The 144,179-nt window shown below is 43.8% G+C and overlaps 2 protein-coding genes across 3 annotated transcripts in view; both read left to right on the plus strand.

The window, feature by feature from the left end:
• Window positions 1-2,942: 2,942 nt before the first annotated feature.
• On the plus strand, window positions 2,943-90,512 carry fut8b (fucosyltransferase 8b (alpha (1,6) fucosyltransferase)). The gene is made up of 10 exons (XM_030047414.1): window positions 2,943-3,144; window positions 52,486-53,183; window positions 60,314-60,432; window positions 61,495-61,657; window positions 65,925-66,039; window positions 69,623-69,860; window positions 77,196-77,442; window positions 85,519-85,695; window positions 85,790-85,940; window positions 88,592-90,512. The coding sequence occupies exons 2-10, from the start codon at window positions 52,981-52,983 to the stop codon at window positions 88,928-88,930; spliced, it is 1,752 nt and encodes a 583-aa protein (XP_029903274.1). The 5' UTR covers window positions 2,943-3,144; window positions 52,486-52,980; the 3' UTR covers window positions 88,931-90,512.
• A 44,032-nt stretch (window positions 90,513-134,544) lies between these two features.
• Window positions 134,545-144,179, plus strand: part of gphnb (gephyrin b) — a 100,099-nt gene continuing 90,464 nt past the window's right edge. For both annotated transcript variants that reach the window (XM_030047652.1, XM_030047653.1), the window contains exon 1: window positions 134,545-134,637. In XM_030047652.1, the coding sequence (XP_029903512.1) occupies window positions 134,574-134,637 (64 nt within the window). In that variant the 5' untranslated portion in view covers window positions 134,545-134,573. The remainder of the gene's footprint in view (window positions 134,638-144,179) is intronic.

Raw genomic sequence — 144,179 nt, forward strand, 5'->3', positions numbered from 1 at the left:
TAGTAGGAGCAGTAGTGGTAATAGTACAAGTAATAGTAGAAGTAGCAGCAGTGACCTCATGGCAGTAGTAGTAATAGTAGCGGTAACCTTGTAGTAGTAGCAGTAGGTAGTAATAGTTTGTTGTTGTTAATAGTTTGTTTGTTGTTGTTGTTGGTCGATATTGATAATGATGTTGACGGTCACCTGACTGTTCTGTTTTATCTGTTTTTTACTGTAAAGCACTCTGTGTATTCGTACTGTGAAGGGCGCTATATAAATAAAATTTTACTTACTTGCTTACTTATTAGTAGTACTACTATAGGAGTAGTAATAGCCTAGAAGTTATTGTGATAATGATAGTAGTGTCTTGGTGGTAGTAGTGGCCTAGTAGTAGTAATAGTAGTGATAATGCTAGTGGTAGTGCCTATACAAGTAGTAGTAGTAGTAGAAGCCTTGTAGTAGTCATAGTAATAATAGTAGTAGTAGCAACCTTGTAGTAGTAGTGTGAATAGTAATAGTTTTAATAGCCTGTGGTAGTGGTTATATTAATGGTCGCCTTTTAGAAATATAATTGTAATCGTAATAAAAGTCGTAGCACTGATTCGGGGTGGTTTTTACCCTGTGAACTATTTGAAATAGTGATTAAATGCATGGTACTAGTTAAAGTAATCAGAAATTGCTGCAAAGCCTTACTTAGTAGAAATCCTACCATCACTCACTGTCACTGGTGATTACAGTATACGGTGGTCCAGGTGGCTCTGTAGACCTAAAGATTTCTAGGGTGCTTACACACATAACTGTATTTGCAACTCCAGGGCTGTAATCTGTCTTTCAAGTTTGACCAGTTAACTCCTTCCTTGTTGCCAGGTTCCAGAATTGTTCTCTTCAGCACGGTAAGTTTGTTCACTTGGTACCGTTGCATGGTGATACAAAAACAAAGTAGATCAACTAGTTAGCGAGCAAGTGGGTGGAAAAGTCAGCTTTGATTTTTATCAAGCAAATGGATGACAAAGAATGATATTTCAACACTATTTGGTTTCATTGTTAGTCAGGACTATTCAGACATGCCCACTCCCATCAACTGCCTTAACCTTAACCTTAATGGGGTGGGCGTTTCATGATCTGATGTGGACATTTCATGTACTGATGTTTGTTTTGTCCTAGCTGCAGTCTGCAGATAGACACACTTGAAACAGTCCGCAAACTTTCTACACTGTTGTGGTTTGTTGTGGCTGTTGTGTCTTGTCCAGTCCTGTGCGTTATTTATATCACTCAAACATCTCAGCCAATCAAAACCATTGTACAGCAGGAAGAGCCTGTATTCAGTCAGAGAGAGGGAAGCAAAAGTAGGAGAAAAAGAAAAAGAAAAAATGCCAAAGATGTGTTAAAAACAAATTCATATTTGTTTTGTTATGCCTAATATTAGACCTACCTCCGTTTTCCAACAGACACTTTATGTTACTGGTAGATTACTCAGACTTAATGGATAAAGACTGTTCAGATGAAGACTGGAGTGAGCAGTATTTTATTTTCATTTCTATTTTTAAGGGAAACTCATTTTAATACTTTTAATACTGTGAGTTGATAGGTCAGGTTATTTTATTTATTTATTTATTTATTTTTATTACTTTTACTGTACCACTAATGTGAGAATGGCTGGGAAAGGTGCTTATTTGTGAATTGTACTGTGAAGACCCTCAAAACCACATCAGCATAGGCCTACAAATCACAAGAAAGATATGATGGCTTGGCTCCACCCTGCTGGTGAGAAGCTATGGGTAACAGGACTTACCCCTGCCTTCGATGGGACACTACAGGAGAGGCACACGAATTGCTGTTTGAGGAATAATAGGTAGTATAACAGCATTGTTCTTTCTGAGTGATGAGTGAGTAGTGATATGTGGATAAAAATGTGGCATCCGTAGAGTTTCTCCCCTGCGCCGGCGCTGTGGCGGTCCCAAGGCCAAGCAGAGAGTCACCCAGCGGGGGGAGTAAACCTTTCAGTCCCGTCTGTCAGTCTATCAGCCCGACTGCAGTACATCAACCAGACACTGGTGCGCGCACTGCAGCTTCTACTCCGTCCAACTCCCACCATCCCTCTCCATCTCCCAGAGTCAAGCTCACCAAAAAGAGGCACAAGAAAACCGGAACACAGCCCACCTTGCCCTCAAAATAAAAGCATGAGATTTGTCACTTAAAAACCAAACCAAAAAAGAAAAAAAAAAAAAAATTCACAACATATTGGGGAAATTGATTCATTTTAAGTATTTTTGATTGATGACTGTTGCTGTAAGGCAAAACATGGACTTCTATCAGCTACCAAATATTCTTGCAGTGTATTTCTGGCATTCCCATCTGATACAAAGCAGGAAAAAAATGTTTACTGAAATTGAATCAATTTGACATTAAAAATGGAGTTTAACTCTATCAGTAAAATATGTAACACATTATTATACATCATTCACTCACTTTTTTTTTTTTCGAGAGAGAGAGAGGTTGCACAATATTAGCGCACAGCATTTTTTGATTTGAATGTAATATAACCTGGGAAATGCAAGACAGAAAAATGAATGTAGGATTGCTTAAATCCAATACTTAAACATATTCTTCATTTTCCCTTTGGTCTACTGTGGTACTTGACAGTGCACTCCAGATTTGACTATATTTCTGTTGCTTACCAGTTTGCACATAGGACTGATTTATTGACCTCAATTAATTATTTTGCATGATTGTATTTGTAATTTTGCCTATTTCAAATATCTTGCTTTCTTTTATATCATTTTATTTATCCATACAACCAGTCATTTGTGTGTTCATTTCATTTTATATTAGCCGTAATATCTCACAATAATGCTTCCTGTGGGGCACTTCATAAACTCTGTTTTCTATTAAGGGCACTGTTTGTCAACAAGGACTTTATTTTGAAAGTGGTAACCAGAAGTTGTGCTTTTTTCCTGTTGTAGCTCGCTTGACTCTGGCCATCCAGCAGAGCTCCTCAGAGCAGCAGCCACTACCATATTCACAGACTCCGGCTCTCTCAGTTCCTGTTTCCGCCGCAGCCTTTCCACCCGATTTTTGGAGCGACAAACCCCGGCTGCTACTGCACCAGATCCAGCCTCTGCACCCCCGGCCGGATGCCATTGGAAGTCGGTGTGACATGTGAAGGTAGGGAATATAATTTCACCCTGCTGCATGGCGGTATTGTATGAGACAGCAAGCCGCGGCTCAGCCCTCAGTATATCCCCGTTACATCCCGGCCTGTTGACTGCGTCGCTGCTGATATCATGGTGACTAAATAGCGGTCACGGTAGGTAGGAATGTCTGGTCCCGTTACAGCGTCCGCTCTACCCGGATATGTGCTCTGCTTCAGAGGGGTAGTCCGTACAAGTGTCTCGGTGCTCTGCAACAAACAGACCCGCGTCCTCTTTTGTGGCATATTTGCGCTGAAAGCACCGGGCATGTTCAAAACAATTTGCGTTACAGTGTTGCCGCGTAACGAGTGGGCTAGTTAGCCCGAGACCTGGACCACTGTGTCACCGGGACCGAGCAGGTTGAATGAAAGCGAGCTGAACCCGTTTCCGGAGGATATTTTTTTTACAGCCTTCCAGCTAAAGCTATCAACAATGCTAAAAGCTTGTAGCCTATAAGCTAGCTTTATGTGTATGTGTGCTCCGTTTTGTCGTGAGCTATCTGTTAACCACAGGAACACACACACAGTTCTGGCTGCTAAATGACAGTGAAATTCATTCGACTTCCACCACTGTAAACACAGACTGCAATATGTAGGCACATGACATGGTGTTTGACAAGTGTGGTTATTCCTCCGGGGTCTGTGCTCCTTTGGCTTTTATGTATGGCGAACAGACAAAGCAACTGACTGTGCTTCAGCCTCATTGCACGGCCAGTGCCAGAAATTGCCTTTTTATAATCACCATGGCCCGGCGTTTGTTTGTTTTCACTATCTAGTGGTATGGTTAATGTGTAATAAATAAGTCTTTTGATATATGGTTATGTAATAAAACTGCTCAGCCCGGGCCGTGCTTCATCTTTTGTTTCCAAACCTGACACTGGGACAGATACTCTGAAAGATAGAGGGAGCCTGCAGGGTGATATCTATTCTCCATAATATATTCCCTATTCATTCTCTCTCTCTCTCTCTCTCTCTCTCTCTCTCTCTCTCTCTCTCTCTCTCTCTCTCTCTATCACCCACTCTCTCAGGGATTGGGAGGTGATTCAACTATTTACCAAACACACTTTACAAAGCAGATGATGACATAGATGGCAGCACCTACGCAGGCACACACTAATATACAGTGTGGCTTTGTGTTTAGTGAAACTCAATTAAACAGAGCCTGGCACCAACACTGGCAGGGCTTGGTGTCCGATTATCACCAGAGGCACCCTTGAAAGGATATATGCCCTCACAGTATTCTCCAAATAGCATCTGATACGTGTTCTCATCACAATGCAAACTCTAAGTCCATGGCTGGCCATGATATTGTCATGATCCCAGAGTTTAGTGTGAGCCTCTTTTAATCTTCTTTAATATGACAGCTTCAGTGGGAAAGGAGTGTAATATCTTATTGCTTTCTCATGAAATTGATTTGCGATATGAGCCTGTGAGTTTTTATTTTTTTAACTCGGCTGTAGTATTTCATATCACTTAATGATGCCAACTAATATCACAAAGCGTTTTTCAGCCCAGTGATGTGCATAGTGATTTTTCTCTTTTCACATGACAGTATGCTGTTTGACGGTAAATGATTAGCTCATAGTGTCATAATAAATTGTGTCACAATTATCCTGAAGTTTCGATCCATTTGCAGCCAACATCCGATGTGCATACATTTGAATTCTGGCTGCTGACAATGGAGAAACTCAACACCTATGGACAACTAATGCATCATTAATGTTATCTAATAAAGTCAGCCTTGGTAACTGGAAGCAGATTGATTGAGTTAGTTGCCCTGATCCATTCATGAATAAGTAAACAGCCATATATATTATGGTGACAGTTAGACAGCAATTTATGCCATGGCAAGCCAACTCCTTCCTGGATCCCAGTGGCTGCAACTGAGCTGCTTCAACGAGGCGCCTTTCCGAAAAAGAATCATTATGAACTGTCAGGGGCCAATTATTTTACGTAAAGCAAAGTGACTCATGCTTTGGCTACATCTTGTTCTGGTCCTTGCTTTCCCATTTTTGGAAGGCATAGGCATAGCTATGGGAACAGCTAAATATATCAGCCAAGGCCAGATAATATGTATGCAGTAGATCAGTTCACTTAATGCTGTGCTGTCACAATTGTCACTTAATATGTTAGAAGATTTTTTTTACCAATGGCTACCCTTATTCTTTTGTTTGTACTTGTTGAATGGGTTGCAGCGGAGAAATGTTGCATTCGCTACCATGTACTGTAGCTAATGTAACACATGAGTCACGACACTGATTCTATTAAATAGGAGAATGTGATTTCCAGGGAAGTAGTCTACTCTTTTATTGGAGCTGATCTGTCTCTTCCCACTCCCTACTCTCTCTCTCTCTTTCCCTCTCTTTCCCTCTCTTTCCCTCTCTCTCCCTCTCTCTGCCCTTTGTGCTTCCACCCTCTGTGCTACATGTCTGTCTTCATTTTTGACTAATGAGTTCATTAAACATATTAGTGTTGCTCTGCCAATGAGGTTAGATGCGGTGCAGTGAGCAAAAATGGGCGGTGACTCATGTCACAGTTTTATCTGTATTTAACGCCAAGCACAAATGTCACATGGCAAGCGCCATTTCTGCCTTTGATTTAGTTTAGCCAGCCACTGCCAAGTGTTTTTTTTTTTTTACTTCATATAGCAGTTGGATTTGTTTTTCATTTCAACTCTGTCTGCAATACCAGGCTGTCACCTGCGCAGCGAGCACCTCTGTTTGCATGAAAAAGCATTCTAATTTCAAGCATCACAGTGCTTTGGCTCAATGTACAGTCAGTGTGTGTATAATGCTTGATATTGGCTTTAGTGTGTGCTGTGTATACATCCCCTTTTTGCACCCCTGTTGTCCCAGATATATCCTTTTTCTCTGAGAACAACAGACAGATGAGAAGAAAAGACTGAATAGAACCATGGAGGAAACAAACTGTGTTTTGAAGACATGTTCCCAGTTTTTGGGCCTCATGCTTCATACACAAAGAACTGTGAAGTGGAGAGGGCTATGCAAGACAGAGCAATGCTTGTAGCAAGCTACAGTAACAATGCTGCCAAAAGGGGAAGGCTCATCTGGTAGCATTGTTTTGTTGGTATTGTTAATCTCTGTGCAGGGTATTGCTGTTCCCCAATTCCAGATGACAATGTACTGTAAATAGAGCAGAAGCTGTTGAGACGAAGCTTTGGTTTTCCTGTTCCTGCTTTATGGACATGAAGGACAGAAAATATGCGGCTATACAGACACACATAGATTTGTGTATATTTTGTTTTGTCTGTCAAGGAAAGAACAAGATAAAAATCTGGTTCGTATCTAGGCAGTGTATTGATATTATATTGATATCGTGATATGAGACTAGGCCTAGGCCTACATATCGTCTGGAATTATAAATACAGTAAAGGGATGCGGTTTTCTGGACTGTTGTAGCTGTTGTGCTAAATCATCATAATCACATTACTGATGATGGCTTATCAAAAATCGCTTGTGTAAATTTCTACAGCCATTATAATATTGCCACAATATTGATACTGAAATATCACTGTTCAGTCACTGAAAGTCAACAAGTTGAATCATTAGTCAGACTTCTGTAGTCAACTCAAAAAAGGGAGTCAACAAGTCATGTGGCCCGAAAGCAGACACAATCTCTTAAAAATACACTGAGAATATACTGCAGTAGGGAATGGGGAAAAAATTATGTTTTTATATCCTAACTGTTACATGCACAGTTAATTGGATTAATTAACCGGAAAATTGTGGCGGCCAGTACTGAAGCCACTCTGCCCATAATCAACATGAAAACACGTCACACCCAAGAGTGCGACATCAAGACACACATACAGTACCACATGAAAGTTGATGCTGTCCATTGAGCTGGTGGCGGAAAAATGAGGACCACTATCCAACGCTGGCCAAAGCAGCCAAACTGATACAGTGCATCATTGGAGTGGGGTGGGGGGAGAGTCGATTTGTCATATTGAAAGGCCAACTCTGAGTCGACTCTGGAAATTGTAATTTGAGTACATCCCTAATATTTCATTTTGTCCATAGTGCCCAATCCTAGTTTATATAGGTGGTTCAACAAACATTCTCTGTATGTCCAGTTTTGGCATTTGGCTGGCATTTTTGATGTGAGGCTGGCATTTGTTGTTCGTTCTCTGTCCCCTCTCTACCCCGTGGGCTTTTGAAGACACCAGCAAAGAGATGGGAAATGATTATGAGCCTGTTATGATGCTCAGCACATAGTGGAGAATCCTTTAGATGTCTGGTGCCTTAGTTAGGGGCTGCAGAGTTGAGAGACTGATTGCCACACCGTGTGCAGCAACATACCTGTAGCCTCTATTTTCTCCTGTACTTGCAGAATGCACCCATTCGAAAGGGCAGTTTCTGTACGAAAAAGCCCTCTCTGCCATCACTCTTTCCCTGCTCTCATCCTGCCGGAGGGCCATTATTATCTGTATTGTAAGACAGAGTGTCTGTCTAGTGATCGTACGAGCCAATCACAGGGCGAGTGTGGGGCAGGTTTCCATGGAGAAAAGCGGGCCGGGCCGCGAGGCTGGAGGAGCTCAGCTTGAGCAGGCTAGCCTGATCCAGTCTGATAGCATTCTCCGGCAGCTGGGAGAGAAAAGGCCCCAGCAGGCCTGCCCTGCCGTCTGCCTGTCTAAATGTCTCGCTGCTTGTCTACCTGTCTTACTCAGCCAAATGTCTAAAGACTATGAAAAGGAATCCAGTCAGACAAGCACAAAAGGAGCTGGGCCCAACAGCCATGCAGCATCCAATTGTATTTGTGTAGGGACTCTATCTAGATCACATAAGGCCTTAGCCGCAGCTGTTTTGGCTGTGTTGGGGGTTGTGAGGGAATATGTGTGTGTGTGTATGTGTGTGTGTCTGCTTGTCTGTGATTGTGCTCTATCCCTGTTGCTGTTGTGGTGGTGACCAGTCACAGATCCTGACCTGGCCTTCCCTTCAGAGTGTGCTGTCCTAGCTCTGTTTGGCCCTGCAGGGAGACTGCCCAGCCTGCAGTACACTAAGATCTGAGAACGTGTGTGTGTGTGTGTGTGTGTGTTCACTTTTGCACTTGCTTTTGCAGTATCTCAGGGTTTGCCACTGTTGCAGTCTGAGCCAGGAAGTGGGTCTTACGACATTTCTGCTCGGCGCAACAGAGCCATCCAGAAATAGGCATGTACCCTTTTACATGCAGTGCTGAAAATCTCTCCTTCCTCTTTCTTTTTCTCATTTTCAGTAGAAAGCACTTAACTGTCCCTTGCTGCATAGCCTCTTGTGTACTTTTGCATTTATTTGTGTGTGTGTGTCCCTGTGTTTTTTTTTTTTTTTTTTTTTTTTAGTGTGTCTGTGTGTGCTTTGTGTTAGCGGGAGCAGGATGCAGCGAAACCCAGTGGTGCCTCTTATGCATGAGGAACTGAATGCACATGGGCATGACACACTGAGAATTTTTAGCTCATCAGAACTTGCTGAGGGACTCACTGTAGGCTGGCCGACAGGGACGGGACAAAAACAGCTCCAGCCCGTCCCTGACACCCCCCCCCCCCCCCACTCCCCCACCTCCCCCCCGCAAAGTCTCCTGGTGCTCAGTGCCTGTGGCCCATGAAACAGCCTTGCTAGTCCCTCTGAGTCCACAGCCAAAGCCAGGATCAGAGCAGGGATGGAGGACTGGAGGGATTCAGGGACGTCGCTCAGAATTCTTGGCTGTCTGACAAAGGGTGTCCCCCCATGGTGTGTAAACGTAATACAGTATCTAAACCACACGGTTCTCTGATGGGGGGCCTTTACAAGCAAGTGGGCGTCCGAAAACACTAACCCTCGACACCACAACCTCCACCTCCACTTCACATATGCGCACTCTCGGGGCCCCTGGATGGATTGGGACAGAGATGTGGAGTGAAGAGGAGGCAGATGGGTACAGAGTGGGAATGAGGAGAGAGTGAGAGAGGTAGTAATTGGGACAGCTGTGCAGCCCGAGGCACAAGCAGATCAACCCCCTCCACCCCTCACCGTCCCAAAAAAAAAAAAATTGAGACCCAGATGCTGGTCATTAGGATCATGGTGACAATAGCCCAAATCCACTCTGTGGCCCGAACGCAGAAACCCAGACACACAGGCGCACATAGAAACAGAAAGACACAAGACTATGAACTCTGCTGACAGAATGGGTGCATTTCCCACACTTTGGTAAAGAGGTTGTGTGACAGGCTTGCCTCTGTGTGTGGGTTTGTGGATATTATTCTGTTTTCAGCAGGAAGCCCAAACTCCCAGCAGTCACTGCACCTCTATCTAGATACATGAAGAGTAGTGAATGGCCTCTATTTAGCCAGTGGTACCTGATCCAGTGCTGGGCAAGGTTGGATGTATCTGTGCGTAACTAGCACAGTGGACCAGCGAGGGTTCAACCCCCAGGCCCCCAGAGAGAGGGAGCTGGACCTTGATGAAAGACCTGCATTATCCTTCTCCCGGGCGGGGTGCTGTTTAGGTCACTGTGGTGCCAGTCCTGCTTCCTGGGGGGGTGAGAGTTTGTTTGCCACTGCAGGGGAGAGTGTTTGAGGGGCTTTTCGGTGATACAGTATTGATCCCTGAGGGGTAAATTCATCTTGTTGACCTCCACTGTGAGGTCACTGTGGGGTCAGCTACACAGCAGAGCCCCTGGAGCTGGAAGGAATCCAGTGTCTCTCTTCCCGCTAAGCCATCCTGCTGCCTCTGCCAAGTTCACAGGAGGTGAGGTGGTTTATGTGCATGTGTCCATCGACATATCTATGTAAGAGTTCAGCGTTAGTGTGTGTGTAGGGTGTGTTGCTGATAGTTGGCATTGTGGGGCGGCAGCTGAGAGGATTCTGAGCGATCGGAGAGGATTGGCCTGATTGGATTTCCATCGCGGGAGTTCTGTCACCTGGCGCAGCATGGTGCTCTGGAATGCAGCAGGATAGCAATCAGACAGCAGTCAGACGGCACACTGTGAAGACCTGCACCACACTGTCGGCACATACACTTACTATACAGAAACATACAGAAAATAAGGAACACCTTCCACCTTCCCCCTTTTTACATGAACCAGCTTGGTCTGTTGAGATTATCAAGCGGGTCTCAGAGGATTGCTGAAATTCATTCTTGGAAATGTAGGAAATCACTAAGTAAAGTGGAATTAGACAAGGAACGTTTGAACTGAAAGATAAAATACAACATGTAATTGCAGAGGAACTGCTAGAATCCACTGAACATCACAATTTCATAATATTTAACAGTATCCAAGGTTGGAGGTTTCCTTTTAAGGTCTCCTTTTCTTCAGACATGTCTCCCCATCGTAGCTGAAGAGGATTTATTTGAGTACATCAAGATGGGATCAGGGTTTTCATCTGTATTCATCTGGTCAGTCATTTAATGGCCAGATCAATGGGTCTATAGAAAGAGCTAGTATTCCTTGTATTTTTGTCTCACACATGCAGCAGACAAGCAGTTTGGGACTCTGAGTGCCACACAGCTAGGTAGGCAAAATATCATATCAGCATTATTTTGACAAATATTGCAGCTGTGATATAAAGAATACTTTAAGGTTGAATTAACTTTATAGATGCGACTTGAAACACTTCCCGGAGTTACACTTTGGAAGAGTCTGCTAATTTCTCCCATCGGGCCTTCTGCTGATGTCCGATCTCTTGTTGCTTAATGGTATTTCTGGGCATTAGGGAGTTGCGTGTGCCAGAAACTTCTCATTCTCAATACTTCAGTTATTGATTGTGTTGTAAAAACAAATTCATAACACACAGTATGCTGCCTTTGCATTATAGATATTGTATTTTTCATATTGCAGTATCAGTTTGAATTTTCACTCCTACTGTAGTGCAGGTTGCAGGTGTTTCTAGGTGGCAGGGGCAGTCTGTACAAGTCAAATGCATGTCTTAATAATTTGCAGTACTTTGAAAAATAGCTCCGTCCTGATTGGGATTTTTAATCAAAAGAAAGTGACTTGATCAGTCATCTCCGCATAATTGAAATAACATGGTAAAGTACAGTTTCTGCTGTGGTCAACAATAACAGCAATGTTGAGCCATGCCAGTCAGCATGAAACCTGCAAGAGTAGTTATTTCCATCAGCTGAGGATTTTTCTTCTGGTGGCTTTATGGTCTGAGACCCACGCCATGTACATTTGATGTTCAGTTTATAATTTTTCTTTTGTTTTCTTGATGTGGAACAAAATGTGTTTTAATCTGACTCATGATCTCACAATCTTTGCCACCACGTGCCATCCACCAGATGCTCCCATTTTCCCTGTGAATTGACACTATATGTTATCTAATGTGGAAGTGCTTAAAAATAATTTTTAAAAATGCTGACATCTTTCTATGATTTATCTGCTGTAGGGTATAGTTTGGAAGTGTGGACTACCTGAGTATAGTGTCCTCTGTGTTGCAGTGGCACCACTTAAACCATCTTTCTTCAAGACATAATCTGCTCTCAGCACAGAGCCGGTGCCTGATACAGTGGAGGCTAAAGTGTTCTCCGGTGTCTCTGAGGCATCAGTCAGACATATCTCCCGCTTACCCGCTTGCATCTGGGGAGGAGCAGTGATTTGGCCAAAGTAGGCCCAAAATTCTCAGCCTCTTTAGCCAAGATATACTAACTGAGAGAGAGAGAGTGATAAGAATGAAAGAGGGATAAAAAGAAAGCAACATTGAGTGTGAGAGGCAGGAAGATAGAGTGATTTTTTTTTCATCATTCTGGGATTTGGGAAGTGCAGTTCTCTTTGATGCTTTTTCTTGAGGGTGCATAGTTCCAGGAAAGGCAATACTACGAAATTCACTTTTCCTCTTGTGCTGTCTCACCCCACTCCCTCCATGTTTCTCTGCCTCCCTAGCTCGCACTTGTGCCTTTGTCAGTGTGTTTCTTAATTCCTGTTTTTCTGTCATCTTGTGTAACCAACAAAAGCCACAGTGGTGAAAACCTTGTTTTTCCCTGAGCTTGCTCTTGGGGGCTGGCTGGGCAAGGCTGTGTACCCTGCAGGGCCTAATATCTCCAAACTCACCCCCCACTGCCCCTCCTGCTCCTAGCACCTATCACCTAATTACAGTAACATGTCCTGGTGCCTCCACAAGCTTGTTGACGCCCCTTGATCCTCACCCAGAATTTGTCGGAGTGGCAGCGCTGGCGTTCATCCATGGCAGAGCCCTTGGCGATCCCAGCATGAGACCATTTCCATCTGATGTACCCACCACGTAGTCCCCGGGGGCGTCACATTACACAGTGTCACCTTCTCCCCTTCCTCTCTTTTCATGTTGGCATGATACCATACTCCACTGCTCCCACCCTACCCATTGCCAGTGCCATCAAGGCAGAAGGGACTTTCGAGACCTGGTTGGAGGGCCCATTCCTCAGTTTTAGCTCTGGTTTGGGAGAGCGATAACGACATGCCAGTCAGATGTAAGAGGCCCTAATAGGACTCAACAAGATGACAGAGCAGTCTGAGGCCCATTATACTCTTGGAGCTCTGGGAGAGAGAGAGGAAGAGAGCAACTGATTGACCATGTAGTCTACTAAAAGGAGGTGAAAAGTTCCCCATGGAAACAGCAGTGAAGGGAGGTGAAAGGACTGTATGGCAGAATGGAGATGGTGGAATATTCTTTCTCTCTCACCTAGACCTGTTGTCGATGAGACTGGCTGAGATACACGTCCACTGGGTGGGGATGTCCTTGTGTGACGCCAACCACATTAACAGGTTTGCAAATATGCAGCTGTAAAATAAAAAAAAAAATAAGAAGAAATTAGAAAATATGTGTGACAGCCAGCTACAAAAACAGAAAACAGCCTTCTCCAGCTTGGTTTGTACTTTTCTTTGATCTGGCGACAACAGCAAAGAATTGCAGTTGGCACATCAACTCAGTGATGAGCGTTAAACACACAGCAAGGGCTTTACTTCCTCTCTTTGATTTGTGGAGTAAATGAAGGATTATTATAGATTAATCCACTGTCATGGTTGTCCTCCAGCTCTTGATATTTACACACAAAAAAACCCTAAAAAATAACCACACACCCACCTGAACTGCGGCGTCATTAGCGTCTGATGGATGTAAGGCTCAACCTTGGACGGCACACTCATCATCATTCCACATGGCGCTGTGTAGAGAAGACCTCATTTGAGTGTCATAGTGGCATGCCATAGTTTTTGCTGCGTAGTATACCCTGTAGGCATTTGAGAGCTAATTGCATGTGTGTTATTGAAATGCTCGTCCTGATGAATGAGGAGGTCTTAACAGCGTGGAGAGGGTCAGGCCTGGCCATGGTCAAGCGGTCCCCTTCAACTGTAAGCTTACCCTTCCATTTAAAAGCTGACCCATCTGCTTGGTTTGAATAACAAAACGCCTTCCCTACTCTGCCTCTTTTTGTCCGTAGTGGTATCATCCGCCTCGCTCACTCTTTGCTCTCCTCTGGCAATTGGCGCCCTAATTGAGGCACTCTTGAGCCATGTTTATCACCGTGGCAACGTTGCCCTGCAGATAATCATTGTCTTGCGGATTAACATAACAACAGAGGAGAGGCTTTGCTTTAATTCCACTAACACTGGACCAAGCTCCTTTGTGTTGGCTCGCCTGCCGGGCTTGTCTTAACTAGGATTAGGAGCATGGGCTGCCAGTGCCCACCAGGCCTACAGAGTGCATTCACAATCCCCCTCCCCACTCCCCCTCTGCATCTTTCCTCAGGTGAAGCCCCTGCATCGCCCCTGCATATGTGCTGTCTTTTCCTTCCAAGAAAAGACAGCACATATGCCATAAAACAAAAGTCTGATGTTCAAAATCCCAGACGATATCCACACTCAAGTCACAATATCAATAATTTTTTCTGATATAAACCTTACCTGAATGTTAATCCTAACTTCAAATGAATAGTTTATCTCAAAATAAACATTCACTAATAAACCACTTGCCACCATGTTAGTCCAGAGCAAGTTAACTCACATGGTCCCATCTTAGCCGTCTAACAGGCTATTCAAATAACTCCTTGTAGCTTGCGAAACATAATCCAAGTGTTTTATAATGAAACAATGGTGTAGTTGGTCCAAAGGTCCAAATGTTACGTCATGATCTATTTTTTCCTCATAATGTTTCTTTGTTGTATGCCTGGTCAAGCACACACACACCCTACAGCACTCAGAGGGAAGGTAGAGGATTGTATACAGGTTGCCAGTCTGTAGCAGATGTTTTGGGGGTTGTGCATGGACATGGAATCAATGCACTTTTGACTGAGATGACTTTGCATAGGTAACCTCACTGGAAATCTTGGACTCTTAATACACCCAAACCTGACTGTAAACAGACCTTAGTACCCCACATACTTCACCAGATCATCACATAAAATCTTAAACTTGTAGTATTTATTTTTTTTATTATTATTAATTTAGATTTTTTTTTTTTTTTTCACAAATTGACACTGTAACTGCTGCAGGCACTGGGAGGCAGGTTGGGGGGTATAGTTGTCTATTGAAATTATGCAAAATAATACATTAGCCTATTTCTAGTATTGCTTATTTCACCATTTTAGTTATAGTTAATTCTACACATTATTTTAGTGTTTTTACTCAAACTATTGTAACCTGCTCACCTTACTTTTCCCCTCTGCCTCTTCCTGTCTCTCTCTCCCCCTTGGTGTGTCTGCCCTGTTGACTTATTTCGTCCTCAGTGTGTTTTATAAACTCGCCTTAGAAACACAGCTTGCATCTTGAGTTTTGTCTCCTGCGATTCCATTTTCACAATAGCAAGTGAGCCACCTGTGGAGGTACTTTGTCATTAATGACATATCAAATCAACTGAAACCAATGCGGACTGGAATGACACTGAATTTTGATACCCTGCCCTCCTAATAACATGTTAAGACTGTGTGTGTGCCTGTGTCTCGGCAAACAAAAGTGGTGCTCACGCGGTGACATTGACCACAAAAGGGGAGAGGTGGGGTGATATGAAACTGTATGAGGCGCTAATAGGAAACACTGAATGGGCTGAATTATACTTAGGCAGCTGTTAATATACATGAGAGGGCCCTTGAAGTATAACGTGTGGGAAACACTGACTGGTGCCCATTGCCACACCAGGCCTGAACAGTGGCTTAGTGGCAGAGCAAGCTGGCTGTTTTTGTGGCTTGTAAGTCACAGTTGTTAGCAGGTGGGTTTGGACCTCAGTGGGGAGGAGGGGGGCTTGTGGAAGGAACGCACCACACTGTCCTCTCCTGGTTTGTCTGGGCGAAATAGCAAGTGCAGTGTAGCAGGGTCTCCCATGGGGCACTGGGTGTAATGACTTGCCTGCTTTTGCTGGCAGAGGAGGGAGGGAGCCAGGGAGGAGGAGAGATGTAGGGGAAGCGGGGGCAGTGGCTGACCCTGTAAGCACACGAGATTAAGAGGAATAATAAAAAGGGGTCTTGGCAGTGCTTCACTAATATGCGTGGTAATTTAAAGACGCTCCGAAAAGAAATGTCAGTGATGTGTGTGTGGGTGGGCACATTGTGTGTCTGTGTGTGTGTGTGTGTGTGTGTGTGTGTGTGTGCGTGTGTGTGTTGCCAACATCAACAATCTCCATGGAGGATTCCTGTGGTAAAACATTCTCGGCTGCTCAAGCAAACAAGTGGTGAGGCGTGCAAAAGGAATTTCAGGCCCTCTCAAAAAGATGACCGCACCATTGCAAGAGAGCGCCTTTGAAAGATTAGCCTAGTCTATAAAGCTTTGACCACACACACACTTACACACACACACACACAGACACCCTCCACCTTGACAGTCGCCCATAGTTGATTTATTTCGTAGGACACTCAGAATGTATTTCTATAGATTTTCGCATAGACTAATTTAACAAAAATGATCCTGTTTTAGATTACCAGTCCACTAAACTGCATCATTTAATTCATCTTAACTTACCGTGTCAGTACTTAGAAAGGCTTTGGCAGCATAACACATAGCCATTAGCTCTAACTGGTATTTCTCTTGTTAATTTGGGGAACTCTCGTGGGCTTTGTTTTTTTCTTATCACCTACCTTTGAATTCCACTTTGACTTAGAGCACTGTAGGCTTTTTTGTATTCCAGTGTGGGACTGTTTACAAGAGCGGGGGTGGATGAGCGGTTTGAGCTCGACAGCTGGAGCTGATGACATCTGTGACCCGGTCCACAGCAGTGGTGGACACCAGACACATGCTCCTTTCTGAAAGGCTACTGGCATTCCTTCTGCCTCAGGACTTGCACGCACACACACACACACACACACACACACACACACACACACACACACACACACACACACGCACGTGCGCGTTGAATCTGGTGTTCATGATGAGACCTTAAATATCCTACTATAGAGGTTCAACACAGGTTATAGACATTTAAGGTCACAAAATGCTTTATTTCCCTGAGAGGCTCTGTTTCCCTATTACCGTGATGAGAGAGAATTTTTAAGTGTGTTTTCTTGTTTGTTTGATTTATTTGGCAAACCTAGAGACTGCAACCCTGTAACAGCAACTTTGAGAACATGCATGAAAAATATCAAGAGCACCAGCTTACAAAAATAGACTTTCTGATATGTACAGCAAAAGGCTAACACTAAGTTTGTTTGCGAAGGCATGCTTCAGATAAAAGTCAAATGGTTAACCTATGTGAAGAATAGCCACTTCTCTCTGCTCTTCATTGACTGAAACCTCACACACACACACACACACACACACACACCCACACAAGCATGCACACGAACATGCGTGGACTGGAGCTCTCTAGCCTCACAAAATGACAATCAGATGATTGATCTTGCCGGCTGAGTTATTAACCCATTATATTTACCAAGCCATTAGCTGCTTGATAATTGAACTGTTAATTAAAACAAAGGCCTTAGTTTCCCCCCATTGAATCCCAAACTCCTCTCATTCAGTCACTCCCCTCACTGAGCTGAAAAGCTTTATATAAAGAGGAGCATATTAACAATCTGTCCACTCTCCCCTCATCTCTCTTTGTTAGAATTACCCATTATAGATATACTGTACTGAAAGGGGGTCTACATAGATTTTCTTTTCACAGGTATCATTACAACCTTAAATATATTCTGATCCAAATAGAATAATTAATTAATTTTAAATCCAGATCTGTTTCACAGTTTCCTGTCAGCTCTCCCTAGCCCTGCTCCTCCCCCTCCCCTTTACCTCCTCCTCCTCCCCTCTCCCTCAAGGGAGTACATTTCTCCTTCTGGTCTCTTGTTGCGTTCCGATAAAGCAGACTCTCTGTCTGATGTCTCTTATCTCCGCTCATCTTCTGCAGTAAAGATTGCCTCTGTTTGTTTTATGCTTCCTGCCAGTTTTTCCTTTTGCCGTTCTTCTTTTATTTCTGGCCCCCTCGCTCTCAGGTGACGCCCAGCTCCTTGTCCCAGCCGCATGTGCAATGGATCAAAATTGTCAGAATACCTTAATGGAGTGTTGACCTGCCTCATGACCCCTTGTGTTTATCAAATTCCATCATATACTGTAGCTGGAACACTCCACACACACACACACACACACGTACGTCTTCCCATTCTGTGAGTGGTATAGATTTGTTGCTCCATATCTCTGGCAGTGCAGTACACTGCCTGCTTACTGCTGTTGACTGAGTGTGTGTCCACTGCAAAGCCACGCTTGGCTGCATCAGGGTAATGCAGCTAGCCAGCACAGATCCACCACACAAACACCATATATTATATTGGGGGCAAGGAAAGTGGATATGCAGCCCAAGGGTCTCTCTGTGTGTGTATGTGTGTTTGTGTGCATGCTTGTGTTTTTTTGTACATAATTGTGTTACTGTTTGCACTGACCTGATATGTAGGCCACAGTGCAAGAGGCAATAGACTGAGACTGTGTCAGACCCTCTCTAACCAGGCGTAAGGCAGCAGTATGCAGCGGGGTATGAGCAACCAAGTCAAACTTGCCCAAAGAAAAAAACGGGCGAACACAGTTCCGCATGTAAATTTGTGTACAATGACTGCAGCTTTGTATGGTTTGTTTATTTACACCATATGTCAGTAGGGTTACATGAAGAACAAAGAGGGAACTGTAACCTATGCAGTTGGGGGGTGGTGTGTGTGTGTGTGTGTGCGTGCGTGCGTGCGTGCGTGCGTGCGTGCGTGGCATACTGGCAATAGCGGTGACAAAAGCTTATAGACCAACAACAACATTGGCAGAGGTGAATATGAGGATGTCCTAGTTATTTGATGGGTCATAAATGTGTGTAACATAAAAAAGGGACAGAGGGGGCAGCTCCCACTATTAAAGTGGTGCTGGGCGCTTGCATCATGTTATGCAGTGATTTGAAGTTTGACCTTTGTGCATATCACATCAAGTATAGCATTTTAAAAGATGTCAGGCTCTGATTCTAAATGCCAAAAATGCTTCAGGCTGTCCATGTTGTAAGATCCTCATGGCTAATCCTCTAAGATCAGTCATATTGTATTGCTGTGTTGATACCTTGCGTAATGAGGGCATTACAACTTTAATCTTCAATGTGTCCGATTAGATGTAGTTCTACCGTATGTATTTCCTGTTCTTTGCTGCCGCAATGACCCAATTTCCCCTCAAGGATCGGTAAATATAATCTCATTTTATTTCACCCTGTTGCCATCGCAATATCCTATTATAATTATGACATATCTGCATTCCGGTGTCCTGGATGAAAATGAAAATGGAAAAAATAGGAAATTTATTCTATATTGCTAGCCCTACTGTAATATTTTGGTGTTTCCTTGAAATTTCTCAGGTGTGCCTGTGTTTTCTGTGACTGTGACTCAGCTGATCCATGTATCCAGGAACCAGTAGAAATGTATATGGACATCCAGATATGCAAACACCCCAGTCTACATGATCTAACTGTTGATATCTCACTCCTCTCTATTTGTTACTGCCCGCCTCTGTCTTCTCTAACACCTCTCTTTCTTTCTTTTTCTTTCTTTCACTTTTCATTTTCTTTCTTTCTTTCACTTTTCATTTTCTTTGTTAATTTATTTCACTTTCTCTTTCTTTCTTTCTTTCTTTCTTTCTTTCTTTCTTTCTTTCTTTCTTTCTGTATCACGCCTCACCCGCTCCCCCCATCGGCCCTAGTTCCTTTTATTGTCTGTGAACATAGGTGGTACAGATCAGCTGACAGCTACACAGACTTGCATTAAATGACCATGCTAACACGCACCCTGGTGATATCTCTCTCTCTCTCTCTGTCTCTCTCTCTGTGTGTATGTCTCTGTCTCCCTCTGTCTCCCTCTCTCTCTCTCTCTCTCTCTCTCTCTCTCTCTCTCTCTCTCTCTGTCTCTCTGTCTTTGTCTCTCACTCTCACTCTCTGTCTCTCTCTCTCCACACACATGCACACACTGACAGGGGCTTGAGCTCAAGTGTGTGTGTGAGGTGGCAGTCTGCTCTCTCTGTTAGTCCCTCAGCTCCCACCAGCCCTCCAGATGGCCACTCTGTCAGCAACGTACCTTTTGCCCACACCACACTCCCTCCATCCTTCCACCCCGCTCCAACCCCAACCCCACTATTACGTTATGCTGATCCAGGCCCATCCCATGTTGGCGGAAAATCTCACCCAGCCATGTACCCATGAATGTCTTGTGTGACTCACTCCGTGTGTATGCATGCTATTGGGTTGAACAAAGTGGTTAAAAAAAAATCATATTGTCAGGTATTGTGATTGTGATATGATTCACAATGTTAACAAAAATGCAAATTTTGCATCATATTTTCTGATTTTCGCTGAAAAAAATATTAAAATGGTGATGGTGTGATTTTTTTTTTTGCGGGGGTCTGTACCAGTGTTAATTTTGTCAGTGAATGTTTGGATGAAAAATAATTGTTGCTGACCCCTTTTTTTCATGACAGTGATGAAAAGATGACATTAATGAGTTGCTGTGTGGAAGCAAGCTAAACTCGAATTGAATATTTTTTCATTTCCCTCCAATGGAAAAACAACGACAATGTCAGACGTAGACCAATAGACAGGCACAAATAAACATTAATTTGCCCCTCATTTGCCAACAAGACAGACAGTTAAACAGGCAACTAAGCTACTTTTACTGGAAGGCCGACAGTGGAATATTCCTCTTGTAAATTTGTTACCACAGCGAAACCATGGCGTTCACAGTGTAACCACAGGAGAAATTAATGCTTTCAGATGAAGAAACTGTTAGGGGTGAATTCACAATGAATGGATTATGGCTGGCATCAGCACCATGAAGTGTGCATCACTTGTGATCATTATCTTCCCTGACTCAAGGTCTGATTCACAAAAGATATTGTGCTAATTATATTACTGCGCAAACACTTCCATTAAGTTTCGCAGCTGAGTCTTGTCTTTTTTTTTTTTGCGTCCAATCGCAGTTATCCATGTGGCAAAGTATAAATGTTGCTTTTGCGCCAAGAACACAAAAGTAAGATCAATGTTGTTGTTTTTTCATGATTTGAAAAAAGTTGTCAGTGGTTTACAGCTCCGTAAATCAATTGTTCTGTTGTAGTAAAGTGTTTTTTTATTGAAAACTCTCACCAGTAGAATTTGAAACTTGATGACTTTGGTGCCCGCCTGTGTCCCATATTGGTAGTGTTGTACATTATTGTTGTAAAGATGATGACTCATCCGCACCCCACCCCCCCATCTCTACCACCACACCACCTTGCAGACTGCAGGGAGAAGACGTGACGTGGGATTGCCATAATGCAAACTGAGTAATGGAGCTTGAATAAACTTGTGTAAGGAAGTGAGTTGTTTTCCCACTGCACAAGATGTGTTCATCAGGAGCAAAAATCAGGTCAGTCAGTCTATCAGTCAGTCAGCCTACACTCTCTCACCTCATATTGAGTGATTCTCGCTTCCTTTGTGTTCGACACTAAGCTTTGCAACTGCAGTTGCTAATCTGTTTGGCCAAATTTTTTTTTTCTTATGGTACTCAGTGTAGTATGACCACTAGTGTTGCTACAGTGCACACTAGGAAAATCAGGTGCCCATATTACTTTCATACCATATTTTCCCAGCATGACATGAACATTGGATTTTGTATTACACACACCACTGTACACACCGCAGCTTTGAAAATATTCAAGGCTTAGTAAATGCATTTGTAGGTTGGAAATGCATTTGACATGTTAATTTGACATCAAGGACACACACAGTGTGTTACAGTTATAAATTTTGAATGTAAGCAAAACCTACCCTACCTTTTAAGTTAATAAACTAGCATTTGTAATACTTTATCTTTGTGACTGTGATAGCTAATTACTGAAAATTGCTGAATATTGCAGTTACATCTAGACTGAGCTAACAGAGCATAACAGGTGTGTTTTATTGTAGATTTGTGTTTTTGTTGATGGAGCTTGACTTGCTGTAGGTGGTGTTTTTTTTCTTTGTCTGTGTAGCCACGGTGGCTATTGCTGCATGCTAACAACTCAGTACCTCTGTTTGTTAGAAAACCACTTTTGCTGGAATTCTCAAACATATCACTTCTTGAACCCCAGAGGATTCGTCGCAAGAAAGACCTACGAGACACCAGGTGTTAAGTGCAGCAATTTTAAAAGCTGTCTTGAGCTGAGTATAAGTTGAATCACTGTTTTGTTGTATTAATCAGCAGGAAAAAGGGAAAAACGTACATTTTGTTGTGGTATGGATTATTCTTTCGAACTATTCATGAAAAGTTATAACCTAGGATATACACTCTTGATCAGTTACTCAGAATCACACCTTTTGAGATCTACAGGAAAACCACAAAGTTGTTTTCTTTCTTGCTGCTGCTGCCACTGCCACTGTGCACCTGCGCTGGAGCAGTTTAGAGGTTAAGTGCCTTGCTAAATGGTAAGCTGGCAATAGTTATTAAGGGAGTAGAAAGCACTATTGATTTACTTTCCCAGCCCAGGTCACCGCTGGTCACAGGCCCCCCTTTTCTAAGTGCCGTCTCTTCTTGACTCTCTCTCTGATTTCCATTCTTCAGCTTTCATTCAGTCTGCTTGTTCATCTTTTAATTCTGCACCCATCATCATGCTATTCAATCATTATTGCCGCAAGGTTCAGCTATTCAAAAGCTGTATTCCCATTCGCTCTCTGTGCACCCCTTTTCATTAATGTGCCTCATTCACTCAGCTCTGTGCTCTGTCTCTATTAATACACTCCTCTGGTGAATTTCTTCGTACTGTATATATAAACTCCCCGTTTGTTGTCCCTCTCATGATCATCTCTCCTGCTGCCCTCTCATCTCTCCTCTCTTCGATTCCCTTGCCTTTCACTCTTTTTTCCTGCTCCATGTGCTCAGTATAGCCTTCCCCCCTTCTTTTCTCTTCTCACTCTTTGCATTTCTCTCTTCCTGCCTGCCTCCATCCTTTCCGCAAGGTTGAGTCATCCCCATTGCTGCCTGCCTTGTCACATTCAGCCCCCATGCGTGTCTGTCCAGGCCTCATCACCCGGTGATGGCGCTAGCCGTGCTGACATCTCGCCACAGCGCTAAGGGCCTCTGATGTCCGTGACGCTAGCACTGACCTGTCCCTCCAACTCCTCAAAGCCCTGACATCATCAAAGCAGGACACATTTCTGCCCTAAGGGCTATTAATTGATGAGCGTGGCATGAGCCACATTCTGATCCATGCCATTTCCAGATGTAAGGGAAAGGAGCCTTATATCTTTGTCTTTTTCTTTTTTGTGTGTGCTGTCAAAGACATATAGTAGGTGCCTGCAGATTGTTAGGCACTTTTATGTAGTTTGTATCCTGTCGTTTCCCCACTTGGAATTCTCTGGTTTCTGTTAGAGAAAGGCACCACATCAGCACTATTGTCTTCAGAGCATTCCCTCACAGGGGAGCCACTCTTCCCCATGCATTCCACATCAAATGACACACCTCAGATCATGCACACACACAGGCACACATATGCTCACATGGGCATGCTCCCTTCAAACCTCAGAACGTCTATCTTTGATGCAAAAGTGCCCACAAATGAAAGCCCCAGCATCCTCCTTGGTGAAAAATTGAGTCATGGTCATCGTGCTCACATAAACTGACAGACAAGCCATGCGAAAACATGGAATCAAAATGTCCTTGTATTGGGGACTGTGTGGGCATGAGCAGTGGCACTGTGTGCTTCTATAACAAGCACATGCAAATCAAGGCAAATCAACCCCGGGCTCATTAAATAAAACATGGAAGTAAGGACAAAAGCCTGCTTCTACAGTAACCCTGCATATTCATAATGAGTGCTCTCGCTTAATGTGGCAGTTGACGGAGGCTACTTGGGTTGACAATGTGTGTCTGGCTGCTTCCTGAGTGTGTGCTGTTGTTCTGCACGATCTGAGCGGTGTAGTGCAAGTCCAGCTCTTTGCCCAGATTTTACTTCTAGCATAGTCAGGAATTAGGATTTGTGATTGACCCTGTGTGCTCTTGCACTCAGCCACTGCTCGGTGCTGATATATGAAACGACAGTGCAAATTAAATGTTGTCGCTCCTGGATGATTTCCTCTTAACGGCTAGTTCAAAACAAGAATGTAATTTCCCTCACATTTCTTTAAGAAATGCTGGCGTCTAAGATACCATTTGTTACCGACCAACAGAGAGGGGAATCCATGAGGTGTGCTGTTGTCCAAAATAGGATCGTCCGAGTGTTGGAATTTGGTTGCTAAATATTCAGTATTCCCTGCCACTTTGTGTGATCTTGAAAAAGTCTTTATTCAGTCTGGTCTTGGCTTTAAAATGAACTCCACCAAGTTGGTGTTAACAAACAGCTCAGAGAAGCCAGTGAGTGGCCAGGATTAGACGCCTCCACTGATCATAGTTGTCCCCAGCCAGTAGAACAGGCAATGGGCAGAGAGAGAGCCCACTTAGATCCAGCCAGGCTCATCCGTCGCCAAGAGTGATGGGGGAGAGCTCTGCAGAGAGGACTGGGACTGTGACGGGCAGTGTTCATTAATGCTCTAGTCCCCGGTGTAGAGTCCAATCAAGGGGTTCCGCACACAAGCACACTCAAACAAAAAAGCTCTCTCTCTCACTCACACTCACTCTCTCACTCTCTCTCTCTCTCTCTCTCTCTCTCTCTCTCTCTCTCTCTCACACACACACATATGTATCCAAGCACTGAGGCAGGCGGGCAGAGCGTGGGCACTGATGGCTTCACTGCCTCGATTGATGGGTGCTTAGAGGGGAGTGAAACAGGAGAGACAGAGATACGAGGCGAGGGAGAACAAGCGCGGGAGAGATGGAGCGGCAGGTTTGTGGTGTCGATGACTTGCTGATAGCCTGAACTTAGCAGCGCTTCTGCTCAACATGCAAAGCCATTACATTAACCCACATGCTGCCCAGCTGTTTCCATTAAACGCCTCAGTCCTGTAAATCTCTTTTAACTTGCACAAGATACACTAGAACCCTAATAAAGCTTCCGCACTTGCAGCCACTGAGTTACATCAGAAAAAAGCTCAATTTTTCACTTAGATTTTAAGCATTTAGTTGATTCTCATATCCCATGTGAGTAGAATTAGTTTAAATTCTACACTGGTTGTTAGAATCAGTAAAACAAATACAAAACATGCACATCCAAAAACATTAATTTACATACTGAAAATGATCCTAGACATATGAAAAAAAATAGTCTGCAAACTATTAGTCTGAGTAAGGTCTCATAGTATTTTACTGTTGCTACCACATAATCAGGGCTCTCAAGTTTTGAGGTGAGTTCAGAGTGAGATTTTGGCGGCGTCTGCATCAATGCATCTTCTGTAGCTACTTCAGCGAGCGCGTGAATCAATGTATCGTTGGATTATTCTTTTTATTTGATTCGCTGGTGCGTGGCAGGGCCTTCTGAACTCTACCCGGAACTCACTTGATTCCACTACCTGTTCCACTGTTATAAAAAAATAGTGGCGCAACTTGGTGGGCGTTATCCTGGTAATTTCTCTGCATGAGAAGTACAAGGTGTGGCATGTGAGCGTGTGAATGGGTTGAAATGCGTGTGTCTCACACCCAGTGTGTGAGACTTGAGAGCCCTGCATAATGTTTTGGACGCTGGCCCTTCTTCAGGCATGCAGAAAACAAATACCCATCCAGGGTAGTCACCTGACAGATCATGCGATTACACAAATGAGCAAAGATAAATTAAAAAGCGATATGGACAAAACTTGTCAAATGCAAAGACATTAGTCACAACCAAAGTAGCCATACACAAATAAAGCTATACAACCGAATACGTATTGAGAGTCTGAACATCCTATAACTGAAACATCAAGTAAGGAAACCACCATAATGTTATGGCATATTAAGACAATAAATGGTGTATGTGCATGTGCATGTGGAAATTTTCGCAACAGATTTCAGCCAAACCAACAGGAATACATGGCAAAAATTTTCACAATAATTTGTCAGCTTTGTACAAATCTCTTGAATTTGCCTTTGTTTTATTTATGTAATCACATCTGTAAGGTGACCACTCTGGATGGGTATTTGTAAGATGTGTTCCTGCGTTTCCTTATGTCTGAAGTGGATCTTGCGCCCAAAACTTCACATTTAGTAGTAACAGTAAAATACTGTGGGAGCCAAATTTAGTATGCAGATTATTTTTTCACATCCAACACTGGAAACAACCAATACAAAGCAAATACCTATCTCTGAAGGGCATTGGCATAGCTGTGTTGTGGCAGAATGTGATCATGAATCTACAGTTGCTGCTGTGTCACAGACTTGGCAAGGCACAGTGCAGTCTCTGTTGTGGTACTGTGGCTGTTTATGCTGTCATTCAAATGTTTACCTCCCAAATACCCGTGTGAAATGTAATCAGCAATGTGTGCTTTGATTGTAAGCCTGTTTGATGGTCTGATTGACTTAAGCATTGGATAAACAGGCCAAGGGCCTGCCACCATTTTCCTTAGATAAAGAGGACAAATACTGACAATAGGTGTGTCCCTTGTGCCATTTGCCCCCCTGTACCTTAGTCCTTGACCTGATTGGATTGAAAGCCTGAGAGAAAGGGAGGCCATGTGTAAAGTACAGACTGACTGCTCAGGGCTTATGTATGATGTGTTATGTGAGCAGCCTGTTTGATTCAGGTGATGCAAGTCTAACATCCACATCTTTGAATACAAGTCCCTGGAGGATGCTTAGCTGTTTTAACAATAAGCCCCAACCAGTGAAATTGCAGCCTGGCCTATATTTTTTCTAAATAAACAAGTGATTTTCTCTCATTTTCAGCTAATTGGTGACAGTGATGTTAACAGACTCCGTCAAGTCCTGTTTATTTGTCATGTTCTGTGACTGTTGTGCACACACATCTTTGAAGTGGCTAAGTGGAGTGCAACAGTAAAGCTGCCTTGTTCTGCCCTCCTCTGATTTCTATGGCTCATGCCTTTCTCTGAAGATGCTGTGTGATCACATGAGACGACGGGAAGCAGGGAGCAGACCAATCAGTCTCGTTAAACAAGCTTATGGATGTGTGTGTGTGTGTGTGTGTGTCTATGTGTGTGTCTGTGTCTGTCTGTGTGTGTATCTGTGTGTAAGTGGCTTTGAGTGGCTACTGAACATGTCCTAACCAACATGGCTGTTTGATTCAAAGCTCCTCTCAGAGTGTGTCCCAGGGAGCGGCCGTAAATGAAAACAGATCAGGTTTTGCTCCACCAGGAGTGCGGCGTAGAGCGGGGTAATGAATTCCAGGAGGCTGAGCATGCTAACGAGTTCATTATTCCAGCCCAGTTAGGAGTAATTACCATTTTGCATCCAAAGCCATTCAAGACTGGGTTGCTCTTGTCAAATTAAGCCAAGCGTGAATTCGGATAAATATTTGCATAAGCGCAAATGCACGAGGTGGGCCTCGGTGACAGCCAGAGAGATTGGAGTGGGTGTGTTGCATTGCTTTGTGGACGGCACACCCATTGAATGGTGGTTTACTGTGTTAAATACATACTTGGTATTTCCAGGAGCAGGGAAGCATTGAGCAGGTCTTTGATGGGCTGGTAGCTTTCAGGTCCATGCCATGATGACTATAACATCACTGAGATGCCCAAACTGAAATTGTGATTCCTTGTACTCCACACTTCTGGCTTCTAGTATATGCAGTCATCCTCTCTCGTAGTCCTTTTTTTCTGTTATGTCCATATTTTTGCATGAAATTGAATACAGAATGATTCCAATAATCAGCCATGCATAAAGCCTACATCAGATAAGCAGACTCATTTGGGTGTCTGAAGAATATCATTCATTATAAAGAGAATCAGCGCCTCCAGTTGTCTGTGTAGTTACTCCCTGACATAGTACATGGTCACTGTTGTAAATGTGCAAGTGTATCCAGTGCAAGCCTCAGTGATCTCCTGTGCATTATAAAAAAAAACCTTTTTACATGTGCTCAATTTTACAGAACAGACACATTCTAGCACTAACTGAACTGTAGAAAGACATTTTAAATCTCCAGATTTGTCAAGGATCCACCGCCCTGGCACCTTTAGTGAGGCTATAACCATGTATATAGATAATTGCCAGACATTTTCTGTTGCTGTTATTTCCTGTCCAGAGATATTATTAATGCTTAGAGATTAGGATCAGTCCAGAAAGATTCATTCTCTTTGAAATCACATGCAATGACACCTACCTTATCAGGTTGTTCTGAAAGGCTTTCTGTCATTAGAAACCAACAAGACATGATTATTCCTGCTACATTGTTTTGTAGAAATGTCATTTAAACTGAGAGAGCTCAAACTGACTGCATCCATGTTGGACATTTTAATGAGGTAGGATTCATGTCATATTCTGTAAATATAGTACCCAACATCTGAGTTGGACCAGACTCATTCTTGTTATTTTTACAGATACGAGGAATTGAAATCAGCTGCAAAATCCACCCAGAAATGCCCCTAACTTAACATCCATTCCACCCCATTCTTCACTAATTGATGTGCACTTGGTGAATATGGTGATTGTTATTTCCCCCTGTAGAAATAAATGAGTTATTGAATTTGTGTTATGCCATTTTACACGCATATTTTACACCAGGATCTGGCCACCAGATGACTTTCGTTATTGGGCGAAAGTATTTGAAATACAAATATAATTTTCTCATGATTGATAAAGCTTTACATTTAAGTGATAATGGTTTATAGATGTAGACGTAACAGGAAATGTTGGAGAATTTATTCGTCAGCAGTGTCACATTACATGGAAAACTGAAAGGAAAACAATCATTCAGAAGCCTCATTAGTCAGACATTAAGGATTCATGTGGATTGCCAGCTTCCCTTTTATACTTTTCATTAAGATCAGCACAGATGCTGGACACAGCTGGTTTCTGTTTCTTTGTAATCGTAGCCACATCTACAATTATTTCTCTGAGTGATATTTTTGCTGTTTTCTCATTTGTTAAATGGGTAGCATTTCCTATGTAATCTCATATCTATATATTAGACCAAGAAGCAATTTTAACCATGTTGATGAAAAGCCTAAACAAGTCATCTACTTGTGTAAAATCTAGCAGAGTCTGCAGGTTTTGTTCCAACCAAAAACTGCACTAGGTGATTTCACTTATTTTCACTTTCACCTTCAAGTAAAGAGGAAGAAGGCTAATTGGTGTAATCACCTGGTGTAGTTTCTTGTTATCTGCAGACTCTTGGCCCTCCATGGCACATGGTTCCCCATTCTTGATAAAGCCTAACCTAAGGCCTCTAATTGGTAAATTCTGACAGGGTTGACCCTTCCTTCCCCAGTCCCAAACTCACCCAGTCTTAAACTCGAACATACTGAAACAGGATGGGACCTTAATCTACTAGAAGCCTAACCTCGCATCACCACATCACCATCTCAAACTCAGGGAAGTTGGGAAAAATTCTCTTCAGATTATGTTGAATCATGAGACTTTGCAAAGCCATAAGCAGCTATTCGACTGGCTGAACCCGTAACGTCTCACCCTCTTCTAACCAATTGTTGAACCTCTGCCAACATTTATGACCTTAAGACCGGTGGTGTGGCTACGAAAGATTACTGGCAGCATAAATAGTAAACTGGTTTCGCAGGAACAGTGCCATCTAGCTGTTAGAAATGGTACTGTGACATTGTATAATCAAGTATGAGATGAACAACTTCAGTGACTCATTAATTTTGGCACAGGGAAAAGAGGCATCATCATGTTCACTGAGAATGCATTACATGTTATGAAGATGCTGTTCTCCAAGGCCTACTACTTGTCAGATAGAGGTGGGTGGATTTCTACCATTTAGGTCTATTCCACATGAGTTAGTCATTATGAGAAAGCAGTTTGATACACATTGGATATTTGGTGTATTTAAAATATATATCATATGTATCATGTAAACCCTACCTGGTTATTATTTCCACAACATAATATTGCAAGTCTGCTAAATTCATAGGTTTTTATGTCTAGAAACTATTATGGAACAATCTGAGATGGTTGATGTGTATTCATTTTCTGCATGACTTGACATGGTGTGACATGTATTAATGGTGTTAATTGGTATTATGGCATTAATTAGAGAATCCAAGCAATCTTAAAAGACACGCTCCGACAGTGGTGAGAGTTTCTATATTTATTCATTGCTGTGCTAACTAGTGCAGTAACCAGGGAGATAGTTAAAAGTCCTGTTAGCTGTTTTTGTTTTCTTTTTTTTTTCTCTTATGAACGCATATTGCTGTGATGAAAGCGACTTATTTTTGACTATTGTATGAAGCCACAATACACCTGAGACCATTCTCCACTTTGAGTATAGGGTAATTTAGTGCTGCCAACAATGTACTTTGTGTACAATACCTTGACTCTACCTCATTGAAGCTGTATCACTGTTACATCCATAATCACAACTCTTTCACAAGTATTATCGCTTACTCAACAGATATGTGACAGCAAACAAATACTCTGTTTAAATGAGGGAAAAAGATGAGTCATGAGAGTGTCACTACCTTTCTTAAAACAGCTTCCTGAACAATCAACATAAATGGTGTGTTATGACGAAAAAGCCTGTATTTGCAGATAAATTAGTAATTTCCTCCCTGTAGTATCAGCCAGACATTACACAGTGGTCAGGCACTAATTTAGACAGGAAATGATACATAACCGCTGCGTTGACAGTGTGTATTGTGAGTCTCCACCCAATGGTATTTATCATTGAGGGCCGTTGTTGTCTTGAATAAATAGCGATATTACTAGAAGACACAATATTTTTCACTCAGTGATGCTCCAATGTTTGTGCACATGCACTATCCACATAGCATGATTACAACAGCCTGTCGTCAGGAACGTAGTCCAGCCATAGTGAAAATGAAAGTGTGATTGGCTGACATTGATTCAGTGCTTTAGCGTTTCAAACCATCCCATTGTAAACTGACAAAGTGCGCCATCTCTTTTATAACTAAACCATCTCCACTAGAAGTCCACAGTTCAGACCACAGTGCAGTCAAGGCACAGGCACACTGTCAGTCTTTGAGATAGAAGTATGTTGAGTCCTGTACCGTGTTGAAGAAATGCCACACACTGAAATAAGACCACAGAATCCAGACTAAGGGCTAAAGTATGCCTTGGTGCTCTGTATGGATCCATTTAAAAGCACCCCATTTAAAGACTCTCCAAATTGAGACATCCATTCGTATAACATGACACCTGCTCTCACACCATGGTAGCAGAAAATTAAAACAAATTGGTTTTAAAGGATAGTGGGTAACTTAAATGCTTGGTAATTAACACTTTTGTGTACTGGATCCAGTACAATTTAGAGATGCTGGATGATGGATTTTGAGCAATTATCTAATGTATATTGGATAAATTGCATTATGGTAAAGAGCTCTTAGAAATCCAAGCAGTTTTTGAGAAGGTTATGAGAAAAAAGTATGCCGGGATACTGCTCATATTATAGTGTCAGTATAAAAGCCCTGCATACACCAGTAAAGCAGTGCAAATGTTCTCTTTCTAATTTGTATTCTCTTAGCTTGTCACATCAACAACTGACAGCGTATAATGTGGTATTTACAACCAATACACGTGGCAATCAGTATAAGTAAGTGGCCGTCATTTACACCGTTATAATTCATACCGTTGCCCTCAAATCTGTGTGGTGCCTCTGCAACTGTTTCCCCACGTAGACTGTGACTGTATCACTGAGGGATGTGCATTTTATATTTGAAGAGCATACGGTTTCTCATGCACCGTTGGGATTTGTAAACCCGAAATCACAAAGATAGCTTTTTTTCCTCTCAGAAATGTGAAACTCTGGAAAAAAAAAAAAATAATGGAGTGGATTTCTGCAGGGTGAATATTTAGTTGCTAGGCAACAGTTGTTTGCATTCGACAGGAACCCTCAAGTAAAGGAGAGGGTGAAGGGGCAGGTTGGTGGGGGTGCAGTTGGGGCGAAACGGAAAGATGAGTGGATCGAAATAGGTTGCATGGACAAAATGGCAATTTCCCCAGGTCTGAAGTGGCTTTGTTGTTTTGACAGATTGGCCCACATGCAGGACAGTTGTTTACAAAATGAGAGAGAGAAAGAGAGGAAGAGAGAGAGAAAGACAGAGAGTGAAGTGCCAAGTTCCTGCACGTGAATTTACACTTAGTGGCATGTCCACAACATGAGCATCTCCAAGTGGCTGCTTCACATGAACAATATTAGTGTAAGTAAGAGATCCACTGATTTTTTTTTTTTTTTTTTTTTACACAGATAGATTATGAACACAATAAAGCTTTTACAAGTCTCATTTTCCATTTCCTAGACAGACTGCATTTTTGTGACTGCATGTGTACGGCACTCACTTTTCTTTTTTTCCCCACTGTAACACAATCTGAAGAAGAACAACAGTGCTGTTTTTGTGTGTGTATGCATGCGTGTGTGGACAAAGGGGCAAGATTAGATGATGTTTGGCCATTATGTCACCATCAGAACAAGGAAGTAGGCAAACCACTGTAGCAGCATGACTGTATCATCAAAACAGTTTCGGATTTTCATCTGATGGTGAGAATACATCGGCGCTATTTAACTATAAAAACTCAGGGTTTGAAATCTGCTTTCCAATACAGCCACTGTTCACAGAGCTGAGATCAAAACAGCCACTTTCTAAATGTAGTTGTGATTCAGCCATATACTAGGCTTTGACCTAGTCTTGTTAACCTTTTCATACCTTTTAAGGGACTTGAACTTTTGACATTTGCTTTAACTTAAAGCGTTTTTGACTCACAATGTTGTTGTTTTTTTTTTTTTTTTTTTTAAATGGAGAGGAAATGAACGGTTCACAAGCTGTCATTTCTCATCTTGTCACCATGTGATTGGCACAGGTCCCTACCAAAACTCCAGGAGCACCATCTGCACCTGGACATGTTCTTCCTCTCATATCACCGCTGCAGTTTTTCTTTGTTTGTTTTCTTTGCATCTTCTCCAGCTTGTTTGAGCCATTACCCACTTCTCTATACCCTGTGGCGACCAGTAAGGAAGTCAATGACATTGATGCAGGATTTTCTTAACTCCATGCCCCATCTAAGCCCATTTTCTCTGTCAGATTGGGAGTTCGGATATTTATAATCTTGGGGCACCAGCTAATGGTATTTGCAGAGCGAAATCAGTTTAGCGCGTGTTTTCTGTAATGGCTTTGACTGCGTGCCGTTGCCAGCGGCCCTGTCTTGAGTGGTGGAAGGATGGCTCTAATTTGGGCTAACGGGTGACTCAGTCGTCATCATCATGTGTCCCTCAGTGGGCTGCAGATGGCTGGTGAGGCATGGGTGCAGCGGGGCCGCCGTGACACTCATGCAGCACAACACAATGCATCAACTCAGCGACACATGCAGCTATCACTGGCATTTGGAGGGCCTGAATCAGTCAGGGCAGGGCAAAATGAGGCTTGCTCACCTATCGGTCTACGAAACACGGAGGAAGGGGTTAATTTGTGGCCAGACTAATCAAGTCATTTATCACCAGATTAGATTAGATTAAAGCATTGAAGCTTCCCTCGGGCAATCCTCTGTGGAGACAGCTGCGGCTGTGCAAGGCACAGGTATCAAATTCCTGTGATAAGGAACTTCCTCGCTTTTGTTTTAACTAAAGTCATATGCACATGCCTGAAAATAGAGACAAGGCGAGAGTGAATCACCGTGGCAACTGAGGCACAAGGTGGGCGCTAGGCATGCAATTTAACAGGGACATTGGCCCCTTGCATACTGGTAAAGATGCTGAGGCTTGTGGGGGGGAGGGAGGCATGCAGCAGCGTGCTGGATCTCTGATGGGGGCAGCGTCTGACTAAGGCTAAGCTGGAGTGCTGCAGTGGCTAGTTTACATTCCACAGAGCCGGCTAAGCTTGCCCAGCCTCTGCTCTGCATGGACATACACACACGTACACACACACACACACACACACACACTGATAACATTTGCTGTCTCTCAGATGGAAACGTATATAAGTGTCTATACTGTACTTTCACTCTCACATCCTGGAACCCCACCACCATCAACCTATCACCACCAGTACCACCAATATACAGAAGCAGCCGGCCTCACCTCAGCTGTGTAGGCGGATAACTGTAACCCAACCCCCTTTTCCCAAAGTAACCTTGGCAACAGCGTCGCTTTGCTTCATTGCAGAGGAGGGAGGGAGGTGAGGCAAGGTGGCAGCATGGAGGAGTCATTCCCAGGGGAGGAGCCGGTCAGTTTACAGCTGTATGGAGCAGCAAAGGCCTGCCTGTCCTCCCCCCAGAGGCCCATTACCAGAGGTCAGAGCTCTGGTCTTGGGACCGCTGCACCGTGCAGGTCTCTATGTGCAACCTGTCAAAGATCAGCTGCGTGGCCCGCTTACATATCAGGAGCATACCTTCACTAACCGGTGCCTCTGTCGTCTGTATTTGAGCCACAGAAGGAAAGGGGCGTGTGAGAACAGCCGTGTGCCAGTATACAGTGTAGATATACAGCCTGTATTGATTATATTTGGGGGGCTGGCCCAGGTAAATTAAGAGCTGCTGAAGTTAATTTCAGTTTTAAATTTAATTCAGCTGCTGTGGTACACTGAGCTGGCATTTATGCCTGGCATTTCTGTTTCATGCAATTTAAAAAAAAAAAAAAAAAAAAAAAATAAAAATAAAAAATACAACAAAATTTGGAGCTTGAGCTGGTAATTTTGCATATTGATGGCCTTAGTGGCAGCAAGAAGTACCTGTTTTGAATTTAAATTAACTTCAATAACAAAAAATGATGTAATGTGATGACAGTACAGTGTTTTGACCAAAGTCTAATTACTAGTGGTTTAGCAGTTGGTGGAGGTGGGTAAGAGGTTCAGCCAGTAATGATGAGTCCAGGTTTCTCGCTCACTACTATTTAGGAGTAAGTTTTGTGTTTTGCTCTTAAAATTGCACTTCAAAAAATGATTCTTATTATCGGCATGACTTATGTTTTTTTTTTTTTTTTTGTTTTGCTACTTGTGTAAACCATCCTCACTTCAATAAGCTGTCAATTTTGCGTAGTGCACCTGTCAAGAGAATTAATCATATCTGGCAACAGCATGTCACGTGGATACATAGGATGAATCTACAAACTCTTGAGCCAGCACTCACCAGAATCCCACACGAAATAGAGGCAAAGCTTGAATGCTTTACTGAGCTGACAAAATAAATGAAACTAAATGCAGCCAAAATACAGCCTAGAAATACCCACAATTGAAAATTGATGACGACAAATGTCAGATGAGTTGTGGGCAAAGGAATAAAGAGCATTTTACATTAATAAACAGCATGTGTTTCACAGACCCTGGCAACACCCACCAAAATTGGCTGCCAACTACTGGGAAACTGCAAATAGGTTGCACAGGTTTGTGTCCTTTTGTGAATATTGTGTGTGCGTGTGTGTTTGGGATGACACTTGTATACATGTGCACCTGTGCTTTGGTTTGGGCCACACATGCTGAAGTACGTATGTGCTGTGTGAGTGCTGCCTCCCCCGTATGTTGCCTCCGGCTCTGAGGGAGCCACTGGAATCAAATCAAATCAAGTCAAACTTATTTCATGTCCCCCCTCCGAGGAATTCCTCCGACGTCCTTGGCACCAACAAATATATAAGATGACATTAAGGAAGCATGCAAACATGTAGTGAAGTCCATGTTAGAAGGACACAGGACACATACACACATCACACGCCACTGCGTAAAGATAATTCAAAGCAGCAGCATGCGGCAGGCCGTATACATACTGTTCCTCCCCCTCTACCTCTGCAGCCCCCACAATGCTTAGTTGAAAGGATCTGTAACCCAGCATGTACATCATTCTTCTCCAAGAGACAGGCTATAATGAGAAAGCGCCATTATGGGTCCAGTAGGAGCCTGTGCCTCAGCACTGCCGCTGCTACCACAGTTATCTGTGAGGTCTTTCTCTTTGTTAGTTAAGGGAGAGAGCAGCCTGCAGACGTCCCCCGCTCTCTGCTTGTTAGCCAGCAGTAATGACCAGGCTGTGGGGAGCCAGGCAAGCAGGCCAAGGCGCTGGCAGCCCGTTCCCCTCTGCTGGCCCTCAGCTTACCGACAGGAAGGGGAACAGAAGCAGACACCGCAGAGGACACACTGGGAGGATCAGATCCGACAGACTGAGAAGGCAAGGAGGGAGAGCGGGGGGGAAGAGAATTCTACCTCCGGACAGGCCGAGACCAAACTAGACCATTACCGACACACACACAAGCACACGGGATCCAGCTAGGACCCCGCCTGTTCACAGAGCTGGCATTAGATCAATGCTAGCTGAGCAGCACTAAGATCAATGCTTACTTTGTACAAAATGTGCCTCATAGGTTTATGTGGTTCTCAAGGATCATGTATTCGTGTGGATGTGATTAGAATTTCTAAGTCATTCGGCTGTTTGAATTGCAGGAGACTTTGTAATGGGCTACCAAGAGGCTGAGGATCTTCCAGTACAATCAAATGAGATGCTTTTATCATAAGGTAGAAAAAAACAAGCAAACACCGAGGATTGTGTTTTGTTGCATCAAAGAAATTTGCATTTACACTTTGTAATTTGAGTTACTAGCATTCCTATCATCTCCTTTCTTCAGCAGCTTCCAGATGGTCTGGGTTTTGCTATGATGCTTCACCTGAGCACACTCTCATACGTACAGTATATGGTGACAGAGAGATATTATCATGTCTGTTTATTGCACGTACCTTACATGGGCAGATCAGTAATTCAACGGGGAGCCACACCAGCCATCTGCATTACAGGACAATATTGCAGCAATCATGTGGCCCGTTTGTCACCTTGTGCCTAGTGTGATCACCGGGAAATACAATGGGAATAACTCGATGCCTGTCAGGCAGTGGTAAATGTGGATATGGATGTTGTATGGATAGTAATACAGAATTTGCAGCACCCTAAGGCCCCATAAACCATGATCAATGGGGGAAAAAAAAGTCGTGAGGAGTCGAATACAGCTGATTGCATCTTTACCACTTGAGAATTTGGTCTGCAGTATTTTTTCAAGATCCAACCATCAGTGCTGCCTGAGGGGTTGATTGGCAGTTGAGGAAGCATTTTCTTGCTCAGTGTTGCTGGCATTTGTTCAAGCGCCGATAGATTGTAGCAGAGAAGTAGTAGTGATCATTCAAGGGCACGAAAGCTGAAGGAAGGAGACATTTTTTTTATGTAACCTAGTTCCTATTGAATAGAATAAATAAATACAAATAATACAAATGAATAAATATATTGTGTTGGTTTACTATAGAAGGTGATGGTGTGCCTTTTTTGTAATTAATTAATTTATTTTTCTTGTGCTTGGGATGGCACCTCAGCCCAGGGCTACAGTCCCCACCTCCATTGGTGGATTGCGGACGGAGTACAGTGTTGTATGAAGACTCACAAACAACATCTGCAGCAGAGGCAACCAGGCCCTCCCTCTGTGCCTGGCTCGCCTGCCAAGTCCACCCACGTTCCCTCTCATCTGCGCAGGCCATCTTCCCTTCCTCCCTTTCCTCTCCGTTTCCTCCCTCGTTCCCTTCGAGAAGGCCCATCTTTCATCGAGACTGTTTACTTGGCTGGTCCGGTACTGTGGATACACTTGAATGGAGCTGAGCTGAGCTGACTGCAGTGCCAAAACACAATGGGCGGTGCATTATTGATTATGTTTGTGATCTAACCTTAGTGCTCAGGAGTGCTTTGCCTCCTCCCCCCTTCCCAGTGCCTATGCATAATTTCTGCTGTGAAAATGTGAGTTTCCTCACCTCTTAATGGAAAATTGGGTCAACTCTAAGGGATTTCCAGTAATGCAGGATTCGCCATTCAACTTCAGCTCCCTTTGTTTACCCACCGGCTGACAAACAACCCTGTGCTGCCTCTGCATGCTTGTGTGTACGTGCTTTATTTTGTGTGCACCATCTGTGTTTGCATTTGCGTGATCCTGTCAGGGGTCAGCATGCGGAAGAAATGGACAGGATGACTATGAGAGAGAGAGAGAGAAAAGGAGAGAAAGAGAGAAAAGGAGAGAGAGAGATGCATTATAAATAGATGCCATCAATCAGGGGAATGTCCTTCATTTGGCACGCGTCAGTCCTAGAGGGGGAAATGCATATTCACACTTGAACAATGAGTGTCAGTCACACCGCTCCCACCAGACACATGACAGCTGTGCGTGGTGGCTGGTTACACACACTCAGACTGGGAGCTCTGAGCAAGTGAGAGAGTGAAAAGCCCAATCATTTTAGGAAGAGCACCAGAATAGATACAAATCAGGATCCTCCCCAGAGGAAGATTGATTGACTCGCCTGTGTAGTCTTTGATGGAGTCTAGACTAGTAGCAGAAACCGATGTTTACGACTTGACATACATGTAACATCTCTGGCATGTACCACTGACACTGTGACTGACGCATAACATTGCTGACGTGCAGAATGTGTGGAGGAGAGCGGAGGAGTCTCTGCTCATCTCTGCGGGCCTCCTCAACTGATCCTTGTAGTTAGAGGTGGTGGGGGGACAGCAGTGTGTTGTTAGTGTGTTTATGAAGCAAGGATGCAGCTGCTCCCAGCTGGATCACAATGTTCTGCCAGCAGTTGAAGTGTTTAGTCTCTCTTTTCACTTTTAGCTCTCACAATGTCACGTTGTGTAAACTCCCATCCTAACTTTACCATACACGCAAAAGGCCTCAAATGTGCATGCTGCTGGACAGGAGGAACCACTGGATGAACATCCCCATTTGCAGCAATGTGTGATTTGTATTTCTGTTTTCCCCTGTGAGGGATGGAAAAGTGAAAGGGAGATTATGTTTCTAGGTGTGATTGCATCAGTTCTGCCTTACCACCGCCTGGCATGCTGTGTATTGGGTTTCTTCTTCTGCTGTTAGTTAATGTGATATGAGCAACAGGTCCTGCTTGGTGGCGGAGTGAGCGGAGGCAAGAGATGCCGCGACTAGCTTCTCAGACTCCACTAATAGGGGTCAGGGAAGATAGTGTGCCAGTATTTCTCTTTAATCGCATCGGAGAAACGTCATCCCTGGGCCGTGAGGCAGGGCTGCTTTTTTTTTTCTGAGCCTTGTGTCTTTTTATTGTCCTCAGGAGGAATGCAGAGTTCAACAATTTAAGGCGAAACCCAAATCATGCCACTAAAAAAAGCCTTTGGTTATGAAAAGCCGCAGAGGGAATGTTTGCACTGTAGCTTGTAATTGTTGGTTTCATTACACTAACAACCAATGGTGTAGCCAAGTCAAGCAAGTCAAGATTGACTGTTTGTGATCAGTGTCTTCGGCAAACCAGAAACTCCTCAGTCACATCCCATTCTGCCAAGCTGACAGAAACACTCACCACCCATACGGATTGTTTTGCTACAACACCCATGAACTTTTGTTGAACCTGCCAAAGGCTATCATGCCAACCGTCACTGCACTGCAGCATCCCAGCCAAAAACCCTTCCACATGACGGTCTGGAACTATAACTCGGCCTATACATTAACTACAAAAGGCTGACAAACAGGCTACATCAAGTGGAAAGAGCATCCAAGCAGAAGCTGATGGACTGAGCAGACATGCACAGCGCCAGACGTGCAGCCAGAGTGGAAGGGATGGAGGAGAAGTCAGGCGAGCGAGCGAGTACGGACCCGAAGCAGAAAACACAACGTGACGGGGATGAGGAGTTCTGTCGATATGGCCTCTGCTGTCATGCATCCAGACCACTGTGGTAGAGAGAGAGAGAGAGGACAGAAGGATAAAGCTTTTGAAAGAAAGATGGAAGAAAGAACGGGGCGGGGAAGGATGGCTGAGAAACAACAAGAATTGGACCTCAAGTTGGAAATTTGCAGCCAGGCAGTCCCCGAGTCCAAAGCTGAATCTCAGCATTGCTAAGAAAGTTTTCACGATGAACCGAGAGTATCAGAATGTGTAACCAAGCAATGATGAGAAATTCAGTGTGGGCTTACGTGACTCCCGCCTTGTCTGCTCCGATTAAATGTCAAGCTTTAACAGAAATCTTGAAACATAAAGAAGGGGAAATACAATGACGAGGAAGAGAGCAACCACAGGAGCACCCCTGCAGACATGCAGTCAGGCGGCAGCATGGAACAAAACATCCATCTTAACTAGTCAATTATTTATTTTGCGGACCTTAACATTTCTCCTGGAACAGGTGATTGCCAAAGTGATTATGTGAGCTAATTTCAGTTTGTTAGATAAAAGTCCTTTATAAGGATGTTTCTCAAAGCAGGTGACAGGCAGGTATTACTTGTTTAAGGAAATTTCTGAGGTTAAAATGCAATGAACTGTCTTTCACTGTTGACAGTTTTTTTCCCCCCTCATTTGTTTTCAGCAAAGTGAGATTTTAAGACTTAAGTGCCAGATAAACAAGTCACTCGCTATCATGGATGTGGCTTTTGTGGTGTGAGGGTTTTAGGGCACTGAGAGCAGAGGAGGTAAGAGAAGAGACAGAGAAAAGAGGTAATGTAGCAGAGAGCGATGAATGGGTGGTAGCTCTGTGTTACTGCTGTTTATAGAACTCCTTCTCTGTATTAGTCAGGACTCGGGCCCCTCAGGGAGCACTCTTCATCTCCCCCTCTGTCTCTCTGTCTACAGCCACCATCTTTCTTCCTATTACCACCTCCCTTGCTCCCACTTTTCGTACCACACTCCTTTTTTTATTCATCCCCTCTGTCTTTTCTCCATCGCTTTTTTTTTTTTTTTTTTTTTTTGTTCTTGGTGTTCTTGCTGTCTGGGCGTTCTTTTGCTGTTTACTTTTACCTCATCCATGTTCTTTGTCTTTCTCTTCTGTTCCACCACAGCCCTTCTCTCCATCTTTCCTCACCCTGATCATTGCTTTATCATTCAAACCCTGGCCTGCTAGAGGGTGCTTTGACTCGGGGGCTTTTCTTTGCCCGTGGCTGGGGTATAATGGGAGTTAAACCACGGCCCATGATATTTTAGCTGAAGAAGAGTGAGGGCACACAGTGTTTAGAGGTGGGGGTTGGCTGGTTACTGTGCCGGAAACATAACTTATTGCACAGGAGACCGCCTAGCCCCCTGTTCTCTTCAATCATGGCTTTATTGGGAGATTGCGATAGGAGGCCGGGGCAATTTTTCTCACTGTCTTCCTCTGTGGCTGCGGTCCCCTAACCACTGGCTTCAACCTCAGACACATTCCTTCTCTGTCTGCTCTCGCTGTGGTGCCATTTCTCATTCTCTCTCTTTTCTTTTCCTTCCTTCCCTGTCTGTCCCATCTCTGTCACTCCGACTATGGTTCCTCACTGCACCATCTCAGCGCGATCTTTGATATATGATCAAAAAGACTGGGTTTCATGGGTTCACGATTCTGTCCACGCTTGGCCTGAAAATGCCCATCATGTGTGTCCCGTGGGTGTATTTATTGTCCCCGTGATCGAAGATCAGGAAAGAGAGTATGGATTGGGCTCCATCCTTTCATCCAGCCTCTGCTGTCCTGTTTCGGATGAACCTTGGTGGAATGATGGATTTTGACAGGAGATCCCAGCATAAACCTGATTGGCCCACCACAGCAGCCACCACCAGGCCAACAGGGCCCTAAGCTTCACGCTCAAACACTGGTGGGTCGAATTTGAAGAGCCTTTGGGGAATAAAACATTTTTACACTTGATATCCAGTATTCACAAAATGAAACTGATTGGCTCACCACAGCACCACCAACAGGCTAAAAAGTCCCCAAAATTCAAGCAGCAATGCCTCAGACAGCGCAAAAAATAAATAAATAAATAACATCTAGGGTAAATTGCATCAATCATCGGGGATGTTTTGGTCACTTGATTAAAATATGTTTAGAACTTTTATCACGTATATTCCTTGTCGTTTCTGCATGTAGTTCTTAACATGCACAGTGGCTGGACTGCAGCGAAATAACAAAAACTACATCTTTTTTTAACCGAAATAAAAAGAAAAAGGAGGCTTTACAAAAAAAAATGATAACCAACTGAAGCTGTATTGCATGTTTACAAAAGTCACGAAAATAAACTAAAATGGAGAGAATGTCCTTAGTTTTTGCCTTTTTGTCAGTTTATTTCATACATAAGCCTAGTATTTTGGGTGGATATGAAATCCATCTTCCAATTTGTTAGCTGTGCCAGTTTTACACCACCAGATGGCTAATATCTTTCTGTCGGCACAGTCACACAAGCAAGCAAGCAAGCACCGCTTCACTCCATTCCAGTGCTTATTACTGTACTGAGTGAGTGAGTGGGCAGGGGGAAGAGAAGGAACGGGAGCAGGCAGCCCAGCGTGTTCCAGGGAACTCAAACTACAATACTCTGAGATTTCTGATTGGAACTCATGAGTGGGAGAGGTTCAAATGTATTTTCACAGTACATACCAAACTTGAATTGATTAGTTCACTTTTACCTGGCGCACCACACAGTCTCACCTCAGAAGCAGAATTACACACATTTTCCACTTCAGGCTGCATTTTATGTGGACTGTGTTTGCATTTACACATGCATTTTATGTACTGTTGTTGTTTTGTGACCGATTATTCTGGTTAATGACACAAAAACACTGACTGACAAACCTCTTTTATAGTTGTTTTGTATAGTGAATTATAGTGAACACATTTTTAAAAGTTTTTTTGTTGTTTTGATTACACATTACTTTTTCTGAGCTTTTTGAAACCTCCCACCTGACAAATACCCCATGTTACAAAAAAGACTAAAATTAACACTGAAACCAATAAAAACTAAACTTAAACTCAGCTTTTTCAAAAAAATGAAAACTAAACTAGCAAACCCACTTTAAAAACAAATTAAAACTGAAACGGAAACTGAAAAATGCAAAACTACAGTAACTTTGGTTGTAGTTACTGTCGTGCAAGCCTGGCCATTTTCAAAACTTGTCTCAAAGGTCTGGGAAAATCTGAGCAAAATTCAAATTCGGTGCATCCAGAGATGTCACATTATGTGCGATGGCATATTAAGATGATAAAAATCACACCGAAATGGCATTTTTAACCATGGCGTTTCTCTCTCTCCCTCCTCAGTTTCTCGACTTCCAATTCCACCAGTTCTCCTCTGCTATCCCTACCCACCTCTCCCTGTCTCTCTATTTCCCCTCTCTCATGTATGCAGTCGCTCATTAGGCCTCTTTAAAGTGACTGAATGAAGGTAGGCACCCTCGGTGGGGGGTCACCACCCACCCGTCCACCCCCCTCCCCATTCCCCCTACCCCTTCAGTCCATCCTGGCACCCCAGGCTGTGAAAGGTCAGCTGTCATTGGGACTCATTATGAGGAACAGAAACTGGAACAGACAGGAAATGTGTGTTTGTTTGCGTACGTGTCTGTGTGTGTGTCTCTGTCTGTGTGTGTGTGTGGAACTGAGCAGCTTTATAGCCTACGGTAGGTGGGAGTCCTAGACGTAGAGCTTCCTGTTTTCTGTTTTTCACAACCAATAACAGTCAAGGTTTTCTATCTATAATGTGCTTCTGGCTTTTATAGATAGAGCATTGTATTTCTCAACACTGGTATGTGTTTAGTAAATGATCAATTTGAAATGGTGCTTAGTTCCAGTTTTCTGCAATTGCAACTCTGCACTCGCTCATACACACTCACTAACAGTAAATGTCCTGTCTTCTCCAGGCATGATACATGCATCTGCTTGAGTGGCATGGCTCTTACTCTTTGCTCCCTCTCCCCTCTCCAACACATGCGCACACACTCCCATGCATGCACACGCACACCCGTATCCACACACACCCTTGAAGCAGGGCCAGTCCATCACCCTCACAGACACGGTGAATTTACAATGCTGTCCTTGACCAAGTCTGAGCCCCGAGATCCACCTTCACTCGTCAGGAGACAGATTGGGTTGGCAGGTGGGGCCCCCGCTCGGGTTCGTGTTTTTTTATTTGGACATAAAAAGTAATGAAACACGAGAATGATGGGAGCTTTTTACTGCTAATCACATGTCCCTCTATCCCAATTAAAAGCTTGTTTGCATAAACCACTAGCACAAACACGCCGCCTCTATGCCGCACCCCCCACCAAGCCAATGAGGTGTGTGTGCCTTTGTTTGTTTGTTTGTTTGTGTGTGTGTGTGTGCGTGCGGGTGCCTATCGCTGTGTCACTGAGTGCGCGCGTGTATGTGTGTGTTTGTGTGAATGCGTGTGCATGTGTATCCTGCTGTCAGCGAATTCTCCACAGAGATAACCTTGAAGGAGAGGCTGTGTGCTTAGCTGTGATACTGAATGCCAAGCTGCAGAGGGCTCGGTGTTGCCATAGCTAGAACTTCTGAGACCTTTGGCCACTTCTGCCAGACTTAAAGTTGCTGCGGGGGCGGGGGCGGTCGAGAGTGCTCCAGCGCAGGCATTTCTCACACAGTCGGCGTTGAGTGATAAGAGTGTCGCTCTGTAAATAAATGACCCCTCTTTGAAACACATCGGCTACCCTTTGATATAGAAACTCCTAGTTAACCCATAGCCCTAAGAGCGCCGTGTTGTACAAGTGCAGATCAGTCATAGATGTGAACAGACCATTCAGGTACTTGTTAGTATCGCTGTCAGTCTCTCTGGAGCAGCCTCTTTGTAGCTTTCAAAACAGTCCAAAATCTATCAGAAATGTCCTTTTTTGAAAACAGAAGCACAGCACAATCAAATACATCAACTCCCCAGAACACACCACAACACTCTAGTTTACAAAAGATACATATTTATTGTGAAGAAACACGCTTTATCCATTTCAACGTGCGTCTTTGTCAAAAGCTTATCTAAACCAGGTTAGCATTCCTTTTATACAGATTAGCTTATCAGCAACAGGTATGCCCAACAGAAAAATCTGAAAACCCTAACAGGCTCTCCTGCTAGGTGTATGTGGGTCAAACCACGTGCTCCCTGAGGCTAGTGTTTTTGCCAGTTTTTGTTTGTTTTTTTAAAAACTTAGTATTAGTTTTAATCCCGTGTCAAATTTCTTTGTTAGTTTTTATCATATTTATTAAACCTAATCCTGTTTTTGAAGGAGTTGACTAAAAGTGTGCATTTTAGCCTTATCTTAGTGAAAGAAGAGTATAGTTTTAGTCAATGAAAACTGTTGGCATTTTAGTCTTTTTAGCCATCAGACTGTGTTGAATATTTCAGTCAGGCTAGTCTCGCCATAACCCTTTTTTTTTTTTTTTGTAATTTTAGTCAAACGTATTGGACATAAGATTTTATCTTGTCATAATCTGATGGAAAGCACCGGTTGAATGATTAAGAATGCAGCTTTGCAGAAAGTGTCTGGCTTGATGGTATCAGTTTAAGGAATACATGCAGACATGGGAACACGATTCAACAACTGGGGCTCAATACTCTCTTTAAAACAATAAGAGCTGCACAGACATTTTTTTTTTTTTAAAACCAATTTTTTGGTTGACCAGAGTACAAGGTATACTTACATTTCTGTTCTGAACAATGGAAATATAAGCGGTTAGCCTAACAATATATATATAGATATAGATAAATAAAAATAAGGCTCAGTCATTCTCATTTTCTCAAATATCAATTTGCATTCCTTAAAGAGAAGCAAACATTCAAATGAATTTGAATATAAATGTACATTTTCTAGGCCTCTTTGGCAAACGGGTTGTCTCTGAAGCCTCTGTATCCCCAGGTCCCTCCACCTCCTCTTTCTGCAGTCTTGGTGGCACGCTGTGAGTCATGTACTCTTCCATCTCTTTTAGAAGATTCTCAATTCCCTCATCGTTGTCAATAAGGGCTTCAGCTGATACACGGGGGTCAAGAAAACATGCAGCCACGGCAACAGGAGAAAACTTGTTGGCCATGACATCAAGGAAGGAGTTGAGGCGCTGATCCATATTTGCACTCATCTTCTGTGCCAGTGTAGCTACGTTCCTCTAGCTCCTGCCATGAGTCAGGGAGAACTACGACAGGTGACTCCTCAAGTCCAGTGATGCATGCACAACAAGGGATAGGCAATTGGTGTCACTTTCAAGCACCCTGTTCTGTTCTGCAAATGGAAGGAGCAAGTCTCTTGTGGATAGCCACCTTCTGTCGCTCTCTGGGCAGCAGGCTGTCCCAGCCCATGGTGTCAACTTCCAATGTAAGATAGCATTTCTCTTGGGGAAAACGAGAGATCATCAAATAAGAAGTGGACCATCTGGTTGGACAGCCTTTGATGTGGATGAGTCCACACTGTTGCAGCAACCGCTCTGTGGCAACAGATGATTTGAAAAGCAAACATTTTCACCAGCTGCCTGACTTTGTCCAGCCGTCGTTTGATTGTGCGTTCCCTCTGGATCATGTTGACCACAGGCTGAAGGGTATGGACCACGCAGGGGGTCGTCTGCAAGGATCTAATGGAAACTTGAAGACAGAAATGCAGACTTTTCATAAATCCTCCAAGAAAAAAATAATTTTATACATTAGCACATAATTTATCACCACATGAAATATTAAAACTGCTGACTGCAGATCAGGTTTTAGCAGAAAGATCTAAAACAGTGAATAGTCACAGTACATGGGAGAACCATGCATTTGATTTTGTGATGGGTACACGTCATGTATAAGCTTTAAAAAAAACAACAACAACAAAAAAGAACATAAATATATAAATGATGAACATCTTGCACAGACTGACCTTTTCTCTTCATCTCCCTGATATTCTTTATCTCTGTCCTGGGGATTGTCCTTCTCAGAACTGGTGTCCTCCTCACCAGTGGAATGAAAAGTGGTAGGCACGTTGACCCGCCATCAGTAATAGTGCTAGGAATTTTTTCTTTTGGGATGTCCCGTTCTTCTGTACACTCTTGCATAAGAGTAATGATTAACTGAGCAGTTTGTGGGTGATCCATTTGCTTTAGGTTCAGGAGCATGTGCTCAGCTTTATTGTCCTGGGAGTTAAAATAACAAGCACTGACTGCAAAAAAGGAAGCTGTGAGCCCCTTTTCATTCCATATATATGGTAAATGGCAAATGTCTAAGATAATGGTTATTTTGTTTGCAATGGCCAGTCTGTTTTTGGATTTTTGCTTTTTGGCCAGGTACATTTTGTTCACTGTATTCTGACCACGGGATGTGTGGATTGTAAATTAGAAACAAAAAACAGTGTATAATATTTCACTGGCTCTTTCATGGCTTCAAAAATAAAGAGAAGAAAATTTTAAATCTTTAAACTGCATTTTAGTCTAATCTTTTTTCGTCAACAGTATTGCATGTTGACATAGTCACGGTGTTTAATGACAATGGTGCGGTCTTGTCATTTTGTCTTAGTCATAGACAAAAGGTAGTTGATGAACATATTTAATCATAGTTTTCGCTAACAAAATTAACATATAAAGCAGTGACTAGCAGAACATAAACTGCAGTAACGCAGCATGCCATGGCAAAACTCTATGCAGAGGCAAACCATGGCCCCACACCCACCACAACATTGGCATTCACAGTGTCAACTTAGGAAAAATGGAAGCTCTTTTCACTGGTATTCCCCATGGAGGAAAATTCACACTTTCATCTTTTTGAGAGCATTCATTTAGGTCAGGTTGATACCGTGAATGCCATGTTGTCGCGGGGTGGATATTTTCAGTGCAGAAATTATGAGGGCCAAGTTTAAGTGAACACAGCATTCGCCAACTAGCAACAGAACAGTGTGGATGTAAACGAGACTATGTATTAATAAAATTTTGGGGTTTGTCCTTCCAATTTTTTAGGTTGGCAAGATGTATTTGTCGGTGCTGTGAGGACATTTATAATGTTTTTTTTAGTCCGAAAAGAAGCGTGTTGCTGGACTGTGTTCACTGGCTAGCGAAAGGCTGCAGCAGAGTGTTAAGTTTCTTGTCACCAAAGCTCACAGTGAGGTTGTGCTGTATACGATTTTAAATGATTGAAACTGCAGAACTGCAGAACGGAGTCCAGAACAACTCTCTCTACGGGGACATTAAAGTATATCTTATCCGATTGGTATCAACATTTTGGCCTGAAAAACACCAAACCTATCCTTTAATACCTGTGTATAATACAAAGTTTGTAATTCTTTGCATTTTATAGTGCAGTCAACCACACATGGAAAAGATGACCTCACTAAAGTCATGACAGGCCAACAACATACATACAAAACAGTTTTGATACAGTGACAATCTGAAAATATGAGGTTTGAATGTGTGTGTACCCCCCAGCATAGGTTTTCCTGTTTGTTTTTTTTCCTGCCTCCCCATGCGTATGTATCCTCACCTCATGTAGTTACTTTGGGCGTCGTGCCCTTTACTCCTCTGGCTTACCATCTATCTTTTTTCACCTCTTTTCCCTCCCCCGTTCCCATGCCAGGCTTTCTCTCCGCCATTTAGCCTAAGTTAATGGACTCCTGCACATTCAGCTTGGAAATGTTGTGAAGTAAACAGCGACTCATGAAATATTCACCACACTCCTGTGTGTGTATGTGTATGTGTGTGTGTGTGTGTGTGTGTGTGTGTGTGTGTGTGTGTGTGTGTGTGTGTGTGTGTGTGTGTGTGTGTGTGTGTGTGTGTGTGTGCGTGCGTGTGTGCGTGCCTTTGTTTGTGTGTGTGTGTCTGTGTGGGGTGATTCCAACACACATACAAATACACACACATACACACATACTCTTGTGGACACACATACGCATATCAACCACTGGGACGGCCCAAAAAGCAAAAGGCGGTTCCGCATCTCGGCGCTGTGCCAGAAGAGAAGTGAAATTGAGCAATGGGAGTGGGAGCACTCTGTGCTGCTGAGTGAGTCAGATGCTTGCTGATGTTCATATTGATAAAACAATCAGGGGATCACACTCAGACATGAGTCTTTTAAGGCATTTGTTGCAAAAAGCAGCAGCAAGTGAGCAAATAACACAAACATTTTAGGCAACAAGCCCTCTTCCTGAAACATTTGTGAAATTTTTTACCCTGCTGATGCTTTTTGCAGTAAATGCAGACTTACTTTGAATGAAGTTCTCTTTGTTGTTTTTTATTATTATTCTTGTCCTCTTTTTTCAGTGATCTCATTTTTATGGATCTCAAGTTAATCCGCTTGTACACAAGGATATTGACACTTTGTAGCTCTGATATTTATATTTGAAACATTTGTTACTTTGTTACTTACCTCACTTGATTGGTGCAGACACTGGTGTCAGCCAGTCCTTTGTGAAGCACTGTGATAGCTGGAATTTTGCTGGTTTGGATCCATCAGAGCTTTTCTACCTTAATTTAGAGATTTTTTTTTTTTTCTCCATGGGCCAGCATCCCATCAATGATGCTGCGTGTTTGTTTACAGTCTCCTCCTGCCGGATTCTGTTCTCCAGGCACAGGCATCATATATCTGCCACCCTGATTCATGCCATAAGGTGTGCCACGTCTCACTGCATCTCCCCCTGGGGGTTGCCCCTAGCAACATGCACTAATACCCACTATCTCATGCACCAGTCTAGATGGGAAGTGACAGATATGTATGGTATAAATGACACTTCATTCTGGTTGTCCCTGAGCCAGAGTGGTCGAGCTGGTGTAATAGAAGCCGTCCTCACTCCAGTGCCATGCATAATTCAGTGGTGAACTTCATACTGGTGCTTATTGCCTGGAGACTCGAGCCTGCTGATAGATGACCTCTGCTGTGGCCCGAGCTGCGTTGAAGATTCACCGGCAGCACTGAAAGCAGGTCATCCCGGTTGACCCCTGAGGCTTCCTGCATGTTGCTGCAGCACAGGGACATTTAGTGACAGCGGTGACAGTCTGCCCTGCAGTTCCACATGTGCCACTGCAGCCTTTACCAGCCGAGCTGGCCACTCGTTTGCCATGACAGTAAGGTGAAGGGCATTATGAGAGAGCGGTGGCGTTTGAAGTGCAGGGTGAAGGGGAAGACTTTATTGAGAAAGATGGCCCAGAGAAATTGCGTTCGCATTTGTAGTTTGCTTGCTCACACCTGGCTTTATCTCTAGTTAAATATTACACTGCTAGCTTTTCATTGTAGTAGAGTGTTGTTTTCTCTTCAGTCAAGCCCCATTTTACAAAGAGAGGATTCAATAGGTGACCCCTCTTTGTCTCGGTTATCATAAAATAAAAATGAAGCTAAACGTCTTATGTCTCACATCGGAAAGTAAATTAAAAGAATCTAAAGAGCGACCATGAATTTCTCTGTCCTCTCTTTGCCTCTTAATCTCAAGCAAAGCTGAGCTGAAAGTCATATTGAAAAGCAGTCCACTTTAAATCCACACTTTCTCTAAAGTCATTCACAGAGTTTGATAATGGAGATTTTTTTGTTTTGTTTTGTTTATTTTATTATTTTTTAATCATTTATATTTTATTTTATTTTTTAAAAAACTTGCAGTTAGTAAAAATGTCCTTTTAAGTATAAAATTGCATTGAGTGCTAATCGCACTGGTATTGTACCTTTTGAAGTAGAGAACATCACTTAATGAATGATTATGGGGTCCTGCCAGTTGGGTATTTTTTTGCAAGTAATTAATCCCAAGTTTCATTAAGCGCTGTATTTCTGTCATAATATGACAAGGTTAGCTTTGGTTCTGATCAAGAACAACCTCACCAAAAGCATTGAGTCAGAAGAATACATTGCCATTTTAAGAAAAATCTACTTTAAGCCCTCATTTCTCTGTGGCCTTCAGTGTGACAGATGTGTTTCAAATGTTTATTTTAAAATGTACTTTGTCTTTTTTCTATGTAATTGAATTGAGCTTGTTGACTTTTCCCTTGAGCTTGTGAAGTCCTGTGCAGCAAAGTGTATTGTCCGTACAGTCATTTAGATAGTTTAATTGGTTTGATTTGACTTTACATGTTGCAGTCAGGTTTATAGCAACAAGCATAATTTGAAGAGCGGCTAACATGCAGTGTATTTACCTCACTATTATCCTGATTGGTATCAGTGACCAGCTTTCCTGCTAGTTTGGCCATTAACTGCAAGAGGTCCATATTAAGGTTCCCAAGCTCTGTTTTTCCCACAATGTTGCTATGCCAGCATGACTCACAAGCAGAACCAAAACTGCTAGCTAGCTGTGGTGCTACAAAATTTGTCACTGGCCATGGCATATCAAAGCTGGCAGTGTTCGTCCACCCACTCCTTCCAACAGCTTTATATTTATCAGTTTTAGTCTACTGAACAAATCTAATTATGGTCACGTTGGCTGCTCAAACACAGTGACAAGGGTTTTGCCGCCTGCATTTTAGTAAGCCTCTGGTCGTGCATTAAGTGGCACAGCGCTACCTGCTCGCAGCGCTTATTTTCCATAATAAAACACAACTCAGCATATCCTAGTCCTGCATGCATAAAGAGGAGCCACCCTTGTGTCAGCTTAGGTTAGTCACAACAGGAGCAGCAGCAAGGAAGCAGGAGCCTCTCTGAATGTCTCCACATGCTATTCAATAATCCCATATCATTCAGTGACGAGTGAAGACAAATGGCTGGCGTCTCATTGTTTCCCTGACCTCAGCTGCTGTATTCTGGGCAGTTTGCGCCAGTGAAGCATGAACGGTCTCTATGGTATTACAGCATGGCACCATTTATGTCCTACATATCAACTATGCTGCCATGGTCTACGTGGTGAGCTACTGTTAACCTACTTCTGTACTGCCAAGCGAACCCCAAGAGGAACACTTTCCTCTTGTCTTGCATGTACACAGGCAGAAGCACCAGACACACTGGGACTTGTCTATCAGCCCAACCCCAACCACCACTAACATAAAAGCTAAGATGCTTGGCATTATGCCAGCGCACTGTGGTACATACAGAGAGATGACAACACACATGCACACAGAAACTCACATATTGAAATCATGCGCACTCACACACACACACACACACACACACCTGCCATTCTTGATCCCATCAGACGACAAGCCTCAGATCCGTGGCAAAGCTTTGTTAGGGAGTTGACAGGGAAGGTTGCTTCATAAACCCGGCACGCGTCCATCTCTGGCTCCCCCGCTGCTTGGGGATGAAGGGAAGTGATGATCCAGGGATTTTTCGTTCCCCCGTGCGCTGCCTAGCTCGCCGTATCACCTTGACAATGTTGCACTCTGTCACAGAGGCCACGGGGATGGCAGCAGGCGCTCAGGGAGGAGGAAAGCGGTCGGGGAAAATGGTGCAGGATTTAACTGTCACCGAACAAATCCATTAGCTGTTGGGCCCAGGCATGCTTTAACTAAGAGCAAGAGAAAAGGTTGGAGGTGGATGAGATTGAGTGTGGGTGGCTGAAGGTGCAGTGTTGGGGTTCAGGAGAATAAAACCGGAATTCTTGTTCACATCTGATGAATTGTACTTTGGTATATGTGTGTTTGGATGAGTGTGTGTTAGAGAGAGAGAGAGCGAGAGACACTCATAAAAAAACACATTGGCAAACAAAATCATTTCTGTTGCCGCGCATGTGCATGTGCAGTGTGCAAGCAAGCGAAACGTGGAAAGCAGAACATCCCCGTCCTGCCTCGACAGCAGTGCAGCATAGCTCGGGGACCGTACATCACTATGTTAATGCAAATTGCAGTGTCATGCTGATCAATCCTGTAGGCTGCTGAGACTGGGTTACGTCGGGACCAGTCAGCAACACCTCGGCTGTGTCTGTCTGTCTGTCAGCTCAAACCTTCGCTCTCTGGTTCTACATGGAGCTGTGTTCATGCATATCCGATGCTTCGTGCTGCTCTTAAGGAACATGATTTGTTATTGCAGATTAAAAAAAAACTTTTGATCCCAGCAGTTAGGAAAGAGAAGTGAATAAGTAAAAACTGCAGCTAAATTAAAATAGTAATAACAGTAAATAGACCGGTAAACAAGTAAATTGATTTTTTTGTGCAAATTCAGTATGTACAGTGGTGTAAAAATGGAAAAACATGCAAGGTAGATTAACATAATTTGACTGTCAGATTGGCTAGTTTGCCTGGCTGTTTGGCCAACTCGCATGTTAACTGATAAAGTTATTCCAGCAATATGCAGAGCTAACTCGCCCGTCTTTCTCTTTATTTCCACAGGATATAGAATCCCACGGGCCTGACCAGAAGTGGTGAAGCTGAGGAGCGAGCGGGCCAATCGGCAGCCGAGTGGAAAGGACAAGACCATTCGGATTTCATCCTGCATCCCGGAAACAGAAAGTGCTTCAAACGCAAAAGCCCCCCCCCTCCCCGGAGCATTGGGTTGGAGCAACAGTGTGCAAGCTGTCAAAACACGAGTGGACTTCCCAGCGTGTTAGCGATGCTTTAGCACACATAGAAAAGACTGGTCGACCAAGTTTCACCCGAGAGACACCCGCAGATTCCCCTTCCCCTCAAGACATACACACACGGCCTCTCTCTAATTTGCGTGTTCTCTCGTTTACCATCCCAGTGAAGATGCCAGTGCCAAGTGTGGCGCTGTGCCAGTTGTGGTGACGGGGCACAGAGCGCGTGTGCACATCCGGCGGGCAGGCCGGTGGGTGGGTGGGTGGTCAGGCACACCAAGAGGCATTATCTGGTGGGCGTGGTTGAACCATGCGGCCCTGGGCGGGTTCATGGCGTTGGATTACCCTGGTGCTGCTGGCCTGGGGCACGCTGCTCTTCTACATCGGTGGGCACTTAGTGAGGGACAGCGAGCACCCAGAGCGCTCTAGCCGAGAGCTTTCCAAGATCCTGGCCAAGTTGGAGCGACTCAAGCAGCAGAATGAAGACCTGCGGCGCATGGCCGAGTCTCTCAGGTACCGACGGCTCCGACGTCATTTAACATTTTAAGAAACACTTGAGTCGCTTGTGTTTAGTAACACCAGATAAATGTTTTATTTAAAAAGACAGGGGAGGAGGATACTTCAGGAAAGCCAGGCAGCCCCAGCATACAGTAACAAACACCATGCACACACCATCTGAGCACATAGCCTCAGTCATGCATTCAAAGCGCAAGTGTATCAGAGACAGGATCGTGCGCTTACCTTCATGCATTGACAATGACTTTCCTTACAAACAGGTGTCTATGTATGTGCCTGTGTGCACGCATGCATTTGTGCATCTGTGTGTGTGTGTTTGTGTGTGCGTGTGTGGTGGGGGGCTGGTGCGTGTGCAGGACATGCAGTTGTGTGTCTTGGTTTTCGGCACATTAATGGGGCACACCGAGCTTCAGATCCGACTGTTGCCGCTCCTCTGTGATATTCCAGAACACTTTGATGCGGAGCCCTCATCAGCGTACGCAAACATAAAAACGCGCACACGTGCTACATCAGACAGCTGGTCCCAGATTAAATCCCCTGCTTTTGTAATTATTCAGAATTGGCTCCGAAACAAAGGTGGAATTCATGGCATAAAAAACAAGTGCAGCTTTCAGACAACCAGTGTCCAGATGGGTCCCCGACACACTGTGCGCTTGTTACTTGTTATTGAGTTCAGCTGCTGATCTGGGACTGAGGCCTCCACAGTTGTTTACTGGGGCAGCACTACAGTGCCTTCTCAAGTCCCACTAAGCTTCAGCTAAGTATCCAGCACAACAAGCCAATGCGGGCAACTAGCATGCTGAGCTTAAGCTTTGTGAGCTATCAACAGAAAGAGGGGTCGGTTTGTCCTCTGTTCAAGTTTGTGTGTGCATGCGAGCCTCTGTCAGTGTGTGTGTGTGTGTGTGTGTGTGTATGTATAAGTGTATGTATTGGTCAGAAGCAGGCCCCGGAGAGAACTCCACCAGCATCTCATCCTGCAGTGTCTCTTTTCCATTGTATTAGAGCTCTAATAGACGCAAAGAGGCTGTTAGTGAGCTGCCCATCATCCCAGCTGCGGCCCCTCCCTTCTCTCCTCATTCCCTGCTCTGCTCCTCCCACCCCCCACCCCCCTTTCGCTCCTTGTTTGCCTCCCTCCCCTCCTCCTTCCCTCCACCACCAAACTGCTGACAGAGACATGGCACCGAGCCAGACTCCAGCCGGCAGGTTGTCACAGACTGACTGACTATGTAACAACTCACTGATCTACTAACTCACCGCATGGCTGGCCCAATTCGACGGCTTACCAGTTTATCAGATGTGGACTGAGGATATGAATGCCTCGGTGTTGATTTCTTTCATGTGTATTTCATGTTTTTCCCACTGACATTAAGTAACGTAAAACACTACACATGCCCTTTAGTGGACACTTTCATCCAAGGGCTTGAGTTCACTGCTGCTGCAGTCTTAAAGGACCACAACAGACTTAACCCCTAGGGCATCCACCATTATGTTTTTGTTTTTAAAGTAATAATGAAACAGCATTTTTAGAGCCCCTTGCTTCTTTAAATTGATGTATATCCTGTTGAAACAGGGTGCCAGGGCAGTGCTTAATTTGGAGAGGCAAAAGTTCAAAAGTGATCATTTAAGGAGAGAAAGGCAGTTTTATTTGATGGAAGGGGCGCAATAATTAAGTAATAAATAATAAAAAAGTGATGTATTTATTGGTTGAAATTTCTCTTAATGGCTACAAATTCAGGATATGACCACTGAGGATATGCTGTGTGTAAAAGTAATGGGAAAAAAAAATGTAAATGTTAAATTCTTTGGCAGGTTAATGTTATTATATTTCTGTTAACACTAATGTAGGTTAATATTCTGACATGGAAAATCACCTAACAAATTAAAAGTAATTTTTTAATTTCATTGTGATTTTAATACTATTTATCTGTTTTAGAAAAACTATCCATAACCCTGAATATGTATTTGTCATTTCAGTTCAATCAGTGTATCGATTAGTCCAAAGATTAGTATCACCTTTCCCGTTTACAGATTGAGTCCAGTGTCTCCATTTCTCAGGCCATTTCTGAGTAATTTGACTGACAGGCAGCGTGCCAACCCACCAATCACCCAGCATCATTAATAAGAGGTGAGCAGAGGGTCGGGCTGCTCAGCCTGTCTGGCTCCGCCCTTTCTGCAGCTGTCAGTCACCTCGGGCAGGAAGCCACAGCTCCTGTGGAGACGATGACACGGGCCAGCCTGATGGTGTGACAGCGGCTAGAGCGAAGGGTGAGAGTGACAGCTGGGCTGAGCGATGAGGACCTGATCGATCCCCTAGGCATGCCAGCAGAGGGACAGAGGGAGGGAAAGAGTGATGCAGAGGAGGGAAGCATGATGGATGGCGCGAGGTGTGCACTACGCTCAGAGCTGAATGGATGAGGACGAAGGCGGATGAGAAAAGCAGCGGAGCAGCAGAGACCACAGTCATAGAGCAGACCAGACTTTGGCAAAAGAGCACTTCCTAATCTGTTTTATAACTTGTTTCACCTTACCCTGATGTGTTATCGGCAGGATTTACGTCATAGGACAATACAGTCGCTGCCAGGAAAGCTGCATAATCAGAGGAGAGTATGTAAAAGTCAATTTAGTATGTTTCTCTCTGATGAACAGCCTATACAACACTGTTTAAATTGACCTAATGTCACAACCCCCACCCTACTCATACGCCCTGCCAGTTAACTCAAATGCAAAGAATTTCTTGCATCAACCGTGTGACCCAGATGTAGGACAGGCAGAAAGGAGAAAGGCGAGGAATCGAGATAAATGGTTTTTTGCAGACTCCAGAGGAATTGTCTTTTAATGGGCCAGACCATTGACCATTAGACCTCAATTACTCTCCTTCCCTGTGCCCTTGTGTTTTTGTCGGTTTGCTTCCAGCCCCATTAGCTTAGACATTTTAACTGCGTATCTATTTATGGTGGTGTTTGCATATCATTTCCTGCATTGGCCTATCTTGTGTAGGTCACCCTCATTTGGTTGTGTATCTTTGAGTGTAAAATGTAAATGTAAACTGTAAGACATCCAGGAGTCCAGGAGAAAAAAAAAGAGTGGTTGAGGCCACTGTCCACCCCTGAGCGAGGCGATAGTGAGAGGACTCATTTACTCTGTAATGTTATTAACCCAGCGCGGCTCCACCAAACAGATGCTGCTGCCGCTTCCAGACCTGCACTCCCATCGACCCGGCCGTCTCTCAGGCCCAGCGAAGGAAGGCCGACTGGCACACACACTAGCCCCATTGTGGGAGCTGTCTGTGGGCAGGACATCTCTGTCAAGTAGGGCTCAGCAGAGCTGGCTGGCTCTGGATGTGCTGAGGCCTCAGAGCATGCAAAGCAAGAATGCACCATTCAGAATCAGTTTACGAGGAATTAGCCTGGCTGGACAAGTCCGTGTACAAACCACCAAAAAAGGAAATTGTCTCATCTGGAAATACTAATGCTAAACCATTTACATGCACACACAGCATACATACAGGATATATATACACAATATGCAGGACAGCAATATCACCATCATCATGTAGCCATAAAAGAGATAAAAAAAAATTCAAAGGGAGCCTACAAACAGTATTTAGTTTTTTATGGCAATGTTGGTCATTTTCACACATTTACAGCTTTAACAGGCCTGTTGCCACATTCCTGACTATTATTAGCTTGTCTAATTGAAGTCAAGTGGTTGAATGTGGTTCTAGGAAAGACTGGGACATTTCAGACTAATGAATTTCTTGATGCATGCATTCACAGCGCAGTGACACATGCATACATACACAGGCAAATTTACATGCACTCACAGAGCATTAAATCAGTGTTCCTTCTTCATGTTAAAGCAAATTGCGTCCATGTAGCCCACTTTCATCTGCACTTCCCAGAGCACTTTTACATTTCACATCCATATGTATGGCTAACCAGGTCAGCTCAGAGCTTTCCTTTTGAAGTCTAACAACCCAAGTATATACGATATTACCAGGGAAATATGTATGCGGGGCCACCCAGGCACCCACTGTTCAAACTAGCCCGATCACCCCTGTGAACTCTATAGGAGCCGATTGGATGGCAGCTTAGGCGGCGTTTCAGAGGGGTCCAGGTTGCGTGCCAAACCTCACCTGCTTTCCACCTGAGTGCCCTGTGCCGCAGGGGCTCCTTGCTCCCTCCTCCCCGATTTCCCATCCTGTCTTTCACATGGCAGAATTTCTCTCCCTCCACCACCACCACCACCTCCTCCCTCCCCCGAGTCAGAGTTTTTCTAGTCTGTTACCTCTCCCGTTTCGTCTGATTAAGAAGCTGTTGAATCCAGCTGCCTTGTCTAGGCCCCACTTCTAGTCCTCTGGAGATAACGTCAGGGATCATTTGTGTATTCACGTATGGTGTTTGCCTCCCTCCTGTGTGCGTCTGTGTGTTTTGATACCGGTGAGTGTTTGAATCCATTTTACATCTGCACGTCTTGGTTGGAGATGTTTGCGTGTCTCCTGCAGTTTATGTCTCTTTGGAGCATGTTAGATAACCTCTGTAGCAAGTCTGCACTTAATAGCCTGGTGTTGGCATGCTGGAGGAGCAGAGGGAGAGTCAGAGTACAGCCCCACCGTATCCCACCAGGTGTTAGCCTCTTTATTCCACCCTGGTGTCATTCTTTTATGTTGTTTCAGAGGCACCTAAATCTCTCCTGGGAAATAATGTCACTGAGGAGATAGTCCTACTTCCTGTATGGTAGTGTCCCTGGCAAATCAGGGTGTGACCATTGGGACATCCTGTTGAATATTGTTTGAACAGACTTAGCTGTGAGAACAGATAGAAGAGATGATACTTAAGAAGGGAAATGCACCTGGGTCTTCTTCCAAAGATCTGTGTCAGGCAGCTGAAAGCAGCGCACCTCAAATTTCACCGTGAAAAGAAACACAAATTTGAGACATATATATAAATATCTGTAATACTACAAAGGTATTGAAAGGTTTACCCTTGTCCATCACTCGGTGTTACATAATGCAGCAGTTAAAATATCCTCCTTTTCATCCTCACTTGTTTCTAAGGCTTTGAAGCACAATGCTCAGTTAGTGCTCAGTGAAGTGGGAGGCAAGGGTTTCTCAGGGACTGGGGGTTGAACAGTGAAGGGGAGGGGGGGTTGTACAATAAGGAAGGCTGTCTATGCAACTTTAAAAGTCTCATCTTTATGCCTGCCAGCAACCGATGTTCCTCACACAGAAAGCAAATTGAGTTTGCATGCCTTGATGACTCATTAACGTGGCCTTTGCAGCACTTCACCAATGCCCCTGTGCATTTGCACATTACATTTTTAATAGTTGTATAAGGGAGATGATTTAGTATGATTTTGATGGCAGCTATATTTTTTTCTCCTTGACTAGAGTGATCTGATCTGTGTGTTCAGAGCATGTCTGAGTGTTCATTTGTGTTTTCATTTCACACATTGCAATGGTTATTTAATGAACAGGTCATTCAGACGCAACCATGCAAATCCCGATTTAAATCTTCATATTCATCGTGTAGCCGTAATGGACAAAACACTGTGAAAATATACCATTGTAGCAGTGATTAGTTTACAAATATGCATTCGGGAATAGCTTGCAGTGAATTACATTAATGTGGAGTGCATTAAATGGGCTGAAAGGCAGCCCAAACATCATTTAAACTATAATCAGCAATTAGGCTTTGCAAGATTTTCAGCTGCAAATTTGCTAAGCCTACTGAGAGCGATGCTTTTGAGCACAGAGTACTGTCATGCATGCTCACATTTAATCACGGCAGCCACAAAGAGCTACGGAACCACTATAGATGAGCTGTGGCTCAGCAATCAACAAGGCGCAAGGAATGATATGTTGTTTCAGATGCACAGGTTTTGTTTTGCAGTGTACAGATTCAGTTCTGCATGACACATTTGAGAAAGAGCAGGCCACCATGGCCGGTGCAGAACTAATGCAGCATTGCATTCATAATGATGGGAGATTTCCACCATGGCGGTTGATGAAGGGTTTAGATAACAAATAATATTTACTCTGTAATTACCTAGTTTTTTGTGTACTTCTTGTTTGAGTATTTAAGTCATTTCTCTCTTAAGGCATATTTCAATATCACTTTTTCCAGCTCACTTATTTGGACTGTCCATTGTTAATATTCAACTGAGAAAAAGTTAATAATAAGTTAAAAGTTAACTGATGGTGTTTTAATACTAAGTTGAGTGAACATTTGATATCTTGATATGAAGTTGAGCATCACCAATGATTCAACTTTCAAACAAATTATACAAAGTCATCTGATATTAAGTTGAATATTAACACTGGACAGTTAATTGGTGTTTTTTTTTTCCTTGTTATTTTCAGTCTGGACCTTAAAATCCTTGTTTTTGCTATCATGGCAATTATTTACATCGAAAACTTAAATATTTACTACACTGTAGAGCTTTTATACCTCAGGACGCTGCTGTTCAGTGCACATGTGACTAGTGGATACTCTTAACAGTTGAGTCCAAAAAGCAATTTCAAATATGTCCTTTGAGCTTTACATACTTTACAACTGTGGAGCATTGACAGGGAACAGTCAGTCAGATGAGAATTATCTGATTTTACTTTCTTTAGCCACTTTATTTAGGAAGGATATATATTTTTTTCCATTAAAGTCACAAGGAAACAGTATTTTGATGGGCCCTGCCTCTATAATTCAATATTCATTGTTTCCAGTTGAAACACGATGTTGGAACGCAACACAACACAGGGAGGGACTGTTCAAGAGCGGACAGGTTAGACCATAACAAACATGGAAAGTTACTTTGGAGCTGCACATAATCTTGAGCTGTCACAAATGTCAGATTCTTCCAAAGATGCAACCATGGAAACAAAAAAACAGATGGTTTTCACCAAGTTGTGAAGTTGTGACTGAGGAGGTGGGGAGGGTTATTGAAAAAAATGAAAAATGACATTTTTGTGCACATCTTTTGGTTTCTCCTTAAACCTTTTCTCTCACTTCTGCTAGAGTAAAATTTCAACAGTGTAACCATACTTCTATTTGGGTAGGATATTGTGGTGCCATCTACTCCCATGCTATTGACGTATACATGCGCCCATGCTCACTTTTCTTTTTCTTCTCCAGGATACCAGAGGGCCAGGCAGAGGCAGGGCCCCTGGCCGCAGGAAGACTGCGCTCCCTGGAGGACCAGCTAACCAGAGCTAAGCAGAAGATCCACAGCTTTCAGAGACTCACTGGAGATGGTGAGCAGGGCAGGGACACCTCGGAGGGGCATGGAAGCTGTTGAGTGTGAGGGCTTGGAGAGATGGAAGGATTTGTTTTGAAGACACAAGGGTTGACCCTTTATGGCACAAAGCCACGCGGCGCCTTGTGAGTTTTCACCAGCAGTCAGAATCTGTGACTTCAGCTGCCGCTAACCCTGCTGTAGCTCGGTGGTGGTTATGGCAAAGTGCAGCTGACAGACAGGCAGGGTGATGTGTGTGTGTGTGTACCACTCTAAGCACCGGTCAGAGGGGCCAGGAAGGCTGTCAGGTGAACGGGGAAATGTGTGAATGAAATGGAAGCAATGTGAATGCCCCCACTGGCAGAGTGGGAGTGAGAGAGGACAGAAAAGAGACAGACAGAGAGAAAATAAGCAGGACATGTGAGTGTGGAGGGCAGTGCAGGGTCAGCCTTTCCATCTTGCCGCAGGGGAAGAAAAGGCTAAAAATACCCTCCAGCTTTTTCCACTAAGGGAGAGAGCAAGGAGAGGGAGAGAGATAGGAAGGTAAAAAAAAAAAAGAGAGAGAGAAAACCTTTCCCTCCTTACCACCACTACCTCCTCCTATTTCTGGCTGTCCTCCCCTTTCCCTGATATTTTTTTTCCTCACAGAAACCAGAGCTAGCAGCTGTGTTATCCATGTGGGTCAGTCCATATTGTTTAGCTAGGGCAGAGTATAGAGTTCCTTTCTGTTGTCAGAACAGTGTGGGAAAAACACATCAGAGAGCCAAGAGCCACAAAGCAGTGATCAAATGCTCCTTAATGAGGTCAAAGCAACACCCAGGGACACAGAGGCAGAAAGGGAAGCAGGAATATTTAAATGGTTACAACCTTTAGCCATGCTGCATGCCAATAGCCTTTGTAGAGCAAGATCAGAACAGAAGATCTCAGAGTCCTTCCTTCTGGAATTCCCAAAGATTTTTCTGTGTTCACCCAGAGGTGTTTTAAAGTTTGAGTCATCCATTTACAGTAGATCACTGTTGTAGCACAACTTCACTATGTTTTGTTCTGATTGCCCTTCTCCCTCCCCCCATCCTGACTGTAGGCCCCGGGCCAACTCAGGAGGAACTGCGAAGGAGGGTGGAGAACGGCGTCAAGGAACTCTGGTACTTTGTCCGCAGCGAGGTGAAGAAACTGGCCAACGTGGAGGCCAGTGAGAGGCAGAAGTACGCCGACACGCTGCTTCAGGACCTGGGACACCAGGAGAGGTGGGCAGATAAGTGGCCTTTAGACCATGTGTTGTTTTTTTTGTTTTTTTTGCATTAGAAGTTGAACACCTTTGAATGACACAGCAAAAGTGTTTCTCACAAGCTGAAAATTTTCTGTGGGGATTTGACCTGTATTGGTGCAGGGCATGAGGTTAAAATAATGCAAAGCTTTAAAACCACAGCAAAAGCTGACAGTCAAATGAGTGTGTTTTGTCTCTAATTCAGTTATGTGTGGATTAGTTGAGTGCTTGTATGAAGTATTTCAGCATAGTGATTCCCACAGTGGGGCTCAGGGATGCCCAGAGGTCCTTGAGGGAATTCCAGGTGGTCCCCAGAACAGTGAGCAATAATTTAATGTCACTGTTATTTCACTCCATAAAAGTTTAGCACAATATATATATAATTTTGCTCATAGGGTTTACTCCATCCTGTTGTATCAGCTTACCTACAGCACATACACATACCTAATACTGTGTACAGTGCCATATCTTACAACTAAGTCTCAAACTGACATCAAAGAAGTAGCAGTGTCAAAGGCTGACTGTTATGTCACCTCACCTTGCCTTTATAGGGGCCAAAAAGTTGCCCTGTCATCATGACAGGAATGTTACAGTAACATGAAGATTAAAAAAATGAGGAGATCCTCCTGTGTGTACTCCCTTGACTTTGTTGTTTGCTACCTTTTGCCTCTTCTATTTGTATTCTTGTGCACTAATTCGCTAAGATGAACAGCTTATCAGAGTGGTCTCTTTCACCGACCAGCTCTACCTCCGATTCAACATGCCCAATTGGCCAGATGAGCTGCAGACAGTCTGACTAGTGCCAGTGGTGCATAACACACCACAAAAACTAGGGCCTCAGACACTCACCGACAGCCAAACACTGGCCTACAGCTAAGCATTGGCTTTGTGTGTCAGGGCCTTAATGCAAATCTATTTGGGGGGTCCTTCATATGAAAAACTTTGCAGACTCCTGTTACTCAGTGTATTTAATCTTACACAGCTGCTCTCACACAGTGTTGAATAGAGACTCTGGAGCTACAGTTTGCCAGCACTGCCTGTTGATGTCAAACATTGGAACCTGGAGATTAGCATGAGGACTTGAAGCTAGCAATAGGGAAATGGCTGCCGGGCAGCAAAGGGCAAAGGTCGTAGACACACCCTTGCTGTCATCTGGATGGCTGGCCTCCACACAGCTGAGCGAAGAAAGGCCTGGTGTCACTTAGCCAAGTGGTTCATTGTAATCCCACTGAAGTGGCTTACAGGGCCCATTGTCTCAGCTGTTGCTGCCTAAGCAGCTTTCAGCAGGATGATTCCTCACCCCCCTCACACATACACACACACACACACACACGCAAACTTTCACACAGGCATTCCCTTTAAGCCCCCCAAGTTTCCGTGTGTGTGCTCCAGGCAGAGGCTGGGAGAGCAAGCACAGATAGGGGCAGAGGTGGAAAGAGTAATGAAATATTTGACTCAAATCAGTGCACTGCTCCTTCATTAAAATTCTGCTCATGCAGGGGTAAGAATAGTTGTCTAGAAAATTCCCCCAGTATAAGTAAAAATGTAGGACATTGAAACAGTATGCAAGTACTTATTTACTCTCCAAATGAAAAACATTAAAACATTTTACATCTCCCTACATTATCACTAATTTGCCTTGTATCATGTCAGATTATTTAATTAATAAGTGCTAATAAGTATTCATTTTGATAGATGAAGTCCTGAATGACTTGTTAAATTTCAGAAGTCAGATATCTTGATACTGACAGCTGTTACATCTAATAATGTAACATAAATTAGAAGTGTATCTTCAAAGAATTACTACAGCTATGCTTAGCTTAAAGTGCAGACTTTTAAATGTACTTGACAAGGCTGATTTTCTAAAACTATTTAATTATAGTAACTGGAGTGACCGTTGTTAGTTACTTTCCAAAAATTAGACTTTTTAGAAAAACTAAAACTGACCTTTAACCATGGCACGTCTTGTCTATTTGTAATGTTCATCTAAAAATATTCTAGAGTTGGGTGATGTGCCAGTGTCACTGTGTCTGTTACTACAACAGAGAACAGATTGTGATGGTCACTTCTTAGATCCAGCAATACAAATTGATTCAGAACATTTCTATACATTAACTTTTACATTACATAAACTTTTATTTTGTGGTCGCTATGTTGATGTGGTGGCAATGTGACACAGATATACCTATTTTGGGAAAACATATTGAAACTTAAAAAAAAATAATATCAACCCCTGGAACAATGCATTATGTAATAACACCCACATTTTGTAATAAATTGACACTTTTTATAATAAAAACCTTGAATGAAATATGTTGCAAATTATTTGTTAGAACTTGCTATGGCTGTTATTACAGAGCATTATCCATTTTGCATGCAAATGGCTGTTAGGATTGTGTAGTTCAGCTGGTGCCAAAAGTGCAAAATAATGACCAAATGGCCTGTGTCATCACTGGCTAAGCCCCTGACACAGTAAGATGACACGCAGCAAGTGGATCTTGTTGGGTCTTCTGTCTCCAACAGTCGCTTGTAGTGTGTTGCACTGCGTCCCGCACCATCAGACACCATCGAGGAGAGAGGGCTTTGTGATTTGCTGTCCGGCCTCAGCAAATCAGCGCATGAGAAAAGAAATGGAAAACAATTTGTGCTGATAACGCGCTAACTAGCTAGTAAGCAAGGTGACCATCTAGTTGTGGTAAACACACTTTGCACAAGCAAAGGCCCTTCATGCTGACCATGCTAGTGCCAGAACTGCTTATTTGATATATTCAGTTTGCGAAACATCCGCTGTAGTCTGTGCAGCGTGTTCATGGACAGTTTTTAGCTGGAGACATGTGGAGACGCAAAGCCACCTGACCATCTGTCTCCATCAGTGTTGTTCTTTGAAGTGAGCTTCGTGTGTCCCAGGCCTTCTAGGAAAGAAAGGAGATCCGGTAGGCCAGTAATGCAGCACATCTCGCCTTCTCTTCCGCTTCCGCTCACTTTCCGCTTCCCGTCTCCCATCTCCCCTGTCTCCTCGCATGTTGATTTGTGGTGTAATTGTAAACGGGGCAGTAATTGCCCTCCAATTGGAGCGGGTAATCAGCACTCAGGGCCGCTGTGCTTTGCCGCCAAGCCCAACGCCTGCAGCCTTACCGTCTGCAGCTTCAGCCAAGCCACAGCACTGGGGATGCCCACAAGACTCACACACGTGCTCACACACACACAAACACATGCGCATATGCACACTCAACACTTTTCCAATACATATACAGGACTGCAGGAGAGTGCGCCAGTGCCCTCAGGGGCTGTCTGTTGAGTCCTTCTTGTTAAGTTCTGCGGCCAGCGGGGTTTGCTTTTTCTTCCCGCAGAGGGTCTTTGACGGCTCCCCAGTGGGCACTGCCAGCAAAAAAAAAAAAAAAAAAAAGTGTTTGACATCCATTCACACTCACTGTGGTTACGGCCTCAAAGTAGGACAATGACTAATGATACTGTCTTAGCTGTAGAGAAAGGCACCATTCGCCATGCTGCTCAGCTGACTAGGGGCAGGGTCTGTTTATCTGCTTTGTCGATGGTGGGGGTGTTCATGCGCGTGCACGCGTGTGTGTGTGTGCGTGCATGTCTTTGCATGTGCTGCGTGCGTAAGAACTCACAGGATGTGACTGATTTGGGTCAAAGAAGTGAGCAATAAATTAAGCTTGTACGTCCGTGTGATATATTTGTGACCACGTTATCTGCCCTTAGCTGTATATATCAGAGTTCGTGGGCATGTTTGTAAGTGGATGGTCATAATATTTGGCAGTGTGTGACATGTGCACAAACTCACTGTCAGAGGCTTGCAGATGGCTGACTTAATCCAAAAAAGAGCTGAACAGCTAGCAAGATGTTGTTGCAGCCAGGCCGTCTGGCAAAAGCAACGCCTTTTCTATCCATATTTATGATAGAAGCATGTTGAGCCTCAAAAATATTTATTGCTGCAATAATTAGAAATGCGAAAATGGGGACTGTTTAGACTCAAATGACAAAAATCATGGAGCAAGCACATCATTTATCAGACAGTGAGAACCATAGTCATAAAGTTGTCTACTTCCATACAAAGTGCCAGTTAACATAAGCTGTGCAGTTAAATGCTCTTATTCAACACCCCTTACATCGCCATGACTACGTATTTAGCACAAGGAAGCCTGAAGGATGATCTACCTGCTGAAGTACACGTTACACATGATGTATGTTTGTGTGTGTGTGTGTGTGTGTGTGTGTGTTTTCAGGTCCATCATGACAGACCTGTACTACCTCAGCCAGGCGGATGGAGTGGGCGAATGGAGGATGAAGGAGGCCAAGGACCTGTCGGCTCTGGTCCAGAACAGAATCACCTACCTACAGGTATCTACAGGCACACCTGCTGCTCAGCCAACTGGCCTCCCACTCACACACACACACACACACACACACACACACAGAGTCATAGAGACACACAAAATTGTGTCTCCATTCATGCAAGCCTCGTACTCACACACACACAAGTAGGTAGATATGTGAGCACTCATGCAAACATTTCCTTCCCTCGTTCTCTCTCTCTCTCACATACACATTTTATATATATATGGTTATGTATATGTTCTTTCACACTTGTTTGTCTCATTTGCACCACTCATCACTGTCACCATCAGTTTCCATGAGGAGCAGGTGAGGGCTGTGATAGCGCCGTCTTTCAGCAGGCGGATCTGACAGGGAAGATTCCTGCAGCTTGTCATCTGTCCAGTCACACACACACACACACACACACACACACACACAAGCATATGTACACTGACAGACACAAACACACTCACAGAGATGGACACAAACACATATGTCGACACCCACACACACTTACGCAGAGATACACACATGCATAAACGTATGCAGACACAGTGGCGCACACACACACGCACACACAACCCTGAGGTCCAGGAGCCACGCACTCACCCCCAGCTGCCTGGCTTCCCTTCTCCAGCCCTGGTGCTGTCAGGTCTGGGGTGGGGCGGGGCGGTGCGGTGCGGCGCCAGGCCCTGCAGCATTAATGAGCCGGTGTGTTTGATGAAGAGGACCCAGTCAGTCTGGCTGGGCGGAGACAGCACCGCTAACAGCTGCTGTCACCACCGCTGAGGGATCACACCGCTCCACCGGCTGCCATCACTAATTCATCACACGCACACACACATACACACACATGCACAGATGGAGTCACCCACACCTATGCAGAAATGCATGCGCACACGTACACGCAGCCACAAGATTGATGCGCACACTCTTACTCAAAGAGATGCTCTGTCTGTGTGTCTCTCTTGCTATCTTTCTCTCTCTCTTGCTCTCTCTCTCTCTCTCTCTCTCACACACACACACACACACACACACATACACACACACACGCAGCCAGAGACTCCTCCCTCCTCTCCTGCTGTCTCTGCCACCCCCACCAGCCTCTCTCCCCTCATTCCCGGTTTAACTAACTCCATCTCAGCGTATGCTCCATCTGTCCACCCACAGCACATTCTGCAGACAACTCTGGCTCCTTGAAATGTAATTCTCTTGTACTCTCCGTTATTTCTTATCTAGTTTGGCGTCGTGAGCCTATGTTTAAAGCGGAAATGTGTGAGATCATGTTTTGGGCTTTGTTGACAACTTTGGTGCTAAGAACTCGTCGCTGTTGTTTTTGCGCTGCGCTTCCTCGAGATCACCTGTCAGTCAAACCGTGCTCCAACTGTGACGTCTTTTTCTTCTTCCATTTTCTGAATTTATTTTTTTGAATTTCTGTGGTGACGTTTTTTTTTTTTTTTCTCTTTGCCGGCTTGCGCCAAATAACCAACTCTTCTTCTGTTTACTTTATTGTTCTCTTAATCCTTTTAACATTTTATTGATCCTTAATCTTTCTTCTTTCTCCTCTGTAGCACTTTGAGATTGTTAAATGTAAAGTGCGTTACAAATAAAATTTATTATTATTATTATTATTTATTCCAAGCAAACCAGAAACGTGAAATGCATCACTTCCTGTGCACCAGAGGATTTTTCCCAGCATAGAACGGCACATGTAAACGCTGCATGTGGCCGGAATCACTTGTATTATATTGTACTGATTGGTCATAGAGAGTAGAAAAACAGAATTTTTTTGATGAAATGTTGTAGCTCCAAATTAAGCAATCTGTGCAAGCTTAGTGCACAGCTTCCTTTCCTTTTCCAATATGTTTTCAAAACGTGGCCACCTGTAGCAAATAATTATCTGAACTTGACATACAATTTCTGCTGTTCCATTGTTCTCGATCGCACTCCCTCCAAAAGAGTATCTCTGTGGTCTCTCAGAACTCAATCACTCTGCAATTGCCTGTGTGTTTCACACGCACAAAATGCACCATTTGAACAGCCACTTAACCTGCAGAGCTGCACTCAGATGCCGCCTTTGTGCTCGCATCTGCCGTCATTATCCTTGAACCGGGTCTCTGAGCACTTCTGCGTCATTCCAGCTTCGTCATTATCAACCTAAGATCCAAAGGCGGCCGGCATACCGTTGGGCTCCTGCCACACATCAGTCTCATTTAGCCGTTATGGCTCAAGTGCAGGGTTCTGTCAGTGGAATACAAGCTTACAGCGGTTCCTTTTGTCAAAACGCCATTGCAGATTATTAGCAGCGTAAGTTAACGCAGACCTGTGGGGCTAGTCGTGAACCAGCAGCAAATACCTCCAAGGAAATACCTGTGTGGCTTTTTCTGTCAACCCTGATGGCTGCTTTACTCTGCTCATGTTATTGAACGGCAGTGGTGGTAATAACTTTTCGGAGCATGAAGGGGCCTCAACTGCTCCTCAGCTCTCCACTCTTCTCCTCACCTTACCTCGCCTCGCCTTCCCTTTGCTCTTCTCATCCTCTATCATCCTCTTCCCTCGCCTTGCTTTCCCTCTCATGTCCTCCACTGCTCTCATCTCCTACCCTGTCCTCTTGTCTCGTCTCCTCTCCTCGCCTCTCCTGTCCTGTGGCCTCCACTCCTCCCCTTTCTCTCCTCATCGCCTCACTTTTCCTCTCCTCTCCACTCATTTGCTCTCCTCTCTATTTTCCTCTCCTCCTCCTCCTCCTGCTAGTGTGTGATAGGCAGCGTTAGCCGGTGGGTGCCGGGCGGCCTGATTACCGTGAACCATCTACAGCTGCAGCAGCCTAATGAGGAAAACACTCCCATCAGCTGGTAATTGCTGTTTCGGAAACCGGTTGGCACGAGTGTTGCGAAGACGCTTAGACCGGCTGCCGAGCGAATCGCAACCCGCCCGGCGACTCATCGACAACACAGCGTGTGTCACTCTGCTGGCTTCCACTTTTTCTTTTTTTCCCCGCCTTTTTATAAAGCAAAAAAGAGAAAGAAATCCTTGTTTTTCCCCTCACTGCTTCCCATTTGGTATTCTTTCCTTCATTGTCTGTGTGATATTGAAGCTAATTTAGGAGAAGGGGAAGGAGAGAGAATGAGTGTTGGGGCTGGGCGGGTGGGGGTCAGTAGGGAGACTGGATCGGAGAAAATTGGAGAAAGGAAAAAGTGGAAAAAAAGGCAAAGGGAGGTAAAGAATGAGCAATAGCAGAGAGAAAGCATCAGAGAAAGGCGTGTAGATGAAAAGAGGTCTAAATTGAGAAGTAGAGGGGAAGTGAGTGGGCATAGGCAAAAAAGACATGAAACCGGTGAGATAGAGGGAAAGAGGTAGAAAGAAAGGTAGAGAAAAAGAGGGAAAGAAAATGAGAGGGTATCACGGAAAGAAAGAGAGAGAAAGGTGAAGTATAAGACAGGCAGTCAGGCTGAGAGAACAGAGGAAACAATATTAGGCGTGTGTTATTGCAAGGCAGAGAGCAGGGCTTTGAGAGATACAATACAAAGGTCAAGCAATAAAAAATGTTGAAACACCCCCCCCCTCCCTCCCCTTCCCACTCTCTTCCTCCTCCCCCCTCCTCTTCCAGAACCCCCCAGACTGCAGTAAGGCCAGGAAGCTGGTGTGTAACATCAATAAAGGCTGTGGCTATGGCTGCCAGCTCCACCATGTCGTCTACTGCTTCATGATCGCCTACGGCACCCAGCGCACCCTCATCCTGGAGTCCCACAACTGGCGCTACGCCACAGGCGGCTGGGAGACCGTCTTCCTGCCCGTCAGTAACACCTGTACCGACCGCACCGGGGCTACCACCGGACACTGGTCAGGTAAATACACAAACACACACACAGACACCACCAGCACTGCATGTTTGAGGCCCAAAGTGGCAGCAGGAGTGGAGTTTTTTGAAGGTTTGAGGGACTTTGTTACCTAGGAATTATATAATTTGGCATTATTAAACTGCACTCTGTGGTTCTAGTGCCCTTTTTCCACCAAAACATACAGGAGGCCAACATTTCTGGGGCTTGTTTTTGGAAGACATTTTTCTCTCAGCACCCTCAGCTCTTGCGTGTTTGCATTTCCAACTGCTCTCCAAGCAACAGCAAAACTTAATGCAAATAAGAAGTGTGGTGTCTAGTCATTCTGTGTGCGACAGACAACAGCAAAGCAAAACAGTAAACACGGAAGATGCGGAAGCTGTTGTTTGGTTCAGGAGTATTTACTTCTGTGCTGGTGCGATCTGGTGTTGCATCTGGTTTTGGAGACGAAACACTGCGGAAAACTCCACCCTGACAGCTCCCGGGGACCTGGAGAGTGCTGTTTTTGGGGTCAGCTTCGGTGCAAGCAGGGGCAGGGTCAGGGTTTCCTGGTTCTTCAAAACGGTTCCCGAGTTGCAGAGACAGTTCCTGTAGTGGAAAAAGGGTGTAAGTTTTCTTCTTGGTGGCTGGTAGAGGTGGAGTTGGCGGTAAAGAGAGGAAATTGTGACTTTCAAAAGAGCTTGCTCACTGGTATTTAGGAAAAAGATTAGTTTCAGCTTGAGTCTGGATATCTCACTTCCCACGTGTAGATGTGTAGACAAGATTCCCCTGTACTAAAAATACACCAGTAATCAGTTTCACAAGAAGTGTTAATGTACAGCATTTAAACTGAATTTGATGGGACACTGTTGTGAAGATGTAATTGTAGACTAAAACTGATGAAACTGGTCCATTTTTGTACATACCAATCTTACGTGGTGACGCTTTAAAGTTTTTCTGCGAAAAATAGCCATTTTATCAGTGCACTTAATCTAGTTTTGAGTTTTAGAATGGCCATGTTCTTCATAAAAAAAATAAAAAAAATAATAAAAAAAAAAAGAAACATGAAAATTTGTTAGAACTTATAATCTTTCAAGCACAGGGACACTTCTCTAAGCTTTAGCAGCTGCTGATGATACCATCTTCAACATGTCGGTGTAGTATTGAGCCTCAAAATCCTATTTTCTGTAGAAGAAAAATAAAATCTAATAAAATGTTCTTGTATCAAGTGTTGTGTTGTTGGTACAAGTGGAGTGTGATTTGCCTCATTCTGCCATGTTTCAAAATACAGTCATTTTTTCCAACATTCCAACATTTCCAACATTTTTCCAACACAGCTGAAGCTATGTTGGAAAACGAGAAATGCCTCACCCTTCAGGCATAATTTTCATTTCATTTAGGAAGAGTACAATTTTAAAATAAGTGTAAGACTAAATTACTTAATATGAACATTTTTGTTTACATCGCAGCTGGTATAACAAATACTACCATACAAATTTTTAATTTGCATTTTTGCTCACTTACATTTTCATTAATGTGACTCAAACCACATGTAGCAGCGTGGTGAGAGAGCCACATTAAACAAATAACTTATGTTTGACCAAAATGTCAAACAGGACCAAATAATTCAAACTTTACAACCTGCCCGACTGCTTGACCATCCGCTGTCCTGCAGTGAGAGTGTGTTTGCCTCTGCCAAGCTGACAGGACCTAAGCATCTATAAATGAAGATCAATGATGATTTGGGGTTTTACTTCATGAAGCCATGCTGCCAGCTCTCTCTCTTTCTTTCTCTCTCTCTCTCTCTCTCTCTCTCTCTCTCTCTCTCTCTCTCTCTCTCTCTCTCTATCTATCTTTCATTCTCATTGCTCTGTCTCCCTCATTGCTACATCCTCTCAGCTTTTCATTTTTCTGCTATCGCTTCATTTGACTTGCGCTCTCCTGGGCTCTCCTTCTTTCTCTGTCTTCTCCGTCTCCCTCCTTATCTCCTGCTCTCCCAGCGCCTTCTCGCTCTTATTCTTCTGCCTTTCATGTGTCCTTTTCCGCTATCTAACGTGTTTCTCTGGTGTCTCTCTTACAAATGGCCTCCTATAGATCCATATAGGCCATTTGGGTGCTGGAAGCCTACAGCGAACTCTCTAGCACTGCTACCCGTTTCTCTTTATGCCTGTTAGCATTTTGAAGTTATTAATTCTTATTATTATACAGTCTTGCAATTTGCTTAGGCGGCATTTTATGCTTTGACCAAGCCAGCTAACTAGGATAGGAGCTGCTAACATAAGTCAGTGTTGTGTTCTTGGTTATCTCTGTATTCCTGCTGATTATACCAATAGTACATTCTGGGCACTTTTCTTTTCTTTTCTTTTTTCTTTTTTTTTGAGATACTGGACAAGCAAGGGATGCAACAGTGTCAGGGTGGTGTGTAAATGCAGTACACAAACCCACACTGATCAGATACTAGCACCTAAATTGTGACGAGAGCTTTAATAATATTTTTGTTATTTTTATTGGTTTGTGTTTGATTAGGGCTGAGCCATATGTTGATACCATATCAATAATATGATTTGATACTAGATATCATCTGGGATTTTGGATAACATTATGTTGTGATATAGCATATTTGTGTCATCTTAGTTTTAAAGGCCTCATAACAGTTAAGGAGTGCAATTTTCTGAACTTATCAGACTGTTGTAATTGTTCTGTCATTTGCCTCTGCCTGCTTGGTCATTGTGTTCACATCACTAATAATGTCTTATGAAAGCACCACCAGTCAACCCCCCAGTATTGTCACAATATCGATATTAACGTATGCGGACAAAAATATCATGACATTTGATTTTGTCCATATCTCCCAGCATGTTCGATGTTCTGTTAGACCGCCTTCGATGCGATCACTAACAGACAGTGCTCAGTGCAGGAGCGATTAGACCAATATGCATTATTGTGATCCAGTCACTCAAATCACCGTCAGTGGTGGATACATCGGGCCACAAAGCATCTGTAGTGTGAACACTAATGCATCCTGATGCGTCCCCAGCAACATTGGGAGACTGCCTAGTTGCTTTGCGGAAGGAAGGAACAAAGTAATTGTTGGCGTGAAATCCAATTTTTAAATGAAGTTTGTTATTTGTTTTTTTGGAGTGAGATGGATGCGTTTTCATCAGGTAATCCAAAAAAACAGAGTGTTTGGGCACAACTACTATGTGAATTGGCCAGAGATAAGGAATTGGATGAGTGGGGAGTATTGGAGAAGATAAAGACAGCATTGAATACAGAAGTAAAGAGGAAGAGGGGACAGGAGGGAGTTGGGATGAGCTACAAATGATCGAATTAAAGTAAGAAAAGAAAGGAGAGAAGTAATTCAGACAGATCCGAGGTCAATCACATATCCGATCGCAAGTCTTCACAGGAGACGCATTTGAAACACATGATAAAGCCAGGCATGAATGGGATCTGTCTCTGCTGTCCACTTGAGATCAGATCTCACAGAATGGATGTTAAAACCAAGTCTTAACGGAGCCTTACAAATTCGCGGCTGCCGCATGAGCATTTGCGAGCTTTACTTTGACTGCTGTCTGTTGCCTGCCTTATATTATAAGTGAATCTGAAATGAAAATGTGGTTTGCATTTATAGAGATTACATTGCCTATATTATGTTGACTAACTTAATGACATGTTGTTATATATTTACGGGAGGCATGAGACACCCGTTTGTGTACAGTGCGCCGAATGCCTGTTTTCACTTAGCATTTGGCAAAGTGGGACAGCAGGCTCGATAAACTGGGACAGCCTAATTCTATACTATGATGCTATAATTCTTTACTGAGGTTTCTTACGAATCCCCAGCCTTCCGTCTCTGCCACATCAGTTTGCCACAATTGCTACTTGTTCTTTGCAGTGTGTTTCACGGGCAAATCTGTGTAACGTCTCTGCATTCAGCATGTATTATTCATGTTTTGTTTGCATAACCTGCATGTTCACGTTGGCACTTGAGGAATGATAGAGAAGACCTCTCCGTCTACGAGTGGGATATGTGGATATTTCTGTCAGGGAAATATGTAGCTTCGGGGCAGAAACAAAGATAGAGGCAGAGCAAGATGGAGAGAGAACGGACAAGTCATTATGGGACCTGTTGTGTTTCCCTCTTTTAATGAGAAAAGAGGAAAACATGTTTAAAGAGACAGTACACCTCAAAAATAGAAACCCTATATGCTGTGCCCCCTTAGGATATTCTTCTTTACACCAGCGTTGCAAGGATAGAATTTGTCTGAAACAGAGGAAAGAGATGAAGTTTGCAGGAAGCTGTAACAATGTCAGCTTTTCTTCACTGTCTGTATGAAACCGACCATTATATGTGGAAAGGATGTCTCATTCCCTGTCACATCTGCTCATCTGTGACCTTGGAGTCATTTGGTACACCCACACCAGCTTTTCACTTGATGTTGCAGGAATGTGCTGACAAATACGCTTTTTGATCGAGTTACCATTGAGCGATGAGAAGATGGGTAAAGTCTGGTGTCACCCCCGCGTGTTTATTTAGTCTGCAATGACGCATGCAAATTTTTTCACACAGTTTACACTCAGTGGCATAGGTGCTTCCGTGTCCTCTGAAAGGCCTAGTCGCATGTTAAATTCTGAACAAACACACACACACACACAGAAAAAGCAGGGGGGTTGTTTGGTTACCAATCTTCTTGTCATATTGGTCCGTTGATCGAAGAGCTAATTTGCGAAAGACTCTGTATTCCTGTGAGGCTCCCTGTAAAGATATTACAGCCTCACGGGTGTCTAATAGAAGGCGGGGAAACATAATGTTCCATGTCATATAAACTCTCAAACAAGCATTATGGTAGTTCAAAAACTCAATCTCCAGGTTGTTATCAAATGGAGAAGCTCCAGGTTTTGTGTCTGGATGGTGTCTGGTTCACAGCTATGATAATCATGTCATGCACTGAATTCACTGCAGATCAGAGGAATAAAATATATGAATTGCGCGTGAGGGCAGACTCTTATGCTCTACGTCACGCAGCATAAATGTATTCACAGGCCTTGGAGATGAGATGAAATTTAGAATAGCTTTATGATCTAATTAGGTAGCAGTGGGAGGAAGAGGTACTGCTTATCTGTACGTTTGTGCCAAGAAGTGCAGGCCTCAAAAATATGCCCATTCCCCCTTATGCGAATCCTGCCAATGCTGTTATATAAGCAAAGACGGGCCTGGGAATATTTTTTCCGTTCAATATTTAATGCTTCGACCAATTTATATTCAGTTCATGCTCCGGCGTACACACACGCACATACACACTCACTCTGAAGCCTCTGTTTCTGTGTCCTTGTTTTGAACATGTTTTTTTATGTACCCTTTCTGTGAAAGGCCATTTTTAATGAGTCATTATGCCATTTATTTGGAAGGGTGTTGTGGAGGCCGTGTTTGCAGCTGTATTAGGCCTGTCTGTGGCAGTTAGAGCAGCCACTTTACTCTGACAGAACACAGGACTCAAACTTGTTTTTAAATCGCTGGTTTAAAGTGAGAGAGACACACACACACGCTCATACACAAAAAAAAACTCTCCTTGGGTTTTAAGACTGGAAGAGAGTGAAGGTTGTGTCTGCCAGGCATATCCCTTCTGGTGAGATGAGATTAGAGCTGGAGCTCTGTGTGTCTGTGTGTGTGTCTGTGTGTGTGTCTGTGTGTGTGTTTGTGTGTGTGTGTGTGTGCGCGCATGCACATGGGTGAGTGGGTGGGTGCATGCGTGCATGTACGTATGCTTGTGTGTATGTGCTGGTGCGTGTGTGTTTGTTGTGCTCACACAGTTGGAAGGCGTGTTCACACATATGTAGGTGTGTGTATGTGCACATGCCTCTGTGTATGGACTGACGGCCTTGCTGCTCCTTTGTGTGGCGAGGCTCTCCGTCTTGGCGGTGCTGCAGCCTCTCCAGCCGTCCGCTGCCCAGAGAGGCTGACCTTCCTAATCAGCCCGGCTCAACCCCCTCTGCCCAGGGCCTCTGCCAGGTGGGACTCAGTCTCCGGGGGCCGATGCCAGACACCCCCAACCCCCCTCCGGCCCCTGGCCCCAAAACAGCCTAGATACAAAGGAGCTCACCTTGGCCTTTAAGGAAGGACAGGCAAAGAGCAGCTGTCACACTGGAAAGCTGGACGCACAGGGGACAAGCGATTGGGATACATGTTGGGAAGAGAATGTGAATGAATCCACAGTGAGCTGAGCGATAAGGCCAAAATACCAAACTGTGTCACAATATGAGGTGATGGTGCGACAGTGTTTTACAGCATAGAGTGTTTTCAATCCACTTCAATCCTGTCACCTAATTAGTTATGCTGTGCTTAAAAATAGGTAAAACTGCAAATTGGGTCTCTTATCTTATCTTAATATTATCTTAAGTGTTTATGATAAAGTTATTGCAGAGTGTAATGCATCCACTCCCATACTCTAAAATTCAGAATATCACCTAACCCGGAGTGGCATACTTTTCTTGAGCACCAGCCAGGATTCTTTTATTTTTCCCTTCAAACAGCACATTAATATTTTATTTGGGCTGTATGGATACATATATAAAGGGTGCCTACAAGAAGAATGAAATAAAAATAACATGTTTGATACTTTACTGTGCCCAGCAGAAAATTTTTCTTTTTCTTTCTTCCAATTCAAAGAAGGTCAGGGTCAGAAGTCGTACAGAAAGCAGCACCGGAGCCTGTAGAAATTCAGCGTCTTGCTCACGGACACAGCATTGTGGGTGCTATCTTAAAACTGCTGAAGACGTTGGAATGATAATCATCTTAATAAATTATCTGTAATTAAAGCCTTAAATTATTGCCTGGTCTTACCATTATTATAGGTCTCATTCGACAATGCAATGTCAGATTTCTTTGCACTGCATATCCTCTCTTTGATCGTTGAAAATAGGGCTAGTAGTACTCTTTGCAAACCATTTGTTATTGGACCCGTTTTCTTTAACAAGCAAATGCCATGTCCCTTAATTAATTTACTGTTTCCTCCTTTCCTTTTCCTGCCTGTTTTAAGTTTAAGAACCTTTAGAAAATGTGTTCAGTGATAAATAGTCTTATTTTGCTTTTTTTGTTGTTTGTTTGGTTTCTAAATTGGTCTGAAATTCAATTTCAAGTAGCATTAAGAAGGTCTTACAAAGTCTATCTCGGCTTTTTGAAACTAACAAGATGCTATGTTTCCTTCACAAGGTTTGAAGCCAGATCTTCAACCTGTTGCCTGTAATTATGTTTTCATCTTGAGCCATGCTGAGGCAAATTCCAGTCTATTCATTCTGCAATGGGAAATTTCGAATGAATTTTGAATCACTCATGCTCTGCCAACTCCTGTCGCCCACATCTAGGTGAGGCCCATGACAAGGACGTTCAGGTTGTGGAGTTGCCCATAGTGGACAGCCTCCACCCCCGGCCCCCCTACCTGCCCCTGGCTATTCCAGAGGACCTGGCCCAGCGTCTGCACCGCCTGCATGGCGACCCGTCTGTTTGGTGGGTGTCCCAGTTTGTCAAGTACCTGGTGCGCCCGCAGGCCTGGCTGGAGAAGGAGATCCAACAAACCACCGCCAAGCTGGGCTTCAAACATCCCATCATCGGGTAAGGACGCTCACCTCTCTGTCTGTGTGTATTTGTGTCTCTGTCTACTCATTCCACTGTGGTAATAATAGCTTCAGTAATAACCTTTTTTTTTTTTTTACTGCGGTTTTCTAAAATAAAGCATACAAAGAAGTTTGCAATCAAAACAAACAAAAGCCACAGAAATAGAGTTACATAAGAAAAGAGAACAGCAGCAAAAACAAAGACATAGCCATAAGGGCCGTGGTGGAATGCAAACCCTGCTTTGGCTATATTGTGAGGGAGGGTGTGAAGTTAATACAAGGTTAATACAATAGCATTAATAATAATAATTTAATTTGATAGTTGTTTGTTTGGGGTTTTTTTTTTTACCTTTGTTTACCCACATAAGTGTTACGCTGTTTCATCACCGTCTTGCTTTACATTCATATATATATATACACACATTCACCGCTGGGAGTTCCCACAAACCCACGCTGCTGCTGTTGCAGTCGCAGTTCTGCAGGAGCATTTGGGGTTTAAAGTGCTTTGCTCGAGGGTACTTCAGCAGTAGATGTGATACAGCAGAAAATACTCACTCATTCACTTTCGCGTCCAGTGGCTTCCAACTGGATTGAGAATTCAGATCGTCACCCTCGTGGTCACAGATGCACCTCTGTTTGGAACCCCATCGAAAATTTCCATCTTAGTTTCATGAAATCAAGTGTCGAGTCTTGAAACTTCTTTCAACAAGTGAAGTTGGGTCTGACAGTTTGAAGATTTTCTTGAATCAAGTAGCATTTTTTGGCAAGAGGAGAGGTGACATGGAGTGGTTTGGTTAGTTATGTTGTGGCTACAAAATAAAAGTGGTCACATCTTTATTTTGGGACTGCAAGCTCCTATTCCTCTGTATGTTTTAGGCACATTTCAAAAATAGAGAAGCCATGTGATTGGTTCGTGTGGGCACCAGTTCGTATCATATGGCAGCATGTATATGTAAGCCACATAATCTGTTGCACGGTAATGTTATCTGCTAAATTGTGACCGTGAATAAAGGATGTTGTGCACGCTCACACTGGTGTCATGTTTAGCGCACATTTTGACTTTCTGCCATGGGTTTGTATTGAGAGAGCACAAGATAATTGTATAAATTCATTGTATGATGAGCAATGAGCATGCCTTATCCTGTGCTAAGGATGGAAACCACTGATGCTATTTCATTTTCCTTCAAAGTTGGAATGACATATGAGTTGACACATCAGATCATCTATGAAAGACCCCCTCCGTTGGCTGAGATTCTTTGAGTCAAGGGGTTATTTTAATATGATCATTCACAATGTGTGCTCACTACATCGGATCTTGTAGCGCCAGGATGAGCATCTTGACGGCACATCCTTTGTTTGGTGACCACAGCATAACTTACTGATCCACCTCTCTTCTATATTTTCTTGATAGTGTTGGGGTGAGCTACCTGTTGGTAGAAATGTTCACTCAGTTAAAGAAAAGCGAGATTTTAAGGCTGAATGTGGGACTAATTGACTTGTTAGGAGACGTTTCTTGTCAGGACAGGATTTTGCAGTCTGCTGATCTGTCCAGGTCACTGCTTTCTTCTCTTTCTGTAGTAGTGACATACCACTTAGTGCCGTCTCGAGAGACACTGACGCTGGCTAAGGACAATTTGTTGTAGTCCACCACAGCATAATTGGAAAGCATGTGACACTAATGGAATCAGGGTAACAGGTTTGATTCCCACCAGGGCCACCCCTTCTAAAAAATGTATGCACCGCTGTAGCGTAAGAGTTTCCAACAGATAGAATGGATGTGCTGAGGTATTTATTTACCAGTTTAATCATTTATTTATTATTATTTATTTATTTTTACTTTTTCCTCACTCACCACGCAGTCACAGGCTATGTAGGCCAGCCTCTCCCTTCATATATTTCATTGTCCCTCTTTGAGCCGTAGCGCTCTTTTTATCTCATTCATCCTGTCTGGATCTGTTTGGTTCAGACCGGGGTCAAATTTGCAAATAATTCTTAGCGTTTGTTTTAGCCTGCTTAGAGTGCCAGATGGGAGAGGGTTTATCGCATCAGGACAATGGAGATAATGTGAGGTGAGCTGTCAGTCACAGAGAAGTAAGTGTAGCTGACTTTCAAGTACTTTGCTGAGATTGTCTAAAGTTTCTGGTACTCATTGTGCTGTCCCATGAGGCCAACTCCACCCGACTAGCACACGAAGTAGTTTAAAACAAACGCTAAGAGTTATTTGCTAATACCTTTTGAACTCAGCCTGGTTTAGTTCTGTCATTCCCTTCAATAACTCTCACCCTCATATGTTCATAGACTTTGCGCCAGCTTCCCTCCCTTCATAATTCCTCTCATTTTCTCCGCCCTTCTGTTCTCTCCATCTTGCTGTGAGCCGTCGTTTCCTCTCTCCCTTCCTTATCCTGTCCTTTTCTGTTTGGTTTCTCTCTCTCTCTCTCTCTCTCTCTCTCTCTCTCTCTCTCTCTCTCTCTCTCTCTCTCTCTCCAGTCAATCTTCATTTTGTTTTTTACCCCTCTCTGTCTTTCATCACCCTGCAGCTATTGTCTCTCTCCCAGCCTTCTTTCACTCCACCCCCCACTTTTCTCATTCTTCCTTTTCTCTTGACTCATCCCAAATTTTACATCCTTCCTGTCCTCTCACAGACTCATTTGTGAACATCCCTCCATCTTCATTTGTTTGTCTGACTCTGCGCCTGTAAAAAAAAAAAAGTGATGTTTTGCAGTCTCCCTTGCATTCCCTCCATGCACAACCAATCCCATGATTCCTTCATTCTCGCTCAGATTTTTCCGCACATCTCGATTGTTTCTCTTTGCATTTCCCATTCTGCACTTCCCCTCCACCTCCTTGTTCCCATGGTGTAAGAGAACCTAAGCCCTCCCCCATACACACACACACACACACACACACACACACACACACACCATTCCTCCCACCCCACCCCCTCCTCTATCACTGGGGAAAGCGTATTGAAATGAACTGTTGGATAGAACAAAGTTTTTATATCTTTCGTGTTTTTTTTCTTCCTTCCTCAGCTCTTGACTCATCTGCTCAGCTCTGCACTGATGTTGCAACAAAGTGCCCGAGCACTTTTCTCAATACTGCGGGGGAAGGTGGGGTGTGTGTGTGTGTGTGTGTGTGTGTGTGTGTGTGTGTGTGTGTGTGTGTGTGTGTGTGTGTTGGGGAAGAAAGGGGTGAACAGGAGATATGAAAGTGCAGTGGGCTGAAAGAGATTCATAGAGAAACATTACACAAGAAGGCGAGAGGGTGGCAGCCGAGGCTGTTGGGGGATTCTCTGGGTTTGGGGTGTGGAGTGCTAGGGGCTGACAGCCACCCACCCCTCCCTCAGCGCCATCAAGCTGCCGCTCCCCCGCTGCGGTGCTTGTTAAGGGGCTGGCTGCGGGCGGAGTGGAAGCCACAGACTAAAGGCAGATATGAGCACAACTCCATCCTGTCACCATTTAAAGCTTATTGCCTGTTGTTAACATGGCTGGTCAGGGAGAAGGAGAGAGGAAAGAGCTGCTGCTCCTCTTGCTGTTATTAAGACAGCGCCACATCGCCAGGGCATAGTGCTAACCAAGAGGCAAATTCAGCTCGGCCAATTAGTGGACATAACAGCCGTATCTCGATAAAGCAAGTATAATTTTTATGGCACTTTATGTCACAGCGCCGCTTTCCATCCAGCAGCCAGCTTTCCATGATAAAAATGGTTTCGTGCCAATTGTAACCAATTGCACAGCGTTTTACATATTCCCCAGGAGTGAATGCCTGAAATAGCAGTGGATCAGACTTGTATAGTAAGATTAGATTTATGTGAAACAGTCATGCAGGGTGTTAGGATACGAAGGACAGAGTACAGAGTCACATGAGAGTACAGGCCACATGAGCACTGACACGAGGGTGACGTGCAAGAGCTGTTCTGCTTGTTTGATTGGAGTCAGCGAGGCGTAAGGATATTATCTGTCATGGAACTTAGGCGATATCCAATATTTAATTTAATAATATTTACTGTTACTGTGATATTTTGAAGACGGAGTCCATTTATTATATTTTAGTCCAAATTCCTTGCCCAAAATCTTTTACAAGTTTTATGTACTTATATTGCAAATTTTCAAAATTCACGTGTGTAATCAAAATATCCTATGCAAGCAATCACTGTATTCTGTGCATCTGTTCATGTGGCAGGAAAGCTGATATTGTAGAAAATATCACATGTGGCCACAAATATTAGGATATTGAATCTTATCATGTTATCAACTCAAGCCTACATGGAACAAAAACCCCTAATTTTCAGACACAAAGGTTGAAAAAATAGCAATCATCAATGACTGCAATCACATAATGGAGCCTTGCTTTACTCCATAGAAGGCCATTAGCCTGCTTTGTACGGAGCTGTTGTCAACAATAGAGTGAAGCTGGGCGGGTGGTTAACATGAGGAAAATCACTTGTTAAAACATGGCACCACACAACCAGCCAGCTCTGTCCACAGTTTGTTTCCAGGCGACACGCACACAACATTCTTGCTGCTTTTTTCTTTCCTCTTCTGGCACAATGTCCAGCAAGGGATCTTGCAATTCCATCAGTTTTTGAATTAAATAATGCAAATGACCCATTTTTTCCCCTCTTTACAGTGAATTTTATCATAAAGACAATGATGAAGGGACTCAGTTTTGTCTATTGTTTATTTAGTTTGAGATTTATCTGAATCATCTTTGTTATGATGTCCAGCAACCGGAAATAGACAAACACGAAAGTGGGTGGGGTGCTGAGTGTGACAGAGATGAGGCCTGCTGATCAACAAGGGAGCCAGAGAGCTCAGATCTCATTCAGGCAAACTAGTCCTTTAGTTGGTCTGTATGAATGGCATCACCAAAAACACACCATGGACTATCAACAGAATCTGCACTTGTTATGTTTAGTGTGTGTGTGTGTGTGTGTGTGTGTGTGTGTGTAGGTGTGGGTTTCATTCATTTTAAATGTATGCTTTTGTAGCCCATATAAGAACTGGCCTTTATTGTATGAATAAAGAGTGAATTGAACTGAAACTGAAGTTGAATTGTGGTGTGGGCGAGTGGTAAGGCTTGGAGAAAGGGAGGGAAGGGGGGAGGATGCGGGGAAGGGGGATACGCACCGCCTCACTGTGGCTCCTGTCTCTGCTCTGACGGGGAGAGAAAAGGCCGAGACAAAGGGAGTTCACAGGAACACAAAAAACCAGCAGACATGAAAGCAGTGAGGGAGCAGGAGGGTGAGCGAGACCCTGACAAAGGATGGGAAAGCCTGGAGTCAGGACCTCGGTCCGATCAGAGAGTGAGACCGAATTAAAGATAGTGTCGTGCCTTCTCCCTCCCTCTTCCCCCTCTCCCCCTCCTCATTCCTCTCTTCTTTCTTTTTGGGGGGGCTGTTTATTGCCTAAAAGAAACGGGCCTGCTGCTCCGGTGAGCATCCCAAATACTAACTGATTGATCTGTAGCCAGCATTAGTAATTAGGCGGTCTACTTATTCTCTTTCCATCTCTCTCTCTCTCTTTTCTACACCTACATCACGCTCCCTCAACAACCACCATCAAGGTGCCCTTGAATAAGGCACTTAACCCCAGCTGGCTCAGTGGAGCTGCTCAGTAGAAGGCTGTGGTTGTACTGGGCAGCTCCCAGATGGAAACTGTGGACCTGTATGAATGTGAAGCAGGGTGTTGATGGAAAAAAGCATAGACACTCATTCGGCTCCCCCCCACGATAAGTAAAGGTTAAAAAAAAAAAAAAAAAACGCTCCTTTTATTTTTCTGTTGGATTCTGACATTTCCTTCGCTCCTCTGAGCCGTAAGTCCCAATGCAGATGTAGCGGGGAAGTTTTGTAATTGAATGGTTCTGGATGGAGCGAATTGTGTTCCAGCATCCGTCAGTTTGAGGGATGCTTCAATGTCAGGAGAGGAAAATGTTTCCATTCTAGTCCATTCTTCGTTGTGTTTTCAAGCTCCACTCCTTTCCTCATATGTTTAGCCGGTGACAGCGCTCTCTCTTTGTCCTCGCTTACTAGAGGGAATGACAAGGACGCCGAAAAAAAAAAATACAACTGGGTTTGTTATTCCTCTTTGTCTGTCTGTTTTTCTCACTTTCTCGATGTGTTTCTTACTTTCTGTCACCATTTGCCTTTTCTTTCTTTTTGCATTTGTCGCCCTGTCTTTCTCTTTCTTCCCACCACTTTCTCTCTGTGGCCCTTCAGTCCTATCTGCTATTTTTTCAGTCTGTCTCTGATATCTCTCTTTCACTACTATGTTACCAGTGATGGAAAGAGTACCAAAATGTGTGTTTCAAGTGGAGGGGCTCTTTTGGCTGAAATTTCACAGAAGCAGCAGCAAAATATCTTGTGTAAAAAAAAATAAAAAAAATCTGACTTTTCAGAACAATTATCATGCAGCTTCTTCTCCAGGCAACACAGATACAAGCTGGGAAGAATTATTCAAAATATTGTATACCGTAGATACAGTATGGCCAAGTGCAGTGTCCAAATCACAGGAGCTGCATTTTTTTTAAAGGTCAAATGTGGGACAAAATAGCATCATAAATGAATTATTGTGGTGCTACAGTAATGTATTCTCCAGACATAAGAAAACATATTTTTTTTTGCCTCCCACCGCAGCAAAAATCATATCATTTTAAATTTGTGAATCGTACTGCTGTCAAAATATCTGCTAAAAATAATTGCAGTATGGTTGTTTTTACTATGTTATGCAGTCCAAGGTTGTTGTTTTTAATTATTATTTAAAAAGATACAAAATGAAGTAAATATCAAACATGAATCAACATCATCATCTCTTATTTCCTAGTGTTTTGAGAGCTACAGATCTTAGGGCCATGGGTGAGGGCCGGAGAGATTATTTGGATCTCTAGACATTCACAGGCTTTCACTCCAGCTTCATAAATTGGCCAGTTTCTGATGCAATGCTTAAGGAGAGCCTACAAAATTTTTTTACTCTGCCACAGATGCAATTTAAAATGTGGCAAAGTCTGCTTCAACTTGCATGCTGGGAGCCCCGAATGGCAGTGAGGATTTCAATACAAAGAAACCTTGTAACACAAGCTCCGTAAAACATGCACATTGATCAAACCGGCGGGGCTGTGAGTGAGTTTTGCATTTTGCTCTCAAGTTTTGATTCATCAAGGTTTTGTGCATGAGCAGATTTCCTGCCAGTCTGTACCCTGCACCAGAATTTCATTTTGCAAATAGGGCAGGATGCTCTTCGCCTCTGCAGTGCCACTTTGTAATTTAGAGCTAAGAAGACAGGTGTGTTTTTATGCAAAACTTCTGGACGGTGTTGATTTAAATCAGCACTCGAGCTGCTGGTTCTGATTTCGTCTGCCAGAGAACAGAGAGTAGCAACACCCTCTTTATGACAGTCAACAGCAGACTTTGTGGAAAATGTGGTCTTAATGTGTGATCTTTTTAGAAATGCTAACAATACTACTGGCATGAGAAGCAGCAAATTGTTTCAGCCATGCTTTCATTTGTTTACTGTAATTACACCAAGGCATTTCAGTTAATCTGACAATAATAATAACAACAGTAGACTTCATTTACATAGCTTTTATATTAAAGCAGAGCTTACCAAGTGCTTTAGCAAAGCACATAAAAGCAAGAAAAGTAAAATACATAATGAGCAGATAAAATGAGAAGCTTAAGCAACAGAAAAGACAACATTAACAGGCAGATAAATAAAGACATTGCTGAAATTAGCTGAAGGAAATCTGAGAAATACCAGAGTTAAATGTGAGCAATTCCACAACAGAAAGTCCATAAAGGTGCATTTTAAGAAGTGATGATTCTGACTTAACGAGCCAGGTCTTCCCACAGTCTGGGAACCATGGTGGCAAAAGTGCAGTGACCTTTTTGTCTTTAGCTTAAATTGATGCTATATTGATGTTTTAAAAAATGATTCATGTAGCAAATGATGTATCTGCACAAAAAAAAGAACATTAAAATGCTTCTCAATTGCAGTGATTAAATGTAATTTTTCCCCTCCAGTCTTGCTCTTTAACACAGTCTGTCTGTGTGTGTGTGTGTGTTTGTGTGTGTGTGTAGAGTCCATGTGAGGAGGACAGACAAAGTTGGGACGGAGGCAGCCTTCCACCCCATTGAGGAGTACATGCTGCATGTGGAGGAACAGTTCCAGCACCTGGCCAGACGCGTCCACATCGACAAGAAACGGGTTTACCTGGCCACCGACGACCCCTCCCTGCTGCAGGAAGCCAAGACCAAGTAAGTGTGCAGGACTGTGTGTGTGTGTGTGTGTGTGTCTGTGTCCTCCTCGGTGTCTGTTGTTAAACTCATCGTTCCTTTTTGTCCCCTCCAGGTATCCAGACTACGAGTTCATCAGCGACAATTCCATTTCATGGTCGGCAGGTCTTCACAACCGCTACACTGAGAACTCTCTGAGGGGAGTCATCCTGGACATCCACTTCCTGTCCCAGACCGACTTCCTGGTCTGTACCTTCTCCTCACAGGTCAGTCCCCTCTCCCCAGTGTGTTTTTAAAGGTCGCAAGAAGCTGCACAGGCTGTCTCGCCTCTGTAGTTTCAACCCCGAAACAGAAGCTCACGCTGGGACGGATCGTTCCCGAGTGGGCAGGGCCTGACACACGATGCAGCAACTGCTCAAAGTGCTGCCATCTACCAGGAGCACGATTTGATGGGGCGTTTGATTTTAAAAAATGCAAGAAAATATTTTTTTATGATACTGTTTTGGAACATACATAGAAATCAAGTAGGTGGAATCAGCATGGGCCTTTGGTTCAAGACAAATCAGAGTATTTCTGGGTTGTTCACAGTACCATGGCAACGTTCAGCTGATGTCACCATGTTGGCACAAAAGTTTGTTTACATCAAAGAGCTGATGCACGGCTAATGAAAATGAATTCAAATAGAAACAAAAATTTCAGAGACTGCATGTGTGCTCTGAAGGTCTCATAAGCCAAAAGCTCAGTAAAGTGAACTTTCTTTTATCTGTTTGAACCAGTGAAAGAATTGTGAAAATTGTGGTTCTTGATTTTTATTCCAAAATAATATTTTTTTTTTTTCAAAATGTCGCTTTTGGGAAGAGTTGAGTCTTAACCTGGTAGGTTGTTGGTGGCTTTGTCAGAGCATTATACAATAACTTTGCCAACAACACGGCTAATTAGGATTTACTCAGCTCACATCTAATTAGCTAATATTAAATTAGATGATTAGCTTCCAATAATTTTTAAATAACTGTAGAAGCACACTGGTGATTTTAATTACTTTCATGTGTTAAGTTTAACTTGCCCCTTGGTTGTTGCTGCGAGCTGCAGGCACTGTGTCACAGAGAGACATGGACAGATCCACCCAACAGCCCGGTGCTTGTTTTGTCACGATGGAAGTTTTAATAAAGTTATTCAAACAAACTCTTCCACCAACTCGGTGACATCATTGAACACTACAGCTGTTGCCTTGGCAGGGTGAACCACCCGGAAAAACACAGGATTAGGAAAATATTTTCACTTAATTTGTCTTTAATCCTTTTTGTTTCTCACAAAAGTCACTTACCTGACGTAATACTGACAAAAATAAATGGACACAATTTATTTGGAATAATAATAATAATGATAATAATAAGTAAGTATCAGGTTTGTATGAACTGAGTTTAACAATTCAGTCATTTTATACATAACTACATATCCTGTCCAGTGTCAACACTGAACACATTGCTGACTTTTAAGTTGGTAACAACTTTGTATCCGTTTGGGTTAAATTAATGTTAAATTAATGCAAAGTTGATACCAAGTTGAATAATAACATTTGACTGTTCAAATAAAATGTTACCAGCTAAATTGTTATCAGTAGATGATAATGGCAGTATTTTTATGTCATCATAAGTAATCCTGAGACATTTTTGTTTTAATAACGCTTTCTGAAATGGAATAATACAAATACAAGCCAATAAGATAAACAACAAAGCCCAGACATGAATTATGAACAGGGCTGCATAAGAATCAAAGAGGCAAAAAAAAAAAAAGTACACTCAAACTACAATATAAAAGCCTTTGTGTTTAAAAAAAAAAAAATGTAATATTCATATGCTTGGCTTTCATCTCATTCAGTTCGGCAGCATCTTGAAGCTGGGTGGGAAAGCCGAGCTCTAATTCAGGTACCCAAGTTGAGACAAAGCCAAGCACAAAACACTTTGGGAATTCTCAGCACGCGATTGCCACCATCAGAGGTGTCTTGCTTTCACTGACTTGCATGTGAACAGTCATTTTTTATGAATGTGACATTACAATGGCATTTTTCATCCATTATTTTGATCACCTCAGTTCTTTAAGTGGTATTTTGGTATTGAGTTATATCGTTGGAGTGGATGGGGTCTTAAACTTCCTGCCAGCCATTTAAAAAAAAAAAAAAAAAAACGTGGACAGCGCCTCATTCCTGACAGCTCAAGGAACTGGTTGGAAGGCATAGCTGTCCTATCAGCAGTGATTTGTATGGCCCTCTGTCTGTTGTAGGGATGTCACAAGAATCGATACTTAGGTTCAAATGCAATAGCAAAATTTTGAAGATGATACCAATATGAGTGTGCGTAGAATTGGTAGTACGGACTCAAAATGATCCTTTACTCTGTAACTGAATTTTATTCTAATGTAGCCTTAGCCTGTACTAGAAACACTTAAAGTGTCAGTCATGCTCACAGGACTAAGAGGCCATAATCATATCATTTCATTTAATGTTCTAGCGGACATTTCATACAGTTCCTCTAAGTTGAAATTGTTATTCTCGAGGGCTGCTTTGTTTCCTACTCAAAGGCTACAGGCTGATGTATCGCACGTATAACTCAGAGCTCTTGTTCTAATGTAAGCTCGATTTTTTTTAATGTTTGAAACGCATAAAAGTTCACTTGTTAATGTTTATGCAAAGGATTTGAATGAAGGAGTGTGTGTTAAATGGGATATCTGTGTTTGCCATGGGATTGAATCAGCTATCAAGAATTGTGGAATCTCACTGGTGTTAATATCAGATACGAAAATTCTGATATTGTGACGTTCCCGTTCTATCTGCAGCAGTTCTCACTAAAACAGATTCCCCATGCAGTGCGTTTGTTAAACACTGGGAATAAAAACAATCTCTGATCTGGTTCTGTCCTAGGTGTGCCGTGTGGCCTACGAGATTATGCAGACGCTGCATCCGGACGCCTCCTCTTTCTTCTACTCCCTGGACGACATCTACTACTTTGGAGGCCAAAATGCCCACAACCAGATCGCCATCTACCCGCACCAGCCACGCAACAGCGAGGACATTCCCCTGGAGCCCGGCGACGTGATCGGAGTGGCCGGAAACCACTGGGACGGATACTCCAAGGGCGTCAACCGCAAACTGGGCCGCACCGGCCTCTACCCTTCGTACAAGGTCAAAGAGAAAATCGAGACCGTGAAGTACCCCACGTACCCTGAGGCAGACAAACTGCTCAACTCTCAAAAAAAGTAAAAGAAGAAATGAAAAAAATAAAATAAAATAAAATAAAATAAGAAAGCGAACGAGTGAGGAGAAAGACACAGACTCCGATCCAGGGAAGGAGGCTGCTTTTGTACAGAAGAGAGAGAGGCGTACTTAGCGCACTAAGCTGAGAAGAAAAGAGAAAAAGCCTGCACCCAGGGGTGATAGGAATGAGAATGCACTCCGTGTGTGTGTGTGTGTGTGTGTGTGTGTGTGTGTGTGTGTGAGAGAGAGAGAGAGAGAGCGAGAGAGAGAGCGTGCAAAAGTGTGTGCGCGTGTATGTGCGTCCGCGTGCACTTGTGTAAATGCCTGTGCATATGTCAGGTCATGGAAGACTTGCACCCCAACACTCCCCCCCCCCCTCCCTCCCAGCCCGATGCCCACAGTTCGGGTTAAATGTAGAAATGTAGACGTGAACATTGATTTTAAACGAAGCAAGAAAAAAAAAAAAAAAAACATTTAAACTCTACACAAACCGACCAAGCTCACTCCCCCGAGACGGACTGGGACTGAGACTGTCGCACCCAAGAGTGAGCTTTGAATAAAATAAAAAAAAGAAGAAGAAGAAGACAAAACAAAAACAAGAACAATTATAAACTGGAAAACGGTGTTTTGATTTTTAATTTAATTCTTTTCAGTGGTTTTGATTCTAATCTTGCCTTTTTTTTTTTCCTCCTCCTCCTTTTTGTTTATTGAATGTACTGTATCTACTCTGCCATGCTCACTGCTTTCCTTCCCTTCTCCATCCATCTTCACTGTGCTTTTTTCCATCTCGTCTCTACATGTGCAATTAATTTTAAAATACCATATTGTGCTTTTATCAAGTGTTTTTAACAGTCTTAATTTTGAGTGTATGGGGCTTGTGCATTGTATACTGTATGGTGTGTGTGTGTGTGTGTGTATGTGTGTGTGCGCTTGCGTGTGTGGGTCTGTGTGTATGAGGGAATGTGTTTATGAACGAGTGTGTGCGCCTGCCTGTGTGTGCTGTATAAGTCTAAGGGGCCATGTCACCTCCTGGTGCCTATGACCTTGGTGAGGAGTGTGTGTGTTTATTTTTTTTAATTTTTTTTTTTTTATTATTATTATTTTTTTTAAATATGCTGGCTTTCCTCCTGACTGAATTGTGTTTCTGTGCCCAACGGGAGGCTGGCGGCGACAGAGGGACTGTCCTCAGTTGGCACTTAGAACAATGGTGAGCTCCAGTCACTCTACCGGTGACCTCTAGTGAACAATGGTAAGACTATGAGCGGACTGTGGTGAACTCATGGTGCACACACACACCGCACACACACTCACAGGAGCCGTCCCAAGGCTCACCAAATGAAGCACTCCACTTTAGCTGCTGTCTGTCCTGTCCATCTATTTGTTTGACGTTGATTCCTTTTTTTTTTTAACATTGCTGTTTTAAAATAAATGAGGACAAAAAAGTAATGCCTATGTTTTGAAAAAATGATAATACTATGTCATATCAGATTCAGAGCCCCCACCCCACCCCACCCATCATCATGAAGGCTTTTTTCATAACTTATGTTCTTGGGCATTGTCTTTGATAACCACAGATCGAAATAAACTTGAGAAACCAACACGGCGATTTTTCGCTCTGTCTGATTTTGTTCACCATCTGCTCCTCCATCTCTCTCTTTAACTGGCAGCACCTGCTCATTCAATCAGGCTGAACATGCTTCAACTGCACCGTGCACGCTCCAAAACCGAGGACTGGCTTTCTTTTTATTTGACAAATTCATTTCCACAAATCCATTTTGAAAAATAAAAGCCATTACTTGAAGTGTTATCTCTCATATCTCCGAAATAGAGAGGACCTGGTCTCTGATAGTGTTACCGGTACCAGAATTTGTTTGAATTTTGTTTTTTAAATCATTCTGTAAAAGTGGGCAGCGCTGTTCAAACGGCGGGTGAGTCATTTTACAACAGACGTCTTCATTTGTTTGACTGCATTACATTTCAAAGTGACGATCAAGCCCGGTTCTTTCAATAGAGACATCATTTTAATATGCCTTACCCAGCTACATGACATTTCTGCTCCAAATACCAAACATCTGACAGCGGTGTACTCCCCATGGAACCAGACAACAGGTACGCCAGAGAAGAATCAGCAGACTTCCTGCTCTTGACGGAGTAGTGGCCTACTTCCTACTTCCTGCATGTCTAAACCGTTTATAATCTCTTCTTCTGTGTCTTTATTTATGCGTTGCTCTGTTGTCTTGCTCAGACGTTTCTGGGACTTTCATTACAGATCCCGCTTTAATTTCAGGGCTGATCTGCACGCCTCATTGGCCAGCCACGAGATAAACCGCTGCGCTGGCGGTGGTGATGGTTGTGATGAGTTTTTTGGTATGCGAGGGAGAATAGTTTTATTGCTTTTCCCCCTGCCTGACAACAATCCGCAACCAATTTAACCTGTGTTGACAAACTCATACGCGACGCACAGCACACAGCAGTTCATTGAGCATTTTCACCGGGAAGGAGTCCCTCATGGGCTTTATAAATATACACGCTAACTGGAGGGCACTTTAATTAAAACACACTCGGTGCTGTCACTTTGGCCTGTAACAGTCATTTAAGAGAGACGTTAGTTCAGTTAATTATTCTGTTAATTGGCCAGTGTTCCCGGTAGAGAGCATTCAGGTTTTTAGCAGGCTGGTTCCCTCTCTTTTATTTGTGGTCTAATTGTTGCGGTCCTCATCCAGAGCACAGGCCCGTTGGCAGGTCTCCCTCATGCGAAGGCGTGTCATGAAAGGGAAGCCGTCCCATCGGAGCACCGCCTGATTCATTTTTAAACGCGCGGTGTCAACAGGTTAAAGTTGGTCCAAACTAACGCAGTCCTTTCCCACAGCCTTGCTTTAATGCTTCAAGAACAAGGGCAGGGATTTCAATGCGGCCGTGTAACTCTGATGGAATTCATATTATATAGAGATAAGTGAGTACGCCGTCGCATAGCGGAATTCTAATCTTGTAAAGGGCAGCTGAATTCATTCTGACTGACTCATGAAAAAAAGAGAGAGTGGAAATGGAAATGGTTATTGTAGTCCTGGCCAGCTCCAATCAGTACCCTGCCGGCGCAGCAGTAACAAGTGCAGGCTGCCCTACAGTGTCTGGCCCACATCAAAGCTGAGGGGAAGAGCTCTAACAAGAAACTCTTTCTGTCAGGTTTTCCACGGGCCATAATAGATTGTAGGGTGTCGGTCTTTCTCCTCTCCACTTTAAATCAACTGTGCAATCGGCTGCACTTTGGCAGTTATTAGTTCACCATGGTTACTGCCACCTGTTTTCTTTTCAGGATATTTCTCCCCACTCCGTAAACCTGATTCTTGGCACAGAGTCAGGCCGGCTTACGCCAGTGAGTACATCATCATTTAGCAGAACAAAGGCATTTTGTTTGGCACACACGCTTAACAGTGATCTTTGCTGCGGATCCAATAAATCAGGAAGTTTTAGCTGAGTGCTTAAACAAAGGAAGACTATATCCTGGATTTGAAATACTCCCAAAAAACTGTGCAAGATTGTTTTGCTACCCAACCATCCATCCAAAAGATGCAAAAGTTTGTTTGTTTGTTTTTTTTAGCAAAGATGTGAAGAATGCTCTTTTTCTCATTTGCATCGTAGCAAGAGCCATGGAACAGTATCAGTGGGCCTAAGCAGAGCGAGGAGGAGGAAAAACACCAAATGCTGTAGTTTGCCGTAGATTATTTCACAGGCAAAGGAGCAGCGCTTTCTTGAAAATGATTTAATCTGTGGCATCTAGTAACAGCGGGGCAGATCGAGGTGTTGATAGCGACGCTGACAGTTTCATGGAGAACACAGCTGGTAATGGAGCGCTGTGATGTCACATGGATAATGCAGCCGCAGTCGAGGGAGCTCTACTCCACTATTCACTCTCTGTAGCTTTCTTTGTTGCAGTCGCTGAGACAAAGCTTTTTTTGTCTCACAGGCCTCAATGGAGAGCAACTGCATTATTAGCTGTGTGATTATGATGTCACAATAATGGCATATTCATCCATGCTAATGATGGCAATGACTGTACTATTATGATGGCCTACAGCCTACAATGACTGATTAACATCCAGTCTTTGATGCTGTAGCAGTGTCTGCACCGCTGGATAGTGATAACACAACAGTCCCAGTACAATCCACCATCCTAATGGGCTGCGCGTCGATAGGGACGCCTGCTCTTACTGTACAGCGCAAAGACTAATGTTCCCATTGAAGCCGCGCTATCGCTGAGCCTCTGCCTGTCCGTGTGAAGGCTGCTGCAGCAGCGGTGGAGAGTCCACATCTAGACAACCAGCCCCCTCCCTCTCCCCGGCTCCACCCCCCTCTTCGCCCTGCTGCTGCCTGCGGGGTTCAGCCCGCTGTGATGACCATTAGCGTCTGGCTGAGGCTGCAGGAGATAACAGGTGATTTAAGGCCCTGTACCCCGGCACAGCCAGAGAGAAATGGCCGGCTGCTGCTTATCTCCCCCTCCGCCATACTCCACACACTTTTACATTAGGCTCCCCTATTCAAAGCCATCTGTCTTCCCAGTCAGGGTTTGATAAAACCGCCTGCGCACCTCACAACGGGGGAGGAGCAGGAGACTGAGGAGGCACACACGGCCACTCCGCCTGCATACTTATACACACTCTGACTGGGATAGGAGGACGTGGGTGACACGGTGGAACTCTCAACAACAACCACACCGACTGAATGCTTGATACACACCGGCTCAGGGCCCGGGGCAACACAGCGGGACTCGACAACAATAGCAGCACGCAGCTCACATGAGATACTGTACCTGTTTGTAAAAGAGAGACCTGAGTGTGTAACGCCACCCCTAGACTAATTGCAAATCAATGGTCTTGGTGAGATGAATGTAGTGGGGATGATAATCGCCTAGGGCTACAGTATAAATCAGCCATTCTTGCACAGCGGCTAACACTAATCACACAAGGTTGGGCAATAAAAGCTCAGGAGATGTTATCAGTGCACAACAGAAAAATGCATTCTATGCCTTTGAGGCTTTTCTGCCTCTGAGCGCGCCAATGACAATGACAGGAAAACCATTCTGACTGATTCCTCAGATGGCTTTGGCTTGTGTATAGACTGGTGATTAGATCTTAATGCCATAACATATTGGGCAGCCTCCAGTAGGAAAAAGGATTAATACACGCTGCCTGGATGTGCATATGTTAGGAAACATCCACTATCTTTGGGGCATGGGAAATCAAAAAAAAAAAAAAAGCAAAAGCCTGTTATCTTAACGAAAACACAAGGAAGATCAAGAGAAGATTGCACGCCAAGGAAGAGACGGTGAAATTCAGATGTGGAGCGGGAGTTGTGTAATTGTCCCAGCCTGCTGATTTCCCCACTGTGGAGGCTAAGTGGGCAGTGCCCGTCTTCCTTTAGTTCCTTGCTCTGTAATTACGGTGTCATTGTGTGACAGCAGAATAGCCTCGCCAGCGAGCTGAAGGACAGAATGTACTTTGGGAACTGGACATACGCTGCGAGAAGAGCCATGTGTCTGTCTTCTCTCCGTCTGTCTCTTTCCATCTTGTTCCGTCTCCTGTCCCTTTTCACCTTCCACCTCTTCAATCTCTCCGTCCCTCCCTCCCTCGCCCATGTCCTCTCGATGTGATGACCAAGCAGAAGCAAAAGGCTGCCGGTGTAATTAACTGTGTTGCCGAGGTTAATAGGTTCCTCCTGATGGCAGATTATGGCCCGAATCTCGCATTGAGGTGCATGTTGCCACTGGCAGAGGGAGGCCAAGGAGTGTGCTCCATGAGGCGTAAATCAGGAGTGGTGAAAAGGCTCCTTCACCACCGTCTGAGAGGAAAGGAAGTGTGTTTGACCCCTCCACTCAGGTGATCAGGCTGGTTGGATGCCAGGGAGGCCTGGCGGTTAGAAAGCCCACCATGTGACTAGAGATCACAGGTTCAGTCCATGCAGAGGCTGAGCCAAGTCATCCATCGTTTTTTTTTTTTTTTTTTTTTTTTTTTTTAGTCGGTGTCCTCCCCATCTGATATGAAAGAGGTTATTCTCTAGCTCTTTTTAAAGATTTTTATTGTTGTTTAATAATATATAACTCATCTTTTTAGTCTGCATTTGCAAATTCTCTTTGTTAATTTGTCAAATTGACTATTAAGTTTCAAATTTAAAGCTATCATAAAATATCGTCTATTGGGAGGCTCAGTCAAAAAAAAAAAAAAAATCTGAATCTGTACTGGTCTTAAAAAAAACCTGTCGAACCCTATTTGAGTCACTTTGAATGAGACAATGAACGCCAACGTATTCTGGCTGCCTCTCTACTCTGTGCATAACTTACATTCACGCGTGTCTCAGAGGAGCATGCAAAAAAAGCACATTTTCTAATTGTGCAGCGTGGAGTATGGTAATTGAAGTGCACTAAAAATAAATCTTTCATTAGCCCCGGTGGAGAGATGGACTCTGTTCTTATGGCCCTTCAATGCAAAAGCAGCCACTCTGGCCACTAACCAAAAGAAGGCTTATTCATAAAATTTGTACAGCTATAACAAATTTACTGCCAGGCTTTTTTGACAGACCTCAAAAATTACTGACTGGCCCCAATTCCGAAAAGAGAATCCAGTGTCAATTTGATTATTCACGCTTTAATTGCATGTTAATTCAAGCGCACACATCTGGCATCCCCCTGCAATTATCTAGTTAGTATGAGAAGAAGCAGGTGTTTAAGGAACCTCGGATGAAAGGTATTACCTATAAGTCCTATTATGAGTAAGCCTTAATGTTCCCTGCCATGTTAGTCATCAGAGTAATTCTTTAGATGATATTTTCTCCACCATTTGTTTGTTTCTGTTTTTTTCTCTCTTTCAAGGATTAAAGGAGAGCGCTTTTAGCTATTTACAGTGGTGTAACTCTTTGATTTTAGCAGATATCAGAAATCTGATATCAGAGTTGTTTACCCAGCCTGTTGTGTTATCTTTTCAAGCATTATTTTCTGTCTTGTATCCATCCCTCTCCTCCCATCCCTCTCAACTCAGCTTGCAGAATGCTCTCCTGTAATACATGTGCGTGTATTTCTGTCTTTTGAAGCTTGGCCTGGTGAAGGTATTATAATTCCAAGTGGAGGTATTTTTTCCATGCATATGAGTGAAGTCATGGAGTCTAAAGGTTCGATTAGACATGCTGTTAGATTGCTGCCTCCAGCTCTAGTCTCCCTCTGATTATGGCCTTGTCCTTGACCTGACACTTACCTGTTTCACTGTGATCCTAGCCACCATGCTCTCGGGCACAAAAGGGTTGCTGCAAGTGTGTGTGTGTGTGTGCATGTGTGCGCGTGTGCATGTGCATATGCGTGCATTCATGTGTGTCTACAGACTGCATTTATGCACACAAGCCTGTCAGGATGCATGCAGTTGTACATGTTAATGCATGGCTGAGCTCTCATACACATTTTGTGCGCTGTTTTATTTATTTATTTATTTAATTTTTTTTTTTTTTTTTTCTTGGATGACCTCTCCTCTTGACAGGCCTGGTTTATTCCTGTCCACCGGATTCTCTTTCAGTGAAAATGTCGTATTGCTGTCTTTTATTGCTGTCTTTCATCCCGCCAAGTTGTCTATTGTTAGCCCTGTGGATTGTGCATCAGCTCATATTTCAGTGTGGCCTTGGTGGCTGTGTTTTCAAGATCGATGGGCGCCAGTGCTCTTTCTGCGGAAGCTGTTGAAAGACCGGAGGACACACAGGCTTGTGTTTGGTTCCCGCTGTGGCTTGATCTGGGCCATGGAAGAGTACACTGCTGTAATTTCACTCTTGACACAAATTAGAGTCTAGGTCAATTCACTTCCAGTTCAAACAATTCAAGCAATGGGTTTTCTTGACAATTCAAAAACTCCTTTTTTTTAGCCATAAAATTGTTTTTCTATCGAAGCAAACACTGAGAAATGCTATTTTGTGGACTGCAATTTCAGTTTGCATTTTGAAGTGCATAAACAGTGAATTAACCCCAACATTGACAAACACTCGCACATGGTGTTTTATTTTCATGCCCCATATGCCCCCGCTGAAAACACTGAGACCTCGCCAGCTGCCCCTGCTGCCCTCCCTCAGCATGTGAGAGCGAGCTGAAATTATGAGCAAGTATTTATTAGGATGCCTGAGCACGACGTTCATCAAACACACAGCAGGGATTATTTCATTTCGCAAGTTTAGTGGAAAATTCAGCCTATTCACATCATCCCCGACATTTGCCAATTTACTTAACATCCGTAACATATCCGTAATGCCCCAAAGCAAACAAGATCCCCAGTCAATCACAGGTTACTCACTGAGTGGTTAATTCTTTTCTAACGCTATCAGTTTTCATGCAAACTAACTTGCTGCTAACTCGAATGAACAAAGGAGCAGACAGTTTAGAATGAGTAATGACTGTTCAAATGTCATGAGTTTTTACATTTTTATATTACATTTACATGTTCAGGCCCCAAGGGGGGACTGTGGCAGTGTTTGGACCACTGAGCTACACAGCGTCCGTTGGGCTAATGCGTGTTAGCTTCACAGTGGCTCTCTCAAAGCTCATTTCACATGGTGACGGACGCTTTCACATGCCAGTTCAACTTGAATAATTAGGGTGCTTCCAACACGCACAGGGCTGCCTTCAGATTGGCATAGCACAGATACTGAGCTTGGTTAAACCCTTATTCATCCAGGGAAGATTTTTGCTGAATGTGCATGTTCTTTTGCATGCCTGCTCTTTTTCAGCACTGCTATTCCTCGCATTCCTGCAGCCACGTACAGTACATTCCCATTTGGAGACTGCCCAGCACAACCATAGTCTTCTACTATTGTCCACTGAGCAGCCTCACTGAAGCAATTTCTATTCGGTTGAGATCCTTGCTCATAGCTCAACAGTTGCTGCTGAGGCAATGTAGAGCCTTATTCATTCACTCTCCCTGTCCAGATTGTACCCGCTGGTCTGAGGAAGCCAAGCCTGTTTTGTCTTGCCTTTAGGGCAGGACAGGACAGAGAGTGAGCTTCAGCCTCCCTCTGTATTAATAATGCAGTGACACTGTTCAAAGTCTCCCTAACTAATCCAAGCATTTCCTCAGAGCCCTACAGTATGTTGGTACCTCCAAGTAATGGCTTATCAGCCAGGGATTCCTCTCATGCCTTGTGGACCACCGATTTTGCTCAGAACTCTGAACATGGTGCTGAAATCCCAGTGTAGCCGTCCCAAAAGAGTTCCTGCTTTTTCTGCTGTGTGTGCTGCTGCCGCTGCAGAGAGGGCCTGACACACAACGGTGTCATGATCAATATTCCTGAGAGTGCCTGCCAAGGCCCCTCTGAGATGAAGTAAAGACAGATCTTATCTACTGAGTGTGTGTGTGTGTGTGTGTGTGTGTGTGTGTGTGTGTGTCTGTGTTCGAAGGAAGGGGCGGGGGCTGAGAGAGAGAGCGACATATGGAGCTAGAGAGTTAGATGGAGAGGGGGAGTTCGACACTCACTGAAGAGCGAGTCACCATCAGAGATAAATGTTGGGGGATGCACTCTGAATAATTTATACACGCCAAAAATAAAATCAAAAACCTTGTTCTCTCTCCTTGCAGATAGATGAGTTCCCTGGAATCCCAGGAGACCTGAAGACAAAGGAGCGAGGGCGGGAGGATGAGCTGGGACACGCCAATGCGGAGGCCTTACCTTTTTATTGAGATGCCATTAGTGGTACATGATTCATAACTTGCTAATGAACATTTATATTTCATTCAGCCAAATTGTATGGATTTGGCAGTAAAGAATGAGGAGGTGATCATAATTTACACTTTGTGCGCACACAAGCTCTAAAACCTCCATGTTGGCCACCGTATGTGCCGATAAGCAAAGAAAGTTGTTTTGCATCTTGCAGCTTTCAAGCAGAGATGTGCTTGTGATGTATATTCACAGAGTCAGGCCGCCCAAAGCTACATCACATTTTATTGGAAAGCTACAAAGATTTTAATGCCAAAAACAGCACTTGGTGTAAAATACACACTTACTTTGGGGTGCCTTATAAAATTGTAAAACAGGAGAGCTAGTTTTGGTGCGGCAAGGTGACAAGCTTCAAATTGGTAGCAGCTATAAATAGTTTAACTTTTATGAATAGGCTACTGTTTATCACACTGTGGCTGATGCCTCCAAATTAATTTGAATGAAAGTGTACTTTTACTGGTTCTTTAAATCAATAGGTGCTTTACTCACACATGATTTACATACTGGTAAGGTGAATGCAACACCTACGCAACAACAAGAGGACAATCCGATGATGCAAAGTCAACAGATGTTCTCATTTGAAATGAAGAAATGTGCTACAATCAAGGTTTTATTGCATTTTTCATAGAAGTAGAATGCAGCATATGAACAGATCTACAGTATGATACTGTATCATCTAAATATAACATTAGAATGAGTCTTTGGGTTATAAAGATGTAGACCACATGCATACAATTGTGAAGCAGCTTTCCAACTAGTCAAAAGGTTGATGTGTTAAGAAAAAGTGATAATTAATAAACTGTATTTTCTCCATTTAACATGATACTGGTAAAGAAAACTGTAGTCTAGCTCAGATCCAAGCTACAGATTTCCGGTCCTTGACTAAAAGCTTTTAGTCAGTGTAATACGTTTGTGACTCCAGTCTGGTCAAGGTGCAGGGAGGCCCTTAAGCATCAGCAGGCCCCACAACACATACAGGCTAGGTGTAAATGGGATGTCTTGACCAGCAACAAACTTGATAGTGTCATGAATTGCTAACCACAGGTCCTGAACTTTTGGGCAAGCTCACAAGAAATGGATCAGAGTGCTATGATTGTTCCCGCATCCAGCAAGATGGGCTAGTTTGACCTTGAAGAGCCTTAAAGGAGTTCACTTTTCAAAGTAAACCTACGCTCTTGAGTCCGGCAAACCCAATTTAAAGGGATCAGGCACTAAAAAAATATTTTGAGGTGGAAGAAAATAATACAAGTTGTTAATTCCACATATCAGTGCAGTAGGTGAATGTCGCTGTTGTTTTGTAGTGTTGCACAGTACATAAATGGATTGGATAGCTGCTCCACCGCTGCTGTCTCTGCCCAGAGCATTCATGTTTTAAAAGTAGTGGGGTGGATGGAGCGGAACTGAAACTGGCACTATCATTACCATTTAATATCTAATATCTTTAAATGACTGGGTTTAAATCAGCCTCCCAAATACTTGCAAGACCTTGTCTGCCTTACACCCACAATTCACACAAAAGCAAAGAATAAAGCATAAATGCTTCATAAGCCTCACCAAAGATGTTCATTTTCTCAGAGATACCAGAGTTTTAATTATGCAAACATCACTCAGAGACGGAGCTACTCTGGAAGCAGAAATAATCTCATTGGTTATCAAGAAGGGACTCAGTGGAGTGCACACCTCCTCCACAAGGTCGCAGGAGGAAGATACGGCCCCGTTTGTGCTGAGTCACACCCACCTTCTGCGATGCTGTGACCCCCGACCAGCCTCCCCACCAGGTTTTGGGATGTTACATGGATGTGTGTGAAACTATGGTCCTGTTGGTGCTGCATCCCACCACTCCTCAGCAGCGTTGTTGTTATAAGACATGGTCCTTTTGGCCAATCAGCACAGAGAGGTGGTCAGTGCTGCCTTGACCCTTTAGCAACTTTCCCGCCGGGTGTCAAGATGTATGGATACTACCGCCCTGTTTGAGTTAAGCCGGCCCTCGCTGGCCTGTGACCAACTTTCCAACCAAGTTTCATGCAAATTTGTCCAGCACTTTTTGAATGTGGCCCTTTGGCTTAACTGAGGTACAACCAGCCAAAGAGATGATTTCTGCCTCCAGAGCAGCTCTGCCGCCAAAAAATGTTTGTATAACTAAAACTCCAATCTGCTAGTATCTCAGTGAGGCCTTTGTACTGCAGCAAGTTGGACTCACTGTTGACTTTAATTACTGTCTGCTGAGTGTGTTGCTCTTTGACAGAGGTTCATTCACTGCTCACCTACTCATTGTGGTAATTACACATCAGAAAAGGGGGGAAAAAAGAAAAAAATGGTGCCATACGGCATGTGGTAACATCTTTTTGTTTGGCAAAAGATGCCATGGCTGCAAAAATTTGAGATTTGTCTAAAGCTCTCACATGGAAATTTTAATAAACCCCCATCGCCCCCCCCCCCCCCCCCTCCACCCCACCCCACCCCCTCACCGTGCTGTGATCTGCTGAGTGTGGGGGTACACATGTGTTCTGCTGACAAATGGGAATCCAATTATTTGATCTGACACAGAAGTGCTGACTTCACAGAGAGAGTAAGAGAGAGAGAGGCTGCCCGCCTGCTGGATCCCTGAGCCTGGGGACACATGGGAGTCTGTCTGCTGGGGGCATGGCCCTGAGGTAGATGGGGCTGAGTGTGTGTATGTGTGTCAGGAGTTGGGGGGAGTCAAGCAGCTTAAATTGAACTGAGAGATGTCCACTGCATAGAAAATGGATGTTAAAAGGTTATTTCGGATTTTTTAAAGTGGGCTTTTATGAGGTACTTATCCATAATTCGTGTATTTTCCAACAGTAATTCACTGTTTTGGAGAATACTTTGCAGAAGTCGGCAGGAGAACCTGGAATGGAAGTCTAGAGATGGGCTGTGGTGGATGGAGGCAGCAGCGTGAGGTATTTTAGCCACCTAAAAAGAAGACACACCCAAAAACAATCAATATCAATTCATGTGTACACTATATTTAGAATATTTTCTCTGCTTTACCTTGTTGTCAGACACCCCTTTCCTTTGACACTGCATTTTCACCGTATGACTATACACTGTAATGTACACTATGATCCACTAACTATGGACAAATGTCTCGTACAACCCACCTTCAGAAAATCCCAAATAACCCTTTAATCATAGTTCTAAGGTCATTTATAGCACCGATATTTGAGCAGGTGTGATTATAATGTACAGCGCTGTATGAATCAGAGATCATCTTAAAGGTCACTGTATAGGCATGGTGTGACCACCTGTCTACCAGATCATACCTGCCCACACACTTCAGCTATTACATTCATCCTCAAGAACAATGCTCTTGGTTATGAGATGTCAGCTAAAAAGTTTACCCTAAATGTCTTTTGTTTTGTGTTATTTTTGTTAGCGTTTTTTTTATTATTATTATTTGAAGTCTAATCTGCAGAGGCTGATATAAGACACTCACTGTCTACTCAACCACTTTACTTTATGCCCGTTTTCCACCCAGGCTCTTCATCTTCTCTTTCACTCCCTTTGTATAGTAAGACCTTTTCACTCTGTCTAACCACCTTATAGAAAAATAAGCTCTGTGTATGCCGGAGTGTATCCTCACAAACACAGACAAACACTGTGAAGTCAAGAGAAGTAGAGCTAAAGGTGACTGATCCTTTTTTTTGTCAAGGTCCCTCAAAAATGTAGCAACGTGCTCTCTGTGCCAGGAAGCAATGGGGTTTTGAGGGAAATGTGATCTTACCATACCAGACCATACCGGTGATTTTAAATGTTTGGCCCATTTATTACAATTTACCCACATTTTACACTGCAACAAGCCATTTTTGCAAATTGTGTGGACGTGCTTAAGATTTCACACCATATGATGACTATTATACTGTTGTTGAATGCACTGAAAACAATGGCAGCATAAAAGATAAGAAAAAATGATATCTAAAATACAACTGCTTGCTTTGGGACAAGATTAGCAGAAACATGCAGTATATACATTTTGTGGATATTACTGTAAGAAAATAGCTAACAGAAGCTTAATTTGATTATATTAATTAAAAATCCTAAACATAATGCATTTAAATTACTTCAAAGATACAGATACACTTCACAGGATTGTAATATGCGCTATTCCTTTCTTTAAGCTTGCCTGTCTCATTGTTATGCGCCTGTTTTTTCTGTTTTATTTATCAACGTTTCATTGACACCACTGGGATAATTTTTCAAAGGAGCATCATAAAAATTATGGTTATGATCATGATGATTATTATTAGCACTATTATTACCAGAAGCAGTACAAGTAAGCGTATTGTCAGATGGTGTATTATCTGAGAGGACGCTGTTTTCTTCATTACATAGTACATTACAATGCGAAACATATCAGTTCACACAATATCAGCTCATTCATGGCTGCAAATCATCACATAATCAAAAGCCCAAACAGATTGGGTACAAAGTACAATGTGTTGTACAAAAGTTGTCCTTTTTGAATGTATCACGGTCTTTGGTGTTGTGAAAAACTGAATAAAAAAATTGAATAAGACTCGAGACTCCCTGCTTACACTGTGAATGGACACTGGCAGTGCATTGGGAAAGGCTGAGTGTATTGTCCAGCGTGATGCAAGGTTTCTGAAAGGCTCCAGTGGCTCCACTGTCTCTCTGTTAATGATGGCCGATGACAGCTGTTGAGTGGGATCTGTCAGACATTGAGGAGGAGGCTGATGAAAAGCTCACTTGTCTTGGAGAAATTAAGCTCCGGGGAAAGTTGATGTCACGCCAGGTGAAGAAAGAGATGGACTGCTGGTAAGGCTGTCAGAGAGTTTTTGTCATGGCGAACTGCAGAGGTGGAAGTGTTTGTAAGAGCATTTGAGGTAGATGGTGCGCAGGACAAAGCTTTGACAGTAAGCAGTGTAGAGGGCTTAGAGAAAGATGTGCAGGACACAGCCTGGAGGGGCCCCTTAGGGTTGTAGTGAGGATGATAAATGAACGTCTGCTGCTACAGAACCTGTACACCCAGTGGATAAAAAATGGAAGAAGTGACTAATGCCGTGGTACTTCATGATGATTTCATAGTGCTGGATAGTGTTACAAGGTAAGCTTAAAAATGAAGAATGGCTGGGCAAATGAGTATTGCATTGTAATGTCTACACATTATCCTGTAGAGCAGGACTGGCCAAAGTAATTTCCATGGACCACATTTGACCCTCCACAAAAATTCTCCCTAAACTGACTTCCATGAAGAAGAAGAACTCAAAAATGAGTCCCTTTTATTTTAATTATTTTTTGTAATGCAACTGCCTTACACCCGGGTTAACTTGTTTATCATTACAAGAGCCAGATGGCCTTATTTTCACTTCATGTCAGCTGTCATGATTGTATCTGTCTGTCACAAATATCAGTTGCATAAGTGTGTACTTAAAAAAAATGTTGAAACTTGAGAGTTGCTTCCCACAGGTAATTCTGTCTTGTGAATACTAGGCAGGCACTCATTTTTACTAAAATTGCTGTTAATTAACATCTATACCATCTATTATTTTGTAATCGCTTAAAATCTGCGCATTAATACCAAATGTGTTTGATGTTCAGAATTGAAAGAGGTTTTGTGTCCACTTGGTGTTACCTCCCAAGTGCTCAGGTGAAACACGAGTGGCTTAGTTTAGTTGTGTGCCAGACTGAATACCAAGCGCTCCCTCTAGCCCACTAAGGACGCTTATGTGTACAGACCATTACGAAAGGCTTAAACCTAAAAAGCTGATGTTTACTTTGATTACTTATGAATCAGTGTCAGATCACCTTGGCTTGCAGTGTCCACCTTTGGCCCGGAATGCATCAGATTTTTTGATGTTTCACGAATCCATGTGGTAACTTCTGCAGACGCGAATGCACATGTCAGTTTAGAAATCAGTGCTCGTTTTCTTTGTTTCAGAAGCGGTTATTTGCTGCCATTCGGTCTTTTACAGTATGAAAAACAACTTCTACAGAGATAAGCCATCACGGTAAACATGAAGACTTAATTTGGTTTTGTCAAGATATTCATATCAGTGCATGCATTACATTACGCTCTCTGCTTCTTGTCGATTCCCTGACAGCTACAGAAAGAAATGGTTGCCACCAGAAAATAATCCATCTTTACAAATTCTATTGTCACATTTATACATTGTTGGTGTTGTCTTTTTTTTTTTTTTTTTTTCATAAGACATCATTGTTGGCAGCAGCAGTTAACTTCAAGCCAGGTTTAACACTGTAAGGGCTATATTTGAAAAATGAATATATGTTTTAAAAAAAAAAAACAAAAACTAATCAAATATGGCATGTACTGCGCAATGTTTGAGGGAAATATAACCAAGGAGTAGACAGAATTAGAAGAACTCGACTTCTGTCTAAATAACACTGCTAGTCTTCTTTAAAGAAAACACAAAGAAATCATTGTTCCGACCGTGGCTAATCCCCTGTTCATTTTAGGCCAGACATTTTAGGGTCAAAACTGCTCGCTATCAGATGTCAATATGTCTCCTTACACCTATAAAATCTTGTAAAGGCCTCAGGTCGTTTCCTATTGTTGCTTCAGATGAATTCTCCTCCTAACAAACCACAGCACCTGCTATTTCAGGTGGTTTCAGTTCAGTTATTTGGTGCCACCCAAGTTCAAATGACAGCGTTCTCATTGCTAAAGGAGTAAACTGCTCTAAACGCTTGTGTGACTGCCGACACAGTCCGCTGCCCCTCCCTCCCCTGTTATCCCTGTCTTCTCCCTCTGGTGGATACAGTGTTGAGGTGAACTAGCTGCATACCAATCTCCCCGTCTGGAGACGGCTGAGCCAGGAAAGCGATCCAGCTGCAGCGCTGGGCTGGGAGTGAGTTGTTAACTCCCGTGGTTATCAGTAGCTGAAAGGCTGCGATGTTCACTTCCCAGGTATTCACACAGGTATTTCTGCATGACTGCCTTCCATCTATCGTGTGTGACAGGCACTCAGGTGCTGGTGTGTGATGACATTGTTGTGGGGCCCAGGCAGGTGACAGAGCACAACGCCCAATCTATCGCTCATCTGGCCCCACTGCTTATCCCCAAATTCTCCTCACTGGCTTCTTCTCCCACTCACCAGAGGTATTCCACACTGTCACATTTTTTTTCCCACACAAATAGTGCATCCTCCTCCTCCTTATCCCTCCCAACCAACCAGGGTCCCAGGTGGCAGCTGGATTGGGCTTGCAGAGGCTAATGATCCTGATTTATGGAGCATAATTCAGGAATTGTATTCCAGCGCAAAGTGTAAATTCTTTAAGTAATTTCACATCACTATGATTTATAATACACTGGCAATGGAGACAGATACCTGGTGGTTAGCAGCAGTAGGGCATGGGGGGAGGGGCACCTGAAAAACAACCTCACCGTTTGGTATTCACACACTCACATGCGCGCACACACACACACACACAAGCACACAAGAGCATATAAAAACCACCAACCCATACACATGACGCTCAACAGGTGTACGCTGACTCCCACACACACAGCTGTGGGTGCGTGTGTGTGTGTGTGTGTGTGTGTGTGTACCTCTGTTTCTAAGTTAAATTTCCATCAATCATTTCACAGTGCATGCCATATTTGATTAAAAAAAAATTTCAACCTTTATTCATTTTTTTAAAAAGTAGACTTTACAGTGTCAAACTTAGCTTGAAATTAAACAACAAACAACAAGCCAACACCTCTCAGACACACACACACACAGGGTGTGTTGTTGCATCCTTTTGTCACGTACAGTATATCTACACAATAAAAATATATTCCCTGAAATTTCTTCTCGCCGGGATTTCATTAGCTTCATTTTGATACCTTTTTTGAAGTTGGTAATCGTATCTGTGCAGCGCTACATGCCTTTAAGTGTTCGAGTCAGTCAAGGCTAGCAGCCCAACACACCCGCGGAGCTTCCTGCGCTGTGAGGATAATCCGAAAGACACAAATCCTGGATGAGGTGCGCTCTAACCCCAGCCTACATTAACCTGAACCCAAGGTGGGGAGACAGACAAACTGCTCGGCTGGACTTTGATCCTCCACTATGAAGTGGTTAACCCCTCCCTTTCCAAAGTGATCATGTGAAAGCGAGAGCAGGGGCTCGATCGCATTCTGTATTCCACGCACAGACGTGCAGCCTGTAAATGGACGCCGGCATGAAGAACATTGTTTGCTGTCAAGCCTTGAAAAGTTATGGCTAAGGGGGCGAAATAAAAAGCCCCCATAAATTCTGAAATGAAAAGGTAGGGCGCCATCAGATATGACCGATGCTTGGGTGAATGGAAGCTTCCTGCGCTTTGCTTCATTTCATCCTGAGTAATGAAGATTAGGTCCCTCAACACAGAAATGACCCCAAAGATGAAACATCCCTTTATCTCCTGCTTTCATCCGACAAGGATTATTGATTCATGAATGTAAATAATCATTCAGAGTTTGATGTGCCCTTGAAGGTAGTCTCTCTCCTCTGAATTTTACATCAAGTCCACGCTTGCTGCAGTTGGCTGAATGCAGCAGTGACGTAGGGAGGGGGTTCTGGGGATCCTGTAATATTCATTCCCCCTGCTGCATTATTTGAGCTTATTTTTTTTTTATCTCAACAGGAATTGAACATTTGCTTTACATGATGGCAGGGGCTGGAGCCTCCCTTGCAGCTCTGTGGGCTTGATAGACATCAACGAGTCTGGTACAGCATCCTAAATCTAATTTACCATTCCATTTGGGACCCAAACATTGCTGCAGCCAGAAAACCTGTTGATTGCTAACACTGGCCTGCTCATACACTCGGCATACGGCGCATATACACACACACACACACATCCCGGCAGCCCGCTCTCCCTAAAATGGTTTCTCCCACATAGTTTCCATAGCAACAGTCCAGTTTTAGCGTTCCGTTGTTTTTCCACTGATAGAGAGTGGCTAATTTCTCAGAATGAGGGTCTTTGATGATAAAGAAAGCCAGGTTGCGAGATTTACATAATGAATGGATGCCACGCTAGATCAGTCACCAGCAAGCGCTGTTGATTGCTTTTTGATGAATTTATTTCCTCCAAGTCCTCAGGTGCCTCAGCCGCGGCAGCCCATTGTGTCTAAAAGAGCACCACACATTCATCTATGTAGGTCAGTCTTTGTGTCCTGGTGCACACGTAGCCTCAGAATTTTCCTCAAGTGTGGTTGTATTGCATGTGCCTCCAGGGCGGGTGTCAGGGTGTCACTCGAAGCCTACGTTCTCCTCTTTATGAAGGGAAAGTGGCTCATAGGCTTCTGTTTCGGAGGAAACTTGTGTGAAAGCGCTGCCGCTGAGGTCAGGCTAGGAGACAGCATACCTCAGGGTAAACTTAACACTCCACTCTAACCTTTTCTCAGGCCTTGAACTCCCGCTCACATTGCCTTTTCACTCATCTGCCCTCTACCAAGTGCAAGGAGTGGGTTTGTATGTGTGCATGTGTGTGTGTGTGTGTGTGTGTGTGTGAGTGTGTGTGTGTGCGCTAGTTTGTGTGTGTGAACGTGTTTGGGGACTGGGAGAGTTTAATCACATCCTGACAGATGTGTGGGGTATTGATTTGTGACTGTTTTGTGAACGCTGCTCCGGGCCCTTTGGGAGGGGCATAAACCCCTCTATCAGAGCGACTTCCCCACAGGGGCTGATCCACACATACACACACACACACTGCAACCCTATTTGTGTGTGTGTGTGTGTTTTGGTGGGAGCATAAAGGTGAATCTGAGGCACTCGTTAAACCACTCTAGCACTCACAGGGGAAATGTATAGCTCTCTACAGATGGAAATGGTCGATTCCTCCCCTGAAGAAAGCAAAGCTTATAAATAAACAAAGTTGGGATGAGGTTCATGATTCAGTGCACAAATACAGAGCAATGCGGTAGTTAGGGGTGCTGAAGGAGCGCCAAATGGCTAGCGCGTGGGTTTGTGCGCGGTGCAATGAAACAGGGCAAATGTTGGGAGTATTCTGGCCCGGCAAGTGCTTGTTTTGATAAAAGGTTTTTCTCCTTCCCGCAGTCAGATGCCTGAAATTACATGACCTCCAATGTGAACTGGTGCCAGCATGATCCGACCCCTCCCACTGGCACTGTCTTTTCTGCCTTTGTCTCCTAAAGCCTGCCAGCCTTTCATACACACCTAAGCACACACATACCTCTCTCTCTCCACTTTCTATTTCTGTCTAGCAGCGCTCACCTCAACAGCCAGGGGGAGGAAAGAAGGAGAGCGATGAAGCAAGAACCAAGTCACGCCATCCTCACCTCACCTCCAAGTTGCCAAGTGGGTCGGAGAGAGGGACCGTGTTTACCGCCGCAGCTAATATCCTCGTTAACACTAATCTGTGGGGAGTGTGAAAGAGGGAGAGGGAGGGAGGTGGGGAAAAGAGCAATTGGAAGGAGAGGAAGGGAGGGAAAAAGTTGGGGAGAGACAGGATGCAGGCTTGGATGGAGAAAAAGAGAGGGAGTGAATGACCAGTGGACTCATCTCGGCCCGCGATAGACTCCCTGATGGACTATGATTGGTTCATTAACCCCTCCTCCTCAGACTGGGAGATGGCACAAACTTCATGCTCCTGTGCCATACACACACACACACACACACACACACTCACATAATCTCGCATACATGCAAACAAATACACTCATTAACAAGCCAATGAAGTGGGCGAGCATCAGTGCATAATCTATTTCTTCATTAGACACACAGACACACACACACAGCCAATGGATCATTACGCTAAGTATGCTCTCAGCTAGGCCTGAACCCTGAACAACAACAACCCCTGTGTGGTGCAGTGCCATGGAAAGTTCACATCTCCATACTGCACTGCAATAATTGACTCCGGGTTTAGTTATATCATACACTCTCAGAAAAATAGGTACCGAGTCATAGCCTCTGCCCCAGGCACAAGAGATATCTTTTATTTGAGAGAGTACGGTTGCATTTTATGATTACTTTGGCCCCAAAATGAAATAATCACACAAACAGAACTTCCCTGATGGCCACTCCTGATTGGATGCTGTAAAATACCTGATAAAATCACACTGTTTTTCTTTTTTTTTTTTTTTCTTTTTACAAAAAAGTATTTTTAAAAATGTACATTGATTTGGGACATACTGAACAAACAAATGAAGACTCAAGACTTGGACACTCCATAAAGCGAGAGATTATGAAACTGCCATTTTCACATCCTTCCATCGAAGTTGCAAATCATATGCATGCCTACTGAAATGGCTAGAGACTTTGGACCTTCGTTCTCTGTGAGGCATGCAATTAATTATGGTCTGCAAAAGAAACAAAACAGGTTTTAGGTGAAGTATCCCTTTAACATAATCTCAGTTGCTCTAAAACTGCACCAAGGCACAGCCTCTTGTAGCTTATTGGTCAATTAAAACAACTGTTTAAATTTAAATGCTCAACATTTAAAAGCTACTACGTACACAGATGGAACCTTATAGGGCCGAGCTCATAATTTCATGTCGCTCTGCAGCACTCAAACTTGTGCTAAAAGTCAAACTGTGCAACGGCTTGGAGGTAAAAGTCAGATGCGATGAGAATAGTCGGCCTGTCAACTTGACTGGTCCTCTGTTGTCAGCCATTTCTCATACGCGGGCAAACATTTTGTTTTTGTTGTCTCCCCTTCCTGATCGCATCTTTCCTGTCAAAGCAGAAAACTATTTTCCTTTCAGCCATGAATCATCCCCGCAGATCTGTGTCACAGCTTCGAATTATAAATTGAAGTCTTGGACAGAAAATGTCCCCGTGCAGCCGTGCACAATCATAATGTCAACATGATTGTGGCCATCTAGTGCATTATCCAAGGTAGACATCTAAAGCATGGCACTTACCACTGCAGAGTGCACACACACACTAGATACACTCATAACAGTTCAAACTCTAAGTTAGCGTGTCCCGCAGATAAATTCGACCGCTGAAATAACAGAGTGCACTCCTCTGTCATACATTACGGATGAAGCCTCCTCATTTGCTTGCGCACATGTTTGTTGTGTTGTGATTATTTCTACAGTAAGTGCTAGGGGAGTAATGACCTGTTCACGCTGAACTCTGTGGTTGTGTTTTATGGTCACTCCCCTGTCAGATTTATATCATTCTGCTCTTGAGGTTGTGTGTGATAAATTTCAAGGACAAGGGTGGAAGTGTGATTGCCAGGTTGTAAAACTCTCCATATTATGGTTTTAAATGTGTGTTTGCCTATCAGGTGTTACACAGGAGCAGGCAGAGGGCAAAGGGTGCAGGTGCCTCTCACTTCTCATAAGTGATTGATAAAATATAATGAAATTAAATAAAATTAAATAATATAAAATAGATTGCATTCGGCTTTCCGTTCCCATGAAAAACATTGCCACAAGCAGTCAGAAGTGACTTTCTTGAGAAGTTCGATCCTCTGTCTGTCCTGCAAGCCTATATGCGTCCCGCTACGCTTAAAATACCTCCGACTCTCCTTTACTTCCTTCCTTACGTCCTCCTTTCCTTTGTGACCTGGAAACTGGTTCTGATGTTGCCCTCTTGCAGGATGTCCTGATACCGTGGGAAACAAATGAGGCAGCTTCAGGCTCTTCTTCTAGGAAACCTTTGAACAAGGAAACTGAGGAGGATGTTATTAGAAAGGATTTTTTTGAACATGATACCCTTAAAAAGGTTAAAAAATACCTTAAAAACATTGATTTTGATTTTAACTGTATTAATCCATATAACAACCCACATTTATAACATTATATGAAGGACATTTTCAAACACTACTCTTATTTTAAACATTAATGGGTTACTGACCATCTTGTTTTCTCTTCCATGCTTTTTCTAAAAATCCTGACAAAATACTACTAACTATTATTACAAACCAAAATCCCTGATATTCTATATAATAATAACTGTATTTGATGTGTTTTCCAGCATTAGTCTTATTATAGCATAATACTATGCCAGTCATTTTAGAGCTTTGTAAATGCGTATTGGACTGGTGTTTGTGATATGGCAGCTTCATCTAAAATGATGATGATATTAGGTAACAACTGTACCGATTGTGTTCACCTCTGCTTCCTTATCCTGCTCACATCCTGGTAGGAGAGAAGCGGTAGTGAGGGAGGAAGGGAAAGCAGTAGAAAAGACAAACAGGACACAGCCTATTTCTGGTCCATTGGAAAAGGAATAGATCATCCCATCCGACCTATAGGTCATATTAGAGAATGAAAAGCTTCCATCATGAGTTTACCCTTTTAAAAGATCATTCACTAACAGTCTATCTCAGCCTGCCATTGTTTCTTCTGCTTATCATTGCATTTACATCGCTGAGCTCGTCAATAAATCTATGGCCGGCTGTCACCCTGCCATTGAATCTATTTAATCTTCATTTATTTCATATTTGCTTGTTATTTTTAGCTCATGGTGGGAGCATTCGATTTCATGTCTCTCGCTGATTTCTATTTAACGAACACCATTGATTCAGCCTCATCAAATCTTCATTAATCACCATGAAACGGACCATCTCTGCATGTGTTCTTCATGGTTGCTCGGCCAGAAAGCAGAAGAAGCCAGACCATTCTTTTTTTTTTTTTTTAAAAAGGTGTTATATCTTTTATGAGTCACTTGCCATATTTTTTCGAAACCACAGTAACACCTGTGGGTGTCGTTGAATGCATTGTGTGTGTGTGTGTGTGTGTGTGTGTGTGTATGTGTCTTTGGCCATGGAGCCAGCAAACCACAATCACTTCCTTGCTCTCAACAGTGTTTCTCCTGTGGTCCCTCTGGGATGTGAGGCACTAGCAGAATGTATATTAAGTGCCATCTCTCATACTCTGCATGCTCCAGCACCTGGAGGATGGGCAGAGAATCAGCTGAAGGGCTCTAAGTCAATATTAATCTGCCAATATGAAAGACTGGATTATCACTGAGGTCGATTGCTCAGGCCTCATTTAAGAGAAGCACAGAATGGAGAGAAAGTCAGAGGGAGGGAGAGCGAAATGGAAAGGGCGGGAGGGATGCAAGGAGAGAAAGAGAGCGACATGGAGGGAGAGAAAACTTCCACTGCTTTTGCATAGTAAACGTTGTATCGCGTCTTGCCCGTGAATCACCCTGAAATTGATTTGAATCAAGAGGAAAGAGTTACAGCAGAGGGGAGAATTACATCGGCGGGAAAGGGAGGGCTGAGTATGAAGTGCGAGCCAAGGACATTGGAAAGGTGATTGTCATAGCATGGGCCCATCTGTTGTGTGTGTCTGGATGCGTTAGTATGAGCATTTGTACACACCTTGATGAATCTGTGTGTATGCACTGATGGGCATAGCCTGCATGGGTGTGCATGTGTGTGTGTGTGTGTACTTCCCAGTGTGCAGTGATAGCAGTAACACATTCAGCAGGAAAGACCAAATCAAGGCCTCCTCCCAGGCCTTTATGCCTCCTTATTCCCTTCCCCACTGGGCCCAGTTCTTCCTCTTTGTCTTCCTTGACCCAACATCATCCCCATCCCACCGACCCCCTAACCCCCCACCCCTACCCACAGACCCACCCTCTGCCTCCGCTCGGCCACTCGCGCCGGCTGCGACTCCACAATGGCCCTCTGCACTGCGACATTTAGTTCCTGTTCGCTGCCTGCTGCCTGCCGCTAATCGGGATTGGTGGGGAGGAACGGATCGCTGCGAGACATGGGCTGTCCTCCGGAGCCCGCAGAACCAGGCCAAGGTCACTCACATCACTCTCACAGTACTGCTGCCCACTGCAAACCCAGAGCGAGAGGGATGTAAGAGTTAAGAGCGAGCCGGAGAGAGAGAGAGAGATAATAGTGCTGAGCAGGGTTTCACAGCGAAATGAGGTCTCGTGAGCTGGAGAAACACAGGTCAATATCACTGCTGGGGTTCATTTTATTCCTCAAATTAGCGATCAGAGGGAAAGCAGTGGAATATTATCATCATATCGCATGCCTATTTACCCCTTTTGATGAAATATTCAGGCATGCCACTGTGTTTGAGTGTGAGTTCATAGGTAACCTATTTTCCGCTCTCTTCTTGATCAACATTCATCAATAATTCACTCATGGCCCATTAGCTTAGTGAGAAATGCCAGAGAGCAAGTTAAACTCGTCAGGAATGCATTTCTTATTCAATGTGAGCAGAAACATATGGCGCAAGAGTAACTCTCACTGAGCGCGGTTAGAAAAGCTTCGCTGGGCAGAATAGTCAGACTTTACTTAAAGCTAACAGCTTGCAGTTAACCTTGAGAGACTATTTACATCAATTCCAGTCCACTGCAACATCATATTGTTGGGAGTGAACCATGTACAGTAGTTTCCCCGCCACCCCCACCCCACCTCCATCACCCATTTACAAGGCACACTTACAAGACGTATATCCGCAGATCTCGGTCACGAATTGTTTTGGCGTAGTGCCATTCAGCAGCCCATTTCCCTCTAGAGCTGACAATGTGTTTTATGGAATAAGTTGAGAGTGGATACTGAAGTAAGGAGCTTCTGTCACACAAGCGCATAGTGTTGTCATCAACAAGGCTGTTCTTTTTTCCAGCCCATTGCCTTTGCTGTAATTTGCACTCTCTTACGTTCTCCCCCTCCCACTCCCGCTATTATTTCAGACAATGTTTTAGAAATCGCAGCCGGTTTCCCAGCCAGCGTTCACACATTTGTCATTACATGTCAGCCGGGCCTAGGGATTTTGCTGCTTCACTTGGCAAAAAGCAATTGTGTGCTTGAAGTGGAAACTGACACACACCTGGAAAGGAAGGGGGCTTGCGGGTAAAGCCTCTGATGTTATTAGGTTGCTTCCCGGCTTGCAGAGTCCAGCCTGTTTTACATGTTCTTCCTGCAGGCGTCTCTCTTTTGCCTGGCTGTAATCCACACACTTGTCTCTAAGCCCTCTCAAGGCTTGAGCGTCGCCTCTTCCTCCTCAGCTAAAGCACAAACCTTGTACTTTTCCCTCTCACCCTCCCATTTGCTGGCTCGGCTCTGCCCCCCCATCCCCAGCCCCCCTTCCTCTCTTCTGAACCCTGCTTCCAGGCCTTGTATTCCCCCTCTGGCTGTGCACACTGGATTGTCACAGTGATTTCTGATCTGGCGCTGTGGCAAAGACAAAAACGACTTCATCTTACTGTGGGAAGAGTGTGTTACATAATCAAGTAACACTGAAAAGAAGCTATGACAATAAAATCCCATGCCAGCGCATTTGAACAAAAATATAAGATAAGATAAGAAGATTCAGCACAGTAGTTAAGTAGAGTCCTACATATTATAACATCAGTTATTATAAGATTGCATATGCATTTGTGACACTGTAAATCACGAATGCATACTATGTGAAAACGGTGAGGCATAGGTTCATGCACAGTAGCCGTGCATCTGGTTTGACATATGATAACACTGAGAGTGCTTGCAGAAGGACTTGCTTGATAATGGGGTGACAAAACATCTCGGCTCCAAATGTCAATAATGCTAAATAGCTCATTGTTGACTTGGGGGACTACAGTGAAAGGCAGGCTCCTGTTGCTGTGGATGATGAAGCCATGAAAGCAGTGAACAGTTTAAAGAGCTCCTAAAGTGGAGGACTTCAGAACAGCCACCCTTCATGCGATTTTTCAAACAATGCAGCGGTCAAAACACAGCTGACAGCAGTCTGTGCCACTTTGCAGGTTACATGCAGGTCTAATCCATTACGGCTCCTAGAAAAAAAACCCTACAGTAATCTGATCACAAATGTGGGTGATTAACTGTGGGATTACTCAGAACATGTTTGAAGGGAACAGATTTTGTTGATTGTGAGCTTTGGATGCTAACATAATTGCACACAATTGAAATAATGGCAATCGATAACACTATTAAAGTTGCAGTGTGAAAATCAAAATCTGTTGTTTTCCTGCCTATTTTTAAGGCACAGAAACACAAAAGTGACTGAAAACAGTTAGTCTACCGTGAAGTTTGTGCAAGAGCACTTACAATTTTCATTTTCCTGAAACACTCGCCTGGTTGCATCCCATTCTGACCTGCAAAAGCTATTCATGAACAGACCTTCCCAGTAAATAGCTGGCCCCTACATCTCTACGGTGGACATTTTACTCAGCCCCTGGCTACAGCAGCACATTAATTGGGTCGATAAAGGGAAGATTAGCATGCCCCCTTTCAAAGAGAGCCATAGCAATGCACTCAACTTCATCAAAGATCCAGATCTCTTAAAACTTGGAGTGTTCTTGGCATCAGGCAGTCAGCTCCACAACACCCAGCAGCTCTCTACAGGTTGTAACCTCCAGTTCACTGACTGACTGTCAAACACTAGAAACAAGATGAAAATATTTCATATGTGATGTCTCATTGAGAGAACTGTGTTACAAACATTTTATGGACAAACACGCTGAACCATATTAATTACAAATATTTAATTACAAATAAAACAAGGCAAATTAGCTACAAATCATTGCACAGTATTTATCCTAGCATGCAAGAGTCTATGTAGTGATTTTTTATTACTGTATAAAGATGGGTATTTTTGCAGTGTAAGGAAAGAAGAGCAGAAAGAATATTTTTGTTCATCACCTCAACTGGCCAGTCATTTTGGTAAATTTTATATTCATCTTTTTTCTTTCTTTTTTCCCCACAAGTTGTGTGTGCAGAATGCAGTCAACCTAAAAAATAACTGCATTTTCAGGGTAAGTTTCATTTACTTAATTATCAGGGGAGGCCTCATCTTTTAAAAACCACTACTTATTTCACAATAGGAAAAATATGAAAAATGTAAACATGGTAATCCTGCACACTAAAACTGTTTTTTTTTTTCCCCTTTATTAATCATTTTGTGACCCCAGGTTGAGAACCTCTCGACTAAAAGTAGTTCAGGCCAGAGGGTTCCATGCATCATGGGGACTGTACTGACTCAATTATGTTGCCCAAATGCAGATTGGGGTTTCAAAGCACTTTAAACTGTGGATGCATCTTTCCAACATGTTTGACACAGCAACCTTTTTTTTTTCTTTTAAATTCCATGTTTATATTGTGCTGCATTGTACTACATTATTGTATGTTTGTGCATTGAGTTTGACTGAAGAAAGTTAAAAATTCATTAAAAAATACTGATGTGAATCATTTTTGTAACCAAGTTATCTCTTGCAAAATGTAACTTATGTTGACACAGGTGGACCCAAATGCAGGAATCTGACAACAACAGGATTGAGAGTAAAATGTTTATTTTAAGGGAAAGGGATTGGAGATGGATAAAGGTGTTTTGGAGAAGACAAGATGAGGCAGAGGAAGGATGGAGGGTGGCTGTAGCCAGGCTGAAGCACAGGTAGAAGCAGGTTAGAACAGGCAACAAGGAAGAACAGAGGAGTATACACAACACTGCCGCGAGAGCATCTGACTGCCACTGTAGCCGAGGCAACGCTCTGGTGAGGTCTGGGAGCACAGGCCGGGTTCCAGCTCTGCAGGGTCGGTGACCTGATGGATGGCAGGTGCACCGATGAGGAAGGCAGGGCAGGTGTGTTGGTGAAACAAGGACCCTGGAGACAGAGGGAGAGAGAGACGAACACACACATGCCCATACACACACACAGACAGACTGAGGAGAACACACACACACACACACAGACACAGAAACAGAGGAGAACAGAAACACAAGGGAGGCAGGGAACATGGGGTGAAAAAAAAAAAAAAAAAAAAACAGGAAAAACACTAGGGCATGGCCGTGGCCACGACGGGAACTACTGGCTCACCGCAAACATGCACACTCACCACTCACACACACATACACACGTGTATGTGGGCCTGTGCTCAATGCATGTTAACGCGCTCCACCCTCGACCCAATCGGCGGCCGCCGCCATAAATATTCCTCCTGATTCCCATGCACACTGGCATTAAAATACTGCCATTAACATCATTACCGCCATGGAAATATATCAACAAGTCGTGTTGAATTAGTGTTAATGTGCTCGCTGACAGAGCGTGCGCTCGCCTCCGCCCGGTTGAAATGCCAGCATGCTGTTTTCTGCTCAGCCTGGCAGGAGGCCTGCTCCGGCTGCCCACTCGCGACCCTCAAACACTTGCTGTTGTCAGGGAAATGGATCAGCCTTTCTAGTGCGCTTGCTTCTCTCCCTCTCTCTCTCTTTTTTTTAATTGGATTAATTGTAGTAATAGGAGGTTGTCTTACCCTCCCCGCAATGCCTTTTATCTCCTGCTAATTGCTCTCTGCTTCCCTGCCTCCCTCTGTCTCTCTCTCCCTGTACCTACAGACACTATTTATGCTCGCCGACTTTCTCCCCCTCCTTCACCCCTCTCTCAACCTCTTACGCACCCGTCTCCCATCTCTAGGTCTTCCCTCCGTGCCCTACCCCTCTTTTTTTGGCCTGCGCGCCTATTGTTTTCTTTTGAATGAGTATTCATTTTGTGTTGGAAACTGCGCTTTACACACGCACTAGTGTTCAAAGTGGTGCTTATCTCGCCTCCTGTGCAGAGTGCTGCTCTCATTCTGCTCTGCCAGCTACACGCGTAGTAAGCTTTCATGGAGGCGTGTTAACAGTCTGGAGTGAGGCGTGGACGCGCTGAAGGAGAGCGCGACAGAGCGCGCGCGCACGCACGCACACGCACGCACGCACACACACACACACACACACACACACACACACACGTGCACGTACAAACGCGCAAAGACTCGTGCATAAGCAGCCAGTGTATAAACACACACACACACACACACACACACACACACACACACACACACACACACACACACAAAGGCCCGCAAGATGGAAAGAAACTTGTTGCCATGGTGAACACAAGGATGTGAGGATCAATGATATATACACGACAGTGGCATTTTCCTGCCGGTGGCTACTTAAACATACACTGAGTAACCCGGCTATACTGGCCATATTCAGTTTCTCGTCTAATAAGCTGTTTATATGCACATTTGATCGCTACCCTGCGATTGGATTGCCATGAATATGCCGATTTGCAGAGAACTGCCTCGCAGCTGAGGTGCAGCTCCCACAAACAGAATGGTCAGCATGCAAAAAAATATGAAAACTTCCACCTTTGATATACTGGACAAAATGATTATTGCAATCAGGGGCGCTACCATTGTCTGAGGGACTCTTTTTGTGTGTGGGGAGGTTCTTCAGAAAAATGTCAATTAAAACTAATTCCCTACGATTTTATTCAACCTCAAATGACTCAGGGTAGATAAACTATCTCGCTGAAATATGAAATACCCACACTACAGGTCTTAATGTTTATATGTGTCAGTATTTGACTTAGGGTGCCTCACCTGCCCCCTTGGCTCTGGTGGTAATTACATCCATGACACCAATCACATAGAAGATATTTATTTTCTTTCTTTCTTTCTTTCTTTCTTTCTTTCTTTCTTTCTTTCTTTCTTTCTTCTTCTTCTTCTTCTTTTCTTTTCTTTTCTTTTTTTTTTTTTTTTTTTACAGTGGAATGTGCTCATAATAACCATTATGCATGCCTTAATTTGCACACATGACAAACACTTAAAGTAATGGTGATGTTTCCATGTCACTGCTGAATGCGGGACTAAAAGTCACAAGCGCCTTAACCAGGTTTCTCCTAATGCGAGTGTGAGCTTCCACGGGTCATTCTAACTCGATACCGGGTGACTGGACTTACCACATTGAGTATAATTCTCTGTTTCTCCATGGCCACTGACATAGCTGTGACGAGTGTGTGTGCTGCTGAAAATTGCAAGCACAGAGTTATAGTAGCCTAACAGAACAGTTAAACTCAGGTCAGGTAGATGTATCCTGGTGGTGTCAGCTCTGGGACACCCTCACCCCCACGTCCACACCCACCCGCTGCTTGGTCCTATGAGTACTGTATATCTGCTCTGGTACGCTGTGGCTGTGTAATCTCAGGGGTTCACCTAGTTTACGACTCTCTCTCTCTCTCTCTCTCTCTCTCTCTCTCTCTCTCTCATACACAGAGTGTTTTCTGTTCACTTGCCTCCACTGTGATAGGTCTGCCACGGTGTTTGGGAAAATTTATGTCCTAAGAATCTGACACTTACTGATGGTTGAGCAAAATGAGTTATAAGATGCAGGCTTTCCCGTGGCCAGGAGGCTCCATAAATCCCAGACCTTGGCTGCGTCATATTTCCCAGCCTAGCCTGGCTCCTGATTATTATTAGCAATTTACCCATCTTATGTTTGATGCAGTGCGGCTCTGGACAGCCCACTGCAGGCCGCTCCCCTCTTGCACTCTCCCAGTCACCGAAGGTTCAACCAGATCCTCAGGAGCTGCAGCCGGGGCCGAGGGCAAGACTGACACCTGCTGGCCGCCGGTGGAATCATGTGAAGAGGTGTTTCAGTCTAAAATAGGATGTGCCTCCATCCCCCATTAACCCATGCACTGATCCTCATACTGGGCTGATGATAAAAATGTTACAGAGCTAAAGGCACTGACACTATTCATATGGTGATTTGACCATTAGCCTATGACTTGTGACAAATGGCAGCCCGTTATTAGGGGCTCTGTGAGGGGAGGGGAGTGGAAAGAGAGAGACGGGGGGGACTAAGCCTTTAAGAGAGGCTTAAAACTCCCGCAAGACACTGAATCACGTCCTACTTTCTGTCTTTTTTTTTTTTTTTAACAAAAATCATCCTTGCCTTTAATGAATTACAAGAGTGAGGCAGTCCGCAGAGTGGTGTCCTACTCTGGTTATAATATGGCCCATTCTCTCTTTTTTGACTGTGGACTGGATAATTACTCACTGCTGGAATATGGACAGTTGTTTCTGGGCTCTGTTGCTTTCTCTGTATGCATGAGGTGAGGTGGGTCCTGTGAGGTGTGCAGAGTAACTCTCTCTCTCTCTCTGGCTCTCCCTTTTTACCCCGTAGTGGATATGTATATTAAAGTTAATAGTTGCAAAATCGCAATACTAATATTAACATATCAACACAGGTTTCTTTTGGATCTATTATCATCCTGTGTATGTGTGCATGCATTTATGAGTTTGTGTGTGTGTGTGTGTGTGTGTGTGTGTGTGTGTGTGTGAAATGCTGCTGTGCCGGCATGGTTAGCACACACACACACACACACACACACACACACACACAGACAGACAGACAGACACACACACACACACATTCGGTTAATTCCTAACTTGTAATGTAAGTACCCAGGCAGTTCAGAGCTATATTCCCCCTGGGGCCTATTCATCACTAAAATGTCTTTCACCCACCTTCATTTCTCCAAACACTCATTCTCTCTCTCTCTCTCTCTCTCTCTCTCTCTCTCTCTCTCTCTCTCTCTCTCTCTCTCTCTCTCTCTCTCTCTCTAGGTAAATTAAAGTTGTTTATTCTCAAGCAAAATAGTAACATCAACATATTATCCTACAAGTGTTTTTTATTAATATCAAGCAGGGATAAATTGATGGATGCGATTACATTGTTTTACAAATGAGAACATAAAACCTCTGAGGAAATATGGCACCTGAAGTGAAAAGCAAATGCAGCGCTGCTATTAACACTTCATGCTTTTTAACCTCCCACATAATGCATATTGCCACAATAAACATCTCCTCAAAACACATTATTTCACTGTAATGGCCAGTGGTTGGAGATGGCTAAATCCACTATCACCACAGTTTTAATGGGATACCACTTAATAAACACACATGTATCGATTGATTCACTTTCCGTGACGTTTAACTACACTCCTGGTTTTAATAAAATGAGCACTAATCCAGGCAGTAATGCATGGACAGACTTTATATAACACTGTGTTTGGTGATACACACAGATATAGGGAGTACGCTGTATTTCTTGGTTCTGTGAAGGGGAGGTCTGAAAGGGGAGTATACCCCTTTTAAAGCTAATAACTGTTGAAATATGTGATATGATGGCAGCATAGCTACATCTTTCTCAGCTTTGCACCCACTTGTCAGTTGCACAGCAGAAAATCTTTATTGTAACAAGTCATTTTGTGTGATATTGAGTCTTGAAATCTTGTTTTCCTTTAAAAAAAAAAAAAAAAAAAAAAAAAGTGAAAAGAATCTATTGAGATGCTTTGTTTCCAGTGGAAACTAACCGGATTCAACACTTTCCATGTATCATGTGATATTATTCTATGTATATTATTAAGATATTATTCTATATATTATTATTATGATGATAGTGGTGCGATCTGCCTTGTTTAAAGATATTGTATCTTGTTTCAAGACCATTCTCAACGAGACTTAAGACAGAGTTAATGATTTGTTAAGATGGACATTTTTTTTGCGTTGTGTTTTGCTGCTGATTGTGCAGCTGGAGCTTCTGTGCTGCTTTATGGCGATGTAATGAGATAGTTATAGACGTCTCATTTCCACGTACTGTAATTGTGACAGTTAGTAAGTTGTTTAGTTGGTTGCCTACAGCCATCTGTATTGGCTGCACCAGCTGCATGTGATCTGAATGCAAGTCAGGTCTGAGAGAGTTGCCTTTATAAAATATTAACACAAGGTGGTGCTCTTCTCCTCTGGAAAAGCCCCTCGCCACCCTGCAGCTGGAATATGTGCCATTTCATGAAAATACAAAGGGATTCGAAGATTGATGAGCATTTATCACTGGTTGGATGTTCATGAATATTCAGCTATTGACTAAATTATTTGACTCTGACAGCCCTAAAGAAAAACAGCACTGGCAGGAAGAGGAAAAGGCAATAATTATTGTAGTCTAGAATGGTACATGTGTGTATTTTATAATAGATAAATTAAGAAGCTATATTCATTTCCCTTTCTGTCACCCACATTTGACCAGCTTTCCTATAGGCCTACTTGTCATGTTAGATGCTAGACAGCACTAGCTGACCCTGCTCCACTCCCAAATGAGGATGCAGGACAAGTTCACAGTAAACAAAGAATAAGATATTATTAAACGGGTCTAATTCACTATCCTGAGTGGTAAACCTTCATATAGGTCCTCAAAAATATTTAATGTGCCTATGCCCTGTAACAATCAGAGAAGCATTCAGAATATTAAACTTTTGGTTTAATGCTGAAAATTCAGCATTAAACCAAAATCAAACTAAAAATGAAACATGCAAATGTCATTATTTGAGGAAACCCTGGTGGAAATTTGGTACAAAAATCAATTCTGTGGTCACAGTTTAAACAAAATACTGCCAATGTTAAATGAAGAGCATGGAGCCATTGTTAAATGAAATGAAAGGACTACTGATTTGTTGTATATTATTATAACCTAAATATTGATGACAATTAAATGATGAGAATTACCTAAATATGGATTGAGTGCATACACTCACATTCAATTTTGAAACTGTATATTTTGCATAGCACTTTGGCTTTATTGTCCTTAACAACAGCCACACAAAGTGACTGAATTGGAATGCAGTTAATTATAGCGGCTAAGCAATAAATTGCCAATACCACATGAAGGCAAGTATTAAATTTATGCTAATATTAACTCAACAATACAGTGCCAATATGGAAGTAAAGTGTTTGCTTTCTCCTCCATTAAGCGAGCAGGGCTTGATATTAGGACACAGTGCGTGATCTGTCTCAGCCGGCCCGGCCCTCGTTAAATCGTTTAGAAAATTGCACGGGGCTGTTTTAATGTGATTAAGACACAAATTGAGCGCGCTGTACACACCTCCTCCTCCTCATGGCATCTCCATCTCTGGACCATGCAAATGCCAGGACACAGACTTGTATATTATCTAAGGTGGTTTGGGGAGGGGGTTGTGGACACATTTAAGTGCCCCCCACACCTCACTCCCTCTGGGGCCCTGGGTCCTGTGGATTCGTGACCCCATTCAGGCAGGAAGCCTCTTAACACCGCATAGAGCAGCAGTAAAACATGTCTTGCATGTTGTGAATTGTCATGTTAGATGCGTAGATTACTCAACAGGATGGATCCCAAGGGGTTGCTGGTGTGAGGAGGGTGTCAAGTGGGGAGGGGCATAGTAGGGTGACTGGGAGGAGGAGAAGGGGGGTAGAGGGAGCATCCCATAGCTGTGAGTGAAGCAAAGGCAACCCCGCTCCTTTCCCCTCAGCCCTCCTCTCGCCTCCCTTTGCCTCTCTCCCTCTCTCTGCGGCCCTCTGTGGCCTCCTGGCCGTCCCCCAGTCATTTCAATCTAAATGCAAATTTCATCAACCTCCCACTAAAAAGACTGATATTAGTATCAAAGCCAATGTGTTACGGCTGTGTCGTGTGGACGTGTCATTCTCAATAGCATCTCCAGAGCGGAAACCTGCCAATCTCCCTCCACTGCTGAGAATGGATCTCTGAGCCCCCCCCCCTCTCTCTACATATATATATATATATATATATATATATATATGTGTGTGTGTGTGTGTGTGTGTGTGTGTGTGTGTGTGTGTGTGTATATATATATCTGTTTCTGTCTTTCTCTCTCTGTCTATTCTGATACTCTACTCTCTCTGGCTGCTCTCATCCCTCCCTTTCCCCTTAACCCCAGCCACACACATCCCCTCGCATTTGGCCTTATCCAACCTTTCTTCGAGGAGCCCTCCAAATAGAACCTCATTAGCCTTCCATATGTTGTCTTTCGCCTCCCCAAGCCCTCTTGCCCCAGCTCAGTCTTGAGCAGCTCACCGGGACTCTGCACATGCCTGCACACAAACACAGAAACACAGCCGAGCTCTCCTCTGCATTCACAGACACACAGACACACACACACGCTCTCTCTCTCCTTCCACCTCTGCCACCCCCCCAATCTGTCTCTCTAAAAATACGTTTCCATCCTCCTCTATCCTTATATTCCTCCCCTTTCTGTCCCCTCTCTGTTTGCAGTCAGGTGGAGCGAGTGCTGGGGAGGCGGAGGTGCAGGATGGAGTGTGGAGAGAGGATGGGTATATGCAGGGAGGTGGGGAGGCTCAGAGAGGAGGCAGAGCGCCCCGGGGAGGCTGCGCTCCAGGGGTTGTTAACATGCAGGTTGCATATTTCTGAATTGCAGAGCAGCCTTATCTTGCCGTGCTGGGTCACTGAAGCACTTCCTCTCTATCCATGTGCGTGCCTCTGTATGTGTGTGTATATGCAAACGTGAAAGTGCGTGCACATATATGTGTATTCTTGCATGGACCTGCCCTGCATGTGAAGGTGTGTGTGTATGTGTATGTGTGTGTGTCAATGTGTGTTTGTATGCATACACGCTTGCATGTGTATGTGCATATGTGTGTGTATGTGTGTGTGTGTGTGTGTGTGTGTGTGTGTGTGTGTGCGCCAACCACGCCGGCACAGCAGGAAATGTGAAGCTCAGCTCCGACTGGGAGGGACTCTCTCTTTTTCTCTCCCTCTCTCTTCAAGGCTCTCTCCCTTTCTCATTCCCTCGTTTTCTCTCCCCTCGCTCTCTCTTTCTCGCACTGCAGCAAGAAACACTCATCAAACTGCAAGACACATCTCACAGAAGCCCTCAGATACAGCAGCAGCAGCAGCAGCAGCAGCAGCGGCAGCAGTGGCGGCAGCGGCAGCAGCAGCAGCAGCAGCAGCAGCAGCAGCAGCAGCAGAGTCTGGGCCTCCTGTTAACACAGACACGACATAGTGACAGCCAACAGCTTAACACTCTGTTCCCCAGCTGGCTCTCTCTCAGGTGGGCCACTAACGTCCCCCCAGATAAAAGCTTGCACTGCAGGGTGTTAGGCATTCTAGCAAGGGGGCAACTCTCGGTGTTGTCACTGCACCCCCCCCTACCCCCCACCCCTCCAGCCTTCTTAATATCCGGTGTCCCTGCCTGCCTGCTGCAAGTTAAGGATTCTGGGCCATGTGTGTCCTTGGGAGGTCAGGCTGCTCTTAGGGCTTTGTTGCATGCTACAGTCCTACATCCTCAACACGTACAGTGTTGTAAATGAGCCTTCCTCTTTAACATCTTTGTCACAGTCCTCTCCATTTGTCACACTGTGGCAGCAATGCTATTATCACACACAGTGCTGTCGTCATTATCCAATAATGCAGTGCCTTACACAGGTCAGAGTTCACACTGCTGCACTGGGCCATGTATAGTCTAATTGTTACAAGCGCATTTTGTTTTCCTTTTTGACTTAGAGAGAGAGAGATAGCAGTGGGAAGAATGATGCATGCATTTAGGTTTGCATGTATATTAAATGATACTTTCGCTATTTGTGTGGATTATTGTGTTTTATATAAAATAGTACACAATATAGAAGAATAATGTTGCTCTGTGTTTAAAATAAATACTGTAGATTCACACACACCAGATATTTCTAGTATTATTATCGCTATTTTCTCATTAGTGCTTTGTGTGAAAATGTGTCTGTGTGCTTGTGCACTCACGCATGTTTGTTGTCCGAGTGAGTTTGCTTGAGTGTGTGTGTGCATATTCATGGGCATGTTTCTGTGCAAGTGCATGCATGTGCTGCATGTAGTTGCGTGTGAGGAAGAGACCAAATCAGGAGGAAAGCTGTGACCTGTCCCTGGGGTCTCTCTTCATGACTGAATGGACTTGCACTTCGGAGATTCAGGTTAAAAAAAAAAACTCTGCTTATAATAGACACATTTTAGATCTTATCAACCAACATTGCTTTTGCCTTTTTCTGGAGCTCAAGGTTGAACGGTCCATGTACTTGTTGAGAATATAACATGTCTGTGCTAACTACAACATGTGCATCCTGGGTCCTTGAGGAGCACTCTACCAGAGGCAAAGCTCTCTGCTTCTGCCTCAGCTGGCGCCATTGTTGATCTCTTGCCCTTGCAAAAGCATTACAGTGATACATTTGCCACATCCAGGCCAGTATATTTTCTCAGAGGAGTCCTTTTCAGCTGCCGATATGGCTTAGCTTAAATCCCCTGGCCCTGTGACGACACACCGACGCAAATGGGCCAGAGAGGAGAGCGAGGTTCAGGGTTTAGAATGCAGAGGAAGGGTGATGCTTCTAATTATCCCCGCCTTTCCTAGGGTTATCTCTTTCTTGCCGAGTCAAAATTTGCAACATCTTCAAATTGTGGGCTTGGAATTATAAGGCTCAATCTCACTTTCCTTTTTTTTTTTTTTAAATCAAAATTGAGTTATCCATATATTCATGATCTGCGACAAAGCTTGTGTGATTTCATTTTTTCCTACAGTATCTCAGAACTGTATTTTATCCAGACAGGACCTTAAAGCCCACAAAATATCTTTTTTTAAGATTATATTTGGGCATTTCTGCTTTATTAGACAGTCACAGTGCAGAGACACAGGAGAGACAGGGTAGAGAGAGAGGAATGACTTGCAGCAAAGGATCTGGGCAGATTAGCCCTCGTGTTACATGGTACACTCTCTACACGGAACGCTGCAACTCACAAATTATCTTTGATCACATATAATGGGCTATAGGTTACAGATAAGGTCTCTAGTGAGGTTAAAGCCAGTGTCAAGTGTAAGGTTACATTTGGGGCTGGGTGATGTAGTATATTTTTGGGATTTTGGATATTGTAGTAGTGTAAAAGTGTTGTCTTTTCCTGGTTTTAAAGGCTGTATTACAGTAAAGGGATGCAATTTTCTGAACTTAATGCAGAAAATGTAAAAGACTGTTGCAGCTGTTATATTATTTGCCTGGTGTGAAAGCATCAAGAGTTATCCCTGCAATATTGTCACAATATTGATATCCAAGTATTTGGTAAAGGATATTGTAATATTTCAATTTGTCCATATTGCCTAGCCCTGGGTACACTATATATTCTGTTTTTTAGATGAAAATTGACAAATGCCAGAATAGCCAAATAGCCAGAATATACCAACCTTTCCCATATGGCCCCACATCTCATTCTGATCCTGATTTTTTCCTGTGTTTTGCCTCATCATTTCACTCTTCCATCTGTAAGGATTTTTGAATGAGTGCGTCTCTAGCGCTTGCGTGCACTTCCCCTCCGCATCATATCTCTTCTGCATCGCTGGCTCATTTTTCCGACTGGACAGGGTGTGAGTCAGGGCTCCTGCGGTGAAATGGGAGGCCATGTGGGGGCACCAAGGGTGAAGGCCCAGAGTCTCTGCATGCAGGCTGGATAGGAGGAGAGGAGCAGGCTGGAGAGCTGGCCCCAAGGATCCTTTGGTTGTGGGAATAAAGGATGGAAGGTGGGGGTAGACCTACCTGGGCCACAGAGACAGACTCACTGACGGACTGGCTGGCTGACTGATTGACAGGCTGACTGGCAGAACAAGCAGAGTGCGGGTTCACGGCTCCAGACTACTGCCAGCAGGAGTTGTTGAGGCTCTGAGGTCCACTACAGGCTGGGATGAGTAATAAGCCATGTAGTGCTGGCTGCCATGGACATCCCCCCCTCCTCGCAGTGCCTTGACTTGGGTGATATGGAGAAGGAGAGGAGAGGAGAGGAGAGGATTAATGGGCATCTGCACTCTGCAACCAAGTGTCAGTGTGCACATGTGTTTACATGTACGTGCTTATGCATGTGTGTACCCAAAAGTGTACATGCAAGTGTGTGTGTGTGTGTGTGTGTGTGTGTGTGTGAGAGAGAGAGAGAGAGAGAGAGAGAGAGAGAGAGAGAGAGGTGTTGGGGGCTTCAGGAGGGAGCTCTCTGCAGGAATATGTCTGATCCAATCAGGCAGTACCACTGATCCCAGGCCGCTGACTCTGCTCCCAGGCCCTGTCAGGTCCAGCATCTCTCTCCCTCTCTCTCTCTCTTTCTCTCTCTCTCTCTCTCCATTCTCTCTGCCCCCACTCCCCCACTTTTTTACCCCCCGCCTCCCCCCTCCCCACCTCTGCCATGGAGCTGACAGCTTGGCCCCAACAGCACGCTAACCACATTACCTGAACTCGCTGCAGTCATTATCCCGCACTGGACCCACTGGAGCTTGAAAGTCATTCCAACTCCGGTGTTGGCGGGGGTTAATAGGTGTGTGGATGTGAGATTACATCCCGAAGGCAGCGTGGTGTCCGGCAAATCCCAGAATTCAATTCATGCCTGGGAATAGCTTAAAAGGACAGGTGCCAGAGGGTATTTTTTTGTTCACGCTTTCTGACTTGGATGTCAGATTTGATGACAAGAGACAGCCACAAGTGCCTGGAAAATTTCTGTGTATCTAAAGGGATATGGCCGTATCAACAGTGCACCTCCACTCTTTGAAGAGATGGTTCTTAATGGGTTTTTCACGAGCCCAGTGATTTTTTTTTTTTTTTTTTTTTGCAGAACAACCTCTATTTCAAAAATTGGTTGAAGCTTTAAATGGCCTTTAAATGGTTCTTGTGTTTGAAGAGCTATTTTTGGTCCCTCACAGAATCAAATGGCCCCTCAGTGAAGTAGTTTATAATTCAAACAAGCTAATGATACTTTTTGGTGATGAAGCAATCTACATCTCTGCCTTTGGAAAAAGTTATCAAGGACTGTTCAACTGATAACGGTTTGTAAAGGATACCTTAAGTTAGCCTTAAGTTACTGTTAGTTGATACTTTATGTGGTTATTCAATATCTTTGAAATGGATTGTTTTCATGCTTTTTTTTTGTCATGGTGGGAAAGCCTTTGAAGCAGTGTTTAAACCCTCATGGGTTATGAGATCCTTTTCGAGTTAACAGCTGCTCAAAGGAGGATGACCCACAACTATTCAAGGAAGAATTTATTTAAAACATATATAACTGAACAATTAAATTAATACATAAAATGAGCAAAGATTCACCACAGCCAGGTTTTTACATTGTTGTAACCTTACACTGTTTTTATCATCTCATACTGTCATGTCGAAAATCTATCATTTTGGCTGGTCGATAATCAATATATAATAATAATAATAATTAAAAAAAGCCAATATTGGCCTTATATCAGAAAAGTGATATACCTCTTATCAAGCTTGAGCTCTGTTTTTTAAACACAGTCTGTTGATAAAACAACACAGGCAAATCAAAATAAAGAACTCAGTATCGTCCCTCAGAAGAGCACATGGCCTACAGCTAATTCAATCATTTCATCCAAAAGTTCTTTAAAGCAAAAATAAGGTTTTATTAATGGCCAGTTGAGTATGCCTGCATAAACAACATCCCTAAAAGTGTCCTTACAGCAACAACAAAAATGTCTGCTATGGCACAAGCCAAATGAAACCATTTCTGTTAGTAGAACCTGCGGTGTAGCATTCAATAATTTTTTATCTTACGTTAGCATGCCATAAAGCGTGAGAGTGCAACCATGCAAGACATGAATGGACATAGGCTAGACATGGCGTGCAAAGCAAGCTATGTAGCCATGAAGAGTATGGCTGCTTACACAAACATTACATCAGGCACGTCACTATGAATAGGGACAGAGGCAGAGATGGATAGACGTGTTACCTTCAGTCTACTACAACGCGGCTCAGACAAAATGAAGGCCAGACTTGACAGGAACATTGCACAAAATGGGGTTTCGGATAGAGGTTCACATTTTCTTTTTGCGGTTCTGCTTTATAAAGTGGCCTGAATTACATTTGATAAGGGTGTGATGGTGCAGATATGAGAGGTGATACCTTGAGGTTCGCCCACTATAAAGGCGGAAATAGATGTTTTTGTGATCCATAATTTAGAGGAAGCCTTTCCCTAAACTTCCAAAAGTCCAGGCTGACTGATAATCACCGGCAGGAATCCGGGAGTGCTGAGCCCATTAGCAGGAGGAGATTTTTTTGCTTTAAGGGCAAAAAAATCTGTATGTTTAACTCCTCTGCATTAGGAGCCAATTACACGGCTGAAAAAAATGACCCGGGGTAGTTTGGTGTCCAAGGTTGTTTGTGCTGACATTCTGCTTTTCAAATGCCAGTCTGTTAATTATGCAAATGGACTACAAGGCCCTTGTATAAATATATTTGTACGCCCTTTACATACATACAGTCCCATATATTCTGTACACATTAGAAACAGCTAGCCCTTGTTTCAACATAATAAAAAAAAAAATCCTTAAATATAAAATGACCCCTCAGGCTGCAGCGAACCTCCCTCTCCAGTTTCCTTCAGACTCTCAGGCCCTCACTCTCCTCCTCCCCTGTCCTCTTTTCCTTGTGGTGCAGCTCTTTGCGCAGCGATGCTATGCGACACTGGCCAGCTTTAGAGAAGGCGAGTCCACATTGCATTAATTCTGAGCAGAGAGAAATCCAGTATCAGATGTAATGGGTTTGATTCCAAAGCCCTGGGGCGATGTTCTGCGCTGCTGTAATGGTGGTGGGAGTCGGCGGAGTTCCTGCACTCATCAGAATGCTGCCTAACGCTCTCTCTCCCTCTCTTCCTTCCTTCCTTCTCATGTCTGCTCTCTCTTCATCTCTATCCCTCCATTTCTCTCCTTCCCTGGATGACCAGAGGTGTCTACTTCACTCCTTCCAATGCCCCCATCCCCCATACAACTACAACCTTCCCACTCTCTCCACCAAACATGTGTTGTTGCCTAATTATTGTCTCAAAGAAGGCGGCTTGTCCCCAGCAGTCCTGAATTAAGTGGCTGCTGCTCATTCGTAGATGGATAATTGTTGTTTTTTTTTCCCTTGCTCACTTCATATCATCAAATGAGGCCAGATTCAGTCACACCTAACTAAGGAATTCTGGTGAGGGCATCATGGGAGAATGGAAAATAAGCCCCAGGGTGAGTTTCCCTTTTGTGTCTTTTCCTAACTTAATTAAGAGAGAAGGTCGCTGTTATCAGCGAGAAGAAGCAGCAAATCCGATGCTCTGGTCCAGTCATACCTTACACAGATGCCCCTTCACCTGGACCAGTCAAGTAGCTCACAAATGACAGAAAAAGTCAATGAACACCTTTTATAAAACTAATGTGCTGTTCACTAATCAAACATACATCAAGTGCATTTTAATATTCAATGAAATATTTGACCCATATAAAATGATGAGGTACAATGATGAGACCCATAAAGAGGTGTTTAACTTGGTGGAACTCCGTAAAACTTGCAGCTGCATGCTTTATCATGCATTTAACAACTTTAGCCTGGTGTTTTCTTTTCAGGAATGGAGGCAGGCTTGGGGCTCATTGGGGTGGAAGTAAAGCTTTATGGCTCTTTGGCGACTACGTCCTGCACACTTTATATCAAGTGTGGATATGCGCCTTTTTCCAGCCTCGTGCCTCATCACACAATCTGAAGCCCAGAGACTCTGTATGTAGGGTAAGTGATGAGAAGGGAAGGGTAAGTAATGAAACTGTATTCGGAAATACCCTCAGTAATTTTTGTTGTTGAATAAGTCATGCACTGTATAAGCTGTGAGTGTGTTTGCTTGTATGCATTTGTGTGGCTATATGAATGCTGCCTGGGCTGGTTTCCATATTTTTTCCATTTTTTCTGAGGGGGTTGGGGTGTTTGTGTATAATGTTTGAATTTGCATTTGTATGTACTATCTGCACGTGTGTGTTTGTGTACAGATACATGGGCACGTATGTGGCCTCTATATGTTATAGATGGAGGAGGATAACTAGCGCTGACCCCCCTCCATGCTCCAGCAGTCGAGTGATGGGGGCTTGAGTGCCTCAAATGTTGCGTAATGCAAACAGCCGGAGCAGGCTGCCGTCCTCTGGCTGCCTCCCCCCATGCATCTGGAGCCTTTGGGGGAGGGAGGGGTGGGGCTTCCCTGGGCTCTCCACCAGGACAGGGAAGCACACGTTTCCCTCTCCCTCCTTCTACTGTGGTTCCCCTGATTATTGTGATAAATGGTGATGAAGAGAGGGGGAACAATGCCCCTTGCCTCCTCATCACCTATACATGAACAATGTGCAACCCAGCCAACAGAGAGGTAATTACACAGTCATTATAATATGCATTTGTGCACAAGCACACAGTTGCACACTACATAAATGTATTTCTCTACATACCAGATGGGGTCCCCGATGTCTTCATCCTGCTGCCTCTCTCCATACATCCCTCCTCCTCTTTCCGCCTCTCCCATTTTCCCCTCTCTACTTCTGCTCCACAGTAACTGGGGAATTCCACCCTTCCAAGAAAGCTTGCCAGCTCTGGACCACGGAGTATATGTACATCTGTTTATGGATGTTTGCGTATGTGTCCATGCATGTGTGCGAATACAGTATGGCTGTCCATGTGGGTGCACGCGAATGGGTGTGTTGTTCTCACCATTAACAAGGCCTGTTTAGCATTGGGTCCCCTCCACCACTGACAGGCTGACAGATGTGGGCACTGTCTTGATGTCGTAGCGGAGAGAGGCCTCCTCACAACAACAACTGAGTGTGTCTGTGTTCCTGGACTCAGATTAAAAGTGTCTGAAGAATAATGAAAACCTCCCAGAGGGCTTGGAATTGACCATATGCTTATGGGAACCATTTTAACACTGGGTGTGGCACACTACCCATAAAATTAGTCTGTATTGAAAATTAGCACGACTTAAAAGTGAAGCCTTCAGATACAGTTCAGAATTATATATTTGAGCATCATTTCAGATGGTTTCTTCAAGTTTTAGTTCAACTGACATTTGAGTGCACATGGCACAAACGGCAAAACAAGTTGCTTTTTATGTTTTACAGTAAGATATGAATCAATAAAATAAAGGTGTTTATGGACTATCTAAGTAAACACTGCTGCTTACACTTTTGGTATTCCTGAAGGGGAATTCAGAGTTTCATCTTCATGATATCCATTTCTCCCAAGCTGACACCTTGAACATAAAGTTGTTGAAATTTATAAGTTCTGTGTTGAAATAAATGCAGCATGTCACTCCAGATTCTGGAGAGCCATCCATTTCTTATTTTTCAGCCAGGAATCTGTTAAGTCATAAATGTCTGTCCAGTTCTTGGTAGCGGCCATAGGACCTAGCTGGTTTGTTCTTGATCTTGCAGGTAATGTCTCCCACCCTGTCTGTAATGTACTGTAAATTTAAAATAACAGCTATGTGAACAAGGCCCACTGAATCAAAACCATCAAAACTCAACCAAGCCATCTGATAAGATGTGACGGTAGGCCTGTATTTAGACATTTACACTCACTAAGTCCACCACAAGGTAAAACTGTGTTTGATTGGCTGCTGTACGAAGAGTGGAAAATGTGTCAAAGTCTCCATTCTTTTGGCTCGGTCATTGGACACAGGCGTGGCAGTGTCATTGAAGCGAGCCACTCAAGCTAGAAGAGCTGCCCCATTTCTTGCCATGGTCGCTGTGCTCATGTACGTGAGTTAATGAATTATGTATATTGATAGATTCCCAACAGAAGCGGGAGGATGGGCGTTTTTTCCATGAGAATAAACAAGAGGAATTATACACCATGGAAGCATGCAGCCAGTCTATAAATAGAAGCGGTGCTTTTTTGCCTCAGGATGTAGTTGCATTTTTACAGGTCAGACTGTGATCTTCTCTTAAGCCTCTGAATTGAAACCTTGTCAACACATCTCTGGGGCCACTGTCCACTGGCACCTTGAAGGGTCCCTTTCATCTCTAAAGCAGGGGTGCTGGAGGGGAAAGTGGGGTAGAGTGGGGGCTTTCATGGACCCAAAAGATGGAGGGGGTCCTCAGAGAGAAGAGGTGACACTGGATTAACACATCAGGATGGACGCCTGGTGTGGTGTCCCGTCTTGTATGTACCAGAATTTCTACCTGCGTCTCCTCCAAGCTACAAAGTGTGGCTGGATGGCATCAAATGCATGACATGAGAAAACTGAGTGGCGTCTGCAGACACACTGCTACTCTGTCTCCCCTGAAAGTCTTCATAGGAAATCAATAGTGGTCTCCATAAGAATTAATCTGGGATCCACACTACTACCGTGGCAGGCGGCCAGCTGAGTGATGTGTGCGGTTTAAACGGCCCCCGCATCCTGCCCGTTTATCTGTAGGTGTCCCGATAATCGCTCGGCTTTCTACTCATCTTGTCTAGCTGTTTGCTGTATCGCTTCCCTCCTCCTCTTCCTCCTACCCCTCCTCCTCCTCTTCCTCCTCATCCCCTCCCTCTCCCCACTAAGTTCGATGCGATCGGCTCTTGGCCCTGCCGTGAGTTCTCGGTGCGGGCGACAGCGCTGCTGAACATGGCGTCAGACGGGATGATTTTAACGAACCACGACCACCAAATCCGGGTCGGAGTCTTGACAGGTAAAGGCAGAAATGCCAAGCGACTGTTTCTTATTTCAGCCATATTTCCATGAATTCATTTCCGCCGGCTGTCCGCCCGGATCTTCATACATGTCGGCTGGTTTTGCGTAGCGGCGGCGGCGGCTCTCCGTCTCTCGCTGGCTTTTGCAGCACCTTGAAGGCGACGCTGATTTAAAGCCTTGCATTTTCTTTTTTTCCCCCCATACCGGTATGCATTCGTGTACGGGCTACATTACATCCGATGCTTGTGCGATGGAAAAGGAAATTGTAGGCATTGGTTTGTGTCCGCTCATGTAGATTTCTTGTCGAGCCGTTTTCCCTGCGAGGAAGAGCTCAGTTTATGTGTACTGAATAATTCATGTCCCGTATATCTGCTTGTCAAGGCTGAAAATTACAGCTGGCCGTGTGTTGTGGTGCTGCTAAACATGCTCAACGGTATGGATTGCATTATTGACACCCAGCTGACCACAGCGATTTTGAAGTGTTGCTCACGACAGTTGCTGATGGTGATGATGATGATGATGATGGTGATGATGGTGATGATGATGATGATGATGATGAGCGCATCCTTGGCCTATTAAGAACAGTGGCTAATCTGAGTTAATTATGAAAATGCATGTAGACGCCGGATGGTGGGCTGTGTGACTTATTTTGCGAATGACAGTGCCGTTTGAGGAGTTAACATGGCACAGGACACGGCTGTGGCTCGCTTTCGTGGGCAGAATACGGGTAAATCCTCCTGACATTCCTCTAAATGCAGGCATCCTTTGGCGATGACGGCGCGTCTCTTTCTTACCAATATTGGAAACGTTATGCGCTTGGATGCAATGTGCGGCTAAAAGACGGCGGATAGGCTACAGCTTCTGCTCGCTCCAGGCCTTAATTATTATTATTATTGTTATTATTGTTATTATTATTATTATTGAGTGCTATGTCATGTTTCCCTGATCTGACCGTCAGCGATAATACGAGGCGAATCCAGCGGTTGTTGTCATGATAGGAAAGTAAATGAAACAAAAATGAGGGGAGGGTTGGGAGGTGGGGTGGACGCATGATGAAGGCTGGCTGTCCGGTGGAATAGCCCCCCCACATCCTCTCCACCCCTCATCCCCCCCACTCCACACTCATCCTGTTGTAATGGTGAGACTGGGGGTCGATCAATATTTCATGAAAGCCGTGATCTCATCTATCTATCCATCTATCTAGATAGATAGATAGATAGATAGATAGATAGATAGATAGATAGATAGATAGATAGATGGAAATCCGGTTTGGATGGAGTTGTTGGTAAATGTGAAGCAATTGAGGAATGACTGTAAGATCCTCCTGAAATCTGCCAGGGAAACCCCGCTCCCGTCCCTCCCCACCTCTCTCTCTCTCTCTCTCTCTCTCTCTCTCTCTCTCTCTCTCTCTCTCTCTCCTTCATCCCTCCTCTTCTCCTCTCCTCTCGCTGTATAGAGCGAGAGACGGAGGGGAAGCGCTGGCCGTGGTGCTGAAATCCAGCGTCACTCACAAATCAGTGCGGCACTGCCCCTACCACGGTAAATACAGCATCAGATAGATACACCCAGGGATGTAGTGCAAGCTGAACCCGCCTTAGCTCACTTTACCCACCTTGTTATATCTGGAACAGAGTTTATCCGGCTTTGCATAGGGTTGACACAAGTCTCTATGATGTGAAATTCAGAGCATGCACAATAGGTAGTAGTTTCCAAACTGTTATATGAGGATAGGATCTTTAAAGGGGAAAAAAAAAAATTGTGTTATTGACAGTTTTGTTTAAAATGGTGGTTGGCTGCCTTCTGATGATCACCAGCTGGAAGTCATACTCTACTCAACCTTTTTACTTATCACTGCATCACTGCCCATGCCATGTCAGAGGGGGTTAATTCCTGTATGTCATTAGTCAGTTGAATCCCCCAACTGTATCCCCAGCCTAGTGACAGATTGCCAGTTTGATCTCGCTGTGCAGTGTTGACAATTCCTGCACACATATGCCGATGTGGAGACGCACAGAGCCACAACCGACAGGCTTATTTGTCTTTTTGATGTATTTGTGTGTGTGTTTATGGAGTGGGAGGGCATGCACTGTCAGGGAAACAAAACGTCAAAGGAGTGGGGAGTATGGGGAGGAAATGGAGCACAGTGACATTAAGTTCCAATGTTTTACCTGACCCTTAGCCTTTTAAGAGTCTAATTGTGGCAGGATTACTCATGGCTGTGTGGTTCCCTCGTTGGGTGGGGGTTGGTTTTGTGAGATGAGCTGTTTTGACATTAAAACTTCCTTGTTCTCATTAGGAAACAAAGCTCTGTATACATGAGGTTGCCCTGTATGTTTCCTTTAACACTGTAACACGCCAACAGACCTCAGTCCTGCATCCACAGTCTCCTCGACATTACTCTGCCGTTGTACAGGCCTGTGTGAGCAGAATGCTAATGCAGTCTGGACCAGTGCTCAATCTCCCTTCCTGAGCGGGTCAAAGGTCAGTCAGCGTTCTTCCACTCAGTCACCGGGGAAGAGATGAGACCTTGGTTCACCCTCCTCCATCACTTACCCCCCACCCACATGCCCTACCGCGTGACAGGTGACAGAGCCCAGGGGACATCTCTGTTTAGACCCCAAGCACAGAATCCAGGGGAGGTAAGGTGGTGGTGGTGGTGGTGGCGGTGGTGATGGCAGGGTGGAGCTCCGAGAATGTATCCGTAAAGGCTGTATGTTTGATGCATGTGAAAAAGAGGGCGGTTTATTTGTGTGGTGAAGGAGGTAGGAAACTTGAAATAGGATAATTGGGGTGAACATGCTGTCACTTGTCAAAGATGTCACGCTGAAAATGTGAGCTTTGTTAGGAGGGGATGAAAGCTACACATGCTGGGCTCAGCCTACTGTGGTGTGTTTTTTCCTTTCTAATTTTGATGGCTACCTGGGAGTGCTGTGTGTGTGTGCATTATTTGTGTACATGTGGGCGTGTGTGTGTGTGTGTGTTTAAGTATGTATTTTGATGCATGAGTGCTCGGTGCTCACTAAAGCTGTCAGTGCTTGTACCTGTTTAGCATGAGTTTTAATTGTCCTGTGTCTCTCTCCCTGGGCCTGCCTCAGGGTCTGGGCGCCACTCAACTACACACTCGCTCATTTCAGCCAAGTGGGTTCGTTTGTATGTATTTCAGTTTGTAGTTATGTAGTAGCAGGTAAAGAGGTGGTAAACTATGCCCTCAAGTTGCCGACAGGTGACAAGTACACAGCTATCATAAATACATGTGTAGTGTTATCATACCACATCAGTAGCACTGCTATTTCTTTAAAAAGATTTGCAAAATGTTTCCGAAAGAAAAAGATGGATAAACTGAATTTAGATGACTACACCCGCCAACACATCTGTCTACACACAAGTCTGCTCACACCTCATCATCTCCTTCAGTGCTAGACCCAAGTGTACACACACACACACGCAAATACGCAAACACAAAAGACACCCGTATTTTCTAGGTAACCTACCCACATGGTTGCAGGGCCTGACTATGCCATGCATCTGATTTCTACACACTCAGCTTAGCTAGCTCAATGTTTGTGTTTTGTGTGTACCCACATAGGGGTGCCTGCACATGCGTGAAGCATATGTGTGTGAGTGTGTGTATGTATGTATATGAAGCTGTGTGAGCTTCTTCCATGTGCGGTATGCGTATATGCATGTGACTCTGCTCTGCTCTTTGTCTTTGTGCACTAATACTGAGCTCTGGCTGGAAAACACAGCTTAGCAAATCCCCCTAGTCCCAAATATAGCTACTGTATGCATACCTCCCATGATCACACACTGAGAGAGGGGGAGTGGGGGTGGGGGGGGGGTGAAGTGACAGAGAAGGAGAGAGAGAGAGAGAGACTGGCTGCCTGCAAAAGGCATTCAGCGGCTTTTAATCTGTAAAAAGCTGCTGTGTATGTGTGTGTGTAAGACCATACGGTATGATTATACAGCATCACTTCATGCATGGGCCATGGATGCTGTTGGATGCTTGGCTTGATTCACAGCCCGTAGAAACTCCCATTGATGCTGGCTGCTGAGAGTGTGTGGGTTAACTCCCAGCCCATCCTCAAAGAGACATGGACACACACTCAGCACCGAGCTTCCAGTGAGGAGCCAGGGCAGGAAAGCTCCACTCTGCGGCAGACAGCACACATTTTCCCTCTCTCTCTCTCTCTCTCCCTCTCTCTCTCCTTTTTTTTTTTTTTTTTTTAGCTTTTTTTTCTATCTCCCTTGGTTGTAACAACTGAGAGAGGCTCAGAGATGTGTGGGCGGCTCTCCAAACTTACATGTCTATCAGAAAGAGATGAATCGACGGCAGGCAAGTTTCCCAAAACAACCACATTTAGATCATGCTCTCAAACCCTCTGTTAAGTAGAACTAATTCTCTCATTCCCTACAGAATGGGTGGATGCATTCATTTGAGGAGGGATGGGGGGGGGGCATTGACCATTTTCACTGGTCTGCAAAAAAGGGTAAGAGCTGTGTCAAATAAGAGATGGAGAAAAGGTTTTTGGGAAAAACATATGTTGAAGGCCGGCATCAGTTTCATCTCACCATACACTCCATATGTCTTGTTTGAGTCAGCCCATTTGTGGACACTTTTCAGCAGAGCATATGCTGATAATGTCGCATATTGACATAACACATGTTGTTATTTACTTGCACTGTGTTTGAACCGTAATGCTAAGGTGTGCTGTCCCAAACTAAATGCGTGGATGTGTTGAAAATGCCACATCCTAGATAAGAGAGGAAGAAAGCAGGGAGGTATTGTGTAAGTGATAGTGAGCTATACTGTGGAGAAACTGGGGTGTGGTGGTGGTGGGGAGGGGGGGGTGGGATTCTGTGGAAGTTACCCCAGTTAAGAGGTGGCTGCTTGGGGGAGTTGTGGGGGATTGCTGGGCCTCCCTCGGGGCTTGTTTATGGTGCTGTGAAAATTCAAACAATGTAATGTCTAATAGGTTCAAATTCTCTGAGGTGCATAGCTGTGTGTGTGTGTGTGTGTGTGTGTGTGTGTGTGTGTGTGTGTGTGTGTGTGTGTGTGTGTGTATGTATGTGTGTGGGTGCACAGGGGTGTAGGTTCATTTCATTTGTCCATTGTTTGTCGGCGTGTGTGTATGCAGGCGGGTTTGGGAGCCTGTGTGTGCGCGCCCGTACGTGTGTACATGTCTGGGTACAGATGGGATAATAACTGTTTAATCTGCTTTTCCACATAATTTAATCTCTGGAGTTTGTCCCAAGCTCACCTTAACAGCTCAGGCGCTAAAGAGGCTCGCTAGAGAACAGGAGTCAAGTCAGCAAGAGGCGGCCTAGCATGCCAGAGCGCCTTGACCAAAACTAGGAGGCACTGTCATCTGTCACCAAATGGCTTGTGTGGCTGCCAAGTTATGGAGCAATCTTCTCCCGGCGTCTCTCTGTGAATGACTAGACCCACTGTCTGCATCGCAAGCCCAATGTTTTACACTAAATCCACCCTCGGATACTCTCACGCTGTTATGTATCATCAATCTATGACGGTGGGTTCCAAGAGGTATTTTGTGATGAAGTGTTGCAATTTACTTTTTTTGGTGTACCCACTTTCCCTCAAACTGCCTCATCTACCTCTTCTTAAGTTAGTCATCTCCTACATTTCCCAGAATGCCTTTTGAGAACCCCCAGAGAACATGCCAGCTGTGGGTTTTCCTTAGTAATAGAGCAACAGTGATAACAGGTTTTCCAGTTGATTCAACATTGGTGCAAAATGGGGATTGCAGAAAGGAGAGTTTGCTCTTTCATTCCGACAGACTGACGCCAAACCTGATATTTGCCATTGACGTTTTTTGATAAACAAAATATTTCCCTCCATATACACCATTGTGGTTTCCCTTTAAATATCTTCATATGGCAGTATGTCTGCTTGTGGCCAGTTATCCATAAAAACTAAGAAAAATAAGAAAAATGCATCAAATTTCAAAATGAGTCCAGAAACGCATGGCATATCAGGAATAACCGCTTCTAATTGGTGTAACTGTGATGCAGGGTGAAATTTATCGAGATCCACCCTGTGCTCCCAGGCCATGCATTTCCTCATGTAATTTGTCTAATTGACAATAGTCCCATGTTCCCTCAATGATTTGTTCCCTCAACCTAAAAAGAAGACGAATTCCCAGACCTCTATTATGTCTATAAAGAAATACATGATCTGATATTATGTGTTCAATAAAAACTGCCTGAAATAATGTTTATTGTCAGGCTGCTTCCATAGAAACTCTCTTGTTCAAACACACTTTTTAACATTACGCTAACACTGGCATTAACAAATGCGCTATCATATGTTCCCTGAACTCAAAAGCGTGTCCATTTCAGATGCATATTATCAAAAATGCATAATCTGATAATACATGTTCAGTAAATAATAAAGTGTCTGCGAAAATGATGTGTAAAAAAAAAAAAAAAAAAATATCGGCCCCTAGGAAGGTCCAAGCTCACGATTTTTCTCGAAGTCATTTCGCTGAAAGTCTGAGAGTGAACAGGTAGGAGGTTTTGCTGAGGGATACTCGCCACAGCGCTGAACCGGACTGCAATACAGACCACACAGTTCACCCGGGTATTTGTGAGGCCATGTTGCTCACTCCCTCATGGCCTCAAATCTCTCTTTGTGCCCGTTAGCATCCTGATGTTATTATTTCTCCCCATTTTCCTGTCCGCTGATGCTGGAGATGTCCAGACATAATAAGTCGACATGGCTCACATCATGACTGGCTAACAAAAATACAAAATAGTTGTTTACATTCAGTTCACTGGTGATATAAAAATACGTGGTTTGGATGAGAATCAGTGAGCCCCAGGCGAGTGTCTACCCACTAGCATGATTTTATTCCTCTTTTTTTTTTCCTGCTTTGACCCATCTCTCCGCTCGTCTGTCTATGGCTGAACTCGTCTCCAGGCTGCTACTGGGGTGTTCCCTTGCAAAGATATGTGGGCATCTGTGCAACAATATGCTGCTTACAGAGGGATTCACTCAGAGCTAAGCAGGGAAAAACAGATAAAAACATGCAAATGGGGCATACATTTGCTCCTGCTCTTCAATTATCTTCCAATCTCTGTATTTTTAGATCATCTTTAAGCCAATCCTGACCAGCTATTCTGTGTTTTTTTCCAGCCTGGCACATCACCTCTTTTGACCTTTACATATTTGGCTGTCTTTCGACCGTACAAATGGAAATATTAGTCATAAGGATCATGAAGGCAAGATGGTAGTGAGCAAGTGAGCTTGTACACACCTTTTTAGTCTTTTTAGAGTGTCAGCCCTTAGATTTTTTTTTTTTTTTTGCATAATACTAAGGTGTGGTCAGAGAAGGATTTACCATTCTCTTGGGTGGGGCTAGTACTGTAGCAGTAGTAAGAACATACACTGACCCTTCTCTCTCTCTCTCTCTCTCCGCATTACACACACACACACACGCACACACAGCTGTCACAGTGGACAGCAGTAAGGCAGGCAGACCACATGACTAGAATAGACAATTTGGGATCAGGGACACGAACACAGAATGAGAATTAAGTCTTCGCTGCAAAGGAATTATTTTCAGCAAAGAGTAGCGCAGGTGGAGGGTAGGAGGGGGGGCACACACAACCCCCCCCTCCTACCTTACCCCTCTCTCACTCTGCATTCATAGCCCATGGAAATGATCCTCCCTTACTGTAAATAGTCCTTAATTGGGATGTGAGTTAGAGGCAGACGGTATTTGGCGGACGAAGAGCAGAGTCTCCTCCGCTCTCGTAGGTTCTTGTCATCTCTCCAGAGAAGAGCTCCGTTGGGGCTGCCAGCCTGGAAAGCCATTCCCAGACTGGATGCGTAGGTGTAGGAGAGTTGGTCGGTTCCCACTCCCTCATGGCCTAAAGCGGCATTACAGTCTGCCATTCATTTGAAGTGATATTCACTGGAGGCTAGCACAGATGAGAAAATAAAAGGGTGGAGGAAGATTGTGCTTGATACTTTGGGAGTAAGCAAAAGAGCAGATGAGATGCATTGTGCTATAGGTGCTTTTTAGTGTCAGCACTAATCTCGTTTTGCTAGCAAAACAGGCATTGGACACAGAGCTCAAAGCTTAACTTCATTCTATTTTTGTATCAGTGCTAAATTGAACAGTGTTTTTCTGCCATGTAAAATAAGTAACACATCCTGGCAAGCATTTCATTGGCTGTGCTGCACAGGAGGTGGCGAAGTCTGACCCCTCAAATATCATCCAGGTTCGAAGTTAAATGCAAAATATTCCCAGTATTTTTTTTTTTTAAACTGGTATCAGAAAGCCATTTAAGCAGGTAGCAGCTATGGATAGCATGGACTTCCTCTCTTCTTTCACTTTGGCGCCATATTTAGACTGGTTTTCACTGCTAACGTGGGCCATAGTATCAACATCTAGACCTGTTTAGTGTCAAAATGTAAGCTGGGTATTTTCAAAGCTGAATTACTCTTGCTTATTGTTTCACTTAAAGCCGGTGTCAAGTCTGGAGAGACAGCGGCACCCCTCCTCTCCCAAACCCAATCTCTCCGTCTTTTTGCTTTGGGTCAGTCCCCGCCACGCGATAACCTGCGCGAGGAGAGGAGCAGCTGAGTGATGGCGATGGAGATCGAGATAAAAGATACAGCGGTGGGTTTTAACTGATGAGTCACTCTTGAGGTTCGCTGCCGCTGGATGCCGTGTCCTGGCTTGAGGTGTTAATTAGGGCTGGAGGGATAGAGGGAGCGGAGGATGCAGGAGGCCGGGGGAGTGAAAGCAAAACACACACAGAGAGAGAGAAAGAGAGAGAACGAGAGTGAGAGTCATTGATTCATCAGCGGCGTCATGTACCGCCGTGCCGCCTCACGTTTTTATCAGCACACATCTATTATCTAATACGTGTCTGAAATGTACACCTATCTCATGTTTCACTCAGGGGGAGAGGTCATCTCGCCTGCATCTAGCATCTATCACCGGCAGGCTGGGTGCTGCTGATGTCATAGGGAAATCCTCATAGATGCATTGGGGCTACACTGGCAATACTAACAGTCTCAGCAGCCATTTTTAACACGTGAAATTATTTCAAGAGCGAATGCAGACAAATATTTAAATCGTGATATGGCAAATATTACGTTTTTAAACCATGCATTTGCTTTGGTTTATCTACAATCCACAATTATGTTGTTTAGTTGGGTATGTATTGTTTTTCCTCTGGCATATCGATTGTTTAGTTCAATCAGGACAGTGATGACTGAGCCCAGGTATAACAATACAATAATTAATATTAGTATTTTAAGGTAATTCGTCTCAAAGTGGGATCGAGAGCCTCCCCAGGCAATGGTATATTTCCACTGTAATTTAATTTGCTAGATTTGATTTAAATTAGATAATGTGTAAGAATCATAGGTTTCATCACTCTCATCAAGTATCTGAACAACATCAAAAATCTTTCCATGTTTATGAGAGAAGAGAAAAAAAATATATAGCAAATGCTGATTTGTGGCCTAATGTGTCTGTGTTTAGGGGTGTATGACGTGAAAATGTT

Source organism: Myripristis murdjan, chromosome 24, assembly GCF_902150065.1.
Source record: "Myripristis murdjan chromosome 24, fMyrMur1.1, whole genome shotgun sequence".
Classification (NCBI taxonomy): domain Eukaryota; kingdom Metazoa; phylum Chordata; class Actinopteri; order Holocentriformes; family Holocentridae; genus Myripristis; species Myripristis murdjan.

What these genes read in the sequence shown, in the direction of transcription:
- fut8b (XM_030047414.1), top strand. Translation starts at nt 52,981, where the DNA reads ATGCGGCCCTGGGCGGGTTCATGGCGTTGGATTACCCTGGTGCTGCTG. An exon ending in TCAGAGACTCACTGGAGATG is followed by an intron (nt 60,433 to 61,494) that starts GTGAGCAGGGCA and finishes TCCTGACTGTAG; the next exon opens with GCCCCGGGCCAACTCAGGAG. An exon ending in TTCAAACATCCCATCATCGG is followed by an intron (nt 77,443 to 85,518) that starts GTAAGGACGCTC and finishes GTGTGTGTGTAG; the next exon opens with AGTCCATGTGAGGAGGACAG.